General features: G+C 43.9%; 1 protein-coding gene and 1 non-coding gene across 2 annotated transcripts; both read right to left on the bottom strand.

Moving 5' to 3' along the window:
* Positions 1-61,864: 61,864 nt before the first annotated feature.
* LOC126455851 (nuclear receptor subfamily 2 group E member 1) lies at positions 61,865-111,591 on the bottom strand. The gene is made up of 9 exons (XM_050091612.1): positions 111,403-111,591; positions 111,214-111,244; positions 107,062-107,143; positions 104,101-104,255; positions 96,831-96,901; positions 96,687-96,770; positions 94,349-94,477; positions 92,163-92,388; positions 61,865-62,172 (listed from the first exon to the last, which is right to left on the bottom strand). The coding sequence occupies exons 1-9, from the start codon at positions 111,589-111,591 to the stop codon at positions 61,865-61,867; spliced, it is 1,275 nt and encodes a 424-aa protein (XP_049947569.1).
* A 6,683-nt stretch (positions 111,592-118,274) lies between these two features.
* Trnah-gug (transfer RNA histidin (anticodon GUG)) lies at positions 118,275-118,346 on the bottom strand. Its single transcript has one exon. It is a non-coding gene; the product is annotated as a tRNA-His (tRNA).
* Between the last annotated feature and the right edge of the window lie 25,833 nt (positions 118,347-144,179).

The following is a 144,179-nucleotide window of genomic DNA, read 5'->3' as shown; positions in this document are numbered from 1 at the left end:
GCTGTTTTCCAAGAGGATAACGCTCGCCCACGTACCGCTGTTGTAGCCCAACATGCTCTACAGTGTGTCGACATGTTTCCTTGGCCTGTTCGATCACCAGCTCTGTCTCCAATCGAGAGCATATGGGACTTCATTGGACGACAACTCCAGCATCACACAGAAACAGCTTTAACCGTCCCTTTATTGACCGACCAAGTGCAACCACTTTATACTTCGAGGTCAAGTCCGGGACCGAGTGAAGTGGCATATTGGTTAAGATATTGGACTCCCATTAGGAAAGGAGTGCTTTCAAATTTAATGATGCAATCCATGTTTAAAGTCTCATGGCGTCATAAAATCGCTTAAGGCAAACACCGGGATGTTTCTTGTGAAATGGACAAGTTCAGTTTCCTTCCTCTCTCTTATCCTTTCCAAGAGTGTGACCCATCCCAAATAATATTCTGTGACGTTGAGCTCAAATCTCCCTTCTCCCTTCCTTCTTTGTCTGGAAGTCGTCGTCCGAGTTAGACACTAACAGACTAAGAAGAGAGGAGCCATACAGATCTAGCCCAGGACAAGAGCGTAATGTGCGGAGAAACGGAATACCTGGCTGTCAGTGGGAATGTGTCTCATAAAAAATATGCGGATAACTACCAGTGGCCATTCATATCGGGTTTCTTCAACTTCTGTCTTTATAAGGGCTTGAAGACTACTGGGAGACTTTCATTGAGATTTCTGAATGTTTGTGGAGGAATCGCAGCGCAATTAGAAACCAGAGAAGGTAATGAAGTTGCAAGCAGGGGACTGGAGCAGTTGACGTTCTACCTTTCCCGAATAGTGTCCCTTGGGTCGAGGTCTGGACGCAGAACAGGCGAGTCCATTTCAGGACATCCAGAGATGTTTATTTACGACAGGATGTACTGTTATGCTGACACAGTCATCGTCTACGAACTGCTCCTCTAATGTACGCAGTACAGAATCCTGTAAGATGTGTTCATATCCTTCCGTGTTTAGCGTTTTGCTAAGCTCGCTAATGGGACCCCACCCCGACCACGAAAAACACCTCCGTAACGCAACACCACCTACTCCGTGTTTCACTACGGGAACAGAACGTGTTGCTAGGTAACGTTATCCAGGATATCGTCAAACACAAACCCTCCCATCGGACTGCTAAAATGTATAGCGTGGTTTATCATCAATTGTTTCCACTCATCCTCTGTCCGGTGAAGTCATCTCCGCCGGCCTCTGTGGCCGAGCGGTTCTAGGCGCATCAGTCAGGAACCGCGCTGCTGCTCCACATCAGACCAGCCCTACGTGGTCACGTGTTGATCCCACGACATCGCCAGTTACGATTGCAGTGGGCACGGGAGCATCGGGATTCGACTGTCGATCAATGGAAACCTGTCGGCTCTTCGGGTGAATCACATTTTTGTTACACTAGGTGCATGGTCGCGTCCAGAAACTCTGTCATCGAAGTGACCGACGGCTCGAAACACGCAGCGCGCCACGGGCGCTGGCTGGTTGGGATTAGTATTATGCTATGGGAGACATTCTCATTTGCTTGCATGTGACCTGTGGGAGTAATCACATACAAGCTGACAGCTGCGAACCCCCCTTCATGCACGATGTCTTCCCCGACGGAGATGTCGCCTTTCAGCAGTACATCTGTCTGTGTCTCGGACCCAAAACCATACTACAGTGACTTGAGGAGCATTATAGTGAACTTACGTTGATGTCTCGGCGACCACATTCAACTGATGTAAATCCTATGGAACCCATCTGGGCCGCTATCGGGCGGTATCAGCGCGTACGCAAATTAGGGGCCGTTATTTACGTGAATTACATGACCTGTGCGTAGACATCTAATGTCATATACCTCCACAATTCAACCAACAAACTGTCGGATCCCTGATACGCAGAATCAGTGATGTATTTCGTTCCAAATACAGATATATAAGCTTTTAAGCAGGTGGTCATAATGTTTTGGCTCATCAACGTGTAGCATAAAGCCAATTCTGCCACTGGGTTTGCGATTGCTTACATCTGGTTTTAAAATGAAAATAACTGTTGATGCAATGTTAATGTAGAATGTGATTTTAACTGGCTTCATAAACCACATACGAAAGAGAAACATGAGCAGCAAATCCGCGTAGCGTTCAGCCATGCATTCGAGTGTGGTGCGTCGTAGCTCGTCGCGACCAAACGTCAAAATATCACTTATTTACTCGGAACTGGAAAGATGTATCGCTCTCCCTCCATCGTTAAAAATAAGTTTGACATGATAGCTTCATTTTGTACATAGCAATTTATGAGCTAAGGCCCACCAAACGTAAACTGTCCAGTGACTACATTCTTCGCTGCAAACGTTTCCAAATATGCTCGGTAGGATACATAAAATGATACACAATACATAAAAATGACACACCACGAAGGAGTTATCCGAATGGACGCAAATCGGTAGATGTGATGTACATGTACAGACAAACAAATAATTACAGTTTCAGAAAAGTTGTTTAATTTATTCAAGAGAAAGAGCTTCAGAAATTGAGCAAGTCAATAACTCGTTGGTCCACCTCTGGCCCATATGCGAGCAGTTATTCGCCTTAGCATTGATTTATAGAGTTGTTGGATGTCCTCCTGAGGGAGGTTGTGTCAAATTCTGTCGGACTGGAGTGTTACATACACAAAATTCTAACCTGGCTGGAACTGTGTCCATAATACCCCAAGTCCGCAGCTCGTGGTCGTGCGGTAGCGTTCTCGCTTCCCGCGCCCAGGTTCCTGGGTTCGATTCCCGGCGGGGTCAGGGATTTTCTCTGCCTCGTGATGACTGGGTGTTGTGTGATGTCCTTAGGTTAGTTAGGTTTAAGTAGTTCTAAGTTCTAGGGGACTGATGACCATAGATGTTAAGTCCCATAGTGCTCAGAGCCATTTGAACCATTTTGAACCATAATACCCCAAACTTTAACAATTGGTGAGAGATCCGGCGACCATGCTAGCCAAGGTCTGGCAAGCCACAGCCATGCAGTAGAAACTCTCACTGTGTGCGGCTGATTGTTATCTTGCTGAAATGTAAGCCCAGGACGGCTTGGTGTGAAGGGCAACATAACGGAGCGTAGAGTATCGTGGACGTACCGCTGTGGTCTTAGGGTGCCACGGATGAAAAGCGATGGGATCCTGGCACGAAATTAAATGTCGCCCTAGACCTCCACTGCTGGTTGTCGGGCCGTATGGTGCACGATAGTCAGGTTGGTATCCCAACATTGTCTGGGGCGTCCTCGGCCAGTCTCAGTGACTGTAGAAGTCTTCAGTGATGAGTTCAGCTTCGATCTGAGCCCGACGTGTCTGCGAAGACGTGTCTGGAGATGCCCAGGACAGCCGTGGGATACCAGTGTGAGTGTCGCCGGCCATACGGCCCGACAACCAGGAGTGAAGGTCTGGGGTGCCACTTCTTTTCACGAGGAACTACCTAGGCGCGCGAACAACCACTAATGGATCTTCAACAACTCTGAGGTCCACCTCGATACCTGAGTGGTCAGCGCAACAGAATGCCATGCAAAGGGGCCCGTGTTCGATTACCGTCGGAGATTTTCGCCGCTCAGGGACTGGGTGTTGTCTTCATCATCATCTCATCCTCAACGGCATAAAAGTCGACCAGATGGTGTCAACTCAAAAGACTTGCACCAGGCGACCGGTCTACCCGACGGGAGGCCCTAGCAACACGACATTAATTATTTTTCAAACAACCCTGAGACCTTTGAGAGACCAGCGCAGACGAGTGACTGCACAGAATCCAGTGGTGGCTGCTGTGTACGAGCACAAGATCACGTGAACGCCTTAACTTTAGACCCCTTGCGGATTTATTGCTTATTTTTCTTTGTCTGTTGTTAAACGTAACATAGATGAGGTAATGTGAAATACACGCCATTTACATCTGCCGCGCTATTGCTCCTCTAGACTCCGTGAAACTTGATTGTGACTCACGACACCGTCACAGCACAGATCACATCGTCCACATTCTACTCCCTTTTGTGTTGCCATTGATTGGAAACCATTCTGGGCTTATATTTGAGCAAAATAATGCCTGCCCGCGCACGGCGAGAGTTTCTACTGCTTATATTCGTGCTTCCCTCTCTTGGAGAGAAGCGGCGCTGGATCTCTGCCCAAACTGAGACCGTTTGGAGCATTATGGGCAGGGTCCTCCAACCAATTCGCGATTTTGACGATCTAATCCCCCAGTTGGACAGAGTTCAACGCGATACACCTCAGGATCACATCAGATAACTCCTTTAATCAGTTTGAAGCAGAATCACTGCTTGTGTAAGAGCCAAAGGCGGACGAACGCGTTATTGACTTGCTCAATTTGTTCTTTCTCTGGAATAAATCATGGAATTGTTTCTGAAATTTATTAGTTTGTTTGTCTGTACGTGTACATCAGATCTAGCGGTTTCCATCCTATTTGGGTAATTCATTCGTGATGCGGCCTTTGTTTTGCCTTAGAGTGTATTTGCAGAGTGTCACAATAACTATGGGCAATAACGAAAAAAAAGTTCGCTATCAAACTGTGATATCACAGTACAAGGGGAGAAAAAAAAGTTGGAAATTTGTCGTTAAGCTTCTTTGGGACCAAACTGCTGAGGTCATCGGTCCCTAGACTTACGTACCACTTAATATTACTTAAATTAACTTACGCTATGGACAACACAAACACCCATGGCCAAGGGAGGACTCGAACCTCCGAGGGGTGAGCCGCGCGAACCGTGACAAGGCGCTGTAACGTTCTCTGGCAGCATGCATCCAAAGTGAAAGTTAAAAGAACATTTCGATGTATAATATACACTGTAACAAATAATTTATATGTATTTCTGTTAATTGAATTTCAAAAGGATTCTTAATTTTGTGAGGAAAAAGATAATTTTGCTATTATAAATGATTATTCAAAGAGTGTGAAATACTATCTGTGGCGGAGTATGTGAAAACCGCCACAGAAGAAACGATATGTAATTAAAAATGACAAAGACTGTACAAGAATTAGTTAAGATATAAATAGGCAGTATATTGTAATGGAATCGCTTGTCTTCTGCACGGACTGAATGGGACAGGAACCTGTGAAGTTGCATTAGGCTCTTCGGTAGTCTTCATTTGCCATAAGTCGATGATCGACGCCATTTGTAGCTGGGATTGGAGAAGGTGTGTAAAGATTTTAATTGTTTCTGTTAAAATATATTTATCTAGCAAAATCTGTTTGTCACAATTACTGTAAAGTTCGCACCGGACATTACCCATTTAATTTTAGAAATTTTCGCATTTGATTGGATATCGCTGGCGGTGCGGAGCTGCGCCGCGAGCGAGCAGTCTGCAGCAGCGGCAGATTTAAATATACGATCGCAATAACGACCACACTTGTTTCTTTTCACAGCATTCCAGACGCAGAAGAAAAGGAGATAGTAGATTTTATCTTGTGCATTCACAGGTGGATACAAGCTGCAGCTTTTGCAAATTTTCATTCAAAAAAGTGATAAATTCTGAACATATCGTAAAGTGTATTTAAAAGTGGAAAATTTTCATGAGAGCTTAGCAATATAAAAAAGAAAACATTTTCATATAGTAAAGATAGTCTTATGCTCCAAAGCTAGTCTGGGTGTATCCAGTTAAACAAAAATCCACTGCAACGTGCAAATGTTTGCTAAGTTCGATGGACAATAATATTTTCATTCTTGCACAAACAACTTTAGTACTTGAATAAAAGTAATACTTGAATCATTATTTTGGAATATTCAAAGAAATTCATTTTTATTAATCCGCAACAAAATATTTCATACGTAAAGTAATAATCACAGCTGAAAAATTTATTGCAACCTTTCATTTCTCATGTCCATGCATGTATATATTAAATTCAACCTCAACGGTTTCCCAATCAACTTAAACGCAAAACAAAGAAAGTTTAAAAGAAGTCGGTCAACTCCCGAATAATTAAAACAGACAGAATCGCATTAAAGCGCCCCAGACAGCGCGGCTACCCCGTGCTGCTAGGGGCGAAAAAAAATAAAATAAAAAAGAATTTCTTACCGAATTGTTTCGGCAAAATCGAATGAGGAATGCATATCGGAGAACGGGTACGAATCCCAAAAGAGCGGTTTTTAATTGTTTATTTGGAAAATACAAGTTTTACTGAGAAACTAACTCCAAAGACAGCCGTAGTTTTTCTTCATCTACATAAGATATTTCCTTCTTTTTTTCTTTCAAGCACCGTGGATGACTTCAAATTAACGACAACAGCAGCGCACCACTTAGACTCCTCCGCCACGCGCTGCTTTGGTACATCACTCTTGGTCATGGATGGACACGGCGCGGTCGGCGAAATGACGCGTCTCCACCACCCCACGTCCGTGTGGACTGCTTCATTTAATAACATGCAGGCGGCGTCCCCATCCACATCCGCACTGCGTCATCTTTGTGAAATGGGTCGAGACAGCAACAGGTGGCAGGTAACAGCTAACAGGTGGTGTCGGGCGGTAACTGCCTTGGCGCGCGAACAACCACTAGTGGATCTCCAGTGCAGACGAGTGGCTGCACAGAATCCAGTGGTGGCTGCTGTGCACGAACACAAGAGCACGAGAACACCCTAACTTTAGAACCCTTGCGGATTCATTCGTTACTTTTCTTTGAATGTTGTAAAAAGTGACGTAGATGAGGTAGTGTGAAATACACGGCATTTACATCTGCCGCGCTATTGCTCCTCTAGACCCCATGAAACTTGGCAACAGGGTAGCGAGCACGTCTTCAGTTATGCACGTTTTAAAGGACTTCTGCGCATTCGCAGCTGGCATGATATAATTGCCTTATGGGTCAAATACAGAGGGATTTGATTAACGATGTGCACGGTTTGTGGCGTGCACAACTACGCCTTACCATTCAAAGTTTACATCCGTGCCACTAGGTAGTAGCACACTGCGGCAGATTTCGATCTTCGTTCGTTTGACAGTTGGTATAAAATCCGTTAGATGGTAGCACACTCCTCAAATATGTCAACTCACTACCTATATGGTAAAATTAGATTGGACGTCATTGTTACGTTATTCTTAATATTGCTGGCAGTGGCTGCTGTTGTATAACTTTGTTCATAATCATAACTGTTATACAGCAGTTGAAGTTTTATTCTTTCAAGTTTACGTAACTCAAAAAGTATGTGAACATCGAAAATGTATACTCACGAGCCGCCACTGACAGAATCACGTACTTTTCCGATTTCGACCGGTCCACGATTTATAACTGGTGACAGCATAAGGTTTTCTTTTCATCCTTCTGAGATGGTGTACAACATAACATGCCCTCTAATGACATCGACGGTAGTCTAAACCCCATATGACCTCATCGCGACCTTTCGATCTTTTGGTGTGATTCAGATGCTCAAGTGTTTCGTTGGGGGAGTATATACACTATAAAGGGACATAACTATGAAAACGTACAAGATGTAACATCTGCAGGAGTACCTCATGAAATATTTCGCATAAGATACGTAGACGAAACAGACGTGTAAGAAAACTGACTAGCTGCTGCCTGTACAGATTTCGGTCGTTGTTGCCATGGATACAGGAAGTCTGCTATCCAAACCGCATACAAGCAACATAACGGAGTGCATCGAAGTCACAGCAGTGAAACTCAGAACCTGCGGAGGCCATTAATCTACGAGATGGATATCCAATACGCCTTTGCACAATGACTAACAGACGCTTTTCACTTGAAAACCTCATATCACAATTTAAAAAATGGTTCAAATACCTCTGAGCACTATGGGACTTAACGTCGAATCCTGCCTCGGGCATGGATGTGTGTGATGTCCTTAGGTTAGTTAGGTTTAAGTAGTTCTAAGTTCTAGGGGACTGTTGACCTCAGATCTTAAGTCCCACAGTGCTCAGAGCCATTTTGAACTTCTGTTGCACTCGATGACTTTCTGTCAGTTACTGCGAACTATGACCTCTCTGATAGGAAATCACAAATCCAGTCAAATAACTGAGACGGTATTCCATAAGCAATTTCACTACGAGACACTTGTGTAGTACAGTGTTTAAAGCCTTCCGGAAACCAAAAATACGGAATCGATCTGAAATCCCTTGTCAATAGCACTCAACACTTCATGTGAATAAAGAGCTAGTTGTGTTTCACAGGACTGATGTTTTCTAAACCGATGTTGACTGTGTGGCAATAGACCGTTTTCTTCGAGGTAATTCATAATGTTCAAACACAATATATGTTCTAAAAAACTGCTGCATACCAACGTTAACGATATGGGCCCGTAATTTAGTGGATTACTCCCACTACCTTTCTTGAATATTGGTGTGACCAGTGCAACTTTCCAGTCTTTGGGTACGGATCTGTTGTCGAGCGAACGGTTGTATATGATTGTTAAATATGGAGCTAATGCATCAGCATACTCCGAAAGGAACCTAATTGGTACACAGTCTGGACCAGAAGACTTGCTTTTATTAAGTGATTTAAGTTGCTTCACTACTCCGAGGAATGTTCACCCTTCACCTTCATGATTGCTTGACTCTGCTGCAGAAACTTTCAATGAGTTTTCTCAATGTGCGCGGTCGAATCACATTAATGTGACCACCTGTCAAAGGTGTGAATAGCTGCCTTTTTGCAGCGTGGATGTGCAGGAAGAGAGCCAGTGAGGTTATGAAGGTACAAACAGGGATGTCGAGCCATGTCGAATCCATTGCTATGGCCAGTGGCAGCAGGTTTGAGAGTCCATGGCGCGAACAGTCCACAGATTCTCGATTAGGTTTAAATCCGGGGGATTTGTGGTCCGAGGAGTATCGTAAACTGCTGCTGGTGCTGTTAAAACCATGCATATACACTAGGTGGTTGCGTTAATGCGAATAATCCGTGCAAATTCTTGAGAAACCATTCCTTCTCTCCATTTGCAGTTTATGTTGTCTAGCTAGGAGGGCAGCAAACTGACATGTGGTTGAACATATCATGAAGTCTTTCTTGGCCTTACTGGATACTGCAGCTGCAGTATCATCACAGATGCTCCTCTGTACTACTTTGTGATCCAACATCCTTAATGCTTGACAGCCATTACTCGCCTCATCTTCCTAGAATTCATAGTCCTGCAATGTGGGTTCTGGAGTGTCCATACTGCCCTAGGACTATCATCCATCTATCTTTTGATTCTGAACATACACGTGTCATAAGGGCGTGAGCAATCAGTTAATCTATCATTCAATTCGACAGGTTAAGAAATCTCATTTCTAGTCCCTCCCTGATATTAGGGAGAAATTCGTATGTACTGTTGCCTGCGCCCAAAGTGTCCTACTCAATGTGCTCTACTTGTAAAACTCGATTTGTTATTGTTTGTGGCACAACTTGACTAGGAGGAGGGATCGGGTGGTAGGGCATATTCTGAAACATCAAGAGATCACCAATTTAGCATTGGAGGGAAGCATGGAGGGTGAAAATCGTAGAGGGAGACCAAGGGATGAATACACTAAGCAGATTCAGAAGGATGTAGGTTGCAGTAGGTACTGGGAGATGAAGAAGCTTGCACAGGATAGAGTAGCATGGTGAGCTGCATCAACCAGTCTCTTGACTGAAGACCACAACAATAACATTTTCGGGTTGGCCTCAGTTCTAAGCACCCTTTGTGCTTCCATATTATTGACGTATTGACTTTTTTTAACCAACAAAGAGCTTCCCCTTATCTAATTTCCAAACCCAACAGGCATATTCCTAGAATTACTGGCAGTGCTTCATTCGGAGTAATGCAGTAGGCACCCCTTCATCTAAGTACAGCACTCCCCGTTGAACACTTATCATTAATGAGTGTGCCTTCACCACCAGCAGTGTATGATCCCAACACTCGCACCACATCCTACTATTGATGGTAATATAGATCGGTGGTGTGTTCTGATGTACAAAGTTACAACGCTCGTCCAGGAGTACCTCTAGACATGTTTCTTGCAAGGTTCCCTTTCAGTGGCAGATACGTAGTGTAGTGACAATTCGTCTTTGACGCCATCCTTCAAGATCGTGGAGCGCTGTAGTAATTTGTCTTCTACAGTTCTCCTCTGTCACCGAACGAACAGCGCGTCATTTGTAAATGCCACCATTTCGGTTACTTTATTGCTGTCATGTAACTTCCGTAGTATGGGTAGAAATGCTATATCCCAAAGCTCGGCACCACACACTGATTCCTATGGACAATCTTTTGTTATTGGCTTCGTTATGTTCTTTGCTGTGCAAATTAAAAGAGCACGTCTCCCGCGGCAACAGTCTGTCACTCAGTTGTGTGGCACTCCAACTCCTAGGCGAACAAAGAAAGAGACGGCAACTATAGGTTATCGAAAACACCAGCAATATCCATCATCATCACTAGAGCATACGTAGAACCCGTACCTGTCGCTAGCGAGACCGTCTTATTAACTGCATCAGTTCAGTTGCCCCTTCTAAGTCCAAACTGGTGAGGGCTCATTCTGTGTAACAGTACATGGTCACGTAATCTCTAGCATTATAGCTTTTTCTTCAAATATCTTGCCGAGAACGTTCAAAAGTCAAACTGATCTGTAGGATTTGGGTATCATCGGATCCTTGTCTTGTCCTTTACTAATTATCACCACTTTAGGAATCCCATCCTGTTCTGGATATTTTTGTTTTTCAGGCGTAAAAGATATTCCCTCCTTTCTTAGGTTGGTGGACTGCGACGAGCATTCATTACCTGTGGGTTGAGTTCCATTAGGGCTTCTTCTAGTTGCCTTCATCAGTCAGACGGCTATGCCACAATACCTACTTTGTATTTGGGTCAGTGCAATACACCAAGAGGATTAATTCGTCCTCAGTGACTAGTATCGTTTAGCCATAGCAGGTACTCTTCGATATGATCCTTGTGCGAAGGGGTACACACGTTTATTGTTTCTATACTCTTCCCACAACATTTCTCGTGACCAATGATGATCTACAGTCTCGCCAACTCCTCCGTCGTCAGGAAGCAATGTTTCCAATAATAGGGTAGCTGACTGCTCCCAGCTTTCTGATACCGTCCCATAATTCCTTTTGAGAATGGATAAGACTGCTGGCGATCGTATTGTCTCGCAGACTATTTTCTATGGAATATCTCAGGGATTGTTTTCTAAATTAGTCTCCACAAACTGTTTCCATCGTTCCACTTTTGTTTGCCATAATTCTTCCTTAAAATGTTGTCTAAAGTACCTGTATCCACGCAGGCTTCGGCTTCTTTCTTTTTGGGTCACGCTGCTCTGGTATACTTTACTGGCTGTTCTTGCTTCACATCTTCATTTCTGCAGCGCCTCGGTCCAGATTCAACTACTCCTCCAGAACGATCTCACCTGATAGCTACCGACACCTGTATTGCTCTGTGTCTAGCCACTGTCAGTTCCTGCACTTTAAGATCTGCATCATTATCCAGCGATGGACTTCCCGGGCACTGAAACACCCTTTTCCTAGTTAGCCTTCTTGATGTTGTATTTGAGTCTTATGCGCACGTTTTCTCTCTTCCACCATACTCACCTACGATGATTATCCGTGGTCGTGCAGAACCAGGAGTCATTGCTGAAAACTCCTCTCACACAGAGAACATTTTCAAAATTCAGGAACGAGTCATTAGAATTATATCTGGTGTCTGTCCTAGATCATCATGCAGAGAGATCTTTAAGAAACTTGGTATTCCAACTACTACTTCTCAGTACATATACTCATTGATGTCCTTTGTCATTTCGAACATGTCTCTTTTTGCACAAAACAGTGCAAAATATGATTATAATACCAGAACCAAAAACAATCTGTGTAAGGACTATAAAAGCTTAACATTAACGCAAAAAGGAGTCAAATACATCGGTACTCATATATTCAGTAACTTATCAGAGTATGTCAGAGGTCTTGTAAGTGATAAAGATTGTTTTCAGAGTGAATTAAGGAACCTCCTGTTGGACAACTCCTCCTACTCCATCGATGAATATCTTCACAAGGACTATAGCTCATAACTCTGTCTGCATTATAATTGTACAATATCCAGGTATCTGAGTCAAAAAAAAAAAAAGGCTTTGACTCTTTCCACATCCCAGACTTCTCTCCAAGGGATCCATGTTGTGTTGTGGTGCTAACGGCAGCCACATATCGGACAGGAATTCCCCAGGCTGGCTGCTGCTAGTCTCCAACCAATGGTGCCTGCTGACAGAATGTTGCAGGGAGCCCACTACTTGTTTTCGGGTGAAGACGCAGATGTGAAGGGATTGCGATGTGGTTGTGCACAATTCGGTGTTTCTCCCTTGGGGAAGTCAGATTTAGCCGATCGGAACCTTAACGACAAGTACGCTTGTCCTCGCATTCCCATGCATGACCAACATCTAGCCCTTGTCACTTCCGAATGTCCAACACATCTGCATATTGCACGATTCGACCAGCCTACCAAATGCAGACCCACAATGATGTCACTTTCAAACTGTGTCTCACACTAGTATGCAGCGTGTGTGTGTCCTTCACAGTGATCACTCAACATCTGGGACTGTTAATGTTTTTACGTGTACCCTTCCAGGCGTGATAAAAACACTAAACACAAACAAAACTAATGTATTCTGGTTGCCGTCCTGCCTACCAGAAGAACTGCAACTGTAATTATTTACATAGTCTCCGATAGCGTGTTCATGTACGGAATTACATTGAAATCCAACTGTCTTTGAGCTTCACTTTTTTTTTTGTCAGTTAATCCATCAGAGATAACATTGAAAGATCTCATTTTCGTATCGGCAGTGCGGCGAAATATTGCGTTGATAGGCTATGGTTTCAGGTGTTCGATGCGAGTGCCTTTGCTAAGAACGAGACATAGCCTGCAGCGCCTCTCCTGGGCGCGCGACCATATCGGTTGGATGCTGAACGACTAAACGACTGGTAAGCCATGGGCTGGTCAGATGAGCCGTGCAATCGTGGTCCGGTGACATGACATCATTGTTTGGGAACATGAAATCCATGAATGGCTGCAAATCGTGTCCAAGCAGGCTATCATAGCCATTTCCAGTCAATGATTGGTTCAGCTGGATGACAGGACCCGGCCAGTCCATGTAAACACGGCCCACATCATTATGGATCCACCATTAGCTTCCACAATGCCTTGTTGGCAGCTAAGGTCCATGGCTTCGTGAGGTATTCGCCACACTCGAACCCCTCTTATCTGAAATGTCCGAAAGAACAGACACCACACACACACAGACACACACACACACACACACACACACACACACACACACATATATATATATATATATATATATATATATATATATATATATATATATATATATATATATATATATACAGGGTGTTTCAAAAATGACCGGTATATTTGAAACGGCAATAAAAACTAAACGAGCAGCGATAGAAATACACCGTTTGTTGCAATATGCTTGGGACCACAGTACATTTTCAGGCAGACAAACTTTCGAAATTACAGTAGTTACAATTTTCAACAACAGATGGCGCTGCGGTCTGGGAAACTCTATAGTACGATATTTTCCACATATCCTAATATGGCGTAGTCTCTGAATGAAATTACCCGAAACCTTTGACAACGTGTCTGGCGGAATGGCTTCACATGCAGATGAGATGTACAGCTTCAGCTGTTCAATTGTTTCTGGATTCTGGCGGTACACCTGGTCTTTCAAGTGTCCCCACAGAAAGAAGTCACAGGGGTTCATGTCTGGCGAATAGGGAGGCCAATCCACGCCGCCTCCTCTATGTTTCGGATAGCCCAAAGCAATCACACGATCATCGAAATATTCATTCAGGAAATTAAAGACGTCGGCCGTGCGATGTGGCCGGGCACCATCTTGCATAAACCACGAGGTGTTCGCAGTGTCGTCTAAGGCAGTTTGTACCGCCACAAATTCACGAAGAATGTCCAGATAGCGTGATGCAGTAATCGTTTCGGATCTAAAAAATGGGCCAATGATTCCTTTGGAAGAAATGGCGGCCCAGACCAGTACTTTTTGAGGATGCAGCGACGATGGGACTGCAACATGGGGCTTTTCGGTTCCCCATATGCGCCAGTTCTGTTTATTGACGAAGCCGTCCAGGTAAAAATAAGCTTCGTCAGTAAACCAAATGCTGCCCACATGCATATCGCCGTCATCAATCCTGTGCACTATATCGTTAGCGAATGTCTCTCGTGCAGCAATAGTAGCAGCGCTGAGGGGTTGCCGCGTTTGAATTTTGTGTGGATAGAGGTGTAAACTCTGGCGCATGAGACGATACGTGGACGTTGGCGTCATTTCGACCGCAGCTGCAACACGGCGAACGGAAACCCGAGGCCGCTGTTGGATCACCTGCTGCACTAGCTGCGCGTTGCCCTCTGTGGTTGCCGTACGCGGTCACCCTACCTTTCCAGCACGTTCATCCATTACGTTCCCAGTCCGTTGAAATTTACCAACAGATCCTTTATTGTATCGCTTTTCGGTCCTTTGGTTACATTAAACCTCTGTTGAAAACTTCGTCTTGTTGCAACAACACTGTGTTCTAGGCGGTGGAATTCCAACACCAGAAAAATCCTCTGTTCTAAGGAATAAACCATGTTGTCTACAGCACACTTGCACGTTGTGAACAACACACGCTTACAGCAGAAAGACGACGTACAGAATGGCGCACCCACAGACTGCGTTGTCTTCTATATCTTTCACATCACTTGCAGCGCCATCTGTTGTTGGAAATTGTAACTACTGTAATTTCGAAAGTTTGTCCGCCTGAAAATGTACTGTTGTCCCACGCATATTGCAACAAACGGTGTATTTCTATCGCTGCTCGTTTAGTTTTTATTGCCGTTTCAAATATACCGGTCATTTTTGAAACACCCTGTATATATATATATTCGAGGAGTGGAACTTTAATAGTCGCAACTGTTTATTTAAAGCTCATACAAAATAGATACCTGTTTCAAAATTATACTGATGTTAAAAGTAGTCACAAGCATTGTGTATAACCCGTTGCCAGCGATGTGGAAATCGTAGGATACTCTTAGCAGTGCCAGTTGTGTTGACAGTTGGAGCGATGCGGTCTATTACCAGACGAATTTGTAGCAGTTGTGAAGGGAATGCAGTGAAGTGCTTCCTTCGGTTTAGAAATCGAGTTGAACTCACGAGGGCTTAAGTCAGGGGAGTGTAGTAGGTGATATAGCACTTAGCAACTACACCAGTCAAACAAATCAGTAACAGCTTGCACTGTACGTGCTTGAGCATTGTCCTGCAAAATGATGGTCAGGTCCACCAGAAAGTGTCATCACTTCTGTCTCTAAGCTGCCGTAGGTTTTGTTCCAAAAATGAACAGCATAGAGACAGAAGAGATGACACAAACTCGTCAGACAATAGACCTCGCCGCTCGAACTGTCAACACAACTGGCACTGGTGGTGACTCATTTGAAGGTCAGTAAAACTTAGAAACTCATATCTGTTTTGTACGAGCTGTAAATAAATAGTAGCCACTATTAAAGTTCCAACCCTCGTATAGATAAGGTGAATTCTTACGGGAATGTTTGTGTCTTAAATCATACTGGCTGCTGGATCAAAATGATGTTTGTTCCTTCGGACATGTCCCCAAGGACTGGCACCACGTATATACAGGGTGTACCATTTTAATCCACAACTGGGAATAACGCAGAATAGAGATGACATACTGCAAAGTGTTTTACATGAAAGTAATAAATGTGACGAAGAGGGTCACGCATTGACACTAGTGACTGTGACCTTGATGGTGATTTTCAAGGTTATTTGGAGGTTAATCTGGTTTCCTTAATGATACATTATTCAAGGTCATGACAAGGTCCAGTGGAGGTTAAGTAAGCACATACTGTTTTTGTTCCAGTAGGAAGTAACTCAGAACAGAGGAAGGGTACAGCAAAATACAATGTCAGCTACAAATTAGAAAGCGCATAAGGTTTCACATAACATTACTATTAACCGTGATCTTAAAGCTAATTACCTAAGGTCATTCGAAAGCTGAGTTTTGAAACGTCGCTTTTGGAAACTGCGAAGAGAGATTAACATGTTTATTGTCAAAAATAAAAATATCACAACGTATAAATGTTATTTTGACATTTGCAAAACAGAACGAATGTAATTAAAACGTAGATCGTTGATTTACATGGCGTTCAATAAGCCCTCGCCTCTGTTTCCTTGGGATGCTTGTTTTAAAGAGTTCCCTTGCATTTCACTTTGTACCTGGAAATTAACCTGGGTACGTGCACAAAAAGGCCACCATTTGCTTCAATGCACTAATTACTCCTCCTTAAGAAATATCTGACGGTGGAAAGCAGGAAATCTCATGGAATCCCTGGACAAACTCTCCAGATACGCTCCATCGTGTTTACTCCTTTTCTCAAATATTCTTAAAGGTAAAAGTCAGGGGAAGTTAGATTTGGTGAACAAGTGAGCCACAGAATGGGACCACAACATCCACTCCATTCATATGGATATTGTAGGGGAACTCAGGGTGGAACGTGATAGCAGGGCACAATGGGAAATTGCTCTTTTCTAGACTGGACAGTGTTGCAACGTGTGGTATAGGCATGTAACTATTTCTCTGATTGGAAGGGAAGTGAGGGCAGCCATTCTGATGTAGTTTGAAGTGCGGGGAGATCTAAGTGAATTGTTGTGCGTCACTTTACCGCTTGCGTTGTTGTAACGTTTGGTGAATTTCAACACCAGCTAAGCTGTTAATTGTATACCCTAAAATGACCCATTCCCTTAAAGTGCATGGCATTTGTTATACTTTTGTTATTTAATGCGTTTAAATACGTCAGTTATTACACTCCATAAAGGTTGTTAACCTCAAAAGTGCTCTTGGGGCGGAACGGGACGGGGAAGAATGGGATAGTGTCTCTTTCTGCCCCGTCATATTTTGATACAAGTAGAAAGCAAACCCAGCCTGGATGTTCATGGATGCCAGACTCTCCCAACCAGCTATGTTCGCCGAACAACTCAGCTTTCCAGATATCGGCCGAGGCTGTCATTCCAATCCCACTAATCTGTCAAATTACTCGGCAGACTACAAGGCGAAAAGGAAAAGCCGTTGTAGTAACAGATTCTCCTATTAGCAGGAACTGTAGAATGCTGTCGCAAGTAGAGTAGTCCTGCAGAAAGGAGGAGGGTGCACAAAAATAAACAATGTCAGGACAGAGACGTCAGGTGCAATGCAACTTAAGGCAAAAATATCAAAATGTACACCTAAAAAAAGCAAAAGAGAGGACTTCAAAGACCTTAAGAAAAATAAAAGAAAGAAGATGATGGAGAAGAGAGAATCAGAGAGAGAGGATGCTGAGTGTCTCTACTGTGGGGACTTCTACTCCGTTTCTAATGAGGGCTGGGTCGCATGCCAGAGTAGGCACACAATTCATGTGCTGGCATGACAGTGAAGATGAAGAGGAAATACTGATTTGTGACTGTTGTCGAAAAGGCTAGTAGTTAGTGGTTTGGTGGTTATTAAGCATTGCACATTTTTCAGAATGACATTAAAATATTTTCTTATTTTGAAGAATGACTTTTTAATTGTTTAAATTGCACATTCCTTAGTCTGAATTGCCAGTTATACAACATTTTGTCATAGTTTAATACGATATTCGTAATTAAAATTCAACGTTCATGCAATAATTTAACAAAAATACCCTTATCCCTTTCTGCCCCGTGGGTGGGGCGGAACGGGAAATATGCAAGACTTTCTTTGAAAAATTGTAAAAAATGCAAAATGTATTGTTTTAGGTGGTTTTAAAATAAGGTACATTAGGTTACACTACAAGGTGTTTTTTTATCACTTTTAGAAGTGCTTCCTTGTGTTCCCTTAGTTTATAGAAATTGTTAAACATTAAGTGTCCCGTTCCGCCCCGAGTTCCCCTATATTTAAAAATGTTCTTACGATCCGTGAGTAATGTGGAGGTGTACCATCCAACTCCACCCACATTATCTGTCTGATCTCTAAGTCAGCATCTTCAAGTAAGACAGGCAAATAGTCTCTCAAAATTTGCAAAAAGGTATGTCGGTTACATTACATTAAAAAATAGGGACCAATCACATAGCCATTCACAATTCCGCACCAAACAGTAAAGCTCCAAAGATGCTGATTGTCGACTGTTCTGTATCGTGTGGATGGACATCCGACCATTAACGAAGTTGTGCCTGTTTAATTCACTAATATTTGTAAGGATGGCTTTATCTGAAAACATTGCTGATTTGAGCATCTCTTGATGACCTACGGTCCAGCGGCAAATTCAAGGCGTTCTTGGGTCAGTATGATATGGAAAGCATGAAATCTCCGCCCCTTTAGCATTCTAAGAACCACTGACTTCGATAACTCTTGTTCCATTTGAATTTTCCGTGAAGTAATATGAGGATCACTGTAAGAACTGTTCCGATGCGATTGTCATTTTCCCCTTATTCATGACTGCAGTGTCAGCCAGTAACTGATCTGCCGCTTTTCAAGTTCGCGCCCCACCAGTTACGCCGCCACGTTTCCTATAGCTGCCACCGCGCCATGATAGTACTGCCACGAACTACACACATGAAAAAAAGTTTTGCATCACCTCGGTTCCGAGAGTTTCGGAACCTGCACAGAAAATTGGAATAGAGATCAACATAAACAGCATTTCCGTCCTTTTCATTGCTCATGAAAACCACACATTGCATGTTGTACCACCACACAGCAAGACCTTCAGAGGTGGTGGTCCAGATTTCTGTACACACCGGTACCTATAATGCCCAATAGCACGTCCTCTTGCGTTGATGCACGCCTGTGTTCGTCGTAGCATACTCTCCACAAGTTCAGGTTGTCCCACTCCTCAAACGCGAATCGGCGTGGATCCCTCAGAGTGGTTGGTCGGTCACATTGTCCATAAACAGCGCTTTTCAATCTATTCGAGGCATGCTCGATAGGTTTCATGTCTGGAGAACAGGCTGGCCACTCTAGTCGAGAGATGTCGTTATGCCGGCCGGAGTGGTCGAGCGGTTCTAGGCACTACAGTCTGGAAACGCGTGACCGCTACGGTCGCAGGTTCGAATCATGCCTCGGGCAGTCTAGGAGAATGATGACCTCAGAAGTTCGAATCAAGTCTCGGACAGTCTAGGAGACTGATGACCTCAGAAGTCCTATAGTGCTCAGAGCCATTTGAACCATTTGATGTCGTTATCCTGGAGGAAGTCAATCACAAGATGTGCACGATGGGGGCGCGAACTGTCGTACATGAAGACGAATGCCTCGCCAATATGCTGCCGATATGGTTGCACTGTCGGTCGGAGGATGGCATTCACCTATCGTACAGCCGTTACGGCGCCTTCCGTGACCACCAGTGGCGTACTTCGGCCCTACATAATGCCACCCCAAAACAGCAGGGAACCTCCACCTCGCTGCACTCGTTGTACAGTGCGTTTAAGGCGTCCAGCCCGACCGGGTTACCTCCAAACACGTCTCCTACGATTGTCTGGTCGAAGGCATATGCGACACTCATCGGTGAAGAAAATATGATGCCAATCCTGAGCGGTCCATTCGGCATGTTGTTCGGCCCATTTGTACCGCGCTGCATGGTGTTGTGGTTGCAAAGATGGACCTCGCCATGGACGTCGGGAATGAAGCTGCGCATCATGCAGCTTACTGCGCACACATTGAGTCGTTACACGACGTCCTGTGGCTGCACGAAATGCATTATTCAACATGGCGGCGTTGCTGTCAGGGTTCCTCCGAGCCATAATCCGTAGGTAGCAGTCATCCACTGCAGTAGTAGCCCTTGGGGGTCCTGAGAGAAGCATGTCACCGACAGTTCCTGTCTCTCTGTATCTCCTGCATGTCCGAACAACATCGCTTTGGTTCACTCCGAGACGCCTGGACACTTCTCTTGTTGAGAGCCCTTCCTGGCACAAAGTGACAATGGGGACGCGATCGAACCGCGGTATTGACAGTCTAGGCATGGTTGAACTACAGACAACACGAGCCGTGAACGTGCTTCCTGGTGGAATGACTGTAACTGATTGGCTGTTGGAGCCCTTCTGCCTAATAGGCGCTGCTCATGTGTGGTTGTTTACATCTTTGGGCGGGTTTACTGACATCTCTGAACAGTCAAAGAGACTGTGTATGTGATACAATGTTCACAGTCAACGTTTATTCTGGGATACGGAATGATCCAAAACTTTTTTTTTATGTGTGTATTACCCCGCTGCCACATCTGTTATAACGTCCTTGCGAGCTGTGTGGTTCTTTAGTGGACACAGGAGCGAGGAACAGATGCTGTTCATGAACAAAGAATTCAGATATTAATTTATTCTACATCTAATATTAAACAGTAAATATAATACATAACTTTGCTGATGTAGCTGCAACTTCAGTCGCTAACAGTTGATCACGGGCCATGGCCACTTTAAAAGTCTGTAAATTTTATGCAAGTGGCAAACACACGAAATGGGGACTGTGGATGAAAGTTCGAACTCAAGTACACCCGCCACTGGAGACCCAGAGAGGGTATGTTAGCATCTCATTGACAGCGGCGAAATCGTTCGTGGCAGCGCTCTCGTGCCGCGCTGGCGTCTGTAGAAAATGAGGCGGCGTAGCTGGCGGGGCGCGTATTAGTAAGTGCGATCGATCGGATACCGGCAGAATAATTCAGTGACGACGTACAGGATCTAATGGTCCATTCGGGAGTCTATCAGTGAGATCGTCTCTGCCTGTTGGGAAAACGTCTAGCATAGAATGGGGCAGCTTGAACGCGAACACCCTGGCGCTCTCCTGAAATCGTAAACATGTCTCTGATTTCGTATGGAGTGCAGTCAGACATTGTAGCTATGTGACTCAACCAAATAAAGCAAAATCGAGAGGCAGTTTTTACGAATTTATCATTCAAGTTAGCATTGAAACAAGAATAGTGATGCAGTAAGCGGACGGCACCGAGCGAGGTGGCGCAGTGGTTAGCACACTGGACTCGCATTCGGGAGGACGACGGTTCAATCCCGTCTCCAGCCATCCTGATTTAGGTTTTCCGTGATTTCCCTAAATCGCTTCAGGCAAATGCCGGGATGGTTCCTTTGAAAGGGCACGGCCGATTTCCTTTCCCATCCTTCCCTAACCTGAGCTTGCGCTCCGTCTCTAATGACCTCGTTGTCGACGGGACGTTAAACAACACTAACCCAAGTAAGCGGACGGGGGCTACACCTTTCCTTCATCGCGTCCTCCGCGAGGGTCGAGCGCCGCAGCCCCACACTGCCGCCCTCTCGCCCGCTTTGCCAACGGCGCTGCAGTGTGCGAAGACCTGCCGCTATACGACCGTAGTTAGCAGTTACTTCATCTGCTTCAAATCTACACTACTGGCCATTAAATTTGCTACACCAAGAAAATGCAGATGATAAACGGGTATTCACTGGACAAATATATTATACTAGAACTGACATGTGATTACATTTTCACCCAATTAGGGTGCATAGATCCTGAGAAATCAGTACCCAGAACAACCATCTCTGGCCGTAAAAACGGCCTTGATACGCCTGGGCATTGAGTCAAACAGAGCTTGGTTGGTGTGTACAGGTACAGCTGACCATGCAGCTTCAACTCGATACCACAGTTCATCAAGAGTAGTGACTGGTGTATTGTGACGAGCCAGTTGCTCGGCCACCAGCTGATAGTCCATGCTGCTGCAAGCGTCGTCGAACTGTTCGTTCAGATGGTTGCTGTCTTGCAAACGGCCCCGTCTGTTGACTCAGGAATCGAGACGTGGCTGCACGATCCGTTACAGCCATGCGGATAAGATGCCTGTCATCTCGACTGCTGGTGATACGAGGCCGTTGAAATCCAGCACGGCGTTCCGTATTACCCTCCTGAACCCAACGATTCAATATTCTGCTAACAGTCATTGCATCTCGACCAACGCGAGCACCAATGTCGCGATACGATAAACCGCAATCGCGATAGGCTACAATCCGCCCTTTATCATAGTCGGAAACCTGATGGTACGCATTTCTCCTCCTTACACGAGGCATCACAACAACGTTTCACCAGGCAACGCCTGTCAGCTGCTGTCTGTGTGTGAGAAATCGGCTGGAAACTTCCCTGATGTCAACACGTTGTAGGTGTCGCCACCGGCGCCCACCTTGTGTGAATGTTCTGAAAAGCTAATCAGTTGCATGTCACAGCATCTTCTTCCTGTCGGTTAAATTTGGCGTCTGTAGCACGTGATCTTCGTGGTGTAGCAATTTTAATGGCCAGTAGTTTAGTAAGTAATCCAGACTGTTATGAGCGTAAATCGTGTTACAAAATATTGCTGGCGCCTCATCCATTTACTGCCTTCTCGAACTGAGCGTGGTCTACAAGAACTTGTTTCCTTTGTTCTGAAAGTATCATTTTATACGTAAAATGTCCCGCTCTTTTCAAACCTTAAATATTACGGTCCTCATTTAAAAAAAAAAATCACTTTAACTTCGAAAATCCTTTGAAAGTCACGTTCATGGACACTGCCATTCGTAGCCTTAATGCCACCTACAACTTTTGTGTAAAACATTTTGCTGATTCTCTTCTCTACTCGGTCTTATTCCGCATTATGCATTAAAATGATCCATTCTGCACATAACGAAATTTTTCACGCTCTCGTGCCACTTCTTAACTTAATGCTTGCTGGTTTTTGTCTCAGCATCTTCGGTAGACTTCTGTTTGCGATTTTTCTAACGATTTGCCAGCACATGGGAGTGGCATTGTCAAATATTGTACTTAGGAAGAACTGGAGATGTAAGGTATAAATTTCACCTGACGGTGCGAAAACTAAAAAAACGGAGTGGAAGGAAACAAAATATTACTGCCATTGAATATAATTATTATTTGCACACCAAGTATAAGAACAGCAAGTAAGCGTGTACTTCCACACAACAACGGAGAGCACATTTACATCTACGTTCATATTCCACAAGCTGCGTTACAAAATGGTTCAAATGGCTCTGAGCACTATGGGACTTAACACCTGAGGTCATCAGTCCCCTTGAACGTAGAACTACGTTAACCTAACTAACCTAAGGACATCACACACATCCGTGCCCGAGGGAGGGCCGGCCGGTGTGGCCGAGCGGTTCTAGGCGCTTCAGTCTGGAACCGCGCGTCCGCTACGGTCGCAGGTTCGAATCCTGCCTCGGGCATGGATGTGTGTTATGTCCTTAGGTTAGTTAGGTTTAACTAGTTCTAAGTTCTAGGGGACTGATGACCTAAGCTGTTAAGTCCCATAGTGCTCAGAGCCATTTGAACCATAGCCCGAGGCAGGATTCGAACCTGCGATCGTAGCGGTCAAGCGGTTCCAGACTGAAGAAGCTGCATTACGTTACGTTATTTGGCGTAGGGTGTATCTGCTATCACTGTAATTTACCCCTTCGCTGTTCCAGTTGCCAATGTGTGGGATGAACGAACTTCTGTACGCTTCCGTGTCAACTTTTAATTCTCTGATTTTTTCTTCATGGTTATTTTGCGAGGTGTATTTTACTGTTGTGTTTCAAATTACTTTAGATCGTCTCCATATTCGAATGATGCGAAGTATATATAATGTACAACTATTCTTGGAACGGTAGCGTTTTGACTTTTTACACTACTAATAGATGGCTTATGCTGTCGAGGAATCGCTGCAGTAAACATCTCAGAGATGCATAAGGTCTCGGTTGTACCGCCTGCGATTGGAGTTTGATAAATATAACTGAATGATCATGTGACGAAACACATAGATCTTCTTTGGATCTTCTGCATCTCTTCTGTCAGTTCAGTGTTTTAACGGTCCCAAACTGATGCAGTATTCAAGAATTCGTCGAACGAATGTTTTACAAGGCATTTTTTTCTTGAACGCATTATATTTACTAGTTTTATGTGATCCTTCCGCTTTATGACGCTCCGCACGGATATGTCTAGGTGCTTTAACTTTTAATTATTACGCCCTAAAATATAAAATTACATAATTAATTTCATATTGGTTTGCTGATACATGTCTGCAGTCCTGACACGCATTGAAATCCTCTCGTCACACTACCGTAGCAGGCCGTAAGCGGCGCCAGAAACGAGTCTCGCAGCTTATTGATTAAGTGGAGATGGATTACTCAGTTTCATATTGGCGTGCTACGATACTCAGAAATTTAAGTGTGTGCCATGACTGTAGGCGTGTGTGAATAAACAAACAAAAAATTTCATAAATTTTCGCGATTGCCGCCACATGACGTCGACGTCTTGTTACGATATTTCGGTTGGTAACCAGTCAGCTATCTTCAGGTGAATGATTTACACTGGATACTGCTACTGCACGTCGTTAAGTTTATATCGGATGTACGCGTCGTACCGCTGCATAACCGTCCTCTATCGAATTTAGCGCACACTTCGAAAATTACTCCATCTGAGGCCCGCAAGCATATGCGCAGTAGTGATACTGCATGCACACCCCCTGTGGTAATGCGGACGGGCGTAGTTAGAATTCAGGTGTCAGTATAACAAAATTAATTTGTCGCTAGACGTGCCATTAGGGGTAAAATGTTTTCTTTCTGAAGATTTTAAGGAAATCACCCGGTTCGACGACTTATCTTGTTGAAATCCTCCATTACAATTAACACGAGCCGCCGCTGTGGCCGAGCGGTTTTCGGCGCTTCGTCTCGGAACCGCGCTGCTGCTACGGTCGCAGGTTCGAATCCTGCCTCGGGCATGGATGTGTGTGATGTCCTTAGTAGTTCTAAGTCTAGGGAACTGATGACATCAGATGTTAAATCCCGTAGTGCTTGGAACCATTTTTGAATTAACACGATCCACCGCCAAACGTATTCTCAGAGATTCCATAATAAAGTAAACCCAGAAGGATCTCGAAGACTGCGTTAAATTCGACAGAGGGCGCTAATGCAGTAGTAACTTTTGCGTCTGCGCCTCACCGCCAGTGTTTGGTATAAACTTAGCAGCATGGACCAATAATCTCCAGTGTCAAACACTCACCTGGAGATGACTGAAGTTGTCAGCCGAAATATCGTGAAAAGATGCTGACGTTATCCAGCTGCGATCCTGGAACTTCTTGAAATACTCATTACACCACGCAGTTCAGAGAATCGCTTCTTCCATTAATCCTAAACTGCCCAGAAATAACCTTTCCCTCTTCTGCAAAGAACTTCAGGTCAGTTCTGGATATCACTTAGATGGACTGAAAACACAACTGCGGCCTGTAGTAAAGTGTCACTGTGACTTCATTCGCTACATAAATGTAAAGAAGTATTTCCTTTCGAGCTTAAAATGTAGCTCGTAGAGTTGCTAATGCTCCCGATTCTTGATTGTGGTGATGCTATTCTCCAAATACTGTCGTACGAAAGCTCACTAGCGATGAGTGCGTTTGTGCGATATACGGGGGGCTAATAAAAGCTACTTACGTGTTTGGGGTAAACCATTTTTTATTTCTCGGCATAGTCTCCTTTTAGTCTTATACACTTCGTCTAACGCTCTTCTAATTTGTTGATCCCTTCCGAATAACAGGAATTGTCCAAGTCTGCAAAATAGTTATTAGTTGCTGCCATCACCTCCTCGTTTGAATAAAATCTTTGTCCCGCCAGCCATTTCTTCAAATTGTGGAACAAATAGTAGTCTGAGGGAGCCAAGTCTGGAGAACAGGGGGATGTGAAACGAGTTGGAATCCTATTTCCCATAATTTTGCTACCACAAATGCTGAGGTGTGTGTTGGTGGATTGTCGTGATGGAAAAGGACTTTTCTGCTGTCCAATCACCGGCATTTTTCTAGCAGCTCGGTTTACAAACGGTCCAATAACGATGAATAATATGCACCTGTAATAGTTTTACCCTTTTCCAGATAGGATTATCCTTTGCGAATCGCAAAAGACAGTCGCCGTAACCTTTCCGGCCGAAGGAATGGTCTTCGCCTTTTTTAGTGCAGATTCTCCCTTGGCAACCCATTGTTTAGATTGTTGTTTGGTTTCAGGAGTATAGTAATGTATCCATGTTTCATTCACAGGGACGAAACGACGCTTAAAGTACAGCGGATTCTTCCTGAACAGCTGCAAACCATCCTTGCAACACTTCACACGATTCCGTTTATGGTCAAGTGTGAGCAATAGCGGAACTCATCTTGCGGATAGCTTTCTCATGTCCAAATGTTTATGCAAAATATTATGTACCCGTTCATTCGAGATGTACACAGCACTAGCAATCTCAGGCACCTTAACTCTTCTGTCATCCATCACGATATCATGGATTTTATCAATGATTTCTGGAATCGTAACCTCAACAGGGCGTCCAGAATGTTCAGCTTCACTTATGCCCATATGGCCACTCCGAAAATTTGGAAACCACTTATAAACTGTTCTAGTCCAAGGTGAAGAGTCACCGTAATGTTTTTCTAGCTTCTCTTTAGACTCCTGAGGCGTTTTGCCTTTCATAAAGTAATGTTTAATCACCACACGAAATTCTTTTTCGTCCATTTTTTGACAATCACTCCACTTTCTTTATTCACATGAATACTAAACACAAAGAAATAGACCAATATGGCTGAAACTTGGTATGCGTTCTTTCCAAAGATGCTACTAACTAAACATGACCTCGATACGCGCCTGTGGTGCCATCTCTTGGACTTTGCACGGAATTTTCAAACCCCTCGTATATGTAATTTACGCTATTCCGACAATATCACTCGCGACTACAAACAATTATCATGGCTGCGTGCCGATTAACGTAGGGATTATAATCCTCCAAGTCTGCTCTGTCGTCTTCTCAATCATTGCACTCCCTCTTATTTATCTTTAACTCTTACCCTACCATCTGAACATCATAGTAGAGATACACGTTTTTGGAAACCACTTATAAACTGTTCTAGTCCAAGGTGAAGAGTCACCGTAATGTTTTTCTAGCTTCTCTTTAGACTCCTGAGGCGTTTTGCCTTTCATAAAGTAATGTTTAATCACCACACGAAATTCTTTTTCGTCCATTTTTTGACAATCACTCCACTTTCTTTATTCACATGAACACTAAACACAAAGAAATAGACCAATATGGCTGAAACTTGGTATGCGTTCTTTCCAAAGATGCTACTAACTAAACACGACCTCGATACGCGCCTGTGGTGCCATCTCTTGGACTTTGCACGGACTTTTCAAACCCCTCGTATATGTAATTTACGCTATTCCGACAATATCACTCGCGACTACAAACAATTATCATGGCTGCGTGCCGATTAACGCAGAGATTATAATCCTCCAAGTCTGCTCTGTCGTCTTCTCAATCATTGCACTCCCTCTTATTTATCTTTAACTCTTACCCTACCATCTGAACATCATAGTAGAGATACACGTTTTCAACAAAATAAAATCCTCTCCTATCACCACATATCTCTGCCGTGTTCTCTAAATCATTTTGTGTATTAGGAACCCGGCTTTTGAACAATCTTCCTCAAAAAAATCAGAAAATTGAAACCTTCCGAAGTTCAAAAGACAGTTAATGGCCCACCTTGTATCACAATACCAGTCTATCCCATATAAACTACTCGACTGTAGCTCGCTCTCATCAATCCCCCCCTTCCCCACAACTTTTCCTTCCCTGTTCCTTCACACCACCCAATGTCACTGCCGTTTCAGTCTTCTTCTCTTTTTTTACTCCTCTCACTTCTACGATACTAATCATGTATTCATATGTGCCAAACTAATCTACATAATTATTAATGCCATTTACTATTATTATCATTATTACCATAAGTGAAAGCAATAATTTTCATTGTTGTTACTATTATCAGTTATTACTATCATTATTAGTGCCAACTGTTATTATTTTATTAGTGTTATTATTCCTGTGAAAGGTGGCCGATGTGACCGAGCGGTTCTAGGCGCTTCAGTCTGGAACCGCGCGACCGCTACGGTCGCAGGTTCGAATCCTGCCTCGGGCATGGATGTGCGTGATGTCCTTAGGTTAGTTAGGTTTAAGTAGTTCTAAGTTCTACGGGACTGATGAACTCAGATGTTAAGTTCCATAATGCTCAGAGGCATTTGAACCATTCCTGTCAATGTTTTTGTATTATCTTTGGTATGTGTTGTTCCTGGTCAGATCTAGGAGAGGGCCTTAAGGCTCTAATCTGGTCAGGCTGCGAAGCAATAAATAAACTTCAAGAATCCTGAACAAAAAATTAATTACCTAATTTCATTTTGCGAAATGATAAGGTTTTATGGTTCCCTCGTATTAATTTACGCCGATGGTCGGCTGCCAGTCCGTGCACCGATCGCTCCACTGTCGGGTTTTCCTGATTTCCACTTCAGTGATGTGGTCTTTCCATATAAGGCTTTCTGTGGTGGCTCTGTTCGTTAAGGACGACCGCCCTTGTTGTGGACAGGTTTCCGTTGGCTTTGTTTGTGGGCTGAGTGGCTTATGGCGTCAGGACACAGGTGCCGGCCGCGTCTGGTACAGCTTTTGGATCTCTGGGCCGCTGTCCACAAAAGGGCCATTAGCGGGCCCTTAGTCAGTGGCGAGGCGCCGGTCCTTCGGAATACCCGGCCCCAGCTAATCCCTCCGCAGACGCACGGCTTCGACTTTGAAACTGGGGTCGCTTTGTCCGCCCAAACAAGAAAGCATACTGTTCTACTGTGTCTGAACGGGACCAGCCGAACCCTTTTGAAAATCTGCCTCCCTGCTGACCAGTGGACCTGGCAAAAAAGGTGGCCTCCCACAGCAGTAGGCAGCCGGCCTGCTCTTTCTGTGCGCCCTTGTCCTCGTACTTGTGGAGACCCTTACAGATATCTGCTCCAACAGCTTCGGCAATGTGCACGTTTCTCATTTCGATGTTTTATAAATATACTTTGAATTAACTGTTTTCGTAACAGAAAGCTGTCTATAATCTTCATCACGAATTTTCACAACTGCGCCCAGGACCACTGAAAACAGCACACCCAGAGGGAAGAAAGGTACAAAAGCGAAACTCTGTGGAAAAATACAACGAGATCCGATATGCAAATGATCTAAGTTTGGTGCGAATGCGCATGCCTAAAAACCCTGCAGTAGCGCTGCAGTCGCGCGGAAGGCTCTATTTAAACGGCACATAGTGGACGTGTCATTCACGTGACGAAAGCCAGGTAGACGTGATAGAAGACATTTCTCGCAGTATGAGAGGGGCCTAATCATCGGCATGAAACTCGTAGGCTTGTCGACACGCTGTGTGGCTCTCCAAGTCGATCGCTCAGAGTGTTTCGTGAGACGATGTTGGCAGCAGTGGACACGAGATAGCACCCACGTGCGACGTACGGAGCCTGGAGCCACCAGGAAGACGATGAAGCGAGAGGGCCGAAGGATCCTGCGGCAAGCGATCATGGGTCCTACAGTGATTCGCTTCACGATAGAAGCAGGTTTACGGGTTCCAGTAGCCCCACAAAACATTTCCCGACGCCTTGGAGTCCAGGCACTTGTACCGCAGTTATTACGAGACATCGGTGACTTGTAAAGTGGTGCCACAGTTTGATGAAACCCGATTCGTTTTGGGGACGGATGATAACCGCACATGGGTTTGGAGGTAGCCAGGTGATCGGTTCAGCTCCATCCTCGCTGTCGCGCGCCACGCCTCCCGCACAGCCAACGTAATGGTCGTTGGAATCACAGCCTACGATACACGTTCGCCTCTAATTATGGTATGCGGAAAGCTAACGTACCAGCCCTATGTTAATGACCTTCTTCAGTCCCATGTCGAACCATTCCTCCATGGTCTGCCAGGAGCACTTTTCCTTCAAGTTAATGCTCGTCCGCGTACAGTTCGAGCCGCTAAATATTTTCTGTGTCACGTTCCGAATCTTCCATGGCCGGCCTGTTCCCCGGACTTCTCCCCTATAGATCATGCTTGAGAATAACTGAAACGTTAGCAGAGTTATTAAACACGGTTTCCCGAAACTCGTTCACCAAACAAGACGAAGTAAATATTCCTGAATTACAATCAAAGACAACTGGCAAGATGAAGAACATAGAAGTAGATATCATCGGTGTAACAAAGCAGCATAAATCACTTAATAAAGCCAAGGCATCCGGTCCAGATTGTATACCAGTCAGGTTCCTCTCAGAGTATGCTGATAAAATAGCTCCATATTTAGCAATTATACACAACCACTCGGTCACAGAAAGATCTGAACCTAAAGACTGGAAAATTGCTCAAGTCACACCAGTAGCCAAAAGCGAGGTAGGAGTAATCCGGCGAATTACAGGCCTATATCACTAACGTCGATTTGCAGTAGGGGTTTGGAACATATACTGTATTCGAACATTATGAAGTATCTCGAAGAAAACAATTTATTGGTACGTAGTCAGCACGCTTTCAGAAAATATCGTTCTTGTGAAACACAACTAGCTCTTTATACTCATGAAGTAATAAGTGCTATCGACAGGGAATGTCAAATTGATTCCATATTTTTAGATTTCCAGAAGGCTTTCGACACAGTTCCTCACAAGCGCCTTCTAACCAAACTGCGTGCATACGGAGTATCGCCTCAGTTGTGCGACTGGATTCGTGATTTCCTGTCAGAAAGGTCACGGTTCGTAGTAATAGACGGAAAGTCATCGAGTAAAGCAGAAGTAATATCCGCCGTTCCCCAAGGAAGTGTTATAGGCCCTCTATTGTTCCTGATCTATATTAACGACATAGGAGACAATCTGAGTAGCCGTCTTAGATTGTAAAGTCATCAGATGATCAAAACGACTTGCAAAATGATTTAGATAAGATATCGGTATGGTGCGAAAAGTGGCAATTGACCTTGAATAAGGAAAATTGTGAAGTTATTCACAAGAGTAGTAAAAGAAATCAGCTAAATTTCGATTACGCGGTAAGTCACACTCATATGAAGGCTGTAAATTCAGCTAAATATTTAGGGGTTGCAATTACAAATAACCTAAATTGGAACGATCACATTGATAATATTGTGGGCAGGGCAAACCAGAGACTGCGATTCATTGGCAGAACACTTAGAATGTGCAACAGGACTGTTAAAGAGACTGCTTACACCCCATTTGTCTGCCATATTCTGGAGTACTGCTGTGCGGCGTGGGATCTGCATCAGGTGGGACTGACGGATGACATCGAAAAAGTACAAAGAAGGGCAGCTCGTTTTGTATTATAGCGAAATAGGGGAGATAGTGTCACAGACATGATATGTGAATTGGAGTGGAAATCATTAAAACAAAGGCGTTTTTCGTTGCGACGGGGTCTTCTCATGATGTTTCAATCACCAGTGTTCTCCTCCGATTGCGAAAACATTCGGTTGCCACCCACCTACATAGGGAGAAATGATCATCACGATAAAATAAGTCAGGGCTCGCACAGAAAAATTAAAGTGCTCGTTTTTCCCGCGTGCCGTTCGAGAGTGGAACGGTAGAGAGACAGCTTGAAGGTGGTTCATTGAACCCTCTGCCAGGCACTTTATTGTGAATAGCAGAGTAATCACGTAGATGTAGATGCAGATACCGCCGTGTCACTCTGTACATGATTTGGAGGTGGCTGTTCAAAATTTTTGGGCCAATCTGGCACAGGATGACATCAGATGTCTAATCAACTCATTGCCGGACCGTGTTGGGGAATGCAGTGCCGTAAAACATGGTCGACGTCGCTATTGATATTGCACTGTATGTGTCTACTTGAACTCACTGTGTTTGTTTACTTGTCTTGATTCTGGGGCCAAGAGAATCTCTATCACTATGCCTAATACATTTCATTTTGATCCAATATTCCAATTTTGGTGCGCTATTTTCAGTGCTCCTGAGTGTATGACAGGATATGAAAAAATACAATGAAAATGAAATTATGACCAGAGAAACAATTAAAATAAATAAGTAAATAACAGTATGAAGCAAAAGGAATCCAAACTTAACGTTATTTAGACATCACATTTGTTCAATTAAGACGGCAGATGGCACAGTAACTATACAGAGAAAATTAAACAAGGATAAGAAGTTTCCTTTACGTTGTTTAACGAGAAACACAGATACTTGACAACGGAAACAGTGATAGTCCAGATGAGATGTATAAAGTCTACACAAGACGTATTAAGTCTAGTGCTACTATGCCAGGCTTGGCCTAGCCGCACGTTTGAAAAAAACTAGGCAGAGGACACAGTAATAAATATGGCCTCCCCCAGTACTAGGCTGCAGATTTTCGTTGTTATGTATCCTTGCCAATGCTCTTTTAAAGTCTCTTCGAGATACAGTCTGTCTGTAAACTGTCTTCTGGAGGGGGAAGCGTCCTTTGCTGGTTGAACGAATATAACTGGCATACGGGATGGCTAACAATCAGTTTCCCTTCAAGCATTGCAGGGCAGCGCAGATATCGATGTACATTACGTGTAAACATTTATTTGTTATGGACAAAACCTGGACTTGTTTCCTAAGTGGACGCTATCTGATAAAATGACTCGCCGGAGTATTTGAAACTGCTAACTGTAACCAAATTATTTGGAAAACATAGAGCTGTAAACTAAAAAAAAAAAAAAAAAACTGTCCTGTTAAATTATATTCCGCAGTCCAGTGATGGTGGTACAGTGCGTGACGTCAGAATGGGTGACTTTCTTTCGCAACACACGAGCTAATAGAATGAAAATGCAACATAAAATTACCAATCAAATTTTGAAATAATGAATAAGCAAAATATGTTTTTAAAATGTTCTGTGAATTTACGTAAGCAAACTGAGCAAATAAAATTCGAACACCAAATGATGTACAGGCGAATGTTATACTCCACTTTAAAAATAAATCAGTCTGAGAAAGGCCCGCATCTCGTGGTCGTGCGGTAGCGTTCTCGCTTCCCACGCCCGGGTTCCCGGGTTCGATTCCCGGCGGGGTCAGGGATTTTCTCTGCCTCGTGATGGCTGGGTGTTGTGTGCTGTCCTTAGGTTAGTTAGGTTTAAGTAGTTCTAAGTTCTAGGGGACTTATGACCACAGCAGTTGAGTCCCATAGTGCTCAGAGCCTAAAAAAATGTCAGTCTGAGAAGGAAATGTAATCTAAACCGAATTTTAGCTACTGAACTTGTTGGTAATTTGGAAGTCCAACACCTGTGAACGATCTTATTATCTTGATTGTAATGTAACTGTCCCTAACAAATTTTCGTGGCTTGCTTGTGGTAACGGAAACTCGATGATAACACTTATAGCAGATCTCTCGCCCAGTGCAGAGTCCCAAGCGACTGGAAACAAGAGCAGCAGACTCCTATTTGTAAGAAGGGTAAAAGAACGTACCCGCAAAATTACTGACCAATATCCTTAACATCGGTTTGCTGCAGAATTCTAGAACATATTCTGAGTCCGAATATAATCAATTTCCTAGAGAGCGAAAAGCTTACGTCCACGAATCAGCACGGTTTTAGAAAGCATCGCTTGTGTTAAACTCAGCTTGTCCTTCTTCACGTGATATACTGAGAGCTACGGAGGAAGGGCAACAGGCAGATTTCATATTCCTAGATTTTCGAAAAGCAGTTGATACAGTACCCCACTGCAGACTGTTAACGAAGTAGCATACCGAATAGGTTCCCAGAAATATGAGTGGCTCCAAGTGCTCTGAAGAACGCAGTAATACACATTACGATGTCCTCGAGTGGGAGTGTTTATCAGAGACAAGGGAATCATCAGGAGCGCCCTACGGAAGTGTGATAGGACCGCTATTTTTTTCTATGTACATAAATGATGTGACGGACAGGTTGAGCTTGAATATGCGGTTTTTTACACATGATGCTATGGTGTACGGTAAGATGTTCTCGTTGAGTAACTCTGGGATGGTACAATATGACTTAGACAAAATTTCTAGATTCTATGGTAAATGGCAGGTGGCTCTAAATGTAGAAAAATGTAAGTTAATGCAGATGAGCAGGAAAACAAACCCGTATGTTCGAATACAGCATTAGCAGTGTCCTGTTTGGCACAGTCACGTCGTTTAAATATCTCGGCGATATAAAATGGAACGAGCATGAGAGATAGTGGTAGGGAAGGAGAATGGTCGACAAGGGTTTATTAGGAGAGTCTTGGGAAAGTGTGGTTCATCTGTAAAGGAGATGGGTTGTAGGACGCTTGAGTACCGCCCGAGTGTTTGGGATCCCCACAAGGTCGGATTAAAGGAAGACATCGAAGCAGTTCACGGCGGGCTGCTAGACTTTTATCGGTAGGTTGGAACAACACGCACGTGTTATGAAGATGCTTCGGGAACTCAAATGGGAATCTCTGGAGGGAAAGCGATGTTCTTTTCTTGGAACACTGTGAGGAAATTTAGACAACCGCAATTTGAAGATGACTCCAGAACGACCCTACTGTCACCAACATACGTTTCGCTTAAGGACCACGAAGATAAGATACGATAAATTAGGGCTCATTCGGAGGCATATAAATAGTCGTTTTCTCTTCCCTCTATCTGTTAGTGGAACGGGAAAGGAGACGACTAATAGTGGTACAAGGTACCCTCCGCCACACACCGTGCGGTGGCTTGCGGAGTATGTTGTAGATGTAGACTGCCATCGCATTCGATGTGTCGTTTTCTTTTTTGTTAAAACGTATGTGTCGCGGAATGAACTCAGAGGTCCACCCGCTGACTATTCGCGACTCATCTGGCGAGGAGTAGGGGATAGGTATACAAAGTGCCCTCCACAACGCACCAACAGGAGACTCGCGGAGTGTAGTTGTAGATGTATTTTGACACCACTATGCTTTTTCCCTTCCATGTTCCATTCACGAATGGCACGTGGAAAGAATGACTGTCGGTGGAGTACTCTGTGAGCAATTTCTCTTATTTTCTCGTTGTGCTCATTTTGGGAGAGGTATCTGAGAGGAACTAACATACTACTCGGTTATTTTTGGAATGTGCGTTCACGAAATTTCAGAATAATAAAAACCACCCTGGTATGTACAGTGCCACTACTTTAGTGTCTGGGAGTGGATTTCCTTAACCTGCTGTGTAATGTTCTCGAGCCGAGTAAATGATTCCGTGACGAGACAAGCCGTTCTTCGTTGGACTGTGATATCCCACTCGGTGAGGGTTCCAGACTGATAACCCATATTCAAGAAACAGTCGAACCAGTGTTTTGTAAGCCATTTATTTCGTATTTGAGTTGAATTTTTTATTTTCTTCCGTTCAATTTGCCGGCCGAAGTGGCCGTGCGGTTACAGGCGCTGCAGTCTGGAACCGCAAGACCGCTACGGTCGCAGGTTCGAATCCTGCCTCGGGCATGGATGTTTGTGATGTCCTTAGGTTAGTTAGGTTTAACTAGTTCTAGTTCTAGGGGACTAATGACCTCAGCAGTTGAGTCCCATAGTGCTCAGAGCCATTTGAACCATTTGAACCGTTCAATTTCAGCCTGATACATGTTTTTCTAAAATTTCTTTTATATGTTCATTCAACATTGGGTCGCTCCAGATGGTTACTGGTAAGTATTTTCAGTTATTAGTGTTTCCAGTTTCATTAGAATTACAGTCAAAATTGCGCCTTCTACTCTAGTGTATTCCCAAACCTATTTCGATGTTTTCCTGTCTCTTCTAGTTAATCCAAACGTGGTTTTCTCGATACCTCACCGAGCAACCATTAGATCTTTAGTTGTCTTGAGGCAGAACCGGCGATGCACAGTGATTCTCAAGCTACCTTTTCAGGCTAATGGAAGGTTCATTTTGGAAATTCTATCTAGTTCACGAAAAGCAGTGAAGGCCGTTTTGATACTTTATTATTGTGGTTCTTCTGTAATAGATTTCATAGTTTACTATAGAATACTTTCAATTTTGTTCAATTAAATATTTTCATCCGTTGTTGTAGTTTACCTGTAGTGGAGTCAAGCAGTACATCACACGCAGAACAGCTGCGCTTCTCATTCGTTCTATTAACAGAGAGGTATTCCCTCTTTGTTTCCCCAAGTATGAAGAAATGAAACCCGCTTCTGGGACAATTGAGAATAGTTCTGAAGAGAGAGAAGTCCTCTCCTGAATTCTCTTTTAAATTTGAGTTTCACACTATCGTAACTAAGTCGGATGGATGCTGTAAAATGACTTATACAGGGTGGTCCATTGATAGTGACCGGGCCAAATATCTCGCGAAATGAGCATCAAACGAAAAAACTACAAAGAATGAAAATTGTCTAGCTTGAAGGGGGAAACCAGATGGCGCTATAGTTGGCCCGCTAGGTGGCGCTGCCATAGGTCAAACGCATATCAACTGCGTTTTTTTAAAATAGGAACCCCAATTTTAATTACATATTCGTGTAGTACGTAAAGAAATATGAATGTTTTAGTTGGACCACTTTTTTCGCTTTGTGATAGATTGCGCTGTAGCAGTCACAAACATATGAGTACGTGGTATAATGTAACATTCCGCCAGTGCGGACGGTATTTGCTTCGTGATAGATTACCCGTTTTAAAATGGACCGTTTACCAATTGCGGATAAGGTCGATATCGTGTTGATGTATGGCTATTGTGATCAAAACGCCCAACTGAAACAGGAAGTGTTCAGCCACATGTGAAACGTCAACCACGTCCTGCAGCGAATGATGATGCCCAAGTAGGTGTTTTAGCTGCTGTCGCGGCTAATCCACACATCAGTAGCAGACAAATTGCGCGAGAATCGGGAATCTCAAAAACGTCGGTGTTGATAATGCTACATCAACATCGATTGCACCCGTACCATATTTCTATGCACCAGGAATTGCATGGCGACGACTTTGAACGTCGTGTACAGTTCCGCCACTGGGCACAAGAGAAATTACGGGACGATGACGGATTTTTTGCTCAGGTTGTGTTTAGCGACGAAGCGTCATTCACCAACAGCGGTAACGTAAACCGGCATAATATGCACTATTGGACAACGGAAAATCTACGATGGCTGCGACAAGTGGAACATCAGCGACCTTGGCGGGTTAATGTATGATGTGGCATTAAGGGAGGAAAGATAATTGGCCCCCATTTTATCGATGGCAATCTAAATGGTGCAATGTATGCTGATTTCCTACGTAATGTTCTACCGATGTTACTACAAGATGTTTCACTGCATGACACAATGGAGATGTACTTCCAACGTGATAGATGTCCGACACATAGCTCGCGTGCGGTTGAAGCGGTACTGTATAGCATATTTCATGACAGGTGGATTGGTCGTAGAAGCACCGGATCTGACGTCCCCGGATTTCTTTGTGTGGGGAAATTGAAGGATATTTGCTATCGTGATCCACCGACAACCCTGACAACATGCGTCAGCGCACTGTCAGTGCATGTGCGAATATTACGGATGGCGAACTACACGCTGTTGAGAGGAATGTAGTTACACGTATTGCCAAATGCATTGAGGCTGACTGACATCATTTTGAGCATTTATTGCATTAATGTGGTATTTACAGGTAATCACGCTGTAACAGCATGCGATCTCAGAAATGATAAGTTCACAAAGGAACATGTATCACATTGGAACAACCGAAATAAAATGTTCAAACTTACCTACGTTCTGTATTTTAATTTAAAAAATCTAGGCGTTACCAACTGTTCGTCTAAAATTGTGAGCCATATGTTTGTGACTATTACAGCGCCATCTATCACAAAGCGAAAAAAGTGGTCCAACTAAAACATTCATATTGCTTTACGTACTACACGAATATGCAATAAAAATGGGGGTTCCTATTTAAAAAAAAACAAAAAAAAAAACGCAGTTGATATCCGTTTGACCTATGGCAGCGCCATCTAGCGGGCAAACCATTGCGCCATCTGGTTTCCCTCTTCAAGCTAGACAACTTTCGTTCTTTGTAGTTTTTAGGTTTGACGCTTATTTAGTGAGATATTTGGCCCGGTAACGATCAATGGACCACCCTGTGTAAGTTACATATCACTAACACAGTGAAACATTTCTAAAATCCTCTGAGGTCAGATTAATTCTTAATTTGAATCTCACAAATATGTTGCCGACGAACACATCAAAACTCCGTCGGCCGACGCTGAGAGAAACTAGATCGTCAAATAGTAACTGACAACGTACGTTGGATATATCGCTATGTTACAGTAAGTGGTCGTTTGCAGGGGTGTAGTTACACGTATTGCCAAATGCATTGAGATTGACCTGTCCTTGAAGGCGAGCCACACATCCTCAACCTGTCAAATTCACCAGACCTTACCTCCAGAGCACTTACCAGTACACTGTGTTCAAAGATGTGAATTCCACCCAATTAACTTTTCAGCACAACCCGATTTGTGAAATTTCAGATACCTACAAATAAACAGAAACTAATTGTGCTAAAAGTTATCTATATTCTGGAGGCCCACTGTATCTCCCAATAAATACTTCTACATTTGTACTTTCAAAACCGCTAAATCGCTTATTAGAGTTCAAGGAGATTGCTCAAATGCGAGTGTGCTGATACCAGTGACATAAAAGTCATAAAAAAATTTCACTCACATAAGCGTTTATCTTGTATAAATGTCACAACACAGCTAACCTATGTAGCGAAGGATCAGTTAATGCTGTTTTCCACACGGCCATCATCACACATCGTCAGGATAGTTTGGAAAAGCTGGAAATAATTAGACACTCTCTAAGCCGACACCAACAAAGAAGCTACTTGACTGAGAAGTAGCCGGCCGCTGTGACCGAGCGGTTCTAGCCGCTTCAGTCCGGAACCGTGCTGCTGCTACGGTCGCAGGTTCGAATCCTGCCTCGGGCAAGGATGTGTGTGATGTCATTAGTTTAGTTAGCTTTAAGTAGTACTAAGTTCTAGGGGACTGATGACCCATGTTAAGTCCCACAGTGCTTAGAGCCATTTTTACCAATTTTTTTTTTTTTTTTTTTTGTTTTTTGCCTGAGAAGTGACGACTCCTGTCACGAAAACTGACATGCCCTTCCATAACCGCATTCAGTGACCCCTATCGCCTGAGAATGACATGGTGGTCGGTCGGTATTGTTGGAGTTTACGAGACCTGTTCGGACGGAGTCTAAGCCTACAAAATTCCACTAAGTCACAAGTCGTGGTCAACTGGTCGTTATCGACGACAGTATCACAACACGTGAGTACTTAAGAGCTTGCTACTACGTCGCAGCCAGCCTACCTCCATACTCGGAGATGATGCACCTCGCACGACATAAGCTTTGCTCATTAACTTCCTGCGTCTAGCTGTAAGCCTCAGCAGTTTGCTATCAGCCGAAATATACTATATAAACACATTCACAAAGTTCATTGTTTTTGCTATCAGCCGAAATATACTATATAAACACATTCACAAAGTTCACTGCCTTTGCGACTACACTTCGATAATTCTTTTAGTACAGCATGAGCATTAGCAAAGCTTGTTGTTCAGTCAAGTCTCAGCAACAGTTGGAATAGCGCTATTCAGCAAGCAGCTGAAATTAAACAGCAAGTGACTTTGTAAACAGAGATGGAAGTTTTCGCTTAAATTCTGCGTGGAATCCTATTCTCCCACTTGTCAAAAAAAGAGGACGAGAGTTAATGCTACCTCATTCGTTGTTTAGTTATTTTCACTGTCGTTAATTTCTGATGCCAGTCGCCTCTGGTTATGTGGTGGCACTAGTGTTTACAGTGTATGTGTGTGTGTGTGTGTGTGTGTGTGTGTGTGTGTGTGTGTTACCTTTCCGGAACTGCTCCGTAAACCGAGATTTTAAATTCACTTGCACAGTGTTTACTTGCTGCACTTTTGCCTTGAAAATAACAGGGTGTGCACCTGTCGACGTATCGGCGGTTGTCGACGTCACCCGGCTGCGTTCCTGTAAGTTATTTGAGGACAGAGCAAAGCGAGACGCGTTCAACTACTCTCTTAACAAAGGGTGTTGACCCACTATCCACGATTCTGTGTGGCATAGAGATCAGACACCACTACTTACCAAATGTTAACTCTCCTTGTAATTACTCGTATATCATTCTTTACGACTGACTGAATTGGTTCAAAAATGGTTCAAATGGCTCTGAGCACTATGGGACTTAACATCTGAGGTCATCAGTCCCCTAGAACTTAGAACTACTTAAACCTAACTAACCTAAGGACATCACACACATCCATGCCCGTGGCAAGATCCGAACCTGCGACCGTAGCAGTCGGGTCGTTCCGCACTGAAGCGCCTAGAACCGCACGGCCACCGCGGCCGGCGACTGGCTTGGAGACAAACTCTGAACGTTACTATGATAACAATAAATTTTAACCCTTAACTCTCGAGGTGTGGTCTCCCAGACCGTGCGAAAATTTTTGAACTCACTCTCTAAGGCCAGTTGTGGTGGAATGCTTCTATACTTCCGCCACCCTCCTCAAATTGCCAAGCCTACGGTGTTGCGTCGGTTGCGTTATCGCCTTCTGTGTTAATTGTTGACACGTGTTACCGATAGGTCTTGGAGTCTCGTAGACCGCGCCTCGTGAACTACGTAACTGTTTTCTTCCGCACGGTTCCGCGTAGCTCAAAATGCGTTGGCAGGAAAGTGTCATTTTTAACTTTCGCGAGTTTGATGAAATTGTTAGTGGTCTATGGAGGAATGCGTCAGTGATATAGATCAAGAAATAAACGAAAAAGACGACGATTTTACATTAGCCAGTCGTCACAGTCCTGCTATCGAACAAGAGTATCATTCAGAGGAAGAACTTCAGGAAATCTGTGATGGGGATCTGTGTGTTTCTTCAATGAAATACTTAAAGTGCCTGTTAAAATCGAATGTGTTCTGAGCGGTGACAAAAATGTAGTTCCCAGCAATGAATGTCAATTTGACAGATGGTTCAAATGGCTCTGAGCACTATGGGACTTAACATCTATGGTCATCAGTCCCCTAGAGCTTAGAACTACTTAAACCTAACTAACCTAAGGACATCACACACATCCATGCCCGAGGCAGGATTCGAACCTGCGACCGTAGCAGTCGCGCGGTTCCGGACTGAGCGCCTAGAACCGCTAGACCACCGCGGCCGGCAATTTGACAGACTTTCTTGTTGTACTTATCGGGTGGAATTTTTATGCGCAAATTTAAACCCTGGAATTTAGTTTTATTTGGAAATTTATTTGGTACAGAGATTGTATAATTTTTCAGAATGTAAAATTCAGTACTCTAACAGTCTATTTATGTGTACTATTTAAAAGAACCACACAAACGTATGCGCTTTTTTGTGATAAATTGTAAAATGCTGCAAGCTTTGAATAGTTGTAAAAATAATTGTTATATAGCATAAATTAAAAATTTCAAATGATTTTTACCTTAAATCTAGGTGGTATACGTTAGAGAAAAGTCACCTCACAAGTTAATGGTTAAAGTTGACTATTTTTCCCCTGGGGTGGGTCCGCTTCTAGATTCGTCCACGCGGTGCAGAGTGAAGGAGTGACTGCCTCTGGAAACTACGTCTAAACTTTTACTTCGGGTGTTTTTTCCGTATCCCTGCGCCTGTTTCTCCACTTTCCAGACTACGCTAGCTAATTAGTTTTCTCACTTAACGTGATTTACTTATTTAATTCACTTAATTTTAGCTTGACTATGTGCAGTGTTATGGCTCCGGCTTGATTCCCGAATACTACCCGCACACATTTATTTTAATTTAGGCGACAGTATTCTCAAAATCTTTGAACTCAAGACCGAGTGGTAATCTTTGGCCATAGTCCAGTTCTATAATATCGCTTACGGCTGCAGGCAACTGTAAAAAGGCGAAAGTGTGTTCTCGGCTGTGTGCTTGATAACAAACACCTGCTACCGACTAAACTATATTAAATGCATTCGCATTTGCGAATAAGGACAACCATCAACTGCAAAGTGGAAAGACGACACTGAAAATGTGTGCCGGACCGGGACTGGAACCCGGATTTCCCGCTTGTGAGAAGCCGTAGCCTTTCCATTTATTTCTTTTTTCATTTTGTTCGTTATATTTGGTCTTCGCCGCCGTCACATGACATCCACTGAAGGTTGGTGATCGCTTCATTGAGTTCTTCTATCACAGAGGCCAGTTAACGCTCTGACCGAACACACTGAGCTACCACTCCGGGTTCCCATCTGGGGATTCGCACGCAACTCACGGCTACACCCAAACGTCCATATGTCGCTAACTATGCGTCTACAACCTGTATTCATAGATCCACTATGTATGAGGGCAGTTCAATAAGTAATGCAACACATTTATTTTCTCGGCCAATTTTGGTTCAAAAAACCGGAAATTTCTTGTGGAATATTTTCAAACATTCCCGCTTCGTCTCGTATAGTTTCATTGACTACCGACAGGTGGCAGCGCTGTACGGAGCTGTTAAAATGGCGTCTGTAACGGATGTGCGTTGCAAACAACGGACAGTGATCGAGTTTCTTTTGGCGGGAAACCAGGGCATCTCAGATATTCATAGGCGCTTGCAGAATGTCTACGGTGATCTGGCAGTGGACAAAAGCACGGTGAGTCGTTGGGCAAAGCGTGTGTCATCATCGCTGCAAGGTCAAGCAAGACTCTCTGACCTCCCGCGTGCGGGCCGGCCGTACACAGCTGTGACTCCTGCAATGGCGGAGCGTGCGAACACACTCGTTCGAGATGATCGACGGATCACCATCAAACAACTCAGTGCTCAACTTGACATCTCTGTTGGTAGTGCTGTCACAATTGTTCACCAGTTGGGATATTCAAAGGTTTGTTCCCGCTGGGTCCCTCGTTGTCTAACCGAACACCATAAAGAGCAAAGGAGAACCATCTGTGCGGAATTGCTTGCTCGTCATGTGGCTGAGGGTGACAATTTCTTGTCAAAGATTGTTACAGGCGATGAAACATGGGTTCATCACTTCGAACCTGAAACAAAACGGCAATCAATGGAGTGGCGCCACACCCACTCCCCTACCAAGAAAAAGTTTAAAGCCATACCCTCAGCCGGTAAAGTCATGGTTACAGTCTTCTGTTCGATGTCCTTCCCCATGGTCAAACGATCAACTCTGAAGTGTATTGTGCTACTCTTCAGAAATTGAAGAAACGACTTCAGCGTTTTCGTAGGCACAAAAATCTGAACGAACTTCTCCTTCTTCATGACAACGCAAGACCTCACACAAGTCTTCGCACCCGAGAGGAGCTCACAAAACGTCAATGGACTGTTCTTCCTCATGCACCCTACAGCCCCGATCTCGCACCGTCGGATTTCCATATGTTTGGCCCAATGAAGGACGCAATCCGTGGGAGGCACTACGCGGATGATGAAGAAGTTATTGATGCAGTACGACGTTGGCTCCGACATCGACCAGTGGAATGGTACCATACAGGCATACAGGCCCTCATTTCAAGGTGGCGTAAGGCCGTAGCATTGAATGGAGATTACGTTGAAAAATAGTGTTGTGTAGCTAAAAGATTGGGGAATAACCTGGTGTATTTCAATGCTGAATAAAACAACCCCTGTTTCAGGAAAAAAAGTGTTGCATTACTTATTGAACTGCCCTCGTACATTCCCGTATAGGCCCGGTATCGGCCGATGAATACGACTTGCAGTGCCTGTGTTATTCTGATTACGTTGCAAAGCTCCTTAGCAATATCGAACCCACTAATAACTAAACCGTCTGATTCAAAAGAATTATTATGATTTTCTATTATTTGAACTGTAGATTTTGAAATATAAAATTTCTTTATTTCTGTATATTGCAAATTGATCTACCTGAAAATGCAAGGTACTTTACTCTTTACTCTAAAATGTGAAATCTTAATTTGGATTATGCTCTCATTGCTTAAAGAAATAAATGTCTCATGAATGATTCTGATAATGTTTTAACCACTCGTTGAGAAATCAGAAAAGCATGTATGTTAAGTTTATTTTATGAAGCAGTGTGCTTGTGAAGTGGCAATCTTGTCCGGTGCTGAAAGTTGGTATCAAAGATCATGCAGCTCGGCGAAAATGTTCTTCTGCTACCCGATCTCTCGCTGCTTAGTTCGTCGTATGCTATATGTCATATCTTAGAATGCTCGTGATACACTGTTCGGAATTTGTCCTTGTAGTGACAAGAATCGAGGCTGCATTCTGTTAAGCACTTTCCATCCTAGAAAAAATTAAAGAAGAGGCTTACACATTCACGGTGAATGAATGCCTCCCAGGAAAGTTCGTGCGCAGGCTCTTGAATTGCTACCAAATGCCATCTGTCCGAAGGTCTGTTGCGACGAACATGTAGGGATTCAAATATGCAGTATCACTTGGAATGGAAACCAAATTCATAACTAAAGAATGTTGTAGTTTCAAATGTTCTTCTTTTAATGTAACAAATCTTGCTTGTCTCTCACATAGCTCGTTAATAGTTCCTTAGTAAAATCCAGAAAGAACCGCTGCGCTGCACAGAGCTCAGAACTTCTCTCTTGCAGTCAAAAAGTATCGACTGTCCCATATGAAAAAAAAAATTGGTTGAAATAATGGTGTATTTGCGTTACCGTGTTGTGGTGGTCCTTGGATATTTGCTCATTGTTTACAAACACTCTGCAATCAGTAGACGCCATTGATAATTATAAACATTAATAATTTAAAGTTAGTAAATATCAGAAATTAAGTATAATTCGTGTATGTGCACTATCGCACATTGTTGACAATGGAACTTCATTCACGAATATAAACATTCAGAATTTAAACTTAGCAGATATCAGAATTGCGATGATATTAAGAACGGAAGGGGACAGCACAACTCTATATCAATAAGAGTCGACTGCATGCTGAAATATGTACAGTTTCATAAACATCCATAAAATACTTAATAATAACGCTCACACGATTGAATAAGGCAAAAAGGCACTGAAGCAGTTGACAAAAATGCCTGAATACATCTTCTTTCCTGGACTGGGAGACAACGTTCGGTGAAACAAGGAAAACCACACACCTAAGTAATCAGGCGACACCAAATAAAAAATGACAGACGTAAGGCGAGCGATAAAGATAGTCTAATGACGGCAGATGGTAGTAGAGCGTGGCATTGTTATTAGAGGCCCCATGTATGCGTCGGTGGTCCGCCATTTAATTCAGAATAGTCTGATTGTCGCAGCTAGCTACGAACCGGCAATATTTTATCAACCTTCTGGTGCCTGTAGAACTGAAACTGTTTCAACAGGACAAACGGGAGGTCCCCACGGACTGGAGGCTGGCTGTACCAGACTCCGAAAGCATGCCTCGACGGCAGGAGAACGATCCCAGTGTGCCGAGCTTTTGCTGCAAGGGTTATTTAAAATCTCGGTCGGTGTCGAAGAAAATGGTCGAGTGCGTAGAGGGCTCTAATTCTCAAAGGCGACCTACGTTCGCTCATTTCCACACTTTTTGGGTAGACTGGTTTGTTAGTTAGGTTACCTGACACTGACTTCATCTATCGACCAGAACCGCTTCTCTTGCGCACCTACGTGTGAAGAATTGTTCAAACTTGCCACAAAGGGCTTCCTTAGTAGGGAAAGTCACCTTGTCGAAAATTACTAACTTCTAAATTAATTTTAATTACAACCAGCAAAAATTATGGACAATACCTGTATACCAAGGTATCATTACTGCCAATTTGTTACCTCTCGTCCGCCCTTGCAACATACATCGTTGTCTTTTTCCTGTCCTTATCCGTATTGTCACGGAGTCGGCATGTTAATCTAGATTTGGCGAAGTTAGTGGTACGCCGCATTTACACTGAGCTTAAAAGATATTTCGGTTCGCAACATTGTTTGCAATATGCTGGCGACATTTTTCGTTGTTTGGACGATCGAAGACGTTGTACATCGTTGTCCTGAGCGCTTTATCTTTGTGCCTATGTTTATATAATATCACTGACTCCTTTGTTGCTATAGTTACTTAAATAAACACCCCATTAAATGATCGGTGTGTACTTCGTTACTTTCCGAAATTGTCGGCGAAATTTTCTGGTGCCGAAACTCGGGAACTGGAAGCTCGTGGACTTGGACGATACACTGCCGCCTAATTCTCACTGACGAAGGACGAAGATGCCACAATACCAAAAGGTATGGTGCAATTGCGCGCTGTCGAGTGGGCACACTACACGGATGACTGACACTGACCACTGCTTTTGCGGTTGATAAGAATATAATTACGGTCCGTGGAGCCAATTGTTGCCGTTATAAAAACACTAGGAAGTGTCTTGTCTAGCCCAAAGAATTAAAAAAGATCATATGGTATTGGGTATTTAATTTAAAACTGCTCGTCAATTGTCGCAACGGTAACGAACTGCTGCAAGTAGTCACTCTTTGCTTACTTGGAACAGTGGAACACTTCGACAACGAGCGAGGTGGATCAGTGGTTAGCACACTGGACTCGCATTCGGGAGGACGATGGTTCGAACCCGCATCCGGCCATCCTGAATTAGGTTTCCCGTGATTTCCCTAAATCGCTTCAGGCAAATGCCGGGATGTTTCCTTTGACAGGGCACGGCCGATTTCCTTCCCCATCCTTCCCTAATCCGGTGGGACACATGACCTCGCTATTTGGTAACCTCTCCCAAATCGAGCAACCAATAGTTTGAAAGCGTGCGTAGCGTATTATTTAAAAGCTAAGAACAACAGTGCCTCGTGAAGAGTTATAAGGTTTGATGAGAAAACGATTTCTTCAGACAAGTCTTATCATACGTCTAGTATCGTGACTGAGAGTTGTCAGAAGACAACAGAGGATGACAATAGTGGATAGTAAATACAGAAAGGAGCGCACGGAAGAAGAGTTGTCACTTCTCTCACAATCTGATGATGCTTTAAACAATCATCTTTCGGACGACGAGCATAAGACGACTTAGGTTTTTGCGAACAGTATCTTGACAGGGTGGAACACGCTATTTTCAAGACCCAAGAGGGTCTCGAGAAAAACCTGTCTACTTCTACCGTAGCATCGTGTGTGATCATACAGACTTGTCTGTGGTTCAGTTCCCTATGTCAGTTAAGCTCCCGTCTCTAAATCTTGAGCCATTGTCAGGGCACAAAGAGACCTGACCCAGATTTAGGGAAAAGTATGAAAGCTGCATCGATAAGAATGTTTGCGTGTCCACAATTAACAAATGCGTGTTCTCAGGGCGGAGGGGTGGGGTGGGGGGGGGGGGGGGGCGATTGGAGCCGGAGAGGCACCACAGGACATTTTAATATCGACTGTCTATACTTTTACGAATAATTATATCGACTGTCTAAACTTTTACAAATAATTTCATAAAACTTTCTCAGAATGAGCAAGAAGGATTCAGGATTCACACTAATAGCAGTGGAAGGTCTAAAACATATCAAAGTTAATTGTTGTTACATGTGAAATTAAATCATTTTTTTCATTTACTATTGTCTGCATTTGTTGCTGTAGGTACACTTTTCTTCATAAGAAAGAGAGATTGTTCGGTGAATTTTGCACAGCATACAAATCATAGTTACAGGTGTATGAAAAAGAATTTATTTAATTTATGATAAAATGAGTGAGCTGTTACATTTTAAACTTCATGTTTAGAAAGAACTCAAATTTTCATTATCTCAATTTTACCACAGTTTTTAATAGATTTGGAATTTTGAATTAAGGGGTTTGTGTTTGATAAGCATACAAATTTTGATAGTAATAGGATGTTTATTTTGGACGTTACATGTACTTAAGTCCAGAAATTTGTGTTTTGCGGAAAATGACTGTTTAAGTTTCTGCTTGTATTTGACATTGTTTTAGAACTGTCCAGCACCATAAACAGGTTCTTTTTCATTTTCCAAATAAGTTTTCTTCCTTTTCGCATTCCTAAGACACACTCTTCTTGATTTTATCACCTCCAAAAATGATTTATCTGCTTTCACTACACGCTCTCTGTCTATCACATACAAAGCTTTGATGCATTTCTCTCCGGGCTTAATTCCCATTTTATATTAAATTTCAGCCTCCAGTTGCATAATCAAGGAAACTTTATCTAGGTTTCGGCTATAATAATGTAGCCTTCTTCAGGAATGTCAGAATATAAAATTAAAACATGCCACATATTGGCCTTGTCAAACTTAAAATGTTAGTACCACAGTACATAGTCATAAGACTGCGTCACTTCTACTCATGTTTTGCCGATAGGCCACGCCTACGGGCCACACAGGCGGGCCGCGGGCGCTGAGTCATAACTGGATGACGCGGGCAGCGACGCAGTGCGCTCAGCTGGTGGACGCGCGCATGTGCGTCAGGAGAAATACTGACTTAGAACCAGTAAATGTTAGCTGGGATTATGATGGAAAATAGTTTATTACAATAGTTCGGATTCTTAATGGCATTAAAACTATAAGTCACTGAAATTACTATTCCATAAAAGACAGAAGTCATATAGCAAGTGTACTGTACATAAGTAAGAATAAACATTAATTGATAACATTATTTGTTACAACAGCTAAAAATTTTACTGGGAATTAAACCATAATAACTGAAGGTACAGTTCTATGAGAGGCAAATGACATTACGTAGCGTAAAGGAAACTTTCAATAAGAAAAGGCCATAAGGTTAACACTGCCTGAAATATATGGAACTTAGCTAAGAATTATCGCCTGTAAATGAAAATAAGGACAATTGTCTCAGACAGCTTAGCGGTTAGATATACAATATCTGATCAGCCATTAATACATAAGTAGGCTGTATGTCATAGCCAGCTACTGATGTAGGTAGAAGATCATATAAAGTAACGGATTTATCGGATAATAGGTGCATGCAACGCCACAAAACATTATGAAGACAGTATAGCAAGAGGAGTTATATGCAAACTTTATGAAGCTCTTAAATATAAATACACCATTTGCTGTGTGACAAATTGTGAAACAGCATTGAACATAGGTTATTGTATTAAATATGCAGTGTATAATCGGGGAATACTCGAAGCTCGACCAGACCCGAAGTTCCATATATCGTCAACCATGTGTCTACAACCTGTACTTGCACATCCATTATGTATGTCCCGTACAGGAGAAACATTTTAGTTGAAAGTCGCTTGCACGTTTTATTCCGAATTACGATGTAATGTTCCTCTGGACGTGTGTGCACATGCAAAGGAACATTGTATCGTAATTCGGAATAACACGGGCACTGTAATTTCGTACTAGGGCAGTTCAATAAGTAATGCAACACATTTTTTTCTGAAACAGGGGTTGTTTTATTCAGCATTGAAATACACCAGGTTATTCCCCAATCTTTTAGCTACACAACACTATTATTCAACGTAATCTCCATTCAATGCTACGGCCTTACGCCACCTTGAAATGAGGGCCGGTATGCCTGCACGGTACCGTTCCACTGGTCGATGTCGGAGCCAACGTCGTACTGCATCAATAACTTCTTCATCATCCACGTAGTGCCAACTGGTGAACAATTGTGACAGCACTACCAATAGAGATGTCAAGTTGAGCACTGAGTTGTTTGATGGTGATCCGTCGATCATCTCGAACGAGTGTGTTCGCACGCTCCGCCATTGCAGGAGTCACAGCTGTGCACGGCCGGCCCACACGCGGGAGATCAGACAGTCTTGCTTGACCTTGCGGCGATGATGACACACGCTTTGCCCAACGACTCACCGTGCTTTTGTCCACTGCCAGATCACCGTATACATTCTGCAAGCGCCTATGAATATCTGAGATGCCCTGGTTTCCCGCCAAAAGAAACTCGATCACTGCCCGTTGTTTGCAACGCACATCCGTTACAGACGCCATTTTAACAGCTCCGTACAGCGCTGCCACCTGTCGGAAGTCAATGAAACTATACGAGACGAAGCGGGAATGTTTGAAAATATTCCACAAGAAATTTCCGGTTTTTTGAACCAAAATTGGCCGAGAAAAAAAATGTGTTGCATTACTTATTGAACTGCCCTCGTATATATCTCAAACAGTTCCTGCAATTTAAGCTTCGGTTGCAGGATTATGTAAAGGTAGTTCATTTATGTTAATAGCGTTGAAACATGTTTAATTAATCATATATTTATTTTTATTCGCATATTAAAATTAATCCAAATTATGATTTTAAATAAACAGCTTGTTCAGCTTCAGGGTCATTCACACTTCACATGAATGTGACGCAGAAGCTTCGGTTCCTTTTGCTTAGAGACAGGTTATGTGACGTCAGTGGCATGGAGACGAGACGCTGCTGCGTTATCTATTACTCCAAATGTACCACGGAGAACTTCAAATACATACAGACGAATTCGTGACTAATTTGCAAATTAATTTGTAAGCGGACAAGAAACAGTACCTTCGAAAAATAATTACAGATGGATATTGTTGTGTAGTACTGAATACGAATGAAGTAGGAATAACTTCGTTTACCTCTTTGCCTACTGTATCAATCGTTTCTTTTAGTTCTTGCATAGATAGCTGAAACCAAACCACAAGGCTCGATTTACAAAATCCGAACCACTTCTAGATCTATAGCTGTCTTCAACTTTACGTTTCTCACGTTGGTATTGAGAAATGAGTGACTTAAATTTTTTTTTGTCTGCATCACTGTTGCTGGTACCACCCAACGCAGCAATTTATTGTGGTGAGTTATGGTTCTGTTTAATATTTTTGTAACTAGGATTTCGAAAATTCAAGATGCACTTTTCTACCTCATAGAGTATGAGAAGTTCGAAAATTTTTCTACTTATCCACCCCATTTCATAAAGGATAACACAACGCAACGGAAGGGAACACAAAACTCTACAGACAGAGAATAAGCAAACAATCTCTCTGCGTAGATAGAAGGTCACGGACAATGTCCCTTTGATCTGCCCGACACACCCGAGGAGCATTAGTTCCGTATTGTCAACATGTTGCGTACGTCATTAGTCCAGTGCCAGCTGCGAACAATGTTACGACCGATGTTGCAGATCATGTTTCTCATTGTAAACGCGCCTAGGGTGCCCAGATGACGCCCCCTTGCCCCAACAGAGGTGGAAGTCGTGCGCCCAATTTATTTGCGTTATCCACGCGGAAATGTCACAACGTTTTCGAAGTGTTTGCGAGTCGTGTAACTGAGGCGAAATGTGCTGTAGGTACCAGTTCGGTACTTATCGTTAAAGCGGGTTCTCGAAACTTCGTTAGTGGGCCCCCTCGGAACAGTTTAGGTCTATATTCAAGCGTCTGCTAGCTCAATTTCTTCAGCAGCTCTGAGACTCTCCCGCGTCACACACACTTCAGCAGTATTCTAGGGCGAGTCACACGAGTGTTTTGCAAGCAATTCCATTTATATGCTAACTGCATATCTTGGTATTCTACCAATAAACACAAAATGTGAGTCGTTGATACTGTACTCATTTGATTCCAGATTCTTTTTCATTTTACTAAGTGGACAATTTTCCATCTGCTAACATTTAAAGCAAGTCGCCAATCGTTGCACCACTTTGAAATGTTATCAAGATCTGACTAAATGTTGGTGCAGCTTTTTTCAGACAGTACTTCACTGCGTGTAACTGCATGATCTGCAGGAAGTCTGAGGTTACTATCAATATTGTCTCCGAGGATATTAACATACAATATGAACAGCAAGGGTACCGACACGCTTCTCTAGGGCATACCGGCAGTCATCTGTTGATGACTCTCTTTCCATGGTAACATGCTGTACTGTCCCTACCAAAATATCTTCAATCCAGTCATGAATGTCGCCGACACCCCATAAGTCGTACTTTTAATAATAAGCTTAGTGTGGTGGTAATACTTTGCCACCAATGGAGAATGTGGCATCACCCAATGAAACAAATCATCTGATGAGGTAGCTGTACAGAAGACCTATTACGTTACAGTCAAAGAAAATCGAGAAAAATGATTGTCGTCTGTTCAAGTATTAGATTTTTAAAGAAACGCTTAGATCGTTAAATAAAATGAAACTGTATGTTTCCGGAGACTTTTTCAAGTCTCAAACATCAATGGTGTAGATATACTGACTGAAGTGACAAATGGAAATTTGTACCAAGACCAGGATTCGAACCCAAGCCTCCTACTCACTAGATGCGCTGACAGCTACGCCACCATGGCACAGTGGCTTTGCACAACTGCACAGACTACCCCAACACGTGTCCCTCCTTCTCTCGTTCGACGCTGACATGATGTTCCAGTACAGTTGGAGAGCCTCTGCAATGCAATTGGAGTTTAGCGGGAATACCAAGTGCCATAAGTTGTGAATGGTAATTTGGACTGAGGAAGGAGGAATGGTAGCATAGTCAGGGCAACTGTGCAAAGCCACTGTGCCAAGCAAGGTGCGTCAGTGATTACAGCATCTGCCTAGTTTGTAGCAGACCTGTGTTCGAATCCTGGCCTTGATACAAATTTTCATTTGGCACTTCAGTCAGCATATATGCACCGTAGATTCTTGGTTCAGATCTCTAACCATCGCTCCACGTTTAAGATGAAGACAAGCTTTATCTCAGACTACCTTTTGTGGGTGTCGATGTAAACTGAAAATTTTTGTGTACATATAGTTCGGTATTCCGTGGTAGACAGTGCTAGGCCGACAGCTCATTACCTTCTGCCTGGCCGCACTACCTTGGTAACTGATCTCCCTAAAACAAACTCACTTCATTTCCATTATTATCGCACAGGGTGACTGGCAATCTACTGACGATTTTTCATGCTGATAAATGTATTCCTTACTTAGAACAACCGCGGCGCGGAGTGGCCGCGCGGTTTAAGGTGTCATGAGACGGTTTGCGCGGCTCCTCGCGCCGGAGTTTCGAGTCCTCCCTCGGCCACGGGTGTGTGTGTTGTTCTAAGCATAAGTTAGTTTAAGTAGTGTGTAAGTCTAGGGACCGATGACCACAGCGATTTGGTTCCTTAGGAATTCACACACATTTGAACATTTAGAACAACGAAAGCATATTACACAAATATAAGGCAAATTGAATCGATGTTATTTTTATGTTCTTGGGTGGTGTTGAAATCTCTGCGTTAAGATTATGTGCTAACCGATGGCAAAGAACTGATCAGTAGACTCGAAACCATCCTCTTACCTGGGTGATCGGTGGGTTTGACTGCCATGCAATGGTCCCGGGTATACGATTAACGGCCGCTCTGGGTAGCCGTGCGGTCTTGGACGCCTTGTCACGGTTCGCGCGGCTCCCCCCCGTCGGAGGTTCGAGTCCTCACTCGGACATGGGTGTGCGTGTCCCCTTAGCTTAAGTTAGTTTAATTAGGGACCGATGACCTCAGCAGTTTGGTGTCATAGTCCTTACCCCAGTTTACAATTACCGGGCGCGTCTGAAATTTACTCCACTCGTAGACTGGGTGTTGTGCTGTCCTGGTCATCATTACATCGTCATCGACAAGCAAGTTGCCCAATGTGCCTTCAACTGAAAAGACTTGCAACTCGGCGGCCGTACTTCCCCATCTCAGGGCTCCGGCCTACAGTGCCATACGATGATTTCATTTCATGTCAGTCCCCGGTAGCTAAGTGGTCAGCGCGACAGAATGTCACTCCTAAGCGTGCTCGCTCAGAGGGTTAGCTGCGCTCTGTAATAAAAAAAAGTTGAGTTAATGGATCAACGACGAAGTGAAACGCATGTCTTGCGACGTCCGCCACGAGCAGATCCATCGAACGAAAACGTACAAAATTAGATTTTTTAAAAAAAAGGAAGGGGGGGGGGGGGGCGGCGGGTCCTATTCCCGGCTGGGTCGGAGATTTTCTCCGCTCAGGGACTGGGTGTTGTGTTGTCCTAATCATCATCATTTCATCCCCATCGACGCGCAAGTCGCCGAAGTGGCGTCAACTCGAAAGACTTGCACCAGGCGAGCGGTCTACCCGATGGGAGGCCCTCGTCACACGCCATTTACATTTCATTTCATTACGCCTCGACCTCATTTTTTAATCGAAAGATGTTGGAGAGGTGCGTCACTCTTGTTCAGCTGAAGCATGCTATAATCCTTTTAGCCTTCTATTTTAATGTCACGCACGAAAATTCTGACTTGTGGTTGTTACTTGGCCAACGGAACCGAGCTCTATTATGTCTAGTGTTAGGCAGTTGCGCGACAAGGAGCAATAGTTAAAAAAATAACTTCCATTCCTTTCCCTTGAAGAACAGAATGAACGTGCCAGGACATTTTCGTAGCTGAGAATTTTCAGGTTTTGGAGGAATATTGTTAAAAACGCACTACATTTGTAAATTCTCTCTCTGTTATGTATTTAATTTTCGACTGCCGTGGTTTCGGAATAGAACTGTGGATTCTGCATAGAATACATCTACAGTGATGTCAGATTTGGTACTAACAGCTTATAAAACCAAGTGTGCTAACGGGTGCAGGGGAGTTTTTAGTACAGAAATCCCATGGCACCTTTACTTCCACAACAAGACCGCGATATCTTTAGTTTCACTAGCCGCTACTGTAGCAGAGCAGCATATCCGATTATGTTTTCCTCTACATTTGTTCATGAGACCCAGAAAATATTAGATACAGGCTCCCAGGTAGATGCTATTTTTCTTGACTTCCGGAAGGCGTTCGATACAGTTCAGCACTGTCGCCTGATAATCAAAGTAAGAGCCTACGGAATATCAGACCAGCTGTGTGGCTGGATTGAAGAGTTTTTAGCAAACAGAACACAGCATGTTGTTATCAATGGAGAGACATCTACAGACGTTAAAGTAACCTCTGGCGTGCCACAGGGGAGTGTTATGGGACCATTGCTTTTCACAATATATATAAATGACCTAGTAGATAGTGTCGGAAGTTCCATGCGGCTTTTCGCGGATGATGCTGTAGTATACAGAGAAGTTGCAGCATTAGAAAATTGTAGCGAAATGCAGGAAGATCTGCAGCGGATAGGCACTTGGTGCAGGGAGTGGCAACTGTCCCTTAACATAGACAAATGTAATGTATTGCGAATACATAGAAAGAAGGATCCTTTATTGTATGATTATATGATAGCGGAACAAACACTGGTAGCAGTTACTTCTGTAAAATATCTGGGAGTATGCATGCTGAACGATTTGAAGTGGAATGATCATATAAAATTAATTGTTGGTAAGGCGGGTACCAGGTTGAGATTCATTGGGAGAGTGCTTAGAAAATGTAGTCCATCATCAAAGGAGGTGGCTTACAAAACACTCGTTCGACCTATACTTGAGTATTGCTCTTCAGTGTGGGATCCGTACCAGATCGGTTTGACGGAGGAGATAGAGAAGATCCAAAGAAGAGCGGCGCGTTTCGTCACAGGGCTATTTGGTAACCGTGATAGCGTTACGGAGATGTTTAATAAACTCAAGTGGCAGACTCTGCAAGAGAGGCGCTCTGCATCGCGGTGTAGATTGCTCGCCAGGTTTCGGGAGGGTGCGTTTCTGGATGAGGTATCGAATATATTGCTTCCCCCTACTTATACCTCCCGAGGAGATCACGAATGTAAAATTAGAGAGATTAGAGCGCGCACGGAGGCTTTCAGACAGTCGTTCTTCCCGCGAACCATACGCGACTGGAACAGGAAAGGGAGGTAATGACAGTGGCACGTAAAGTGCCCTCCGCCACACACCGTTGGGTGTCTTGCGGAGTATAAATGTAGATGTAGATGTAGATGGAGCATGTGTCATATGGAAAACATGCATTGGAAATGAATTTCTGAATTCGCAATTCTGATACTATCTGAACAAAATCACATGTTATGATTAAATAATATAAGATAGTGTTGAAATAGTTTTCAGTAGTTTTCAAACAAGATACTGGTATTGTGACAACATGGTGTTCGATGCCCTTGTACACTGCTTCAGTTGCTCAATGCCACTTTGAGGCCTAACATTAAACTACAGGGTGTTTATAAAGTCTCTTAGCATTTCTGTCTCAAAGTCAAAGTTTTTCTAATTTTTTGAAGGTAATATAAAAGCATATGCACAGTAGAAAAAAACAGCTGTTACTGACCGATTGCGTCCAGGACTACATTTGCTGGGAGATAGATTGGCCGTGCATATCCAACTCTGGGCTTTTCTCTCTCCCCATTTGACCCCAAGGAACTTTTTCATCTCGGAATTTATCGAGTCCGAGGTGTATCGAGTGAAAATAAATAAATTTTCAACAACTGAAAAAGCGCAGTTTTCCATATGTGGAACAAATAACACTACTTACGTTAGCGAGAGTGTTTCGGGCTACACTGCAAAGTGCTTAGGCCCTTCATCTGCAGGGACATAACACTGGAATTTAGTAAATTTGCATCAAGACGTGTCTCAAAGTATGCTCATGTTTTTAATCATCCATAACAAGTTCAAGGGGAAAATTTAAGTGACTTTGGAAATACCTTATATTTCCGTGACTAACATACACCTTTGTCTGTCCTATATCTCACCAATTCGTTAATTAAGACATACCTTACTTGGATGGTTCATCTAGATGATTTTTGTTGATTTAGAGTGGCCAGTACAATACTATTTTCACTTCGACATTCTAGTCCCACTAAGTTAATAAAACTAATTCACGATATCGTTCCATTTTAATCTCCCTTCGTACTTGTCCCGTAATTACTATCCGACTTAATTTCTCATGATTCTGGTTCACATTTCGCGTTGAATTTGAGCTCCACCTGTAACTGGCAGGCTGGACAAGTTCTCAGGTGAGAGGTAGATAAGGGCATTCCTTACCTGCAAAACGAGCATGTTTAATAAGGATCTGTGTTGTTGGTGACAGCTTACCTAATTACTAATTTATTCAGTACATTGTACGCATAGTTCATTCCAGACATTCATGTGACATTACTCACAGAGCAAAACAAATGAATCCTAAGAAAAATGATAAAAATCAGCATCAATTCTGGACATACTGATGTATTACTCGCGATAATATCAATGAAACAATCCGAGGCAAAGTAGGTTATAAATGGAATTATTGATACATTTCGTTTCAGGGCTGTAAAATGCTGTCAGTTTTACCTCTTGACATCTCTCATAAATTACGTAATCACTTACTAGTATTTTAGTCATGATGTGATCCCTGAACGCAGGAGATTACCTTTCCTTCTGTGTTTAAAGAACATCAGTTGGTATTGCCTACAGTATGACTGTTCTGTTTAGGCTAGTTGATTTTTCAAATTTTATAAAGGCAAGTCCCTTCTTAAAGTACTCAAGAATTTGCTACCTCACCAAAACTACTTTAGGTTTATTTGGGGAAAGAAAGTTGTTTCCACAGATTAACGTAGAAAAAAGTATCAATACTTTATTTAAAAAGTTACGTAATATTATTTACAAAATAGAGATCCATATAAAATATATATTTATGTGTGTATATGTGCCAAATATAGTATTTTCTTACATCAGTGATACTAAACATTAAAATCTGTAGATAGTGCATATTGTATATAAGAAGGCACATTGCATTTATCACACAAAACTGCGGTGCACAATAACTTACAAAAAATATAGTGGCTTCTTATTTGTGCTGACACATTACGTTCAAATACAGTAATATACATAATTACACAAAATATAATATTTCTATTCCTATCGGTTCTGAGGTTGAAGGAGTTCTTAGCGAGCTACGTGTATGAATAGCAGATCTTTGTAGAAATTCATTATTACAAATACTGCATTAAGAAACTTTTGAAGGCGACATGATCATTTTGGCAACATTCATTTCATGTGTGAAGGAGGAACGAAAGCGAATATGTTATTCAATTCTACTAACTCGCAAACTTTTCTCAGAACATGGGATACTACGCAGGAGATCAAAGCGAACTATCGGTGTACACTCCACTGATGCTGACAAAACGAAAGTGTAATTCTGGATGGAGGAACACTTGGGCGTTTTAAGATCACCTGCTACTCTTAACTGCGCGAAAATGTGAATCTTTTTCACTTTAACTTAAGTCAAATCCGCCCTTTACTACTTATTGTTAGCGGTAGAAATAACTGATACTACTAATATCAAACATAAGGCAACAGAATTCTCTATGGCCTATTTTTCAATGGTAAACGTGACGTAGCAACGAAAAAAGTGACGGCTCAATCGTGGAACTGAACTTCAAAATTAAATTTAGCACCATTTCATCTCTCCATTAGCTTGCACATACAAGTTTGAGTGGCCTAAATTTTTCGCCTCAAATGATTCTTGACTCGTTTGAAATATTTTCTAATTTATTTCTGTCGGTACGAATACTAACGAGGAAGTCTAGAAACGCTTTCGCAGCTTCATTTATCATTGAGGTACAGACAGCAGTATTAAAATTATTATTTTTATTATTGTTATTGTTATTCACTGCAAGGTTAGTACGTGGTCGAAGAGGGAAGGAAGCGATTCAGAGAAAATATCTGTATGTTGGGAAAAGTGACAGTTGACCTTAAATAATGAAAAGACATCCACGCGAGTACTACAAAGAGACCATTAAATTTCGGTTACACGATAAATCACACAATTCTAACGGCTGTCAATTCAACCAAATACCTAAGGATAACAGTTACAACATAACATAACATAACATCTACAACGATGATGTAGATGATGATGTAGGGAAGGCGAACCAAAGCCTGCCTTTTATTGGCAGAACACCTAGACGATGCAACAGACCTAGAATATTGACGTGCGTTATGTGATCCTCTACCATATAGGACTGACGGAGGACATCAAAGAAGTGCAAAGAAGTGCAGTACGTTTTGTGTTATCGCGATATAGGGAAGAAAAGATTTGAAAACAAATAAATCACCAGGTCCCAGTTCGATTTTACAAAGAGTATTCTACGGCACTGACCCTTACCTAGCTTGCATTTATTGTGAATCTCTCGCCCAACATAAAGTCCCAAGCCATGGGAAAAGAAGCGCAGGTGACTCCAGTACACAACAAAGGTAAAAAAACGGACCCGCAAAATTACAGACCAATATTCCTAACTTCTGTTTGCTGCAGAATCTTTGAACATATTTTCATTTTGAATATAATAAACTCTTTCGAGACTAAGAAGTTTATGTCCACGAATCAGCATGGTTTTAAAAAACATCGCTCGTGCACAACTCAGCTTGTCCTTTTCTCACGTGATACACTAAAACTATGGATGAATGGCAACAGGTAGATTTCATATTTCTAGATTTCGGAAAACATTTGACACGATGCCCCATTACAGGCTGTTAACGAAGGTACGAGCATATGGAATAATTAGCAGACAGGGTTGGCAGCAATCTGCGGTCATTTGCTGATGATGCTGTGGTGTAGGGTAAGGTGTCAAAGTTGAGTGACTGTACGAAGATACAAGGCGACCCGGCTGGTCCCGGTGGAGGTTCAACTCCTCCCTCGGGCATGGGTTTGTGTGTTTGTCGGTAGGATATTTTAGGTTAAGTAGTGTGTAAGCTTAGGGACTGATGACCTTAGCACTTAAGTCCCATAAGATTTCACACATATTTGAACAAGACGACTTAGAAAAAATATCCGGTTGGTGTGGTGAATGGCAGCTAGCTCTAAATGCGGAAAAATATAAGTTAATGCGGATGAGTAGGAAGAAAAAACCTGTAACGTTCGGATAAGGTATTACCAGTATCCTGCTTGACACAGTCAAGTCGGTTAAATATCTGGCCGTAACGTTGCAAAGCGATAAGAAGTGGAACGAGCATGTGAAAACTTTTACAGGGAAAAAAACGGTCAACTTCGGTTTATTGGCAGAATTTAAAGAAAGTGTAGTCCATCTGTAAAGGAGACTGCAAATAGGACGCTGGTGCGACCTATTCGTGAGTTCTAGTTGAGTGTTCGGGATCCGTACCAGGTCGGATTGAAGGGAGACCTCGAAGCAATTCAGAGGCGGGCTGCTAGAGTTGTTATCAGTGAGTTCGAACTACACACAAATGTTACGGAGATGCTTCTGGAACTAAAATGGGAATCCCAGGAGGGAAGGCGATGTTCTTTTCGGGAAACGCTATTGAGAAAATTTGGAGAACCGGCTTATGAAACTGACTGCCGCCAACACACGAAGATAAGATATGAGAAATTAGGATTCATACGGAGGCGTACAGACAGTTGTTTTTCCCCCGCTCTATTTTCGAGTGAAACAGGAAGAGAATGACAAGTAGTGGTAAAATGTATCCTCCGCCACGCATCGGACGGTGCCTTCCGGAATATCTGTATACATGTGGATGTAGATGTAGATGTAGAAAATGTCACTGATATGGACGGCCAATAGTTAAAACAAAGGCGTTTTTCGTTGCAATGAAATTTTTTCACGAAATTTCAATCTCGAATTTTCTCCTTCGGATGCCAAAATATTTTGTTGATGCCCACATAAACGGGGAGAAATCATCGTCGTAGTAAGAGTAATCAGAGCTCGCACACAAATACTGAAGTGTTCGATTTCTCCGCATGATGTTTGAGAGTGGAGCGGTAGAGAAATAGAATGATACACGTTTCGGTGAAATTAGAATTATGTTAATACCTGCAGCTGTTGACGGGCGTTGATATATATCAACGGAGACAGGTGACAATGTGTGCCCCGACCAGGACTCGAACCCTGGATCTCCTACTTGCATGGCAGACGCTCTATCCATCTGAGCCACCGATGGCACAGAGGATAGTGCTACTGCAGGGACTATCTTGCGCACGCCTCCAGTGAGACCCACATTCTCACCTTGTATGTCCACACAGTACATTCGTAGTGTCCCACCCCAACACACTCATTACTCGTGGAAGACATTCTTCCAAGTCCTGTAAGAGTTCGGGGAATATGTGTGCATCCGCACAGAAGAAGAAGATCATGGCCGGTATTGCCAGAACTATATACTTATATGGATATGGTGTCTGTTCTTTCAGAAGTGTATGTTTCGGTGAATCCTGTGCCAGGCACTGAAGTGGGAAATGCAAAGTAGTCATATAGATACAAACGTAGAAACCGACCGTGATCTTTCAAAGGGACCACTCTAGAGTTCGTCTGAAGCGATTTAGGAAAATCACAAGGAAATTAAGTCTGGGAGGTTGAACGGGTATTTTTCTTTTTCTTTGGCGTTTGGTTTTGAGTCTGAAGGCCATTTTAGGAACTGACTACAATTTTACAGCGTAAAGTTGCAAGAACCAAGAGAGAGTTATAATAAAGGAAGACCAAGAACGAAGTGGTCACATTAAAAAGGATGTAAGACAGGAGTAGTGTCTTTCACTCCTATTGTTCGATACATCGAAGAAGCAATGACACAAACAAAATTAGCTTCCAGTGTGGGACTTAAATTCAAGCTGAAAGGATATCAATGATAACATTCGTTAATGACATAGCTATCATCAGTGAAAGTGAAGAATAATTACAGGGACTGGAACGAACAGTCTTACGAGTACAGAATAAAGATTGAGAGTAAATCGAAGAAAGACGAAAGCTGCGGCGAGTAGCGAAAATGAGATTAGCGACCAACCTAAGATCAAAACTTGGGACCACAAACCAGACAAAGTTAAGGATTTCCACTACCTTGGAAGCCAGATGATGCACAACGGACGAAACATGCAGGACATAACAAACGGACTGGTTTTACGCCGCTCTGGGCGGAGAGAAATCGCAATCTTTAAAGAGCATTTTCTGAAAGAAATTTGTCGCCATTTGATTGTAAATTACAATTCATGTATTTCACACAACCATGACATCGGCTTTACGGCAAGTTGAAATGTTTCACAATATCCGACCTGTCCAAATGACATGTCGTCGTCAAATTTAACGAGTCAAAATTTACTTGATGCGATCAATTTACGCGCCTCACTCTATCTAAAGGAGAGCGTTAATCGGACGGTATGAGTTTTTCTTTGTAGTAGTGTAAGATGTAGAGACAAAATTTTTTCATTAAGTCGTTCTTGGAAGGAACTATCTTGAGAAATATATTGTTCGGCTATACTTTCTTGGAGCTTCGATTGCAGTGCATATCCGCGTAACATCAGTAGTTTGATGGCCGCATGAGGAAAGTTTCCACACACGTGATACCGAGTAGCGGTCGTAACGTGCACCTGGGTCAACTGTTTAGCAACGAAGCAGGTCTTGTAGTATCGTTGTGGTCAGCACGACCGATACATTTACAGTCTTGGGACGGAGGCGAGATGCTAGCCTCTAGCGCCGTGGTGGCGTCGCTGCGGGTGGTACGGGCTTCCCCACTGCGGCGGCTGACGTCAGAGCTCCGGAGAGGCTGCGGGCAGAGTGTGTGGGACGGCGGGGTCGGCGCCGGCGCCGGTGCGGTACATGTCGCAGATGATGCGGTGGATGGGGATGTTGCCGATGGTGGAGCGGAAGAAAAGCTCCTCGATGGTGTCTGGCGCCACCTGGCGGACGGCGGGTAGCAGCAGCAGTAGCTTCCCCAGCCGGAAGGGCTGCTGAGGCCTGGCGAGGGCGGTGTAGCGGCCCAGCGCGCGCTGCTGCGCCTCCTGCTGCGCGCACACCGCCTCTGGAGCCTCCAGCCGCCGGCCCGGGGTCTCCAGCACTGCAACACACACGCGGGCGGACGACTGGTTACACTCTCTCACAATCGACTACTGGTGGCTTATGTCTAAACTGACAAGGGCATAGCGGTGTCGTAGATGGGCATCGCAGAACGAATTGAAAGATTGCATCTTCTGACCCTAAAGTCTCTGAACCTAAAACTGGTCACCGCGGTGGACTTTTATTGAGGGGGTATTGTGACGCTACAACTCAGTCCTTGCTATGAGTTTTTTCGCTTACTTAACACATGAAACTGTTTGAATACGATGTATTGTCTAGTGTAAAAATGTACAGGGCTATTACAAATGATTGAAGCGATTTCATAAATTCACTGTTGCTCCATTCATTGACATATGGTCACGACACACTACAGATACGTAGAAAAACTCATAAAGTTTTGTTCGGCTGAAGCCGCACTTCAGGTTTCTGCCGCCAGAGCGCTCGAGAGCGCAGTGAGACAAAATGGCGACAGGAGCCGAGAAAGCGTATGTCGTGCTTGAAATGCACTCACATCAGTCAGTCATAACAGTGCAACGACACTTCAGGACGAAGTTCAACAAAGATCCACCAACTGCTAACTCCATTCGGCGATGGTATGCGCAGTTTAAAGCTTCTGGATGCCTCTGTAAGGGGAAATCAACGGGTCGGCCTGCAGTGAACGAAGAAACGGTTGAACGCGTGCGGGCAAGTTTCACGCGTAGCCCGCGGAAGTCGACGAATAAAGCAAGCAGGGAGCTATTTTCATCTTTCAACAGGATGGTGCTCCACCGCACTTCCATCATGATGTTCGGCATTTCTTAAACAGGAGATTGGAAAACCGATGGATCGGTCGTGGTGGAGATCATGATCAGCAATTCATGTCGTGGCCTCCATGCTCTCCCGACTTAACCCCATGCGATTTCTTTCTGTGGGGTTATGTGAAAGATTCAGTGTTTAAACCTCCTCTACCAAGAAACGTGCCAGAACTGCGAGCTCGCATCAACGATGCTTTCGAACTCATTGATGGGGACATGCTGCGCCGAGTGTGGGAGGAACTTGATTATCGGCTTGATGTCTGCCGAATCACTAAAGAGGCACATATCGAACATTTGTGAATGCCTAAAAAAACTTTTTGAGTTTTTGTATGTGTGTGCAAAGCATTGTGAAAATATCTCAAATAATAAAGTTATTGTAGAGCTGTGAAATCGCTTCAATCATTTGTAATAACCCTGTATTGTAAATACTATGTTTAAATTATGTAATATTTAACACTGGCAAGTCAGGGCATATTTAGTTAACGTTGAAACCAGAGAGATTGTTTTATCATGCTTCTGGGCGCGGGAGCGCGCCAGCGGGTAGTAGTAGCAGTGACGCCGTGACTGGAGTAAGACGTACAGTCGAGTGCTGCTAGTCCTAGCTGTGTTACATCTAACGGCTAGTGTGTGGATCTAAGTACGACGGGAAAGCAATGGTCGGCATATCTGGAAGCACGGCCGGGCAAGTTATTATGAATTAATGGGCATAGTGCTGAAGAAACGAGGACTTAAATGTGAAGCTCACTGTGGGCCCAAGTCGCAACAGTAAAAGCTCGATGCCACATTGTGTCACTGCCGTGGACTTCCGTCGATCCACCGACAACGAGGGAAGTAAGATCTACGTAATTTTCGTAGGATAAAACTGTAGAAGACTTGCCAGTGACAGTGCTTTTCTCTGAACTTGAACAATGAATAACAAGCACTACAATCGAAGTGTCGCAGTTACATTCCACCCGACAATAACACCAAGTAGGTTCCTTCCAATCCTTACCCTATTGAACCGAGTGTGTCACGCCATTATCAAGAGAAAATATGTTAATTATCAAATTATTTGCATAGACGGTGAAGAGTAAATTTCAGACTGGTTATCGTAGGTAATTGTTGCACTTAATAAGCTTACGCCAACCGTAGTAACTTGATAATAGACTGAAGTAATAAATCTGATTATTAAGATTTATTTCAATGCATATTCAGCTGAAGTTAATTGAAGGATATTTCATGAAACTATAAAGCTTATTCCACCTGACAATCCCCCAATTAATGACTTATTATCATTCAAAACATAGTTAATCAATTATTGGCAATATATTTCATTATCAGCAGATTAAACTGTGCAAAGTACCTAATTTTAAAGACAGAATGACAGTCCATTATTCAAAATCTCGATAGATAATTATCTGTGTTGTCAGCATTGCACTTAGCTGACAAATTATGAACAAAATAAGTGTAGTTAGATTGTTATGACATTGATTTATATGACTACTGAGCCTGACACAGTACTTACGTAAAAGTTCCCAGTCCACCTGCTACGCTACAAACAGGTAAACTTTATTTTTGACACAATTATTCACGTATTTAACAGTACTGTCGCTCATCTGTTGAGCTGGCGACCGATTTTTTAATTGCTTTTACAACTTAATCATTTCTTTCGGCAAAATTTCCACTGGCAAAATTTATTTCCAAATTATTTCCATTATTTCATTTACCGATCGTTATTGAATGAAATTACTCATTCAATAACGATCAAGTTATAACGTCTCCTGTTTCCCGCGGAATAATCATTATTTACTTCGGATTCGAGTGCCTTATCCCGACGCGGGTCAAAATTCATAATTCACGGTCATTGTCAACTTGTAATTTCGCAAATCCCGGGAAGCATGGGGTGTTATAGTACCATCCTTGGAAAGCACTGGAATCGGAGAAAGGACTGGGTGGTGAGGTAGCTTTAAGTGGCATGTATCTCTCTCGGATGGGACTTCTTTCGGGAATTGACTGAATGATGATTTAGTGTAATGTGCCAGGGATCACACCCTAAAGCGGTACACACTTCGTTCATGAGATATCGTCCTTTGTGTTGTGTAGTGAATAGACGTAGCACTGGCGAGTACTGTCGACACCGTGAAGATGGTCCTTGCTCTCGGAGAATCGCTGCCCACACCAATGCGACGGAAATACACTCCTGGAAATGGAAAAAAGAACACATTGACACCGGTGTGTCAGACCCACCATACTTGCTCCGGACACTGCGAGAGGGCTGTACAAGCAATGATCACACGCACGGCACAGCGGACACACCAGGAACCGCGGTGTTGGCCGTCGAATGGCGCTAGCTGCGCAGCATTTGTGCACCGCCGCCGTCAGTGTCAGCCAGTTTGCCGTGGCATACGGAGCTCCATCGCAGTCTTTAACACTGGTAGCATGCCGCGACAGCGTGGACGTGAACCGTATGTGCAGTTGACGGACTTTGAGCGAGGGCGTATAGTGGGCATGCGGGAGGCCGGGTGGACGTACCGCCGAATTGCTCAACACGTGGGGCGTGAGGTCTCCACAGTACATCGATGTTGTCGCCAGTGGTCGGCGGTAGGTGCACGTGCCCGTCGACCTGGGACCGGACCGCAGCGACGCACGGATGCACGCCAAGACCGTAGGATCCTACGCAGTGCCGTAGGGGACCGCACCGCCACTTCCCAGCAAATTAGGGACACTGTTGCTCCTGGGGTATCGGCGAGGACCATTCGCAACCATCTCCATGAAGCTGGGCTACGGTCCCGCACACCGTTAGGCCGTCTTCCGCTCACGCCCCAACATCGTGCAGCCCGCCTACAGTGGTGTCGCGACAGGCGTGAATGGAGGGACGAATGGAGACGTGTCGTCTTCAGCGATGAGAGTCGCTTCTGCCTTGGTGCCAATGATGGTCGTATGCGTGTTTGGCGCCGTGCAGGTGAGCGCCACAATCAGGATTGCATACGACCGAAGCACACAGGGCCAACACCCGGCATCATGGTGTGGGGAGCGATCTCCTACACTGGCCGTACACCACTGGTGATCGTCGAGGGGACACTGAATAGTGCACGGTACATCCAAACCGTCATCGAACCCATCGTTCTACCATTCCTAGACCGGCAAGGGAACTTGCTGTTCCAACAGGACAATGCACGTCCGCATGTATCCCGTGCCACCCAACGTGCTCTAGAAGGTGTAAGTCAACTACCCTGGCCAGCAAGATCTCCGGATCTGTCCCCCATTGAGCATGTTTGGGACTGGATGAAGCGTCGTCTCACGCGGTCTGCACGTCCAGCACGAACGCTGGTCCAACTGAGGCGCCAGGTGGAAATGGCATGGCAAGCCGTTCCACAGGACTACATCCAGCATCTCTACGATCGTCTCCATGGGAGAATAGCAGCCTGCATTGCTGCGAAAGGTGGATATACACTGTACTAGTGCCGACATTGTGCATGCTCTGTTGCCTGTGTCTATGTGCCTGTGGTTCTGTCAGTGTGATCATGTGATGTATCTGACCCCAGGTATGTGTCAATAAATTTTCCCCTTCCTGGGACAATGAATTCACGGTGTTCTTATTTCAATTTCCAGGAGTGTAGTAACACACGCCCACAGAAGTTGTCTGCGTCTCCGTTGGCGGCCTGTCGAGAATTTGTCCGAGACACACAGACACGAGATGTCGGTTCTGCCCCAGGCTACGTAACATCTAGTCACGGCCTAGTCCACATCCAACAGCGAGAAGAGTACCGTGTGCGGCGACAACAGAGTTACAGACAATCAGTTAGACTCTTCAGGTTGATCTGCAAGTCCTTGCATATGTCAGTGAACTTTGAACAGTGCTACAAGATAGAGTGTCTATTGAACAGTGTTTCGACGTGTATTCCCTAGGACAGTCTTTTTCGCCAGAAGTGCTTTGACCCACTGTCACAACAAAGAAGTTGTATAACAAAAGATAATGTTGACTGTAAATACATTGCAATTCTTACATTTTGCGTGTGCAGTAATCATATCATTTATCACCTGCTGAGAAGTCAGTTCATTTGTGACAACCTGTCACAACACTTGGGCACTGAAAGCGAAGAATGACTGAGTTGATATGCAGTTCCAGCCGTGTCACTCTCTCTGTTCACCCTAGTGGTTCATTCAGGAGATGTCGTCCTCGGGAAGCACGGGGTTCAACCAACTGATTGACTGCTAACACAATTTAAGGTGGCAGATGTCTCTGCTCGCAGCTGTTTACACTGGTGGGCGTTCATCAAGAGCATACTGTTGTAAATACTGGAAGAAGAGAACGGAGTGAATGGTGATGAAGTTTACCGTGCATGGTTTCTAATCCTTGATCAGTTCACGCTGATGTGTCTTTCTTTGGCAGATATTGTCCTTGGGCAGTACTTAACGGACCTAAATACGACATAGTTCAAGGTGCCAGCTATCTCAGTGGGCTTTCTGCAGCAGATATCCTCCACGGTAAGTGGACGGAATGAATTAATCGTCCATCAAAAGTTTATCGATTTTCATAGTAGTGACACGTCCTTCCTATATGGTGCTAGACTGGAAAACTTATAGTCTTCGGTTCCATATATTTCGTGTGCTACTTCTGTTTATTTTTGTTGGAGTGAAAATGCGTTTGCGTACACGACCAAAAATAATGGAGAATTTCAGCTAGAGGCTACAAAATTAACAGATGAAAAACCAATGTTAGTCAAATATTTTTTATTGTATAGGAAACTAGATGCCAATGTGTTGAAACAACCATCGTAAAACATGGTGGAACAACAATTTATGGTGGGGGTGACAATGGTAGTTCGTATAAAGCACTGATGATAGCTGCTCTGTTAGCTGAAATCTAGATCTGTAATGAAACACAGCTGATACTACCAATGCTGACCACCTTCCTGTCCTCGATTACATCACGGTCGTGGAGCATAATTATTCGGATGGAATTATTTGCACGGAATCAATCCTCATGAATTCTGGAGTCGTTAAGGTGATTGCTGATAACTGGAATGACATTCCGCGCTCGGGGCTGTAGCGGGATGGAGGTGGGAAGGTTCTGACGTAAAAATTCCAAAACGACGAATATTAATGCCGTATCTATAATATCCGGTATTCCAGGGCCAACTGATGAAAGTTGTGATGCCAGCTGATCCAAACGTTTGAGTACAGGACCCCAACGGTTACAGACTTACGCCCTTTACACTGTCATTCCATCCCCTACGAGTTAAACGTCTTCGTGATTGTCACCGAAAAATGATGAAAATTGTGAATTTTACGGTAATGTAGTGAGTGTTCGACTATTTTTATATTCAGCTTCCTTCACATTCCCGCCCCACTCCCACAGAATGCTAGGGAGTGTCCATTACCAATTGTATAATTTTCCAGACATTACATTTACATGCACATAGGAACTCCGCAAACAATCTTAGTGTGTGGGGTGGGATGTACTTTGTGTAGCACTCCCAGTTTCCGGTATCTTGTTTCAGTCGCGAACTGTCCACTGAAAGAAAGATTGTTAGTGCCCTCCGTGCCAGCTCAAATATCTCTGATTTTACCTTTACGTGAGACGTATGTAGGAAGAGGCAATATATTGCTTGACTCTTCTAGGAGCGCTTACTACCGGGATTTGAGTAGTAAACCACACTGTTATTGTTGATGTCTCTTGTAGCGTCAACAACTGGAACTGTATGACCATCTCCATGACACTTTCGTGCTTACTAAACGATTCTGTAAGAAAACACGCTGCTGTTTATTTCCGCTGCCATTCCCTTCTGGTATGGAATCCATACTGACGAGCGATATTCAGGTATCGCTGGAAAGATGGTTTCACAAGCTATTTCATGGGCGGATTAAAACGCCTGAGGGTTCATACAAACATTATCAGTCTGGCATCTCCCTTACCTGGATCGATTTTGTGATCGTGTCATTTCAAATTGCTCCACAAGCATGCTCCCATAAACTGAATGGTTGTGTCTGCTTGCAGCTGTTGTTGCGCAGTACATTATATTTGCTTATGCTGAAGGATAACTGCCAGTCCCTGCACCAAGTGTCGATCTTTGGGTGCATCTCCTTCACTTCGCTGGGGTTTTCTACCGTTGCGATTTCTGTTTGCGTAGAACCATCATCTTCAGATGGCATCACGGAACATCCTACGTTGTCCTTTAGATCTTTTACATGTGTGTGTATCTTGTGAAAAGTAACGGTTCTGCACTACTTCCTTCGGATACACACGAAGTCTGAATATTTCTCTCTGCTAACGAGGGAACCTCCCCATCACACCCCCCTCAGATTTAGTTATAAGTTGGCACAGTGGACAGGTCTTGAAAAACTAAATACAGATCAATCGAGAAAACAGGAAGAAGTTGTGTGGAACTATGAAAAAAAAGCAAAATATAGAAACTGAGTAGTCCATGCACTGGACAGGCAATACCAAGGCCAACCTGCGTTCATGAGCGCGGTGGTCCCGTGTTTAGCGTGAGCAGCTGCCGAATGAGAAGTCCTTGGTTCAAGTCTTCCCTCGAGTGAAAAATTTAATTTTTTATTTTCAGACAATCATTATCCGTCCGTACGATGCGATCACTTTTTTTGGGATTGATTATCACGTCCACAAGAAAACCTAAATCGGGAAAGGTAGAAGAATCTTTTTACCCATTTGCTAAGTGTACAAGTAAGGTGGGTCGACAACATATTCCTGTCACGTGACGCACATGCCGTCACCAGTGTCGAATAGAATACATCAGACGTGTTTTCCTGTGGAGGAATCGGTTGACCTATGACCTTGCGATGAAATGTTTTCGGTTCCCATTGGAGAGGCACGTCCTTTCGTCTACTAATCGCACGGTTTTGCGGTGCGGTCGCAAAAACCAGACGCTAAACTAATTACAGTGAACAGAGACGTCAATGAACGAACGGACAGATCATAGCTTTGCGAAAATAAAAAAAAGTAAACTTTAACTCGAGGGAAGATTTGAACCCAGTACCTCTCGTGCCGCAGCTGCTCACGCTAACCACGAGACCACGGCTCTCCTGAGCTCACATTAGCCTTGATGTTGCCTATCTTGTCGATGGACTACTCAGTTTGTATATTTTACTAATTTTTTTCATAGTTCCACACAACTTCTTCCTGTTTTCTCGATTGATCTGTGTTCAGTTTTTTAAGGTCTATCCACTGTGCCAACTTACAACTAAATCTGAGGGGGGTGCAATGGGGAGGTTCCCTTGTAAGAATGACAGTAAATCAAGATGTGCCGTACCAAGTTGAATCTGTAATTTATGTTACTTTATAATTTGCTTACTATATTTATTCTTTACAAAAATATGCAAATAAAGTAACTATGTTTTTGCACAGTAGATAGATTTAATTCCCTTTCCTACCTGATTTAAAATCGTAGTGAATGAATAACCGGGCAATGCCAGCTATCCAGCTAGTTAGTAGCCAACAAAACTGACTGAGGTTGGAAACTTCCAGTACAAGGCGGAGGAATCAGCAACGTTCAACGGCATGCGGATGCAAAAGACAGTAGAAATCACTGTAGCACAGACACCCGATGTGCGTCTACAGGACATGTGTCCTGCAACTGGAAAACTTTCGTGATCATGTCTCAATTGGCAAAAGATTCCGATTAGTCCAACATTCCGATCTCCATCAGCAGACATGGAAGAAAGATTGAAAAACCGATGAAAGGGTGACATTCAATGAATCGAAGGGCGGAGTGTGGTAGCGAATCTAGGAAAGCAAGAAAGGGAAATGCAAAGGGTCAATCTGGACATAGTGTGGGTCACTGAAATGTAATGGAAGGAAGTTAAGGGCTTTTGATTAGATCTATGCAGGGTAATATCAGCAGCAGGACAAAGTGATAAAACGGAAGTAGGGTTCGTTATGAATAGGACGGCAGGGTTGAGAACGACTTAATGTGAACAGTTTAGCGACTGGGTTGTTCTCGTCCGATTCGACAGCAAATGAACGCCAACAACGGTAGTTCAGGTATATATACCGACGTCGGAAGCAGAACAAACAGGATGGAAAATATGACGACATTAAACGAGTAATTAAAGAGGTATAAAAGGAGATGGTAATCTAGTAATTGTTGGGGATTGGAACGCGGGCGGTAGTAGGGAAAGGAAAAGAAGAAAAAGATATGGGAGAATATGGGCTTGGTACTAGGGATGAGAAAGGAGGAAGAGTAACTGAGTTCTGCAATAAATTTGAGCTGTTCAATACTTGCAGGCGAATGAGGAGTGGGAGGAAGAGGAGATATACTTGTAAGAGTCCTGGAGACGTAGGAAGGTTGCAGCTGATTACATCTTGGTCAGATACAGATTTCGAAATAAAATAGTCCGTACTCGATTGTAAGGCGTAACTAGCATCTGATAAACGCTCAGATTAAAATTTAGTAATAATGAGTAAGCCATGGCCACGATGATGTAAGTTACTCGTGTATTTTAAAGAGAACCGGAATTGACGCGACTGTGATCTGGCACTGTTCAAAAAACTTATTGCCAAGGAATGCTGAAGACCAAAGAATGAAAGGTGCTTAGTTAAAAAGAGGGTTATTGTGGAGTTCCGGATGACGCTCGCTTAAAAGAATGTCGGACTGACTCAGCCATAGAAGAGGACGATAAAGTAAGAGACGTCGAATTTCTAAGAGCTCAATGGCAGATCGAAAAGTTCCCGTTTGAGGGTGTTGCTGCACCGTACACGCAATGTAGCGCAACTCCCATGCGAGTATAGAAGCACCTACATGTAGGTAAGGGATCAGTGCGGCATTCGTTGGCTCTGAGCGCTATGCGACTTAACTTCTGAGGTCATCAGTCGCCTAGAACTTAGAACTAATTAAACCTAACTAACCTAAGGACATCACACACATCCATGCCCGAGGCAGGTTTCGAACCTGCGACCGGAGCGGTCGCTCGGCTCCAGACTGTAGCGCCTAGAACCGCAAGGCCACTCCGGCCGGCGCGGTATTCGTGCGGAAACGTGAACTAAGGGGAAGTTATTACCAAATGCGTCGAAGGAGGACGAACGTGCTCTGCTGCAGGACAGACTCCAGTAAACCTTCAGCGGAGAATGAAGACTAGCATCTGCTGGTCAAGATTCGACAGAAGACGCCGGCAATGTGGGAGCGTAGCCTCATCCATTCAAGAAACCTGCTGTCTCCATCACTGGCGAACATTAATGCGCAGCTCTGCCCACAATTAAGGCGAAACGTTCGAGAAAACTGCATAAGGGATGCTGCTGCTGTAGGATAACGCACTTCCCATATCGCGAACGTCGTAACACAGAAGTTACGCAAACTTGAGTAGGAGACATTCGAGTACCCGGCCGGTAGTCCTGACCTCTCTCAATGCGATTATCAAGCCTTCGGTCCTTAAAAAGGGTCTTGAAGGGTGGGCGATTCCTGTTAGACGAGGGTGTCTAGCAGGCAGTTACGGTCTTCTTCGTGCAGAAGGGCATGCCAAGCATACCAAGCAGGTATCTCCAGCGTGAGGTGTTGGCGGGATGATTGCCTCAACGCTCACGGCTATTTTGCCTGATTGGTTTACTGATTGTGGACTGCATGGCCTTTGAATTAAAACATTTTGATCGTCCGTTACACAGTGTTGGCAGGAAATAGTCTGCAAAGCTTGTATGGGGGCCTTAAGCCGTCGGCACACGGATCGTGCTGTCGAACGTTAACGTTGAGCGTGGCAAGTTCAACGTGCTGCTGAACGCTCGGGAACGATGCGACTTGTGCATACGGTACGTGGGCCCCAACGTGGTATACGCGATCACAACGCACTCCAGCGGCAGTTGAGGGATGTTTCTAGTTCGTAAATGACACTGTTTACTCAACGGGCACGCGTAAAATTCCCACGTTAGCTCTATTAAAACGCACATTTCCTCCATCGTCCACGAAAAGGAAAGTACCATGTCCAATCAATAAGGACACAGGCTTATGAAAGTTCCATTACAATCAGTGCGGTACAAACTTGGAATACTACTCCGCATAAGAATAATAAATAATGTTTGTTATTTCATCATTCCCACATTTTAGTAAAGCCCCAAGGTGAGTCTTACTTGATCACTGTTCCTACCCAGTAGCAGAATCTTTGCAATATGTGAATTACGAAGCGTAAAAGAAAAAGGATCAAAATATCTTTATACAAGTAGCATAAGCTGCCTAGTAGATTAAGCCAATCGAACAAAGTCACCCCTCAAAAAAAGGTGAACTTATATTTACATAACATCAAATATTATAGTATATAGTAATATTAAACTAATAATAAAGTATCAGAACCTAATAAAAACACGAATGTTAGGGGAAAAAAATTTGGAAGTGTCAAGACGCGAACCACCGCCCCGACAAACAACTCACTACAAGACGGTGATTCTACTCAGTTGTTGATCGTTGTGTTTGGTCGTTGCGGACGTCACATGACATCCGGTCAAGTTCGTTTGTTGATCCTTCCACTCAGTTTTTTTATTACAGAGCTCAACCGGCTCTCTGATCGAGCACGCTGAGCTACAGTGCCGGCTAAAATCTGTGTGAAATCTTGTGGGATTTAACTGCTAAGGTCATCAGTCCCTAAGCTTACACACTACTTAACCTAAATTATCCTAAGGACAAACACACACACCCATGAACGAGGGAGGACTCGAACCTCCTCCGGGACCAGCCGCACAGTCCATGACTGCAGCGCTTAGACCGCTCGGGCAATCCCGCGCGGCGTAAGCCAACAACGCATCCCTTGCTTCTAATCAAAGTATGTTACCCCTTGCTGAAAACCTTAATCGTAGGTATGTTACTAATTTAAATTTAATTATAACAAATTGTACCAAGAACAATGCGTTTCAGGTGGATCTTCAGCGTAACTCTGCCTTCAAATAGCCTACTCCCATAATACGCAAGTTACAATAATTCTTTTGCCACGAATATTATGTTTCTCATTATTTTAGTGGAACGAATCACACAGTTAACAACGGGTTTTCCAGTGATTCTCAATTTTCTGGTCTTCATAAACGGCATATATACATATGCCAATATGGCGCCTCACAATTCTGTACTGAAGAGAGACGGCGTGCGTGTGACGTAGGTGGCGTTGTGTAATCTCATTGGTCAACGCTCAGAAGCACGCTCAGAATATCTGACATGCCAGATATTGCTCTACACGTTCGGAAAGACTCCGAACGTGCTATTCCACGCTATGACGTCAGAAACTCGCCACGCTCAACGCTCGGATGCACGGTCCGTGTGCCGACGGCTTTAGGGTACGTTGTGCGTACAAATAACTGTTAAAAAAATAATCGATGCTTTGAGCCGTTTCCGAGTTAATTAGCATCGAAGTTAGACAATCAGGTCGTTGCACGCGCAAATTCAATCGGCTCTCCAGATACAATAATCAGTGTCAGTTATTCTCTTAGCGTTGATGATAGCACACGAGACTGCTCAGCGTTTGGCTCGAGTTCGATCCTTAGTGCCATCCCATGACCAATTTTTGCACCGCTCTCTTGTTCGGTTTTAGGAAACCAAACGAAGAACAAGTTTGGCGACACCGTCTCTGGAGGCCAGACGATTTTTCGCGCGCAACGGCTCGGCGGGCTAACTTCAATCCTGATTAACTCAGAAATGGCGCAACGCATCAGATTTCTTTCTTAAGAATTACTATTAGCAAAATCAAGGCTGTTGTCATACTGTTTCTGACCACCCTGTGTATCCCTAGTCTGTTCTATCTGGGGGGGGGGGGGGGGGGGGCAAGTTGTGGAGCTAGAACAGGAAGAATTAATGCAGCTTTCCTCGACATTTTCTAGGCGCAAATTTCACAGGGCGTAGTTTGCAGGACGCCGTTTGGGCACATGGCTGTGTTAGTGTGTTGAGCAGGTAAAAATCGCGGAGGTGGTGTGAGGCGGGAGCTCGTAAGATGGTCGCCCGCATCGCGTCACGTCCCACTTGCGCCCTCCTGGAGTAGCTCCGGGCGCGGTGCTTGTCGGGCGGCGGTAAGGACCCTCGCTGGCGCAGAGGAGGCAGCTGGTGAGCTGGTGTGCTCTCAGAGCGAGGAAACAAGCCGCCTCGGGCTGTAGCGAGTAACGGTCCCCTGAGACAAGTGCCCGCCGCCAGCAAACACAATGGGCCCCACTCACGCTCTGCTACAGTGTGCACTGCCCGCCTAACGATATCTGCTTCGAACGACGCGCCAGAGGTCTGCCTGCCGTGCAAGTGATTTAATCGATCGATACCCGTGAGTATGAGTGAGTCGAAACTGCATATCACATTAGAGTTGCTATAGCCCGACGACTTACCTTAGACAACAGACTGAAGAAGGTCAGACCTACATTTACTGCACTTGTAAATTTAGACAAAGCATTTGACAGTGCCGACTGGAATACAGTCTTTCAAAGTGGTTCAAATGGCTCTGAACACTATGGGACTTAACTTTTGAGGTCATCAGTCCCCTAGAACGTAGTACTTAAACCTAACTAACCTAAGGACATCACGCACATCTATGCCCGAGGCAGTATTCGAACCTGCGAACGTAGCGGTCCCGCGGTTCCAGACTGTAGGGCCTAGAACCGCTTGGCCACTCCGGCTGACTTCCAGTCTTTGAAATTCTGAAGGTAGAAGAGATAAAAAAAATAGCAAAAAGCTTCTAGTAGAAATAGTAAACAACCAATCACTTGCAAATTCGAAGGTTTTAATAAACCTTCTCCCCGTCTATTAATAATACAAATCACCGAAACATACACTACTGGCCATTAAAATTGCTACACCACGAAGATGACGTGCTACAGACGCGAAATTTAACCGACAGGGAGAAGATGCTGTGATATGCAAATGATTAGCTTTTCAGAGCATTCACACAAGGTTTGCGCCATTGGCGACACCTACAACGTGCTGACATGAGGAAAGTCTCCAACCGATTTCTCATACATAAACCTCAGTTGACAGGCGTTGCCTGGTGAAACGTTGTTGCGATGCCTCATGTAAGGAGGTGAAATGCGTACCATCACGTTTCCGACTTTGATAAAGGTCGGATTGTAGCCTATCGCGATTGCGGTTTCGCGACATTGCTGCTCGCATTGGTCGATATCCAATGACTGTCAGCAGAACATGGAATCGGTGGGTTCAGGAGGGTAATACGGAACGCCGTGTTGGATCTCAACGGCCTCGTATTACTAGCAGTCGAGATGACAGGCATCTTATCGACATGGCTGTAACGGATTGTGCAGCCACGTCTCGATCCCTGAGTCAACAGATGGGGACGTTTGCAAGACAAAACAACAATCTGCACGAACAGTTCGACGACGTTTGCAGCAGCATGCACTATCAGCTCGGAGACCATGGCTGCGGTTACCCTTGACGCTGCATCACAGACAGGAGCGCCAGCGATGGTGTACTCAACGACGAACCTGGGTGCACGAATGGAAAAACGTCATTTTTTCGGATCAATCCAGGTTCTGTTTAGAGCATCATGATGGTCGCATCCGTGTTTGGCGACATCGCGGTGAACGCACATTGGAAGCGTGTATTCGTCATCGCCATACTGGCGTATCACCCGGCGTGATGGTATGGGGTGCCATTGGTTACGCGTCTCGGTGACCTCTTGTTCGCATTGACGGCACTTTGAACAGTGGACGTTACATTTCAGATGTGTTACGACCCGTGGCTCTACCCTTCGTTCGATCCCTGAAAAACCCTACATTTCAGCAGGATAATGCACGACCGCGTGCTGCAGGTCCTGTGCGGGCCTTTCTGGATACAGAAAATGTTCGACTGCTGCCCTGACCAGCACATTCTCCAGATGTCTCACCAATTGAAAACGTCTGGTCAGTGGTGGCCGAGCAACTGGCTCGTCACAATACGCCAGTCACTACTCTTGCTGAACTGTGGTATCGTGTTGAAGGTACATGGGCAGTTGTACCTGTACACACCATCCAGGCTCTGTTTGACTCAATGCCCAGGCGTATCAAGGCCGTTATTACGGCCAGAGGTGGTTGTTCTGGGTACTGATTTCTCAGGATCTATGCACGGAAATTGCGTGAAAATGTAATCACATGTCAGTATAATATATCTGTCCAATGAATACCCGTTTATCATCTGCATTTCTTCTTGGTGTAGCAATTTTAATGACCAGTAGTGTAGCATTCTCACCCATGTGAACTTCATGAAACTATAGGGGCTGAAGCGGGAATATTCCGCGACATCTTACAACCAATTCTGCCTTTTTTTAAACCGAAACTCGCCAAAAAAAGGTGTTTCATTATTTATCGAACGCTGCGGATTATACCCATATATCGCCAACAGCGGCGGACTGATCAAAGTACCCTGAAGTGACGAGTCGTCGGTTGGAGGAATATTTTTGTATTCGTCTGTGTGTGTGTGTGTGTGTGTGTGTGTGTGTGTGTGTGTGTGTGTGTGCAGACCCCCTGTGACGTGGAGGCACGGAGCTGCTCCAGAGCAGACGACCGGAGTTGGCGGCGAGGCGGCAGGTAGGGCCCTGGCTGGCCATTAGCGAGAGCGGCGATCGGGCAGATCTGTCGGCGGCGGCCTTGGGCGGGGCTTTGACCAGCGACGCGTCTGCTAATCCGACCCGCGGCACAAGGCGCGCCGACGCTGCTTTTCGCAAACAAGCAGCGCCGGCAGCGGGCCCTGGAATTCCCTCGACGGACCCACGTCTGGCTGGTTGGCTCTCAGCTCCTACTTGCGCCGACACTCGGCTAGCTTTGTGAACGCGTGTGTCAGGGTCCGCAGGGGGCAGGCCGGCCTCCTCGCGGTCACGACAATGCCGAGTGTCAAAATAAGCTGGCGCGCGATGACGGCTCCGCGCGGTCGCACAGCGGGTGTCCACTGAACCAACGCTAGAACCCAATCTGGCACAGTATGATAATCTAATATACACTCATCATCATCATCATCATTTAAGACTGATTGTGCCTTTCAGCGTTCAGTCTCGAGCATAGTCCCTCTTATAAAATTCCTTCATGATCACCTATTCAGTGTTAACATTGGTGTCTCTTCTGATGTTAAGCCTATTACTTCAAAATCATTATTAACCGAATCCAGGTACCTCCTACCCTCTACTGCTGAACCCATGAGTCTCTTGGGTAACCTTGCTTCTCCCATGCGTGTAACATGACCCTACCATCTAGGCCTGTTCGCCCTGATTGCTACATCTATAGAGTTCATTCCCAGTTTTTCTTTGATTCCCTCATTGTGGATACCCTCCTGCTATTGTTCCCATCTACTAGTACCTGCAATCATCCTAGCTACTTTCATATCCGTAACCTCAACCTTATTGATAAGGTAACCTGAATCCACCTAGCTTTCGCTCCCGTACAACAAAGTTGGTCGAAAGATTGAACGGTGCACAGATAACTTAGTCTTGGTACTGACTTCCTTCTTGCAGAAGAGAGTAGATCGTAGCTGAGCGCTCACTGCATTAGCCTTGCTACACCTCGCTTCCACTATGTTGCCATCCTGTGAGAATATGCGTCCTAAGTACTTGAAACCGTCCACCTGCTCTTGCTTTGTTCCTCCTATTTGGCACTCAGTCCGTTTATATCTCTTTCCCACTGGCATTACATCTTAATACCATATACGCTGATACAAAAAAATAGCAACATTAAAAAAAATAATGTAGAGCAACGAAATTTTCTGAATACATTTGTATAGCTAAAACATATTTGATTAACATTGCAAGATCGCAGGTTAATGTAAGTGCAAGATAAGTCATTGTAAATGTGAAATTATGGTAAATTAATAACCAGTGTAGAAGTCAGAATGTTGAATGCTAGCAGGCAAACGTGCATGCACTGCGCTATAAGGTTTCGGATGTCAGTTTGAGGGATAACGTTCCATGCCTGCAGCGCTTGGTGGTCAGTACAGGGACGGTTAACGTTGTTTGTCGATGACCCTGAGTTGTCATTTGATGATGTCGCATATGTGCTCGATTGTAGACAGATCTGGTGATCTAGCAGGCCAATGCAACATGCCGACACTCTCCAGAGCACGATGGGTTATAACAGTGGTTTGTGAGCCGGCGCCGGCCGGAGTGGCCGAGCAGTTCTAGGCGCTATACTATGGAACCGGGCGACCGCTACGGTCGCAAGTTGGAATCCTGCCTCGGGCATGGATGTGTGTGATGTCCTTAGGTTAGTTAGGTTTAAGTAGTGCTAAGTTCTAGGCGACTGATGTCCTCAGAAGTTAAGTCCCATAGTGCTCAGAGCCATTTTGTGAGCCGGCGCTATCCGTTTGGAAAACACCCCCCAGAAGGCTGTTCATGAATGGCAGCACAACAGGTCCAATACACAGTCACACAGTTTCGCAGTCAGGGTGCGTATGGTAACTATGAAAGTATTGCTATTGTCGGACGAAATCATACCCCAGACCGTAGCTCAAGGGGGAGGTCTAGCTTGTCTAGCACACAGACAGGTTGGTTGGAGGCCTTCAACTGGCTGCCTCCTAGCCAACACACGGACGTCACTGGCAGAACCAGCTTTCATCAGAAAACACAATAGACCTTGCCCTCTAGTGAGCTCACGACTGACACCATTGAAGTCGAAATGGCGGTCGTTTGGGGTCAGTGGAATGCATGTTACAGGGCGTCTGTATCGGAGATATTTTTGAAGTAATTGACTTGTAACAGTTCGTTTTGTTACTGTGGTGCCAACTGCTGCTCAAATTGCTGCTGCAGATCCTCTACGATGTGTCAGAGCCATACGCCGAACAATACGGTCTACCCTCTCGGTAGCGCCACGTGCTCGTCCGGGGACACGCGATCTTGTGACCACACATTCTATTGACCACCGCTGCCAGCAGTCATCTACAGTGACTCATTCCTGCCAAGTCCTTCTCCAGTATCGGAGAAGGAACATCTAACATTTCGTAACCCTATTACACGACCTCGTTCAAACTCAGTGGGGTGTTGGTACGGCGTCTTTGTGGCCTTAAAGACATTCTTAAAAACGTTCAAAACCGTTACAGCCTGTATTTAAAGAACACCTGATATGCATCCGCATAGTGGCACTACTAGCGCCACTCTTATTCGACTGGCACGAAATTGGAATAGACGTCATTTTTCAGATGTTGAAACGTGTCAACCAACTTTCGTTTTTGTCGCACAACGCCTCCTTATTTTCCGAATTTTTTCCGTCTGCCCGTTCCTGTATCATTCATCCGATTATGACGAAACTTTGTTCAGTTGCTGTGCGAAGGTTTCTGTGCGGTAAGAACCACCTACCACCTATATGGTGGCGTTAAAAAGAGGGTGACGTAGAACCGTAACTCGGGAATGTCAGGAGAAATTTTAATGAAATTTTGTATATTCATGACTCATTATTTTCCTGAAACCACTTTTCGAAGTAAGATACGCTTGCTACTGCGTTGGGTGCAGCTAAAGATGACAAACGGTGACTTCTAGAAACTTCAGAAAACTGCCTGTTTCTATTTCTTTCTCGTAATTAGTTGAACTGAAGTACTTTGAAAGCATGAAGCGCAATCTGTCTCATTTGAGTTGTTCAATACATCAACCACATTGTGTTTCAGGGCCAAAGATCAATGCTACAGATACATATAACATCCTCTACCGAGTAGCGTGGTCTAAAACACTGGTGAGTCAGTTGCCAGAGACAGTCCTTCTTCTCGAGACAACAGTCAGTTACTGGCATAATTACAATTTGCCTCACAATTCGGACGGAAATAAAGGGCGAAATGCGCTAGATACGGATGAAATACGAGTACAAATTTATGTGAAATATGTGGCATGTGTGTACAATGTATGTGACATAACGTACGCAGGTGAAGCCTGGGGCAAAAAGGTAGTATGACATAATGGCCGCCGAAATCTTGGAAGCAAAAGCTAATAATACTCTTTTTTCCATTCGTTTAATTTGCAGCTATACGAATGTTTGAGTACTTAGGTAACGAAGTTTACATCTACATGACTACTCTGCAATTCACGCATTAGTGCCTGGGAAGGGGTTCATAGAATCAGTTTCATATTATTTCTCGACCATTCCACTCTCCAATAGCAAATGGGATAAATGAACGTCTAAATCTTTCCAAGATAGCGCCAATTTCTGTCATTTTGTTACGACGGTGGTTTCTCCAGGACTCAAGAAAATATTGTGCATTCGGAGAAGGAAACTGATGAGTGCACTGTCATGAAAAGATATCATCCGCAACGAAAAACGCCTTTGTTTTAAAGATTTCCATCCTAACTCGCTTATCGCATACATGACACCCTCTCCGTTATTTGGTGATAATACAAAAGGAGCCCACCTTCTTTGAAATTTTTCGATGTCCTCTGTCGATCCTATCCGTTAAGGATCACTCACGGCGAAGCCATAGTCCAGAAGAGGACGCACAAGCGTAGTGTACGCCGTCTCTTCCGTAGACAGTCTTTGGTTCATCTTCCCCACAGCATTTTCTATGTGACTATTCCAGTTTAAGTTGCCGCACGGAGTAGCCGCGCGGTCTGCGGAGTCTTGTCACGGTCCGCGCGGCTTCCCCCGTCGGAGATTCGAGTCCTCCCTCGGGCATGGTGTGTGTGTTGTCCTTAGCGTAAGTTAAAGTTAGATTAAGTAGTGTGTAAGCTTAGGGACCGATGACCTCAGCAGTTTGGTCCCATTAGACATTACCACAAATTTCCAAAAATTCCACTTTAAGTTGTTCGTAATAGTAATACTGATTTTTTCGTAATCGTGTGCTGCACTGCATACTTTTTAGTCTTTCAAGGACAATCGTCACTTTTCATACCATACAGATATTTCGCCTAAACCAGTTTGAATTCGTTTTCATCTTCAGATAACTTTATTGGACCCCAAACGACGGTATCATCTGCAGACAGTCTAAGAGAGCTGCTCAGATTGTCTCGTAAATAATTTTCATTAATTAAGAACAAAAGAGAACCTGTAACACTTCCCTGGAAAAACCTACATATTGCTTCGGTTTCACTAGAAGGATTCCCGTCAGTTACTGTCAAATGCCTCCTGGAAACTTAGAAATATGGAATCAATTAGAGATGGCCTGTGAATAAAGAGCGAGTTATGCTCGACAAGAACGATATTTTCTGAATCCGCGCTACATATGTTTCAGTACACCATTTTCTTCGACGGGTTTGGTAATTTTGGACGTGTCTCTTTACTTTTCGCATTTAGATGGAGCAGTGGTAAATACTCCGAAACCGTATTCGAAAGCAATGAGGCTCAGTACCCACCTTGGTAATCTGATTTAAAAACTGAAATTAAAGCAGTCCATGTCGCTTTATATTTACATTTCTTCAATGGTTTCAAGTGTACAGTGTATAAAATAATTAACTGCTCCTGCTGTAAGACGACATCTCACCCACCAATACGGTTCAATGCGGATGGATCTATTAGTGCTTGTACTTCGGCTTGCAGGATCATCTGAACTTAATTCTTGATTAATCTATCTCTAATCATTCCTCAGGTAAGGTGTACAGCATTCCCGTCGAAACGGTTGAATAACTGGAGTAGCGAATTATCCGGTTCTTTCAAGATTAGGACGTGATTTGGTTGTGTTTCAAAAAATTCGTAACTTGCTACAGACACGACGGTAGTATTGCATCAAAATACGAGGACCACACGTGGAACATTTTAATAGGTACCTGTGTGCAGTAAATCGTACCTTGTAACTTGTTGACGCAGCAGTGTACTCCTTTTTAACCGCGGTCATGGGTAATATTTGATCCTAATTAGAAGGGGATGTGATTAAAAAGTTTACATTTCAAATACATTTGAACCAACTACGATAATATTTCATACTGACGCCTTTGGTTGAATACACTTCTCGTATTTCTTCTTAACGGCTCGTTTGTTAGTGCATATTTAATGGAAGGCCTTTGCTTATGTTATCGTATACTTTTACCTGCATCAGTTTTCGCTGTTAATTACTGTAAATTCTGTATAACCATGTTAAAAGGTACCAGTGTAGGCACCATTAATGATAGTGACTTCCTACACAATTTACTGATACATAGTACACAGTGTCAAAAATGGTTCAAAAATGGCTCTGAGCACTATGGGACTCAACTTCTGAGGTCATTAGTCCGCTAGAACTTAGAACTAGTTAAACCTAACTAACCTAAGAACATCGCACACATCCATGCCCGAGGCAGGATTCGAACCTTCGACCGTAGCGGTCGCGCGGTTCCAGACTGTAGCACCTAGAATCGCTCGGCCACAACGGCAGGCAGTAGTTTAAGAGAAGATGTGCAACGTGCATAGATACAATGAATTAACGCTGTTTCTAGAATGTCTTTCTGCTCATCAAATGTTTTTATTACATACATATGAAAACAAAAGTTGCTGAAATACTCTAAAATTAACCATTTGGTAACTGTTTTAGTATTCAAGCAATAATAATCGCTTGGTGAGCAGCAACACATTCTGGAAAGGTATAATATCATGTTAAATGAATATTGTGACTGGCAGCGTTAAAAAATAAACAACTTTCTGCTGCAGTCACGGCACCAACACGTAATCACAATGGCCACAGTCAATTTTAGGTACAGCTCCCGTAATCTGTCACTGCAGCTTATTAGACGGCAAGTCTCCAATTGAAACTTCCTGGCAGATTAAAACTGTGTGCCCGACCGAGACTCGAACTCGGGACCTTTGCCCTTCGCGGGCAAGTGCTCTACCAACTGAGCTACCGAAGCACGACTCACGCCCGGTACTCACAGCTTTACTTCTGCCAGTACCTCGTCTCCTACCTTCCAAACTTTACAGAAGCTCTCCTGCGAGTCTCGGTCGGGCACACCGTTTTAATCTTCCAGGAAGCTTCATATCAGCGCACACTCCGCTGCAGAGTGAAAATCTCATTCTGGAAAGTCTCAAATTACTAATTCCGATTTAAATTCTCTGTTCTTTTCCTAAGCCATTTGACCTGAAAGTTGGTTTGGTTCCTTCCGTAACACCACGGTTTCCTCCTAGGTTTTTGCGCTTTTGTTTTATGCCTAATGAACACAATGTTGACTGTATTCTGAAAGCAAATTATCCCTTTCTCTACGTCCTCTTTAGTTGCTGCTCCAAATCAGAACTTTTCACGTCAAGACAATTGATTGTGCGATGTATCCGGCTCGGATCCCGCCGTCTGCCGGCCTTGTCGCTTCTGGAAACAAACATTCCACTGGGCTTCTTCCGCGATAAATCATAACTACCGCTAGCCGAAACACGAACCCCCGAAACATCTGGCGCAGCTGCTGCAACCGCACAAGGATGAGATGAATGCGTTCAGAATGAACTGAAAAGTTGTGCCGAACAACAACCCGGTCAGTTCAGATGTTTCGCTATTTACAAGGCTACACTACCAAGGGTGCATTCGTCCCCCTTTTCGCAGATGAAGTAATCAACTTGTTCCCATGCATGGAGCATGTCAGGTTACTTTTATGTGAAATGGTAATTTCTAGGAACAGCTGGAAGGAACTGCATAGCAAGTCTGTCAAATCCAGTGACTGCCAATTTTTTTAAGGAGTAATTCGAAAAGCGGACACTATATTCAGTACTCCGTAAAACGAAAGTCGCTCAGGCACATGGATGACACCCTCGTCGTATGGAACCATGGTAAAGGTAAGCGCCTTCCTAAGACATCCGAACGGTCTCCATGCCAACATCAAATTTTCTAGAAAAAAAATCTGATAATGAGGGATGAGGAGAACCTGGGCCACAGCTTGTATTGAAAATTGACACAAGGGGAAATAATTGTACAATTCCTCAAATCATTACCAAGAAACACAAGAAAATGACTAAAGGTCTCAGATCGGTAAGGGACGAAATGAACCCACTCGCAATGTCGGGAATATACCGCATACCGCGTACGCGTGGAAAAGTCTGTGGGCGAATGACCGAATGCTCCATCAGTACCAGGATCATAGATATAAAGATTTTTGCAGTCTGGGACAGAATTAAGACGTGACGGAGCATGCCCATTGTGAGGCAGACCACGTAGTAATATTCGCTCTTATGCAGGTTTTCGCTGTGGATGAGAGCTATCGCTCCCGTTTGTTCAGGGAAGGCACACAAATTCACTAACATGACAATAGTTTCAACGAGAAAGAAGACAAGCTCATGGTAAACGGATCCTGAATTTCCGTATCGCAAGAAACGATCGTTGCAGGTAACAAGGGGAGAATCACAGCGGTAATGACAATGGAAAATCCCTGAGACTTTGGTGCTACAGGCAGATACACTCTCAGCCCGGGGACTCGACTGCAGTCCGTCACCAACAATGGAGAGGGAATCTTCAACAATGCCAGCCAGCTGTGGTGGTGGAATGCCACAAAAATCAATAAACGTCCGCCGAACATCTTGGGACAATAGCCGGCAGGTATTCTGTCAACAAATGGCTACGATGTCCTCAGCGCCTTTGTATAAAGTTGGCCGAAATCCCCGTTCTATCTGCGGAAAGGGCTCACCACAATCGTTGGTTCTGAGAAGCCGTGTAGATCTACAAGTGCGTTAACCTCTAGAACAAGACAGAGGAATGCCTGAGGCTGAACGGTAGCTGGATTCATTTCTTACGGAGAACAACGGCCGCAGGTAGCGAGCTATTAGGCTAGCGGCTAACGGCAGTGGAAAACCCCTGTGTCAGAGTCGCTGCGAGTACATAATGACGACCGCCGGTTTGCACAACTTTTGTCCACAGGGAGCTACAGGGGAGAACGTTTAGACCACTGGCCATCAGTTAAACGGTCTTCTGCTCAGGTGTGGATCCAGGGTTCGCTTCAGTGCGGGGGTTACCCTTTGCTGCTTCCCTCCCCCCCCCCTCCCCCCCCCACCACTAAACCCTCCGTCCACCAAAAACGCTAATATAACTTCCTGTTAGGCACTCTTATAGCTGCTCCAGATTCTCCGATTTTAATAATAATAAGAACAACAACAAAATATATTAAATATTTAATATGACAATAATAATAATAATGTTTTCATGACTGGTTACTACATCGCTTTACCATAATGCCGAAGAAACTGTTTCAGGAAAACACATCATTTGACAGGCATTCTGCCGAAAATTTGAGAGAAGCGTGTCATGCTATTGATTTAAGAACTATAATAGTAAAAACACTCTCACAACATTGACATTAGTATGATTTACAACATATAAAATCGAAGTATCGTATAATCGTCATCGCCCACTAAGCACTAGGAGTGAACACAGCCGTGCAGACAGTAACTATGCGAGCCTGTAAATGATGGGAACGCTGTTTCCTTCAGTCGTTTCCTCCTGGGTTAGATAAAGTCAGCTTTCATTTTTCTTGTTGGAGGGTCATTCCCTTCTGTCTTCTCTGACACAACTTCCTCTGGTTTGCCGGTTACACCTGTGGACTCACGAACTGTGTCGTACTTGTTACTGATAACAGATACGCTAGAGAGACGTGGGGTTCACAGCGATGATATGACCTGTACGTGCCCAGTTCCGAGCGTTATGATGTCAGTTGTCTTTAGTGGTCATATAGAGTCAGAGGGCAACGACCCTCTCACGTAACGAATCTTGCATCACGTATAATTGCTGCCGCGAATTAATGATTCTTAGAAATATTGTGACAGGTTGTTGTATAAAACATTCTCGGACTTCTTCCCTCGTCATTTTAGAGTAAAACCTAGGAACTTTCGACGATTACCTCCATCGTCTTCGTAAGGAGCAACTGACAGTCAAAACTTTTGCTGTGGTGGCCTTACGTAGCCCATAGACGGTTTCTGATTCGTCGGTAATTACGTAAAGCTGCGTTTAGGAACAAGGATGGTGATGAAAATTGAAGGAAGCTTAAAATACCCCATCGATATCGCGGACATTAGGAACTGAGCATCATCTCAGTTCGGAAATAGTGATTAAGGACATCGGAATGGCTGTTTCTGAAAGTAGAGAACGAATGATGTAGTTTGCAGCATCCCAAACGGCGTCTCTAATCTACTTTTTTCTGGTTAGCGGCGTCTGAGTAGCAGTGCGAGCATGAGAAACGAGGTGAATGTCTCGTGTTGGAACTTCCTGGCACTGCTCTGACTAACCCCGAAACGTTGGCTACATCCCTAATGTTATTTAGGGTGCAAAACGAGTGCAAGTCAGGAATTGACAACGTTGCAGAAGCTCGTGTGGTCTGTGAGCTAGGAGACAGATACACTATGCAGACAATAAGCTCCTGAGGCCTCAAAGAACGGGTTTTGTTCCCATTGGCCTATGTAGCCGCCAGCGGTACGCATCTCCTGTTCGCCAGTATTTTGTAGCTGTCTCCTGTATGGATCAAAGGTGAGAACTGAGTTGAAACGGTCCCAGGTTCGAGCATTCCGCAACAGACACTGCGCAGGGGCTACATTTAGAACACACCCGATATTTGTGAATAAGGAACGATACGGAAGCTCTGCACGCATACATCGCCCTGGAGGATGTACATACATATTTGATAGGTTCCACAAAACTTTAAAGCGTACTCCACGTACATCCTCGACAACTGTTTCATGGGATTTCCAACGTAATTCAGATGAAGAGGTCTGTGATAAAACGGTTCATCGAGGGGCAATCACGCTTATTTCTTTATGGCCGAAATGCTGCCCAGAATTCGATGATCACAAAAAAGTAATGTCGGTTAGAGTGGCACAAAGAAAGTCGCCGTTGATTCTTTCCCTGCAAAAACATCCCAACCGATTTCCTTTTCCATTACATTTATAATAGCCTCAGTGTCGATGGAGCATTAAATTTTAACCTTCCATCCTTCTGCCTAATTCTCCTTGTTTGTGAACTTCAAGTTTATATCATGTATATGCTATCAGAAGGTTATCATCGTGCCCAGACTCACAACCAATTAAGCTCCGGACACAAAAAACCACTGACACGAACAACTACGGGTTTGTTATCGCATAACGCAGCACCAACACTGAAGAGTGAAAGTAAACAAGTGGAAGGTAGTTACAGATTATGCATCTTTCCTCAAGGAATAATTAGTAAACGACTTTTGATTACTTGTTTCGTGAAATCATCGTAGGGAACATTTATTTCTAGTTTAGAACTTCGGGTCTTTGTTATGAGACGTGCTGCTCACGAGACGTGCTGATATGCGCAAAGTAATTCCAACTGATAATAGGAAATGAACATGTACAACAAATGTTAAGGGAAGGTAACAGTTTGGCAATATCGAAATAACATTCAAAAATTATACAAGTTTCTGAACTTGTCTTTATCCACTTTTCGGGCGCAACAAATAGGATAAGCAAAACCTGCCAATCGTGAATATCAACTGGTGTTGGCATTTAGAGTCTTTTTAATAAGCTTAGAAAAATCACTATTACAAAACTAACAGTAAGCACATTGATTTTATTAGTGCACATTGACCAACACGGCTGCGAAAAAGATTCAGATTTATTTCAGGTACGTTATCAAGAGACATTTCGCCATATACTGTTCCTGAGTGCAGTACCAGGCTAACTCTTGCCTTCAGTCTTGTATTTTATTTTTCTGTCTGAGTTGAACGCGTTTTCCACTTTCAAAGACCACATTGACGTTTTTGACTGTTGCATCTACTTTAATATGCCACTTTCATTTGGTCACAGATGTTATACACGGATGAAAAGCTTTCACATGTGATCATACACTTCGTATGTATAGTACCCATTTCCAGTACCCCTTCTTCCTACTTGAACCGAAGTATTGCTTGAATTGCAAGATGACAGTCTTTGCTTTCCATTCTCACACAGATTGTAATAGGAAGCTTGAAAAGAACAGACACAGGATGTGTTATCAAATTTTGCGGCAGCTGATGTAAGGTAGGAAATTTTCGTAAGGACTCTGTACGATGTTTTTTAACTTCCAAGGACATCTATTTTTATAGCGTCCGGTGCTGATGTCACATATTTAGTAATAAACACTTCCGTAGTGAAGCGAACACTTTTCGACAATAGTAAATAATGTGTCGTTATCTGATTTTAACGTATCGCTCCCTTTTATTAAACGCGTTCATTCAACTGTACGGTAAGTCACAACCGTTGAATGCAAACTGTCGAAGCAGAAATCAGTAAGGAAATAATTCAGTATTTTTAGTGTGAACAATGTGCGACTCCCGTCACTGAGACAGTCCACCTGAAGAAAGAACTGCAATGCAAAATAGTTTGAATCAAAAATTGAAGAGCTCAGTTTCGTGATATATTCTGCATGTATATGGCGGGTGGATGTATTCTTTGTTTCAGAAGCTACAAACGTAATTCCCATGTGTTTTGTTTTTGGTGGTGGAAAATGTTGAGGAACAAAGCTCTCTCGTACTCTGAGAGGTCGTACAATGCCCTAACCGTGGCAGACACGCGATTCCTCGCCCCTCTCGGTGTAGCGCGGCTCTGCTACGAAGGCTCGGTCGTCTCATGAATTTCAAACCAGACCATTAGTTCGGCGAAGACCTTCGGCCTGGCCGGTAGTGGTTCTTTGAAATTGCCGGACCGCATCGTTGTGTGGCCGCGCATTAATTCCTCCCGGACCCTCGTTCTGGTTGTCGGAACACGCACGGAAAATTTACTTTTAATCAATTTGCGTCCTTACTCTTAGCAGTTACCGGGAAAATGGCGTTATAATCGGTACGTTTCCGAGGAAAACGGTAACCGCTATGTATTTTTATAGTCACTGAGTCAGCACGTGTTAGGTGTGGCACTTACGTGATTCTTTCCCTGCGTAGGTTAAGTGATCGGTATTCCACTTAAAAAACCGCAGTACCTATTGGAAAAATGTTCTCAAATTCGCTGTATTTCGTGAAATGGCGGAGAAGTCTAAGAGCTCGAAATTATGTCTTACCTGATCTGTGTATTGAAAGGGGTCGGGGATTTCATTTCCTTTTACTGACATCCATAGTAAATAGTCTGTGTAAGTGTGTTCAGTTAATGGACTTACGGGCACTAAAAGCCGACTGCATTCCGACAGCCTTAGGGCTAACGGCAAAGCTAACAGTGGAAACATCCCACATTTGCCCCGCCAAAGAAATACGAAGTTACTTGCACAAGTTCCGGTAAGGGCACAATGACATCCTTCGACTACAGGGGCGCGCGCGCCTAGAGCATGGAACCGCAATCAGTGCACAGCGCTATGAAGACACTTTGCAGAATCTGCGACGCACCACAAAGTGAAAACGCCTGGTAATGCTGTCTGGCGGAATCATTATACAGCACGATCACGCCCTCACCACCCTGCCAATCGAACAAAGGCTGCGCTTCAGCCATTGGGTTAGGAACACTGCAGCATCCCCCGTACACCCGGGATCTTTCACCGTGAGATTTTCAAATCTTTCGTGATCTGCAGAAAGATATGCATGGAGGTCGGTCTCACTCGGGCGGAAGTACAATTGTGGGTGCAATTGTGGATCCGTCAGTGGCCGACCACATTCTACGAAACAGGAATTGATCGTCTCTTGTCCCAGTGGGACAAATGTCTTAACACCCCTTGAAAACCAAACACCCACCAAAACTTACACTAAAGTCAAGTTAAAACACTAGGCACACATTCGCAAAGACAGTGATTCCATCCCCGCCTGGCAATCCAGATGTAGGTTTTCATTTTCTTCCAAAATATACACTACTGGTCATTAAAATTGCTACACCAAGTAGAAATGCAGATGATAAATGGATATTCATGGGACAAATATATTATACTAGAACTATCATGTGATTACATTTTCACGCAATTTGGGTGCATAGATCCTGAGAAAACAGTACCCTGAACAACCACCTATGGCCGTAATAACGGCCTTGATACGGTTGGGCATTCCGTCAAACAGAGCTTGGATGGCGTGTATAGGTACAGCTGCCCATGTAGCTTCAACACGATACCACAGTTCATCAAGAGTAGTGACTGGCGTATTGTGACGAGCCAGTTGCTCGGTCACCACTGACCAGACGTTTTCAATTGGTGAGAGATCTGGAGAATGTACTGACCAGGGCAGCGGTCGAGCATTTTCTGTATCCAGAATGGCCCGTAGAGGAACTGCAACATTCGGTCGTGCATTATCCTGCTGAAATGTGGGGTTTCGCAGGGATCAATGAAGGGTAGAGCCACGGGTCGTAACATATCTGACATGTAACGTCCACTGTTCAAAGTGCCGTCAATGCGAACAAGAGATCACCGAGACGGGTAACCAATGGCCGGGTGATACGCCAGTATGGCGATGAGAATACACGCTTCCAATGTGCGTTCACCGCGATGTCGCCAAACACGGATGAGACCATCATGATGCTGTGAACAGAACCTGGATTCATCCAAAAAAATGACGTTTTGCCATTCGTGCACCCAGGTTCGTCGTCGAGTACACCATCGCAAACGTTCCTGTCTGTTATGCAGTGTCAGGGGTAACTGCAGCCATGGTCTCTGAGCTGATAGCCCATGCTGCTGCAAACGTCGTCGAAATGTTCGTGCAGATGGTTGTTGTCTTGCAAACGTCGCCATCTGCTGACTCAGGAATCGAGACGTGGCTACACGATCCGTTACAGCCATGCGGATAAGATGCCTGTCATCTCGACTGCTAGTGATACGAGGCCGCTGGGATCCAGCACGGCGTTCCGTATTACCCTCCTGAGCCCACCGATTCCATATTCTGCTAACAGTCATCGGATCTCGACCAACGCGAGCAGCAATGTCGCGATACGATAAACCGCAATCACGATAGGCTGCAATACGACGTTTACCAAAGTCGGAGACGTGATGGTACGCATTTCTCCTCCTTACACGAGGCATCACAACTAGGTTTCATCAGGCAACGCCGGTCGACTGTTGTTTGTGTATGAGAAATCGGTTGGAAAGTTTCCTCATGTTAGCACGTTGTAGGTGTCGCCACCGGCGCCGACCTTGTGTGAATGCTCTGAAAAGCTTATCATTTGCATATCACAGCATCTTCTTCCTGTCGGTTAAATTTCGCGTCTGCAGCACGTAATCTTCGTGGTGTAGCAATTTTAATGGCCAGTAGTGTATCAAGGCAATCGTCGGGATTGTCCATTTCAGGAAGACGTGGCTTATTTCCTTCTCGATCCTTCCCCAATCCGAGCTTTGGCTCCATGAGCATGGTTGTGGCGTTAAACCCAATCTTCATTCTTTCCTTCTTTCTCAGTCTATATATGATTGACCCTGTACCTGAGGTTCGAATCCGTCCTCGAAAAGGTAATGTTGTATTCAGGGCGGAAGCCGGACTGTACACAACAACAGTATCGACTAATTTATTACGAACGCGGTAGTGTCAAGTGGCTGACCTGTCTTGAAGAGGACGATGGTCCTGAGGCAGGCGTACTCGTGCGCGTCGACGGCCATGTGGGCGAACCTCAGGAGAGCCTCCTGGAAGAGCCTGAGCTGGTGCAGCAGCGCCAGGGACCTGCTGGAGCCCAGTAGCGCCGCGAGCTGCGACACGTCCAGAGGCAGCATGAGCTGCGCCGCGCCCACCACGAACAGGTCTCGCCAGCTCTCCTCCAGCAGCAGCAGCTGTCGACACACCACAGAACGCGTCTCAGAACTACTGCCCGCCTCGCCACCTTTTTGGTCGCCATCTAGTGAACCCTTCAGTCCAATGGGTCAAGAGCCCAGGTTACATCCAAATATCTAGGTTCTCCAGAAGAGAGTGACGTCTATGGAAATAATGATGTGCGAGCAAAAGTCAAAGCGACCAGGATGAGATTCAGAGGCACCACTGGCGTTCTTCGTGGTGAGAAGATGCCTATCCACCTGAAATCGAAGACATACCACATAATGGTAAGGGCAGTTGCATTATATGGTACCGAGTGCTGGCCCATACCTGGAAGTGTTGAACACTCACTACATGCCATGGAATTGCATATGCTGAGAAGATCATTGGGCTTTTCCCTGCTCGACCATATCAACAATATAAGGATCTGACAATGAGAATGAAGACTTTGACAGTATGGACACTCCATATGGTTACCACCTACTTCATTCATCAGCTCAGCCTACCAATCTGTTGACGGCCAGAGACAACACAGAAGATCACGATGGCTTGACTCACTGAAAGAGTTAGAGTGTAAGAAATGGTGTGCACTGACCGAAAAGCGCACCCTACGCCAGTGAGAATGTGCTATTAATAATAATAATAAGAAGAAGAAGAAGAAGAAGAAAAAACTGCTACCATTCTTAGGAGTTACTGTTCTTCAGTCATAACCAATGGACCTGCCACAGTATTCACTCATCTAAAGAACAGTGACACTTGAGGAAAATACCAGCTCTGGACCTGAAACTATTCAGTCCTGTAATCGGCATTTTTCTGAGGAATCGCTATTATTGATATGGATAACCCAAAACCTATAACATTATTTAGCCATCTGGAGAATGATGGCTCCTGAGGAAATCCCCAGCACTTGATCTGAAACGTTTCAGATCTGGTATCATCGGTCCACAGATAGATAAATGCTAGGCCCATCAAACACTGAGCCATTTGAGTAGCATCACGAAAATGATCCCAACACTGAACCAGAAATACAAGTTTTCTTTAATTTACGTCTATGGTCACAAACTTTTTGTCAACTGATTACCGGTTTCGGTCTATAATGACCATCATCAGATCTGTTTTGTAATAACAAAACCCTAAAATTTGCAAAACAGATCTGATGATGGTCATTATAGACCCAAACCGGTAATCGGTTAACAAAAAGTTTGTGACCATAGACGTAAATTAAAGGAAACTTATTGTATATCCGGGTCCCTGTTTTATTCGTGACAATGTCGCAGCTTGTAGAAACAGAAATTATTCACTCATGAGGTCGGTATTTTGTTGACTGGACTATCACAGTATCCATCCATGTGAAGAAATGTGATTGCTGAGGAATATCACAAAACTGGACCTTAATGTGCCACTTCTGATAAGCGTAGCACCAGTTTCAGCCATCTGAAGATTGGTGATTCCTGAGGAAGCTCTCTACTACGAACCTCCTATAGTTTGTATTATCCTCAGGCGTCGCTGTTCTTCAGAGCGTTAAGCACTGTGTTCAGCCACCTGAAGAACAGTGACTTCCGAGGAAGGTCACAGAACATTTCACTTTCAAGTCAGTAACTTGTTCAGGAGCCACTGCTCTTCAGACGCAGTATCGCTGGACTAATCAGTTTTCAGCCGTCCAAAGAATAGTGACTCTTGTGGAAGCACTGGACCTGAAACGTTGAGTGTCTCAAGATGCCGGGCAGCTAAGTGTATTATTAAGGTTTACCGGCAATATAAGCCTCCAGAACTTCTTAAATACCTTAAAAACCTTTCATTTTCATGATTTTATTATACTCACAAGACTATTGATACGTACAGGTATAATGGAGAACCCCTAAAAACCGTGTGAATAATACAGGACTTTCAAATCTGAAGTGTTGTTGACGCAGTCTTCAGTCCAAATATGGGTGGGCCGAGCAGTATACTGACTGGGAAACCACCAGCTGCATCTCTTACCTGGTCATTCATGGGCAGCGCAGTGAAGGCGGTGACGCTCTTGGCCCACTGAACGTTCATGAAGAGCAGACGCGCCGCGGACTCGCAGACAGCCTCCACAGAGCGCAGGGGGAACGTCGGCGGCAGCAGCTGAGCAACACACAAGGAAAAGGGGGCGTCTCATTGGTCTGGCGCTCACGAGACTAACGAGATCAATTCTAGCGGTAGAGGAAGATGGTGAACGGATATGTAGTTTCAGCATCTATCTCAGAATATAGGCTAACCTCTCAAAAATATGGGCTGGGACCGGAATATTGGCATTGTTTATATTAATAGACGGCTAAAATATTGGAAATTTGTGGCAAGTTCCTATGGGACCAAACTGCTGAGGCCATTGGTCCCTAGGTTTACACACTACTTAGTCTAAGTTGAACTAACTTACGCTAAGGACAACACAAACACTTATGCCCGAGGGAGGACTCGAAACTCCAATGCGGGGGGGGGGGGGGGGGGGGGGGGAGTGACTCGCGTGAACCGTGGCAAGGCGCTCGAGACCACGCGGCTACAGGCTACAAAGCGCAGCCAAACGGCTATAACGAGAGACTTTCCAGTGGCAGATAATCTACCCAACGGCTTCCAGATGCAGCAGAAATCTGATTTTAAGTAATTCATATAATTACCGACAGAATTTGAAAATTTAAAATACTGTAATAATATACTCACTAAGAGCTATAACCTTACACTGATAATTCATCAGAATAATCTGGTCTATAAAGACAGGTTTTTAACGTTGTTACCAAAATTCTGCAAAAGTACCTGACCCACTTATTTCAAATTTTGACACCATACTCTTATCAGCTCAGCAGCACGTTGTCTTGCGGTAGTGTTCTCGCTTCCCGTGCACGGGGTCCCGGGTTCGATTCCCGACGGGGTCAGGGATTTTTCCCTGCCTCGTGATGACTGGGTGTTGTCTCGTCTTCATCATCAATCATCCCCATTACGGTCGGAGAAAGGCAACGGTAAACCACCTCCGCTAGGACCTCGCCTAATCAGCGGTGCGGGTCTCCCGGAGTATGGGGTTTCATCATCATCACCCGTATCATCATTACAAAGGACATAGGCTACATATTTTTTTAATACGTATAATACGAGGGACCTTCAATAAGTAATGCAACACCTCTTCTCCTCAGCCAATTTCAGCTTTAAAAAAAAAAACGCAGAAAGTGTTGTAATACTTTCATGAAGTTCTAATACGTGGCGTAGGTCTCTTAGTGATTTTCTTTTGGAACAAAACCAGAGTAGCACAGATATTCATAGGCGCTTGCAGAATGTCTACGGAGGTCTGGCAGTGAACAAAAGCACGGTGAGTCCGTTATCTTCGCACGAGGTCGCGCGAACCTGTCCCATCTCCCGCGTACCGGTCGGCCGCACACAACTGTTACTCTTGGAGTGCTGGAACGCGCGGACGCACTCATTCGCGGTGATCGGCGGATCTCAATCAAACACCTCGCTGCTCAACTGGACGTCACTGTTGGTAGTGCCGACAAACGCGTCCACCTGTTCGGATACTCAAATGCTTGTGCCCGCTGGGTTCCTGGAAGCCTAACAGAAGAGCAGCGAAGAACCGTCTAATAAAGCAACAGGGCAAATCTCCTAAAAAAAATTGCAATATACGGCGTCTGAGATGTATAAGCGCAGATATTTGATCATCGGTTTCTTAATATGTACGCATTTCAGTGTATTAGTTTAATGGCTAAATGTAATCCAGTCAGATTTAACCTGAAGATGTGATTCGTTATCGCGAAACTGTTTGTAACTGAGTTCGGCAATAAACGAGGATTATCGACTACAAGAGGACTCTACAATCTTTTGGGAGATTTTAACACAACATTTTTAAGTTTTTTGACGTAATCCATGAATGTAGATGATGCTGACGATAATGCCGATAATGATGGCAATAATAAAGGCGGTTAAGTATTTCTCTTAGACAGATTGACCCGGTGAGCGGCCAAATCGGCAGGTTTAGGAAGCCGTAGGCCGGCGAGGCGCGAGAACGCGGCCGGATTAGCGTGGTCTCGCGAGCCGACGGGGGTGTGCTGTGTACCATATGGTGCGGACTGCGAGACACGGAGTGGTTGGCTACAACCAGCACCGGGCACGACTCCAGCCACGTGCAGTTGGTGTGGACAGGGAATCGCTCGTGTAAAAAGAGCTTCACGAAGGCGGTGTCTACGGTATGCTGGACTGTGTAAATGGGTGGAAGGGGGAAGTGGGTGAGAAAGAGTAAGATACGTTAGCAATCAAAGAAGCTGGCAGTTACTTTACAAGGGCACCGTGCGGCAGCCAGTCAGCACCTCACCTTCATGGGCGCGACGTGGGAGGAATGGAGGGCAGCGGCGGTGGCGGCGGCTGCGGCCGCAGCGGCGGCGGCGGCCATGTCTGCGTGGGCGGCTGCCGGCATGGCGGGTGGCGGGGGCGGCGGGGGCGAGCACTGCCCCTGGGCCGGCTCCTTGAGGTAGAGCGCCAGCTGGCGCCGCAGCGTCGAGTTGCGCGGCCCGCGCTCGTGCTGCACCGCTGCGGGCAGACAGACACACATTCACACTCAGCTTTCTGTCAGCTCAGCATCGTCTCAGGCTGGTACGTGCGCAAAAATGGAACCTTCTCCGGCTGACCAGTTAATGTCTCCGGCCGAGACCTGCTCGTGTAGCTTAAGGGGGGTAGGACGTCAAACGGGCCGACTAGGAGCAGGAGAGGCACCACAGAACATTTTATTTTCTACTGTCTATACGTTTACAAATAAATTCATAAAACTTTGTCAGCATGACCAGGAAGGATTCAGGATTCACACTCATAGCAGTGGAAGTGCGAAAACATAACCAAATAATTTTTATGTCCAAAAGTAGGTAAATTCCGGGCTATTTCATTACTTTAAGGTCATGTAACTATTTCGAACATTTGGCTGGAATTAAAATTTTCGAAAATTATCTAATGTGTAGCAAATAAACAGTTTTCTTTTGGAGCCACTGCAAATAGTGAAATGCTAGTAAGAAAATTTGAATATGATTAGTAACAAGTAATATACTGTCAGTGTCAACGATTCTTTAGCAAATTGCTTTCCTTAATGCAACACTCAAACGGTGCTCCGAATTCTCACGATTACTTGTCCCTTAAACGAGACACTTAAGCGACTGATTACAGTCATCTGAAACAGTCCCGGCTTAAGTGGAGTGATATTGCATCTTGTAGCAGATTGGGGAGGGTACTGCCAAGGGGTAGGTTACCATGAGAAAAAGATTGAATAATCTACGAAAGGATAGCGTTCTACGAGTCGGGGCGTGGAATGTCAGAAGCTTGAACGTGGTAGGGAAACTAAAAAATCTGAAAAGGGAAATGCAAAGGCTCAATCTAGATATAGTAGGGGTCAGTGAAGCGGTGGAAGGAAGACAAGGATTTCTTGTCAGATGAGTATCGGGTAATATCAACAGCAGCAGAAAATGGTACAACAGGTGTAGGATTCGTTACGAATAGGAAGGTAGGGCAGAGGGTGTGTTACTGTGAACAGTCCAGTGACCGGGTTGTTCTAATCAAAATCGACAGCAGACCAACACCGACAACGATAGTTCAGGTATACATGCCAACGTCGCAAGCTGAAGATGAACAGATAGAGAAAGTGTATGAGGATATTGAAAGGGTAATGCAGTATGTAAAGGGGGACGAAAATCTAATAGTCATGGGCGACTGGGATGCAGTTGTAGGGGAAGGAGTAGAAGAAAAGGTTACAGGAGAATATGGGCTGGGGACAAGGAATGAAAGAGAAGAAAGGCTAATTGAGTTCTGTAACAAGTTTCAGCTAGTAATAGCGAATACCCTGTTCAAGAATCACAAGAGGAGCAGGTATACTTGGAAAAGGCCGGGAGATACGGGAAGATTTCAATTAGATTACATCATGGTCAGACAGAGATTCCGAAATCAGATACTGGATTGTAAGGCGTACCCAGGAGCAGATATAGACTCAGATCACAATATAGTAGTCATGAAGAGTAGGCTGAAGTTCAAGACATTAGTCAGGAAGAATCAATACGCAAAGAAGTGGGATACGGAAGTACTAAGGAATGACGAGATACGTTTGAAGTTCTCTAACGCTATAGATACAGCAATAAGGAACAGCGCAGTAGGCAGTACAGTTGAAGAGGAATGGACATCTCTAAAAAGGGCCATCACAGAAGTTGGGAAGGAAAACATAGGTACAAAGAAGGTATCTGCGAAGAAACCATGGGTAACAGAAGAAATACTTCAGTTGATTGATGAAAGGAGGAAGTACAAACATGTTCCGGGAAAATCAGGAATACAGAAATACAAGTCGCTGAGGAATGAAATAAACAGGAAGTGCAGGGAAGCTAAGACGAAATGGCAGAAGGAGAAATGTGAAGACACCGAAAAAGATATGATTGTCGGAAGGACAGAATCAGCATACAGGAAAGTCAAAACAACCTTTGGTGACATTAAAAGCAACGGCGGTAACATTAAGAGTGCAACGGGAATTCCACTGTCAAATGCAGAGGAGAGAGCAGATAGGTGGAAAGAATACATTGAAAGCCTCTATGAGGGTGAAGATTTGTCTGATTTGATAGAAGGGAAACAGGAGTCGATTTAGAAGAGATAGGGGATCCAGTATTAGAATCGGAATTTGAAAGAGCTTTGGAGGACTTACGGTTAAATAAGGCAGAAGGGATAGATAACATTCCATCAGAATTTCTAAAATCATTGGGGGAAGTGGCAACAAAACGATTATTCACGTTGGTGTGTAGAATATATGAGTCTGGCGATATACCATCTGACTTTCGGAAAAGCATCATCCACACAATTCCGAAGACGGCAACAGCTGACAAGTGCGAGAATTATCGCACAATCAGCTTAACAGCTCATGCATCGAAGCTGCTTACAAGAATAATATACAGAAGAATGGAAAAGAAAATTGAGAATGCGCTAGGTGACGATGAGTTTGGCTTCATGAAAAGTAAAGGGACGAAAGAGGCAATTCTGACTTTACGGCTAATAATGGAAGCAAGGCTAAAGAAAAATCAAGACACTTTCATAGGATTTGTCGACCTGGAAAAAGCGTTCGACAATATAAAATGGTGCAAGCTGTTCGAGATTCTGAAAAAAGTAGGGGTAAGCTATAGGGAGAGACGGGTCATATACAATATGTACAACAACCAAGAGGGAATAATAAGAGTGGACGATCAAGAACGAAGTGCTCGTATTAAGAAGGGTGTAAGACAAGGTTGTAGCCTTTCGCCCCTACTCTTCAATCTGTACATCGAGGAAGCAATGATGGAAATAAAAGAAAGGTTCAGGAGAGGAATTAAAATACAAGGTGAAAGGATATCAATGATACGATTCGCTGATGACATTGCTATCCTGAGTGAAAGCGAAGAAGAATTAAATGATCTGCTGAACGGAATGAACAGTCTAATGAGTACACAGTATGGTTTGAGAGTAAATCGGAGAAAGACGAAGGTAATGAGAAGTAGCAGAAATGAGAACAGCGAGAAACTTAACATCAGGATTGAGGGTCACGAAGTCAATGAAGTTGAGGAATTCTGCTACTTAGGCAGTAAAATAACCAATGACGGACGGAGCAAGGAAGACATCAAAAGCAGACTCGCTATGGCAAAAAAGGCATTTCTGGCCAAGAGAAGTCTACTAATATCAAATACCGGCCTTAATTTGAGGAAGAAATTTCTGAGGATGTACGTCTGGAGTGCAGCATTGTATGGTAGTGAAACATGGACTGTGGGAAAACCGGAAGAGAAGAGAATCGAAGCATTTGAGATGTGGTGCTATAGACGAATGTTGAAAATTAGGTGGACTGATAAGGTAAGGAATGAGGAGGTTCTACGCAGAATCGGAGAGGAAAGGAATATGCGGAAAACACTGTTAAGGAGAAGGGACAGGATGAAAGGACATCTGCTAAGACATGAGGGAATGACTTCCATGGTACTAGAGGGAGCTGTAGAGGGCAAAAACTGTAGAGGAAGACAGAGACTGGAATACGTCAAGCAAATAATTGAGGTTGCAAGTGCTACTCTGAGATGAAGAGGTTAGCACAGGAAAGGAATTCGTGGCGGGCCGCATCAAACCAGTCAGTAGACTGATGACCAAAAAGAAAAAAAAAGAAAAAAAAAATTAGATTGCATCTGGTTTTTCCCGAAACTGTCACAGAAAAACCATCAGTAACATCGCAATGATAGCGACATACTAACTTGGAAGAGATGCTGCTTAAGGCAACGTGTATAAGCGTGCGTGAGCGGCCTTCGCAGCGAATGGAGAACAGGGTTGTCTACCAGGGGGGAGTGGATCGTCCTTTTGTCCGAATTGCCTCCGCCAGCCAGCAGCCGCCGAGGTATTGTCTGGTTACCCCGTGAGCCACAGGGGGCACGCAAAGTACTACCCAGCTGCCACCGGAATCTCGTTAAGTATCTCTCACCACTGTCTACGTGATGTCCCACACTTTGGTGCCACGTACTGTCGGCTGTCATCCTTTTCGAGGAATACGTGCACATTCAGTGGCCTATGCAGCAGTATGAAAGTGTCGTGTGTGACTGAGGACACGTCAGCAGACATCAGCACCGCATGGCGTCTGCAGCAGTCAGTTAACGCTGTACGAGTGATAACTTTTAGCCCAAGCGCGCAGGGACTACAGAGTCAGTCGAAAACTTTTTCCACACTTTTTTTGTTTTTTGGAATATCAGTTTGTTAACGCGATGGTGCGGCCGTCTTTTGCCAGTCTGGTCTGCTGTTTTAGGCCACTCATCTATACAGGTTCTGTCTAGACGCCCACAGGATATTCGCTATGGAGATGGTATCCTGAACAGCAAATCTTCGATTAAGAGAAATATTGGATTTTAAACAAACTGCCACGATGAACTTCAGTGTCAAAGAATTATAAATTAATATTTATGGTTTGTTGTTTTAACTACTTTCTTCTTCTTCTTCTTCTTCAAGTACCTCTTCCTCCAAAACATTGACGGTCAGTAGCATGGTCTCCTGTTTGTTCATGATTTTCTGAAGAATGATTCCGTGCTCAGTTCAAACCACTGGCTAAATATTTTTAGGCAGGGCAACATTCTACGTGCTAGATCACGTCCGCCGTCAGTCTTTCCTTGAAGTATCCGGAAGTATTTTTCGTTGCGCATTCTGTGGCCAAATTATTCTAGTTTTATAATGTTGGTGGTATTGACAATTTCTAAATCTTTGTTCGTACTCCACAATACATTTGTGACTATCTGTTCATGGTATCCTTTGTTTTAAGGTCTACCTAAAGTGGTTCAATCAGCAGTGTAAATGGTGGACATAAGTTTCAGTTCCATATTGAGCTGTGTTTCACTATCTAGAATGTAAATGAGTAGCACATCTGCCACATTTACTGTCTCATCTGAATGAAGTTGTAATCCGCATTACTTACAATTAATAGTTACACAATGATTTGAAAGAAATTTAGCTTTTCTTTCCAAATTTTTAAATAGTGTCAGCTATGGTTATTGTTCCCGAAAGATATTACAACTTAATTATATTGTTGTAGTACCGTTCCTTCTAAGAGCAGCTATGCAGATGCTCCATACAGTCTGAATAAAGTGAAGCAATACAGTTTTACACGGAAGTAACATTTCAGGAAAGCAATTGTCTACGGGTTACCGATATAGTCTTATCAGCGTACTGTACTAGAGATAAAAGTATACCTATCGAATGTTCTTCCGTGGGAGTGTGATCTGTCATGTGATATCCCATTCCAAAGAAAAATTTCTTCTCAGTTCGCGGAGTCACGAAGACGGAAATACAGGGTGATTCAAAAAGAATACCACAACTTTAAAAATGTGTATTTAATGAAAGAAACATAATATAACCTTCGGTTGTACATCATTACAAAGAGTATTTAAAATGTTTTTTTTTCACTCAAAAACAAGTTCAGAGATGTTCAATATGGCCCCCTCCAGACACACGAGCAATATCAACCCGATACTCCAACTCGTTCCACTCTCTCTGCAGCATATCAGGCGTAACAGTTTGGATAGCTGCTGTTATTTCTCGTTTCAAATCATCAATGGTGGCTGGGAGAGGTGGCCGAAGCACCATATCCTTAACATACCCCCAGAAGAAAAAATCGCGGGGGGTAAGATCAGGGCTTCTTGGAGGCCAGTGATGAAGTGCTCTGTCACGGGCTGCCTGGCGGCCGATCCATCGCCTCGGGTAGTTGACGTTCAGGTTTCATAACTAACCTTTTTCGTAGGACTCTCCATACAGTTGATTGTGGAATTTGCAGCTCTCTGCTAGCTCTGCGAGTCAATTTTCCTGGGCTGCGAACAAATGCTTGCTGGATGCGTGCTACATTTTCATCACTCGTTCTCGGCCGTCCAGAACTTTTCCCTTTGCACAAACATCCATTCTCTGTAAACTGTTTATACCAACGTTTAATACACCACCTATCAGGAGGTTTAACACCATACTTCGTTCGAAATGCACGCTGAACAACTGTCGTCGATTCACTTCTGCCGTACTCAATAACACAAAAAGCTTTCTGCTGAGCGGTCGTCATCTTAGCATCAACTGACGCTGACGCCTAGTCAACAGCGCCTCAAGCGAACAAATGTACAACTAAATGAAACTTTATAGCTCCCTTAATTCGCCGACAGATAGTGCTTAGCTCTGCCTTTTGTCGTTGCAGAGTTTTAAATTCCTAAAGTTGTGGTATTCTTTTTGAATCACCCTGTATATAGGTTTCAAATTTCATATGACAAAAATTAGAAGTAATCTGGAATGTACAAAAAAAGAAAGTTTTGGTAAGACGACGTCACTCAACAGACAAAGGGAGTTGGTTATCAGTGTCATCGGACCGCTATGATAAACTGTTCGTGCTTGTTTATAACGTTTTGTAACGAAGAGGAACTAAGGTATCCTCACGACAGTTCTCCTCCGGATCGGAAAAGATGTTGTCTAGGCGAATACTTTCGGCTGTTTCGTACTACGCCACCCTTGTTAGAAAAATCCTGAAATATATCCTGTATTTTTCTTAAAGAGTAAATTCTATTAAGTAATTACAATGCAACTAATATAAGGAAACATAATTGCATCTAATATGCTGTGGTGAACAGGTGAAAGTCGGACTCATACGTTTAGCCGTAACAACGTAAGGAAGTGAGTCACCCCCAGACGCTTAAATCCATGACTCAGAGCTCCGGACTGATAATTCCTCTCTTTTCGTTTCCAGATGCCGTAAAAGTCAGATCAGGAAATGAGTGGCTGAAAGTAACATTCGAGTTTCGTTGTTTGGGCAGCAAAGTAACTGACAATGAAAGAAGTAAGTAGGATATAAAATGAGTACCGTTAACAGCAAGAAAGGCTTTTATGTGTCCATAAGAAATCGTAGAAGCAGTTGAAATGTAGTGTCACGACACAATGCAGGAGATTAGATGCGTAGATCGTATGACTTAGTAACCAACACGGCGAAAAAATTTGGCACGGCGGAGGGGTGGAGTAATTTTTCGTATCTTGAGAGATCCAATAACAGTTGTTTCAGTAAACTGACCGCGAAGAGGGGTTGGGGGGTGGGGAGGAGGGTGGTTAAATACAGGCTCCAATATAACATCAGGAACAAGTGGGCGTGGGTGACACTGACAGTAGTTATGAAGATATGGGGAACCTTACGCAAGACAGATGACTAAGACAACAGTAAGTACCGCTTCCATGTTGAGGTGCGTGTTGCGGAAACTCACCGTCCTTGTTCATGCCGGCCTGGAGACACTTGTGGAGTCGGCAGGCGCGGCACTGGTTGCGGCGCGTCTTATCCACGACGCAGGAACCTTCCGCCTTCGCCTTGCAGACGTACTGCCGCGCGCGCCGGATAGACCGCTTGAAGAAACCGGCGCACCTACACACGCACACACAAATACATAAATATACACTTAAAATACTGCGGTGGCCCAGCTTGCGTCCTAAGCTCATGTCTTGCCGCCTCTGGTGATAGCGACCGCTTTTAATAACAAGCTCGGTTTGTTACACTAACTCCCCTCCTTTTGAACCCGAATACCAGTGGCAACCAAACATAAAGTTACACTATCCACTTTCTGTACGCCAACAGTCTGGCCATCACAGCTCAAGGGAAGAGTTTTTAGGAAGTAGAACAAAATCTGTAACGTGCTCTAAGCACCATGTCAGAATACTACCGGGGAAACTCCCGTCAATCAGATCCCTCAAACACACAAGTCAGTACCTTCGACATTGCTCAAAACAGATCGAATGCTGAATGTAACCTGGAATGGCGTCACCATGGAACTCACAGTAAAACTTACATACCTGGGAGCCACGCTGGATAAGTCACTCACGAAGAAATATCGCCGTGAGAAGATCCACCATAAACTCACAGCAGGGAATAATTACTGAGAAAATTAGCTATAGCAAATGAGGAGCTAGTTCAAAAAAATCTGAGAGCCATAGCCCAGACACTGTGCTTCTCGGTGGCAGACCGCTTAATCATACTTTCCAGGAACGTCATAATTTATTTGCAGATTTCTGTGGAAGGCTCAAAGAACTCACAGAGCGTCCACACGACTACCCTCTAGTACAGAAGATACTCACCTGTGACAACTCTGGGAGGCCTGAACCGCATCGGAACGGGCGCAACACCAGTTAAGGCAAACCTGATATTATGAGTATGTAAACATAGTCCGAGTAGACTGTGATTTGTTTATTATGTGTGCAAATAGCCAGTTTCAGCCGTGGGTAATTTTCGAGCACATATTTTAAGCGCCACACTTCATTTCAAGCTTAAAATACGTTCTTGACAACAACCCATAGTTGAAACTGTCTAATCGCACAGATAAACTGATTACAGCCTACTTGTAGCATGTTACCACTCTTAAAACACACTTTTAAAAACATGATAAAATCGTGCCTTGCAGATGACCGCGACGACAGACGTGATTGTGATGAATTTCAGATATGGAGCATCTCTCTACATGTCACGACTGTCCCAGTAATGTGTGGCTGCGAAGCAAGGAAATGTTTGACGTAGCCCAGGTTTGCAATGAAAAACTATGATCTCCTCACAAGAAAATGTAATGCAGAGTATCTCTTGAGAATGTGATTAGGTTATTATAAGGCTGAAGTATAAAAAGAAGAATAAGTGTACCACGGATGAGTCATCCACCGTTTCGCATTTCTTCATGACTACATACATTATGTAAAGTAAAACTGCCCTCACACCGAATGCTAGTTGGAATACCAAAGCACTCTACTAGGTATGGCTCTATTGGGGTGATACAGCCTTTCCTTTCTCCGACATTTAAGTGGAGTTAAAAACCAGCTGATAGAGGAGTAGTCGAAGTTTTAGCTATCACTTGAAAAAGACAATTACGTAATTATATATTCAAATTTCCCATTGTTGATGAAACTTGCGAACGCAGTCGTATTAAGATTAGGAATCAATTTACATCTGACTGGAAAAATGATCGTAGCTGTCATCACCGGCCAACAGTAGCGTGGACGGTAAAACTTGTGGCCACAGAACCACTCAAGAAGCGGCCATCTTAGTGGTCGGCAGCAGATTACGTTTGCAGAAAGGCGATTTATGTTACTGTACCATCCTAAAGACTCTAGGGTCTTTAACTCAGAGCGTACGAACGGACTGAAAAAGGCTGTTGGTCTTCTTGTGCTTTGTTGAAGAATTTCAGGCTGAAAGTGTACCAGTCAGCCGGCTACGGTTCGCTTAAGTGCTAGATCAGTAGACGAATATTAAGGAATCTGTGTGAATACTGTACAAATTATTCTTCAAGAAGCAGCCATTTGTGAAAAGGAGAATGCAATGAAGGACTTGCCCAGAAAGAAGCTGAGAATCTGTTTCAGCGGTAACCCAAGACCCTTTTTTATAATAGACAAGTAAGGGAAATTTATTAGGAACACGGGCAGCGAAAGTTGTGAGAATTTATGTGAGACGATAGCTAAAGGTTTTGGGGAGGAAGGTGTGATGACTCAAATACTAAGTTTCAGACTGCAAAAGCAAAGTCATGGGCTCTATGACCTGTGTGTTTTATGTGTTTATAATGTGTGAAGCTTATCTGTGATTGGAATTCTGTGTTAAACTATCTGTGACCCCGTAACTGGCGTAGTGAACCGATTAGAGTCTTTATCTTTACTAGAAGCGTACTCAGTTAAACACTGTAGTGTTCAAAATAACGTTTCGTTTTCGCAGCTGCTGTTCTTAGCTTCCTTTGCTTTCAAAAATATCGTTAAGATCGAGAAATAAAGACTGATGGAATACACGTTTTTCCTGTATCTGAAGGTGGCTCTTGATGACGATATGAACAGCAAAACAGATAGTTCAAAAATGGCTCTGAGCACTATGGGACTTAACTTCTGAGGTCATCAGTCCCCTAGAACTTAGAACTACTTAAACCTAACCAACCTAAGGACATCACACACATCCATGCCCGAGGCAGGATTCGAACCTGCGACCGTAGCGGACGCGCGGTTCCAGACTGTAGCGCCTAGAACCGCTCGGCCACATCGGCCAGCTAGCAAAACAGATAGTAATCAATTAGTTGGGATCACTGTTTTCTATCACTTAAACCTTAGTTTTTAGCATTAGATTTTTTGGATATTTTATACGAATATAATTTTGCACTATCTTCTTCCTGGCAACAGTGAGGCAGTGGAAACGTAATGCACGAGGAACTCACCCATCACACGCGAAGATCCCGTAGTGTTTTCCCGACGAGTGGTCCTGGCACACCTTGCAAGGAATGTCGTACAGAATGCGGCCTGCAACATAAACAGAGTTAACTGTTACTGATGACTGAATGTCACGGGCGAAAGATGAGAAGAAACGAAGAAGGGGTGAATATACTAACGTATATATGATGTTTTCAGCGAAGCTTGTTGACAGATTTCTGTAAAACATATCTCCATACAACTTACACTGTCTGGAAAGCAGTTTGGAACCAAATATTTTTCCAATACTACAGTATCATTTGCGTTCTAGAATTTTTTTACTCCTCTGAACACACATCAAACAGAAGTTGTCTCCATAGCTGTTACTAGTGCTAAGTCGCCTTTCGCAGGGGATGCTACGGGCATAAGCAGATGATCGCATCCCAGCTCATGAGCCGCTGCCGGGGAGGAGACGTGTAGAGGAAACAAGTCACGCCTCTTTCTCTCAGTGCGAGCAGTACACTAGACATCCACACTGCATATTAAATGTAAGGCATTTATGTTTACTCCAACATTAAAAAATCAGCCAAAACTTAAAGACGTCTGTTTAGTCAGTCTACTTCCACTTCTAGTGAAAAAAAGTAATCGGTAAAATCATTTGGCACTTCCTTCACTGATTGTCCAATTGTGTATGTTTGCGGTTCCAATGGTACATCTGTTTCAACTCATCTGTTTTTGCACCATTCTCATTTTCGACACATTTATTTTCGTACCGGTACAGAGGGCAGAAATGCTGCACAAGTTTCAGAAAAACTTAGAGCAACGAGCAATTTCGGCAACTAATTGCAGCAAGATGCAAGAAACTGTATCCACAAACTTCTGGAAGTCACATCTAGGAGTTTATGGAATTTGTGGATGTCGACTTGGTGGGGATGTTTCCACATCAAAGAAATTGCAGAAGTAGCTTCCATAGGCGACTTGCGGAAATTTATTAGCTAGTATTATTTAACAACAAAGAATGGATAACATTTTTAAAGACAAATTTTGTAAAACTAATGAAATGTGTATAAATGTAAATGTAACATATAATATTATAGAGCTAAGAAATTTTGGACCAAAAGCTGGCCACATGTAGCGCATTTGGGGCAGTCTTCAAGAGCTCCTCAACACTGCAGTTGCTTGGACATGGCTCACACTGCATAAGGCGGGCAATAGTCTCGTCCTCAACCGCACAGAATTGGTACATCTCATAATCTACATGTGTTCCTGTTACTTTTGGTTCTTGCTACTCCGGAACGTAATCTGTTCAAAGATCTCCCTAAGTCCGACTTCTCTGTGTCTCTCGAGGGTAACTGTTCCCTTGGTATAGACCAATCTCGGAGATGGACGTTCTTTTCTACTCAGGTTTGCTGCGGTGTATTAATGAGATTTTCTGATTTGTGATATAATACTGACGTGGACAATTCTGCAATGTGTGGCCACTGAAGAAGCCATCACAAGCCGAGATCGCCAAAGATAGCTAAAAAAAGCATTTTATTGGATGACTGGTTTCGACAAAGCTATGCTGTCATCGTAAGATCCGGTGATGACACCATAATTGGTCGAAAACGGTCATCCAATAAAATGCTTTTTTAGCGATTTTTAGCCATCTCGGCTTGTGAAGGCTTCTTCAGTTACCATTTCTGATGTGTGCCAGAAACTACTCGTCGAGTTAAGTGGGCGGCGAGCTGGTTGATATATAAGACGGACTTGGCCCGTAGATGTAAAAGATGTAGTTTTTTTCCTTCTTCGCTGCCATTTCGTATTTGATGCTAGGGGGAACGATACCTGATAGGCGGTATAACTCATCAGTCAGTGTCGGTCTCAAACAGCCTGCGATGATGTAGCATGATCCCATGAGTGGTATGTGCAGTATATAAACATGGCTGGAATTACACGTCACAAGACATGCGTACTTCGCAGCTGAGTACTGTGGTAGTTCGCCCCACGCAGTACCCGCTAATTCGCAGAAAAAATGGTTCAAACGGCTCTAAGCACTATGCGGTTCTAGGCACTTCAGTCCGGAACCGCATGACTGCTACGGTCGCAGGTTCGAATCCTGCCTCGGGCATGGATGTGTGTGATGTCCTTAGGTTAGTTAGGTTTAAGTAGTTCTCAGTTCTAGGGGACTGATGACCTCTGATGTTAAGTCCCATAGTGCTCAGAGCCATTTGAACCATTTTTTTCGAACCTGCGACCACAGCACCAGCACGGTTCCAGACTGAAACGCCTAGAACCGCTCGGTCACATCGGCTAATTCGCACACAATGTTGTTCCTAGCAGCTACTTTACACTTTGTGATCGTATGATATTTTCTGTAACTCAGAACTCTGTCAAATATGACACTCAATGCTTTAGCGGTATTCCCTTGCGCGCTAGTTGTTTCTTTGATACCTGTCAATCAGATAAAAAACACCTGTTTGTGGCTTCGAGGGGTTACGTTTGAGCTGGTTTTCCTTGTAGTAGGCAGCCAGCGCTTCTGGTTGTTTATTTTAAACGATGTCAAAGTTATTTGCTTGGGATATAATAGTACAGTCATCTACGGATATATAACTTAGGACCTTTTGGGACTCGCTGGTCACTCGTATATACTGAAACGCACTGGAGCCAGCACACTATCTTCCGCGTTTTCCAATAGTTCCTTCGACCTTAAAAACAGACAAAGCATCTTTCGTTTCGGGGGAGATCGGCAATCGTTTGCGTCATACAATGATCTTTACTACACTACTGGCCATTAAAATTGCTACACCACAAAGATGACGTGCTACAGAAGCGAAATTTAACCGACAGGAAGAAGATGCGGTGATATGCAAATGATTAGCTTATCAGAGCATTCACACAAGGTTGGCGCCGGTTGCGACACCTACGACGTGCTGACATGAGGAAAGTTTCCAACCGATTTCTCATACACAAACAGCAGTTGACCGGCGTTGCCTGGTGAAACGTTGTTGTGATGCCTCGTGTAAGGAGGAGAAATGTGTACCATCACGTTTCCGACTTTGATAAAGGTCGGATTGTAGCCTGTCGCAATTGCGGTTTATCGTATCGCGACATTGCTGCTCGCGTTGGCCGAGATCCAATGACTGTTAGCAGAACATGGAATCGGTGGGTTCAGGAGGGTAATACGGAACGCCGTGCTGGATCCCAACGGCCTCGTATCACTAGCAGTCGAGATGACAGGCAACCTTATCCGCATGCCTGTAACGGATCGTGCAGCCACGTCTCGGTCCCTGAGTCAACAGATGGGGACGTTTGCAAGACAACAACCATCTGCACGAACAGTTCGACGACGTTTGCAGCAGCATGCACTATCAGCTTGGAGCCCATAACTGCGGGTACCCTTGACGCTGCATCACAGACAGGAGCGCCTCCGATGGTGTACTCAACGACGAACCTGGGTACACGAATGGCAAAACGTCATTTTTTCGGATCAATCCAGGTTCTGTTTACAGCATCATGATGTTCGCATCCGTGTTTGGCGACATCGCGGTGAACGCACATTGGAAGCGTGTATTCGTCATCGCTATACTGTCTTATCACCCGGCCTGATGGTATGGGGTGCCATTGGTTACACGTCTCGGTCACCTCGTGTTCGCATTGGCGGCACTTTGAACAGTGGACGTTACATTTCAGGTGTGTTACGACCCGTGGCTCTACCCTTCATTCGATCCCTGAAAAACCCTACATTTCAGCAGGATAATGCACGACCGCATGTTGCAGTTCCTCTACGGGGCTTTCTGGATACAGAAAATGTTCGACTGCTGCCCTGGCCAGCACATTCTCTAGATCTCTCACCAATTGAAAACGTCTGGTCGATGGTGGCCGATGAACTGGCTCGTCACAATACGCCAGTCACTATTCTTGATGAACTGTGGTATCGTGTTGGAGCTGCATTGGCAGCTGTACCTGAACACGCCATCCAAGCTCTGTTTGACTCAATGTCCAGGCGTATCAAGGCCGTTATTACGGCCAGAGGTGGTTGTTCAGGGTACTGGTTTCTCAGGATCTATGCACCCAAATTGCGTGAAAATGTAATCACATGTCAGTTCTAGTATAATATATTTGTCCAACGAATACCCGTTTATCATCTGCATTTCTTCTTGGTGTAGCAATTTTGATGGCCAGTAGTGTAAGTCACATACTCTCCGTTATTGCAGCCTGTGGTTGGCTGTGCTGTAAACAGATGATAATTCTATGAACACAACCCCAATGATTCTTCTTGCCTGGAATCCATCCTCAATTTTTCAGTTTGAGAATCTGCGATGTGCACCATTTGTCTGCTCTGAAGTACGCTTTTGTGTAAATCAGGAGAGGTTTGCTATTGGACTCACGGCTTTGGGCCTTTGGGTAGCAGAGCGTCTGGCGAGGCCGTTGCAGGTGGCTGGGAGGGTCTTGAGGCTCCCCTGCCAGCCGAAGGGCGAGCAGCAACAAGTGGGCGCGGCCGGCCCGCGCTCCGTGTCTGGGTGGGCGTAACCGCCGCGACGAAATGGCGAGCGGCGCGCTGCCGCGAGGCGGTCCATTATGGCACTTCCTGCTGCCTGCCTGCTTGCGCTCAATGGGCTGCGAGAGGCGCGCGGCTACCGACAGCAAAGTCCTCGCTTCCGGGACGCAAGAGGGAAGCGGAAGGTGCCATTGTGGGCCGGAAGCTGCAGGTCCACCCAGGGAGCGCAGCGCCGTTTAAAGACTACTCGCTCGTCGCTCGGGGTCCGCGGCTCCACTTTCGTAGCCGCCGGTGGGACACGCAGCGGTCTGTGACAGCGCTCTCTTTCCGGTGCCAGCGGAAGCCGATCGGGATGCGGTAGCGGAAGACGTGCTACGAAAACATATCACGTTACACTGTACTGCGATAACATTTTGCGCGACGTAAACAACGCCCTGCGTGGCAGAGATGTTTCATGGCGGAAGGAAATCTTGTACCGAATCGTAGGCATGGTCTCTGCTCTGGATCAACCGACTTCCACTTATCTCTTCCGCAAAACAAAGATTTATAACTATGCTGATACCATTACAGATGTACGGAAGCCAGAGTTAGACAATTAAAAATAAATATGACAGTAAAGTATAAGCAGTGGAGACGATACTCTGGAGGAAAGAGAAGAGATGGAACTAAAATTAGAAATTTTGGGAATGAGCAAAATGTACACGCTGTTCGTTAATGAGGATGTAACTGAACACAGAGAAACAACATCGCAATTGAAAGAGAGACTATTTAGTGAAATTCTTGACAGTAAAATGTACAATTTCACGTCCGGAAATGTCATGTCAATTATGATTATCCGGGCTGTTATGCCGTGCTCGGTTGATGAATTTTGTCTCAATTCCCAACGTTTTGTCCCCGTCTGCGGGAGACATCTTCAAGGTGGTCTGTAGCTCGATGGACGGTCCAACACACCCGCTGGCTCGCTACTGACTAGACAGAAATTCTTGACGACATCTGGAAGGTAGGAGAGACATGTCCACGACGGATGTTATGTGCCTTTCTTTTTGGAGTCATCAGTTTCCTAATTGGTTCGATGCGGCCCCCCACGAATTCCTCTCCTGTGCCCGCCTGTTCATCTCAAGTACCACTTACACCACACGACCTGAATTATGTGTTGGACATACTCCACTCAGTCTTCCCCTACAGTTTCTGATCTCAGCAGCTGCCGCTAACACCAAGGTAGTTATTTACTCGTGTATGAACACGTGGCTTATCATCCTGCTGCCGGCCGGTATGGGCGGGCGGTTCTAGGCGCTTCAGTCTGGAACCCCGCGACCGCTACGGTCGCAGGTTCGAATCCTGCCTTAGGCATGGATGTGTGTGATGTCCTTAGGTTAGTTAGGTTTAAGCAGTTCTAAGTTCTAGGGGACTGATGACCTCAGAAGTTAAGTCCCATAGTGCTCAGAGCCATTTGAACCGTTTTTTTTATCATTCTGCTCCACCTTCTCGTCCGTGTTTTCCATACGTTCCTTTCTTCGCTGATACTGCGGAGATCCTCCTCTTTACTTGCCAGCCCACTTAGCTCCACATTTCAAACGTTCTCTTCTACTCCAGTTTTCCCACAGTCTGTGATTTACTAAAATACAATGCTGTGCTCCGAACTTACATTCTCAGAAATTTCTTCCTGAGATTAAGGCCGATATTTGGTACTAGCAAACTTCTCTTTGCTAGTAATGCCCTCTTTGGCTGTGCTAGTCTGCTTTTGATGTCCTTACTACGTCCATCGTGGTTTATTTTACTTCGAAGGTAGGAGCACATAACTTCGTCTCTTTCGAGCTAGCCAATTTTTATGTTCAGTTTCTCGCTATTCTCAATTCCGCTACTTCTCATTACTTTGATCTTTCTTCGATTCACTTTCATGACAATTTATTTCATACACCACGTCCAGTAATTTTTTTTTCATTTTCACTGAGTATAGCAATGTCACCAGCGAATTTTATTGTTGACATCTTTTCACCCTGAATTTTAATCCTACTCTTGAACCTTTCTTTTATTTCCGTCATTGATTCTTCGCTGTAGCACTGGGAGCGGCATACTACACCCCTGTCTTATACACTTTTTAATCCGAGCATTTCGTTCCCTCTTGGTTCTTTCCTTGCCTTTCCTTTACTCTCCCTGTAACTTATTCCTATTTTTCTCTGAATTTCGAACATGTTGCACCATGTTGACAAATCCTATGAACATGTCTTGCTTTTCTTAAGTCTCGCTTTCACTATCGCAACGACACTACAGTATCTCTTGGTACCCTTACCTTCCCTAACGCCAAACTGATCGTCATTTAATAGAGCCTTGTATGACCGACATAAAGTTTGTAAAAACGGATCAGATACTTAATCCCTCTTTGTACGACGACAAGCCGTCCAGAATTAGTGGCGACCCAGTTTAGAGTTAAAAGTCTGCCACTTTCTTAAATTCCGGCTTGCCTTGCTGCAATAACTTACACTGAATGAACGAATTAGTTTTTAAGATGTCAGTGTTTTTAATATTTATACGTCTTACACCACGAGTATTCACGACACTGGGCTGAAGTATTTGTTTCTGTCATCGCTCTATCACTAGTTCACAGTTGTACTATTAATATTTAATTTTTGCCGGCCGTTGTGGCCGAGCGGTTCTAGGCGCTTCAGTCTGGAACCGCGCTGCTGCTGCTGTCGCAGGTTCGAATCCTGCCTCGGGCATGGATGTGTGTGATGTCCTTAGGTTAGTTAGGTTTAAGTAGTTCTAAGTCTAGGGGTCTGATGACCTCAGATGTTAAGTCCCATACTGCTCAGTGCGATTTGAACCATTTGAATATTTGATTTAGTGACGAAATTCAACTTTGGCTGACTGACTACATCCTCTCGTGATGTGGAGCCCTGAACAGGTCAACGAACAAGCTGTCTCATATCTACAACAGTAGAGCGACGGGCCTCTAGGGAGCGGGTAAACACACGAACCTTACCTGACTGGACAGACATTCTGTGTAGCACTCAAATAAGACATATTCATCTAATTCAGGAATTTAGCAGACTCTCATAAAATGTTGCCCCAAGAGCAATAACCTCGACTACAAGGACAATCTGCTAGAATTATTTCAGTGTTTGGTGCAACTTATGTTTGTATAATATTAAATTAAAGAAATCTGAAATTAAAGAAATTGTGAAATTAAAGAAATTCCGCAACTTTCGAGTGTAGCAGATCTTAATCAGCGTAACTCCATGTCTTTGTATCGTGAACCACAGTTCTAAATATATTACACTTTCCTAAATCTACATGTGTAAAAATTAATAAACATCAGAACGAAAGCTTTTAGTACTGATCACTGTATTATTATACACAAACGTAGGCCTACTAACTGACCAAAGAACCGGTAGTGAAGTTATTGCTTTGGCAGAAAATTATAGAGGAGAAAATGAACAAGTGATAAAATTCTGTTTATAAATGTATACTGCAATATTCAACTTTTGGAAGTAGACACACTGTGTTTCAAACACATCTTTCCTGCTTGTACAGCCTTCAGATTATAGCCGTCTCTCTCACACATACCTGCTCGGAACAGCGCAGTGATGGGGGAAGCGCGATTGCGCTATGGAGCACGAATCTTGGCTAAGTCTGGTTTAAAGTGAGTCATTCCACTGTACCGTCGATTTTGTAGCGGACCTTTCAGTTAAATGTATCATACTAAATCTGGTTAGAGTCCAGGCAGGAAAACTTCGAAAAATAAAGCAAATACGTCGGTACCTTTTCATCAGTACGTACTAAATAGTGGCTAAGTTGAGTCACATGTGAAACTGAGTGAAAGGCAGTGACGCAATGGGCTGGAGAGCTGTGGCCGTGTGGCTCCACCACGCCCCTTCCCGCCCCCGCCACGCTTCGCCGCCCACGCGCTCATGGTCCAGCTACAGGGGCACCCCCTGAGCTGGGAGCTCACGGACGCCGGGGTGGCCGGCCACACATGTCGGCGCCGCACATCCTGTGGGAACCCACCGGCGCCCGTGGGAATGCCGCGCATCTGTCGCGTGGCACGGCGTCGGTACGCCCGCACACCACATCCGCCCGCCGCCGAGATAACACCGCCACTGCTGCCGCTGTTTGTTACTGCTGGCCCACCTCCGCCTCGTTAATCAGTCCGCCGCGCTACCCCTGCTATTGTTCTCTAATGAACGCCCTGAGCTGCCGCCTACGCAGCGTCACGCTGATGCGTGTCGATTGCGTGATATTGGTTAAAGTGGGGTAAGCGACAGAAAACTTTTTTCCGGAGCACTGGGTATCTCGACACGTCATAGCTGATTGTCTGTGGATGAGAATGCTTGTTTTGGTCCTTCCTCTCTCTGAGAGTACAGTGTTCCGTCGAGCGCATTAAATACAGGGGTTATTTTCATGATGGGGCGTTCAAATGGCTCTGAGCACTATGGGACTTAACAGCTGAGGTCGTCAGTCCCCTAAACTTAGAACTACTTAAACCTAACTAACCTAAGGACATCACACACATCCATGCCCGAGGCAGGATTTGAACCTGCGATCGTAGCAGCCACGTGGTTCCGTACTGAAGCGCCTACAACAGCTCGGCCACCGTGGGCGGCTCATGACGGGACGCTCTGCTATTATTATATCACTTTCATTTCTACCTCTTTGATACCTCGATGAATATTTGACTAATAGAACGCTGCACTGCACGGCGAACGTTCTGCAGAAGTGAAAGTAACATCGGGTTAGTCCCAAGGAATATTAATAGGACCTGTAATGTTCTCAACTGTGTAATGCGGAATTGACCACTAACTGTAACGACAGACGGACCCACCAGTATATTGTCAGTAGAGAAGCGGATCCGTTAGGACAGCTCAGTCACTTCCAACATGGACTAGTCATTGGATGTCATCTGAGTAACAAATCCAGCTGAGACATTTAGAAACCTCTGAAGCTGGCCAATTCGACTGTTCGTGATGTGACTGTGAAGTCGAGGCGTGAAGGAACAGCTACAGCTGAACCAAGACCAGACAGAACTTATCCTCTGACGGACAGGGACCGTCCAGCATTGCAGCGGGTCGTTGCTACGCTGCCAGCAGTCTAGCTAGCGCAATGCCTCAGGGGAGGGAGATATAAAAATGATCGAACAGTTGCTTATAAGCCACGTATTTCTGTAGTCAGTGCTAAGCGACGACCCTGGACATTGGACAACTGGAAACAGGTGATGTGGAGTGGCGAATCATGATATACCACGTCGCAATCCGATGGATGCGTTTAGGGTTGGCGAATGTCTCGAGACAGTTGCGTGCCATCATGTATAGTGTCTGCATGTAGATCGATACTCCGGAAGCCACCGTAAAGTGCGTGGTGGAGTGTCAACAGTGAAGTACGGAGGAGATCGTCTTTTTCTTTCGGGAGGGGGAGCGTGTTCTTCGTGGTTAGGGTGTGGTCCTGTTTTTGTGGCTAAGAAAACACTACATACGAAAACCTATGAATACATTTTACGGGCCGGCCGTTGTGGCCGAGCGGTTCTAGGCGCTGCAGTCTGGAACCGCGCTACTGCTACGGTCGCAGGTTCGAATCCTGCCTCGGGCATGGGTGTGTGTGATGTCCTTAGGTTAGTCAGGTTTAAGTAGTTCTAAGTCTAGGGGACTGATGACCTCAGATGTTAAGTCCTATAGTGCTCAGAGCCATTTGAACCGCGCGATCCGTGACAAGACGCCCCAGACTGAACGGCTGCCCCGCGCGGCTCAAGAATGAAGATTTATGATGCTAACAACGTTTGTTTTATTTAAAAAGCTGTAAGAGTTTTTACATAAAAAATCCGAGGCATTACTTTTCAGTACGCCTTCGTAGATTGGTTTGGAGTCGAAAGATATCACAGATAGCTAAGTCGTTATTCGATTAAAATGCAATTGGATGAAGTATACTTCGCCCGCATCTTTACAGTTCCAAAGACGGACAACCACCATTCCGTTTTTACTCTTTTGTCACCGCTATCCAACACGCATCTTCCTCATACCCGAAGACAAACGACTCTGCTAAGAGACTGGTAGAAATGTCGCAGTAAGCCACAGCTGGCGTTGCATCAGGACTGCCTTCGCCAGATAAAACCAGATTTAAATCCAGGTACCCTTCATGGAAACGTGGTGACAAACTCATCAAATGATGTTATCGAGACTGATTAGACCTGGGATGAAGACGGACGTCTGCAAATCCCGATTACCTAAATTTAATTCAAGCAGACATCGGCCAGGCTTTAATTTACCAAGAAACGAATGGGTACCATTAAACAGAACTAGGACAAATCGTGGAAGACGTAGATCATGGCCTCATCAGTGGCGAAAAACTGAAAACTTGTTCTGGTACTGTGACAAATGTGCCACAGACCATCCAGAACGTGGCCACGGAGTGTCCAGGGAGGATATTGGGGAAGTTAGCGAGATGTAGAAAGAGCCACCAGTGCCGTAGCGAATTAGCTGAAAACACTGGGGCTTGCATTTTAACTTACCGATACGTTAGCTACAATGTAATCTGTAAATACTGTGTGTACATTTTTGTAAAATATTCATATTTACAATACACTCTTTTGTACAGTTGGCGCCAGTATGATAGAAAAATTTTGCATATACCTCTAAATACCACAAGAGCTATACAGCATTGGTGGCCTCTTCTGTACAAATTTTGTTCTATATCCTACTACGCTCCGCACAAGAAAACAATACAGAATCGGCGGTAAGCATTGCTTTCTGGCGGATGACATAAAAAATTTCCGCTTGCCGTGACCAGGATTCGAACCTGGGTTCTTGCGGCCACAACGCAATGTCCTAACCACTAGACTATCACGGCTGGTGTCAGGAATCGCGGCAGAACGCCAACAAGTGTTCCGCCCGGTCAGAGCTGCTGAGTCACGACGCGCTATCGCTGCCGTAATCGCCGCGGCACGGCCTTTCGCCGTGGCAACGCCCGGAGTCCGGTGTCGCGTGGAGTAGCGGGCGGCGGCATAACACGAGCACGCGGCGCGCTCTCAGGAAAACCCCGTCCCCGCCGCAGCACAAAGGATAATGGGTTCGAAGGGTAAACATCTATACCCAGACTGTGGCAGTATAAAGGGAAGGGTGGGAGGCGGACAGCATTTCAGACAAGGCAGGCCGTGGAACATGGTTTGTGTCTTTGATGCCAATGTTCGTCCCGTTTTCAGTTCACGGAAACGCTCTGTTGTAGCGGTGTCAATGTCTCGTCGCCAATAAATTGACCAATGTGAACAAGATGACGGAAGGACTCCGTATCTGCCGCACAAGAAAGACTCCCCAGCGTTCGTACTGTGGCATCATAAAACAAAAATGGATAAGCGCAATCGGTTTTGGATTATAGCTACAATGTGTCATACCAGCCCAACTATATTGCTTCCTAACGGCATCGTCACTTGTAACACGAAACTGGCACACAGATTTTTCCGAAAAAATAGAAAAATTAAATGGAGCAATTTCTGTTTTATACACACTAGAAAAGGAAACATTGCCCGTTGCAGACTGTGAAAGCTATCGTTTATTTGTTGCACTATTGGCCAGTTTCGACTGTGAAGTCATTTTCAAGCACAGCTGCCCAATAATGCAACAAATAAATCAATTTTACAGCCTACAACGAATAACTTTTTTACGAAATACATCGAAGCTGTGGGACCGCACGTTATATAAACTGGTTACAACATAGCACTGTTAAGAACTCCTATTGAGCAAATAATATCTCAAATTTATTGCGTCTAAGGAATTTCTCTACACATCTGCGGGCTTTCGTTACTTCGCGAGTCTCTTTGCTCATGAAATAACACTGCCTTTTTGTGATGCCTAGCCGGCCGCTGTGACCGAGCGGTTCAGCCCGGAACCACGCTGCTGCTACGGTTGCAGGTTCGAATCCTGCCTCGGGCATGGATGTGTGTGATGTCCTTAGGTTAGTTAGGTTTAAGTTGTTCAAAGTTCTAGGGGACTGATGACCTCAGAAGTTAAGTCCCATAGTGCTCAGAGCCATTTGAATCATTTTTTGTCATTAAGCTATTACAGGGATCACACCAAGTACAGACACCAGGAAATCGGGTATTTTTCTCTGGCTTCAAAATAAAAATATTTCGTTCAGTATAAACTAGACTCGTGCCGAAGTCCTGTAGCTCGATAGTTTTTTACAACAGTTTTTTCTACCAGTAAGTCTTTTTTCCGCAGAATAATCACACTTAACGACAGTCAAACACGGCCCAGTCTAGGGGACTGATGACCTCAAATGTTAACTCTCATAGTGCTTAGAGCCATTTGAACCATTTGTGATGCATATGTGAACATTCACCTGGCCTAAGTAGAACCAGTCTGCTAAGGGAATCACTGACCTAACGAGCGCACCTGTGTGGTGCACAAGCTGCTCTATCACGATGTGTTTCTCAAGTGTTTTCGAGCTTGATGAGTACCATACTAGGGTGCCATTCTTTGAATGCAGAACGTCCGCACTGGAGCTACTTTCACCCGTTGTAAAAACAGCTCAAAAAGTATCCGGAGCAAAAATGGCTCAAATGGCTCTGAGCACTATGGGACTTAACATCTATGGTCATCAGTCCCCTAGAACTTAGAACTACTTAAACCTAACTAACCTAAGGACATCACACAACACCCAGTCATCACGAGGCAGAGAAAATCCCTGACCCCGCCGGGAATCGAACCCGGGCGTAGGAAGCAAGAACGGTACCGCACGACCACGAGCTGCGGACTATCCGGAGCACTTTTTCAGACATTTCTATAAGTCGCAGCATTACCGAGCGAGAAATAGTTCAACTTATAAAGATTCGGGCCAGTACTAGTAATGAAATTTCTGCGGTAGAGCAGTAGGCAGAGATAACACTTCGTCAGGTTTTCCGCACGTCTCCCCTGTGTACTAGAGCTCGCATGCAGATTTTCGCCTTGATATTTTGCCGATTATAAATGGTAATTCGTGAAAGAAAATTTCTGAAACTTATCCAGTAGTGATCTGTATGACATTGGTACTAGCTGTTTGCGTAATAACGTTGAAACAGGTGCCTGCTGAAAATTGCCGCTTGTAGCTACCTGTCTTGAAATTATTTCCTAAGCCCACAACTTAACATTAGTGGCTGCGTATGGCGATTTTCTTGATACGATACTGAAAAAATGGAGTGACTGTAAGAAGTAGACTATTTACAAAACACGCGTGTTACGCACCCTGTTGTTCAAAAAGGTGGATACCGCACGAAAATATCAGCGGACATTGAACGTTTACAAAGAAGGGTCGCACGAAGAGTCACAGCTTCGTTTGATCCACGGTCAAAATGGTTCAAATGGCTCTGAGCACTATGGGACTTAACTTCTGAGGTCATCAGTCCCCTAGAACTTAGAACTACTTAAACCTAACTAACCTAAGGACATCACACACATCCATGCCCGAGGCAGGATTCGAACCTGCGACCGTAGCGGTCGCGCGGTTCCAGACTGTAGCGCCTAGAACCGCTCGGTCACTTCGGCCGGCGATCCATGGTCAACGGCAGAGCATCACGAAAACGCAGAAAAACGTCAACTGGCAGACGTGTGAAGACAGACGCTAACCATCTCGCGCTCCATACTCAAATGTAACGGGAGAAACCCTAGCACGTTGTGCAATGGGAAGAACCTTCTGCCATAAAAGTTACCGTAGTTTGCAGTGTATGGATGTAGATGTAGGTGTACGGCGTTCAAGAAATCGCGCAAACGAGGAGCAGCCCTTTAAAAAATAGCGCCGATTTAGCGACCTTAAAGCAGGCAACTGCAGCTAAAGTTTCAGGACGCACGGCGCTGCTCCAAACACAAAGCAACTTCATATCCTCGCCTGACGAGGGTCGTAGCGAGCAGTAACTCTGCAGGCTAAATGCTCCGGGTAAAGACCCAGTAGGTCATGCCGGTTACGTACTAGCAGCGAGGCTGCAGCATAAACGAGCCCTAAGTTATCGAAACCCGGTACCACTTTATTCTACGGCTGTTAAACAAGTTGTAGAGTGCTAGTCGGGGGGTTGGGTGGGGTGGGAGTGGCTATCGCCGCGGAAGCGCCAGACGGGCACGGGTCACGGACCAGCGGATGGATACACGGGGAGTCTGCGAACATCGCACCAGCCACGGCCATATGGCGCGCTCCGGTCCACCCGCATATGCCACCGCGGGCCCAGAATTCCCACGCACAGCATATGGTACAGCTATAGGGCCTTACAGGTGCGGCGGAAGCTCACACCGGCGGATTATTCGCGGTGCCTTACCGTCTGGCGTTCTCCGAGCATCCGGCCCTCTGGCGAAGGGCTCGCTACAGCGCATTCTTTATAAGCTATCACGCGCGACGGGCTACAATTAGCGCGACTCTACCCGGTTGGACGATTATTCGTAAACGCGGCACTAAAGGTACACGTATTTTATTCTAATATTTTTTTAAAAGTTTTTATCTCAGTCTACTGCCGTATTCGTCTTCACAATGATTACCAGAACGTCCTCAGACCTGTCAAAAAAAAAAAAAAATGAGAATTTGATCTAACATTGTTAATATGAAACAAAAATATTATAAATACAGGGTGATTCACCTACCCCTGGCTATGGGTTTTACGAAACACACGACGCCTTCGCATACCTCACACGTAATTTTCATATTCTCTCACTCGCTACGCTTAAATTATTAGTCCTACAGAAGAAAATGAATGGGAACTTTTTGTGAGAATTAAACCTTCCACTGGGATACGTTTTCGCTATAGGACGTAATTTTCGAATTAGTTAAGGATAACGAATGGACAGTGTCTTGAAAGGAGGATGTAAGATGAAAGTCAACAAAAGCAAAACGACGAGAATGTAGTGTAGTCGAGTTAACTCGGGTGATGCTGAGGGAATTAGATTAGGAAATGAGACACTTAAAGTAGTAAATGAGTTTTGCTATTTGGGGAGCAAAATAACTGATGATGGTCGAAGTAGAGAGGATATAAAATGTAGACTGGCAATGGCAAGGAAAGCGTTTCTGAAGAAGAGAAATTTGTTAACATCGAGTATAGATTTAAGTGTCAGGAAGTCGTTTCTGAAAGTATTTGTATGGAGTGTAGCCATGTATGGAAGTGAAACATGGACGATAAATAGTTTGGACAAGAAGAGAATAGAAGCTTTTGAAATGTGGTGCTACAGAAGAATGATGAAGATTAGATGGGTAGGTCACATAACTAATGAGGAGGTATTGAATAGAATTGGGGAGAAGAAAAGTTTGTGGCACAACTTGACAGGAAGAAGGGACCGGTTGGTAGGACATGTTCTGAGGCATCAAGGGATCACAAATTCAGTATTGGAGGGCAGTGTGGAGGGTAAAAATCGTAGAGGGAGACCAAGAGATGAATACACCAAGCAAATTCAGAAGGATGTAGGCTGCAGTACGTACTGGGAGATGAAGCAGCTTGCACAGGATAGAGTAACATGGAGAGCTGCATCAAACCCGTCTCTGGACTGAAGAACACAACAGCAACAACAACGTACAAAAGTGAGCTTCAAATGCTTTCATCTTGAATAACTCGAAAACCGTGGCCTCCAGCAAAACGTATCGCAATACAAAATTTAAGTCCATTAAATTTCTTACGAGAAGGTCCTGTCCGTTTTTTCCTGCAGGAGTAATAGCTTTCGCGTAGCGAGCGAGAGAATATGAAAATCTCGCACGTGGTTTTTGAAGGTGTTGCGGGTTCCATAAAGCCCAAGCGTAGTGGCAACCGGATCGTCCTGTATAGTATACGATACCCACTGTAGGTGCACAGCAGCCCACCCGTTTTATACACTGTGCGCAGCTTGAACAAATCCTTAATGTACATAAATTACAATGTCAGTAATTACAAAGGTCCCTAAACACGTACTAATTTTTCGGCTGACCGACCAACCTAGACACGTCCCTCCCGACTGCATTCAGTAATTACAGCGTCACCTTGTCGAGTCACAAAGTTAATGTTCTACGAGATCCCGCTTGGTTTTACACAGAAACAAAGATGGGGATTTGGCTTGGCTGTTTTAGAGGTAACTGAAAGATAATGCCGAAAGAAAGCTCTGAGCAAAGAAAAGGTAATGCAAGGAAATGGTTCAAATGGCTCTGAGCACTATGGGACTTAACTACTTAAACCTAACTAACCTAAGGACATCACACACATCGATGCCCGAGGCAGGTTCGAACCTGCGACCGTAGCGGTCATGCGGTTCCAGGCTGTAGCGCTTAGAACCGCTCATCCATCACGCCTGGCTCCAAGGAAATAAATTTGGTAAATTTATGTTACTCAAGCGATTGGCAGCTGATGATTTTCCAATTTTTACTATTTACCTAAGAACTGATGAATTATTTATTTCGGAGCTGCTGAACATCATCAAACCATTCTTAACGAAAATGAATATAGTCTTGAGAGAGGTTGTAAGCCGCGAGGAAAGGCTGTTACTTACATTATGATTTCTAAAAACTGAGGTAATTTAGGTGGACCTCACATTCAGTGCTATTGTACCCCACAGCTATTAACTAAAATGAATACTGAAACCTGCAACGTGATTTATAGCTGACTAAAGAAATACATCATGGTAAACCAAATTAAATAAAACAAACGACGTCAATGCAAACGCTATTAATTTATTTATGTACGTAACATAGAAGAGGTCCTGTAAGTTTAAGAAACTCATTTAAAATTCGAAGAAGAAAGGCTAGACATGGTGGTGATGCACATCATCCAATAGATACCATAGACACCTAAAAAATGAAGCATTTAGTGACCGTTGGAACCATAAATAAGTCACCCACTTTGCTCTCCATAAGCAAACCTATAACCATAGGCTGGACTTTCTTAAGGCTTGTAAGAATGAAGCAAGTGTATTTTATCAGTTAACGTCCATTTAATTTCAGTTTTTCTGTTTTTAGATTTCATTTTCGGTAAGTATTGGAAATAAACTCTGAAAACAGATCTACAGAAGAGCAGAGGATTTTTATTCGGTCTATGTGCCACATGGATCTATTACGGATTCGTAAAACAATAAAAAAAGTGCTTCATTTCTTGCATCTACTCGTATATTGCTCTACCCCTCGCACCACGTGCCACAAACATCCGTAGTCTTTATATTTCTCCGGAGTCCGTCCCTGGTAGTTGAGTGGTCAGCGGCCGGCCGGAGTGACTGAGCGGATCTAGGTGCTACAGTCTGGAACCGCGCGACCGCTGCGGTCGCAGGTTCGAATCCTGCCTCGAGCATGGATGTGTGTGCTGTCCTTAGGTTAGTTAGATTTAAGTAGTTCTAAGTTCTAGGGGACTGATGACCTCCGCAGTTAAGTCCCATGCTCAGAGCCATTTGAACCATTTTTTTAGTGGCCAGCGTGACGGGTTCGATTCTCGGATGGGTCGGAGATTTTCTCCGCTCAGGGACTGGGTGTTGTGTTGTCCTAATCATCATCATTTCATCTCCGTCCAAACGCGAGTCATCGACGCGGCGTCAAGTCGAAAGACTTGCACCAGGCGAACGGTCTACGCGACTGGAGGTCCTAGCCACACGGCATTTCCATTTCTCCAGAAACTATGTCCTTAAAGATTCGCCCGTCTCGCACTCTGTCATGTGTATTTAGAACTGCATTTAATCCTGTGAGCAGTGAGAAAAGACGAACATTTGTCAGGCGGTTGGCGTTTGTTTATACTTAGTTCACCGAGTCACCGAATTAATGTTCTACGAGATCGTGCATGGTTTTCCACAGAACCAAACATTAGGATTTGCCTTGGCTGTTTTAGAGGTAATAAGTTCTTGGCCTCGTGGGTGGGGTGGGGTCGGTTGTTGAATTGTCCTACCCGCCCGACGTACCGACAAGGAACGATCGCCGTTCGGTCGGTCAAAAGGGCTGAACTCGTCCAGTTTGTCGGTCGGTCGGTACGTTTGTAGAGCCCTTAAAGTGGAGAAGATAAGTTTGATAGGACGTGTCGCACTCTACACGTAGAACAGCAAAATGATAAAGTCATTGTGTTGAAACAAAACAGTTACGAAGTTAAACTAAAATTCTGGCCAGTGTCTGCACCTGCTATCCAACGGAAGGGATTCCCGCAGTTCGCATCTCTTCAGACGTGCACACCGGGTGGTTCTTTTTGAGAGTATTCCAAGAGAGGGTGTTATTTTCCGTTGCTCGGGAACACACCAGGTACAGCGTGCAGTTCGCTTCCGCTTCTGGGGTGGTCTCGTCGGCCGGCGCAAACGTTGTAGTGACCAACACCTTCAGCGCGTATGCTGCGGTATGTGCCTCTGGAAGTGTCTTTGGAATGTTCGAACAAGCTATGCATCTATTAATTGTTTTGTTTTTTGAGCAGTTTGTCTGTTTCAAGTGATGTGCGAAAATTGCAAGTGCCTCCAGTACATTAAGGAAACGACTCAGTGGGCCTGTATGCGTTACTTCCAAGTGCTGTGTCTTGCGTTTCGTATGATGTGTACATGTGCGTGTGCATCGAACGCTGTTTTGATATTTATACCTGTGAGTTCCTTGAGTGAAATATGGAAACTGCGTCTAGTCTGCCCTATGTATAACTTATCATACCTTGCGCATTTTTCTTTATACAAACTTACTCCTGATCTAAATTTCCTTGCATAGTCGTCGACCTTACCTCGTATTTATTCCCTCTTTGCTCGACGACTGGCAAATTGTATGTAGGCACCGCTGTGTTTTAGTTAAACTAAAATTCTGGCCAGTGTCTGCACATGATATCCAACGGAAGGGATTCCCGCAGTTCGCATCTCTTCAGTCGTGCACACCGGGTGGTTCTTTTTGAGAGTATTTCAAGAGAGGGTATTATTTTCCGTTGCAGTTGTTGTAAGAAGGCTGGCTTTTAAATTCTTACAAAGAAAAGACAAAATTTATACAAAGGCTCTAAAATAATTTAGGTGATAGGGCCTACTCTTTCGCATATTCATCAACAAGACCTAAATGTAATTTGAATCGACAGCGACTTAGTAAATAAATGTCAGATTTGATTTAAACTGCAGGGATGTTAGAAGGTTCGATTTTCTGTTTCTTTTCCAATGAACTGGTATACGGTTAGATAACCGACTTTTCTGAAAAGCCAACCAAATTTATTAACGCAGTTGTAAGAAGGCTGGCTTTTAAATTCTTACAAAGAAAAGAAAATTTTTTCGGCAAAGTAGACTTACGGTGTCCGCGACTCTTCCATTCAGTTCCACTGTTGCCAATTCGTTAACTTTTCTCGTAGCCTGTCGGATGATAGTATACGTTAGCCAATGAGAATAGCTGAATATGATTTCTTTTGGTGGAAGGTACGAAGTTATTACTTTTCTTTACAATATGCAAGCTGTTTCCAAAGTTTCTTTTTTGTTCCTCTTTCTTCCTTCTGTTTATATCAGTTTATTGATTTCCACAGTCATGTTTTTTCCGAATATGTAACGATCGATACCCGAGGTTGTGCCTAGGGTGGGACCTAATACCACAGCTGAAATTATTGCGTGTGAGACAAAATAGCAGCCAACTCCTTTTACGATAGGCAGTAATTTACGGAGCAATGTGATGGTATACTAAAGTTCATCTTATGACTTGACATTTCATCACCGATCACGCGAACCATTACTAACTGCAGCACCCAACGGAGAAGACGCGGGTACTGCAAGTGCTTTTGTACCGTAAAAGTTGGTTTTGACAGTTTTCTACCGCGTGATAACCTAGGAGCGACGACATCTAAATACAGGCGTATGATATGTGCACAGCTTCAAGTAGTGCTAGAACACGCAGTCTGAAAATGTAATTTCCCTCGTTATCAGACAACATACGTAGTTACTTGTACGTGATATAATCGTCGTATTAAATTTTTCTTCGACACTGTACTATTTATTTGGGTTCAACCCCCAAAAGCATTTATGCGTGCGGCATAATAAAAATCTGTTAACGGCCAATCAACATTCCCGCATTTGTTTAAATGATAAGTTTGTTTTACCTCCCGGCAACAGTAGGCTTCACCGTGAAACTATCTTTCAAACAAATCACTTCAAGAAATATTTTTTTCTGACGCATCGAGTTTGGTGTAGTGGTTATGACACTGAGTTAAAAATGGGGAGGAGTGGACTTTACGTCTGCTCCGAGTCTGATATAGGTTTTCAGTGGTTTCCTTGAATGTGAAGAAATATTTTCATCAAGTGTCAAGATATACTGGTCGACTCCTTGACGTAATCTTGTCCAGTCTGAACTAATGCTGAGTCTCAAATGAGCACAATTTTGATGGGGCCTAGATAGGGTAACCCCGTATTCGAGGTTTTCTTTCCTCTAGGGTTGTCCCTAATTATTACCTACTTATCCTGGTGTAAAAATCATTGCGACATTATTTCTTCTGATAATATGCCGAGAATGTATCTCCCAGATTTTTATCTCTGTTGCCCATAAATACGACTATTATTTTCAAAATTGTTTTCTACAGTCAGAACGCCTTTTTAGATTTAACGACAGTAACCATTAACAGTGTCTGCTCAGAGCAGCTCAGTGGATGGTCTGTCACTAGACACGAGTGATTCTAGATAGTTTGATCTCACCGCAGTTTTGGCGTTGCAAGATTCCGTTACCTGTGAAGCTGAGCGTAATATTCTATCTGTTTCATTTGACTGACTACAGTAAGCTAAGGCCGTCCATCCGTCTAAGATGGCTGAACATCTGGCTTTAAAACGAAAGCAATGGTAACGTCTCGACAACTCCAACATCGGTGTGGTTCTGTATTAGTAGTCTCCTCCGTATCTTCCGAAAGAATGTAGCAAAAATACAAGTGCACGAAGTAACGTAAACTGTGCTGAGTTTGGTAACATTTCAAATATGCCAGCTTAACCTACATGAAAAATTCTTTGAGACTGTGATAATCTAAGGATTTTGCTGCACAGCTAAAGGAAAGGAAATTTGCTGCCCATTTCCGAGAGCCTTAATACCTATTTCTTCGTAATTGTAGCCCAAGAAAGCTGCTGACTTTTTTTCCTGTACCTTTGGTTCGTGTCACGTAGAGAGAACGAGACGCTTTAACCTTAAATGCGTTCAGACCATCGTCTTGCGAGATCTGTACATACTAAGGAAATTCAGAAGCTCAGTCACTGGACCAGTAGAGAAACTAGAGGAGGAAAACTGTTTTTTATCAGCATAGAGAAATTACTAAAGTTGCACCAGCTCTGTCGGCTAAGACAGCGGAAAATGAGTCAGTAGCGGTTTTGTTCGCGGTGACGTCAGACAGGAGCTGAAGTAATTTAGGAAAACTATGGGACGCCTGTGGGGAATTGAACCCCGGCCACTCCCAAGATGAGACTAGCCCTTAAATTCCGTACCATATTGCCCAGCAGAGAGAAACTGAACTCTAATTAAATATTATGATGTATCGTTCGCCAGAGAAACTTTTCGTTTCCGGCCACACCACCTCAATGCAGCTCACTTACTCTACGTATTTCGTTGTCAGAGATTCGTCTTTTTATTGGTTTTATGTAGGTGTATATGTTCGGCCAGTTGAAGAAAGTGTGGTGTACAGATAGAGAGGAGTGCCATGTTACAGCTTTTGCGGACGGAATTTTTTCCTTGAAGGACGTCGATTAAAATTTTTTCAATGTCTTGCTGTCAGCTTAAATGGTAAAATTTGTTTTTAAAACACACAACTGAAATTTCCGCTATCATCTTCAAATGGAACACTGAGAAGATTACTTGCTTTAGCACACAGAAGAACTTTAAAATACTAGCCGTGTGATAATGACAAATAGGCCTACATGTCTAATATTATTAAATTTTGACATGTGCTACAGCACAAAAATGGATGGAGATCGAAATAGCAACTGCGGATATTAAAAATAAATAATTTTCATGCTAAGGTTGACAATATCTTTTAAAAAGTTTTACAAAATAAACCACGACAAAGAGGTGTCACAAGTCACTTTTATTGATGTGGACATCACAATTTTTTCAAGAGTTCGAACATCAACTCTCCATGTTACGCACGAAACCAATATAAAAATAAATTTCTGAGATAGACATAGATAAAATTCATGGATTTATGTGCCAGCGAACACATAATTTTGATAGGCGAAGAACCACGACTTCCTTGATTAAAGATTAGTAATTTCCGTTAGTCGTAATGGCCCCGGTTAGGCCTAAGGCAAAATGTTGGGATTGAAAGTTAATATTTGGAAGCTGACATGCCTGTCAAGCAAAGATACTAATATACCTTAATGAGTAATTTATCTAACAATGTTATACTGAGCATTGGGAAATGTGGAATGCTCAGTGAACCTGATAATACCAGCGGAGTAAGAGTGAAGAATAACTCCTTGTTCTTCTGACCGATGCCACAATTCGAATGAAACGTTCCCATGCGAACTTCACAAACATGGAACACACCCACCTCATCTTCAAGAGCTCTAAAAAGTATTCATCAAGACAACCTTCTCTCTTTTGTATATTAAGTAGCTATGTAGAGTAATAATAAGAAGTTAATTTTTATCTACGTATGGATTCAATTTCACTGTTCTGGATAGCTGGTCTGAAAACATAGAAGCTGTTAGCACAATTTCTTATCCAAGGTTACTGAATTCATTAACGATCAGTGTTGTCTACTTGTACAGATATTAGATAAAATTTAGCTCTGAGTGCATCATGCAGAAAAGTAGCAGCTGATGTCAGAGAACCAGTACCTCAAGTTTACAACGCAAAGGTTTATGGGGAACATAAATCAGTATTAATGGAATACAGGTGAATGCATAACGCAGAACATTTTAAAAGAACTGTTTCTTGTGTAAGGTGATGCAGAAACTGAAAAATGCAAGTGCGTATTGCTATTTCGTTTGTTTATAAATAACTTATCAGGTACCAGCCACAATTTTATTCCCATTTTACAGGACGCGTTTCGTGAAATGATTCCCATTTTCAAGTGTGCATTTCTCGAAACGAGTTGTGTAAAATATAAATAAAAGAAAATCGTGACTGGTTGCAAAAAATTGTATGTAAACAAACCCACCTATCTTCACAGTTGCAGGTTTTCAAACAGACCATTTATGATGGAGAAAATCATCGAATTATTATTATTATTATTATTATTATCATCTGCTACTAGTTTCTTAAAGGGATATTACGCAATTGTGCAGCAAACCTTGCCAATTAGGTGCATAAACTCATGAGAGAATAAAATACTCGTTCGAGACACACGTTTACAGACCGAGTGTGTGTTTTATTTTAATTAACAATTACGGGATTAGTCCCAGAGACAGACTCATCTCTGAATTCCTGTGTCGATTCTGATAACGTGTTTTGACTGTAGGACTAGTCTCATACACAACTTAATCCCGACTGAATTCTCCTTTGGTCTCTCTGAGAACGTGTGTGGTAACTGATGATCGTCAATAAGGTAAAAATGTGAAGATAAACAACGAATAAAATAGTAATTGTATCAGTCTGAATTCGATGTCGGCTCCGCAGCTAGTCGCTGGAAGTTGTGCCTGTTTTTCGAACCAAAAGGCGTCAAATTGAATCTTGCAAAAATGTTGTGAAATCTTTGTATCAGGCCCATTACAAAAGCTCTCTCAAACGCTATGAATAGCAACGGGTGACAACATAAGGTTTTTCTGAAAATTGTAGAAACTTTTATGAGTGTTTAACTGCCCAACAGTGTCACAATCAGAAATTATCATACCCCCAATGTGAGAATAATTGGAAAATAAATCTGAATCGTGGTTTCAGAGTGTTTAGAAGATACACGCGAAGTGTACATCTGCATGAGTCTCCAAAAACCGTGTTTTTAGACGTCGGCTATTGATCCAAAGCACAGCTACAATGAGTCTTGTTTGAGGCACAACAGTCGTTTCTGGATCCCGTATAGCTTTGATTGTTTGACGTTGGAGAAATTAAGCAGGTTATTGAGGCCGTGGAATGTGAGGTGAGCGAAAAGGATGTAGCGAAAAGTTTCAGGGTTCTGTCAACAGTGATCAACGTAGTAGAAAATCCTGAAGCGTAAAGGGAAGGTTGCTGAAAATGTCGGGTATTCAGGGAACAAGCGTACCTGGGAGGTGAGGTTCGGTGTCTTGCAGAATGCTTACTGAAATGTCAAATGTCAAAAATAAACACTTCTGACCAAAGTAACCGGACACCAACACGTAATGCGGAATTGACCATGATAAGCGGACCCGCCAGCATAAAAGGAGGCGGTGAGTATATGCGTTGTCAGCACAGAGGCAGTAACTGCGGAATGGGTCGTTAGGGAGTGTTCAGTGATTTCGTACGTGAGCTAACCATTGGATGTTACCCGAGTAAAAAATGTCAGCAACATTTCAACACTTATAAAGCTGGCCAAGTCGGCCGTCAGTGATGTGACTGTGAACTGTAAATGCAAACAGCTGATGACCAGGGACCATCGAGCAGGCCGGCCGGTGTGGCCGAACGGTACTAGGCGCTTCAGTCTGGAGCCGCGCGACTGCTCCGGTCGCAGGTTCGAATCCTGCCTCGGGCATGGATGTGTGTGATGTCCTTAGGTTAGTTAGGTTTAAGTAGTTCTAAGGGACTGATGACCTCAGATGTTAAGTCGCATAGTGCTCAGAACCATTTGAACCATTTTTTGTTAAGTCCCATAGTGCTCAGAGCCATTTGAACCGTCGAGCACCGAGGAGGGTGAATGCACAAAAATAAAATAAAATAAAAAAAACATGAAATCAGTGGAAGGAATAACTCTCTCTTGAGTTTCAAAGTAATACCAGCACGCTAGGTACCACAAATATTGTGCGTAGGGAGTTGCAAAGAATGGGTACAATGACTGAGCAGCTCCTCATAAGCTGCACATTTCCATAGTCAATAATAAGCGACACCCGACGTACTGTAAATAGCGACGCCAGCGCACAGATGATGACTGGAAACTACGGTTATGAATTGATCAGTCACGCTGAACCTTATGGATGTCCGCGTCGTCCCCTTATTGTGCCTGATAAACAGGCAAATGATGAAGGATATGAACACATTTTACAGTTAAAATTTGTAATATGGCTGCGCTTCAGCAACGATGCACTTGGAAACCTGATAGGATTGGAACTAATACCCATCCTGTTGCAGAATTAAAGATCTATGAGCCCTTTACTGTAGTTTCGACAAATAAAAATTCGTCTTCTTCAGAAAGAAAAAAAAATCACATACTAACAAAAACGGATGTTGAAGCCATAAGGCCTAGTAAAACATACATATTTGTGGGTGGCACACACATTGTACTAGACAAAAAGCATTACAGTTTCAACATCCGTTTACGTCAGTTTCTGATTTTACGAGTCCATTTTCCTTCCGAAAAACACGAATTTATGTTTGTCGAAACCATGGCAAAGGGCTAATAAACCTTTAATTTGGCAGTTATTACCAATCCTATCAAGTTTCACCTTTAACGGGATTGTGTACGCGTCGCGGGATTAGCCGAGCGGTCTCAGGCGCTGCAGTCATGGACTGAGCGGCTGGTCCCGGCGGAGGTTCGAGTCCTCCCTCGGGCATGGGTGTGTGTGTTTGTCCTTAGGATAATTTAGGTTAAGTAGTGTATAAGCTTAGGGGCTGATGACCTTAGCAGTTAAGTCCCATAAGACTTCACACACATTTGAACATTTTTTGGATTGTGTACTGCGTATCGTTGACTTACGTTGGGAGACGATGGCTGTTTGTATCGGCACCTTATCATAAAGCAATGTATGTGAGTCAACGGTTTGTGGACAAAAACATTCCTGAAATGGACTGGCCTGCCCAGACTCCCGGTGTGAACCGCATGGAACACCTTTGGGATGGGTCAGAACGCAGACTTCGCTTCAGATCCCAACTCCCCAACACCATTGTCTGTGGTTTCCGATCTTAAAGAATTGACTGCCATTCCTCCACGGACACAGACACCTCTTTGAATGCCCCCAGGAGAGTTCAAGACATCATAAACGCGAAGTGTGGCCACACCCATATTAATGTCCACTAATAAGTGTCCAGATACTACTGATAAAATAGTGTACGTGACCCTGTTGATCTTGGCATAGAAGATAATGCTAATTTAATAAAAAATATAACTCCGTTTTTGGGAAGAGAAAATGCGTATGTTGACAGATTTTTTCGTTGTTTTTGTGGTCTTCAGTCCAGAGACTAGTTTGATGCAGCTCTCCATGCTACTCTATCCCGTGCAAGGTCCTTCATTTCCCAGTACCTATTGCAACATACATCCTTCTGAATCTGTTTGCTGTATTCATCTCTTGGCCTCCCTCTACGATTTTTACCCACCATACTGCCCTCCAATACTAAATTGGTGATCCCTTGATGCCTCAGAATATGTCCTACGAACCGATCCCTTCTTCTAGTCAAGTTGTGCCACAAATTTCTCTTCTCTCCAATTCCATTCAATACCTCCTCATTATTTATGTGATCTACCCATCCAATTTTCAGCATTCTTCTGTAGCACCACATTTCGAAAGCTTCTATTCTCTTCTTGTCTAAACTATTTATCGTCCATGTTTCACTTCCATACATGGCTACACTCCATACAAATACTTTCAGAAACGACTTCCTAACACTTAAATCTATACTCGATGTTAACAAATTTGTCTTCTTCAGGAACGCTTTCCTTGCCATTGTCAGTCTACATTTTATATCCTCTCTACTTCGACCGTCATAAGTTATTTTGCTCCCCAAATAGCAATACTCATTTACTACTTTAAGCATTTTTAAGATTTTGTTCAACATGCAAAAATGAATAAAAGTGAAATTTTCTTATGCATTCTCGGATGCTTTTATATTTAGTTTGTTAAATAAATAAAAACAAGTAGGCAAAGAATTAAATTTTAAATTTGAGATATGATTGTTATTTTCTGTCTACTTTTGTAAAGAAATACTTATGTTGTTTCTTGACCTAGAGCCTACTCGTATTTCGACTTTTTCCTGATTCTGTCTTGATCAGTCGATCTTCCGTAGATTCTAAGTCTCAGTTATTCGAACTTTTTGTTACGTCCCTTGAAGTTCGAATTATTGAGAGTATGCATATATATTACATTTTCTATTTTTTAGCTGGATAAGGGTTGGTCCTCTGTCCGATGTTGTAGGCGAATGTGGAAGCACAAAAATTACAAACGGTTCCCACGGAACCGTTGGTCGGCCATCCGGAAGCGACCACTGCTGTGCGTCGTGAATCTTCCCCGTGGATCGATGCCGGGCTGCCGGGCTGCGGTTTGCTGTTGGGGCGACGCGCTTGTGCGTGAATCACGCCGACAACATGGAGGGCGCTTGCCGGCTGCGTCATGGCGGACTCCAGAGCGGCGTTGTCGACTCCAGCTCCAGCGATACGCGCGCTGCCGAAACCTACCCCACTGCGGTTAAAGCATTCATCACAGGCGACCGTCACTCCCTTCCGATTATGCCGTCCGTAAAACAGCACATCAAAGGCGTATCAACATTTGTCTTGGGCAAACATGTACTATTCTGACGGGGGCCACGACAACTTAATAATAGTGTTGTCAGGAAACTCATGAATTCCATTGCGCACATTAAATTGTAAGCTGTCAAATGGCGGCATTACATCACGTACAGGAGGAGAACGTATCACATTCTTCGCCCATGATACCTGAAGACTTCATAGATGAAACACGATATGCAAACCAGTTACTGATCGCTGTTGGGCATTAAACTTTCGTCACTTCGCCTCAAAGTTACGTTATACTTAGCGTGATGGTAGCAATCAAGATATTCTGACGAACAGTTGTCATACAACGAACATTCAAAGGCAAAGGCATTAAAATTGCGCGATCTCGTTGCTTCACTAGCTACGTATAAAGCAAACAACGTACCTGACGCTAGAGACAGGTCAACAGTTTCTGACTTCCTGTCAGTCTCATATTTTAGAGGCCTATAAACCATTTTTCCCGTTCCTCTCGCTACATTAATGTATTTTCTCCATACTAAATCCATATACATAGACAGAAAGGCAGCATACGGGTCACAATGGAGAGTGCCTTTTACCATTGCTAATCATTCACTTACCTGTTCCAGTCGCGCATGGAGCGACGGGAAAACGACTATCTATATACCTCTTTATGGGTCATAATTTGACTTGTCTTCCCATTCCTTACACAAGATGCACGTCGGTGTCAGTAAAATCATTCTGCAGTGAGTCAAATGGCGGTTTTCTAAACTTCTGAACAGTTGCGGAAAAAGAAAATAGTCTTCCCTCCAGCGACTCCTATTTGAGTTTGCGGAGTGTTACCGTAACACGTGCGTGTTGGTCGAACGCACCGGTAACAAATCTAACAGCACGCCTCTGAATTGCTTCGATGTGTACTTTCCATCTGATCTGGTGAGTATCCTGAACACTGGAGCACTACTCAAGAATAGATGGCACAAGTGTTCTGTTACCCCTATCCTATTTTGTCGAGCCACAGATGAAGTTAAAAGTACTTTATCTGCGGTCAGAACAACAGAAGCAGCAGTTCTTTTACCTCGTTTAATTATTAGTACAATAATAAGCCATATCTATAATGGAAATGTTTAGATATTGTGGCCAAGTCGGCTCGTTGCGATTTCTAGTGAATGTGAAGACAAAATGAAGGGAGATAAAGTATTGTGTGCTTAACGGAATCCAACATGGCGGGCGCTCGTTTATCTTTGTAAAAACTTTTGGAACATTGATGTCTTCGAGTGAGTGCTGGGATATCCCGTTGAATTTGCTTGCTGACGGTTCCTCCTCCACCATAACTGTTAATCAGTGCAAGCGGAGACGCTTAAGTGAGAAACAGGTAAGGTGTTGGATTGTGGGTCACAGACCGATTCCGAAATATCAGTACGGTGCACAGCATTACTACCGATAGATAATGCTAAGACCTCAACGAAGATTTAGCCGACATGTCTGACGGTTGGTTCCGATGAAAGCAAGGAAATAACATTTCAGACATTGGGTGCTAGTAGCTCGTCGTTGAAAAGAGCGATTTCTGTTAACGTAACAAATTCTATATCTGGACTAGTATTTAGGTAATTCAAGTTTTAAGTGAACTTGGTACAGTCAGGATTTAAGTCCTCCGTGTGTTCCCTAAAATCATTCCCGTCGTATGATGCGATTGTTCCTCTGCAAGGCTTGTTGATCCACACCGTCAAACCAGAGCTTGCGCTCCGTCTATAACAACTTCGTCATTTCAAGATTTTAAACATGGCTGCAACAGCAACTGTTGAAATTCTTCACGATAAAGGATGACAGCCAAAAACAGTTGCAGGATAAAAATTTTTATTAAAATTTCTTGACCAAGGTTTCGGTACATATAAATATACCTTCATAAGAAGTAAAAAATCTTGAACAGGAAGACACTTTCATTAGAAAAGCCATACCATCGGAAGTGAGAAACAAAAGCTTAAGTAACAGTGAAATTACCAAAGTAATACAGGCACAAAATCTTTAGTTACTTACTGAAATTACATCATATTTTATTAATCTCCATTACATGATGTAATTTCAGTATGGCTTTTTTAATGAAAGTGTCTTCCTGTTCAGGATTTTTTACTTCTGATGAAGGTATATTTATATGTACCGAAACCTTGGTCAAGAAATTTTAATAAAATTTTTTATCCTGCAACTGTTTTTGGCTGTCATCCTTTATCGTGAAGAACTTCGTCATTGGCTACACGATAAACCTTAATCTTCCTTCCTTTTTCCATCATTCTCTTCTAGTGCACACGTTGATTCCTTCGAAGGGACTGAAGCAGTGAATTTACGTCAGCATTCCGACCAACGCAAGACGTCGCTGTTTGTGGGACTACTAAATGGTATGACAGATGGTAATATATCAGAAGGTTGCCAAAAGCATCTGCTGAGAGCACTAGGTGTGCTATAAAGTTCTTATTGATTTTGCGTTTGTGAATTGAACAGAAACTCATAGCTGACTCAGCTTGCTTCATAAGAACGTGGAACGTAAATGATGAATATGGAAGTCCGCATACTTCGAAGGGGAGAAAATAATGAATGCATGGATTGGCCGAGTTGTTGGAGGCACAGGAGGAACCGAGAGGGTAATTCAATATAGGTGACCTACAGCGTGAAGTTCTCAGCCCCCCCCCCCCCCCCCTCTGGTAATCCCTCGCTCTGCTTTAACCCTCGTCGTACACAAAGATGCAGACACTACAGAACTGCGTAACAATCTATTTCATAGAATGTCTTTTTCTTGTCATAAGCCTAAATGCTACATGATAGAAAAGATCGTCCATAGAAACTTATATTTGTTTATATATTGTATTGCCAGTTCATTAAACAGACAGTATTATCTAATGAACTATTCTTTTTAGATTAATGTTGCTTATTGACGCAATCGGCCCACGCGTGTTTGGGATTTATATACACCATAGTATTGACGCAGTAACTCATTTCAGTGACGCTGTTTTTAAGTATGAGAGGAAATAATCTCTCCTTCTCTTGCAAGTTTCTGGCCGCGTTGCATAAAAAAAGTCTTTTCACTGTGTGAGAATATTATTCTTTAAGAATATGTGAAGCACCTTGTTACGAACAGTAGGCCTATCCTGGCTCATGGCGTACGTTTACTGTGAAATTAAAATCGCTTAGGAGCAGCGTGGCAAAACGATTGGTTGCAATAGTAAGTGTACCTTTCAGCTGAATATTTTGGTGGTCTTTTGGATGCTGTATCATTACCCCACGACAAGCGTATGTGTGCACATTAGCGTAGCGCATGACCCAGCCATAAGCTGCGCGTTGGCGCAAACGATCGGAACTGCTGCACTTTTGACATCTGCTACAGAGAAATCAGTTTTTCGGTTTCCCGATTTTCATTTCAGTTTTTTTTATTTTAGCAAGTAACTACTGCACCACTGCTAGTTATTGGCTGGAGAGTTTAAGGCGAAACAATAACAATGAACACTAGGGTCGGTATGCTGCGAATGTAGGCTTTCTGTGCTAATATCCACGACGAAATATTACCGGATTATCAGCTGAGTAGAAGCAGATTTGTTCTGATGGTACGATTCGACATTTTCCAACGCAGTAACGATATATTTGCGGTAAATGACACGTCAGAATATGTCACTTCAAAGCATATAATTCAAACGGCAGCAAAACATCAGTTATTGCCGTCCCAGAAATAGATACCGCGACTGGGATTCTCTTTGAAAATGGTTGGAAGCTAGGGGGCGGCGGTGTCAAATAGCCTTCTGACCCATTTCCGATGCTATCTGAAGTTATTTTTACATGTATTCTCGCCGTGGTTATTTCTGCTGATAAATGTGTCCTTCTGTTGACTGATAGCGTATGTTTCTCTTGCTGCTCACGATGGTTACACCGGGAGTTAAATTTTTCCTCGAGAGCGTGAAGCAGGGCACGAAAGGATATTTTGTGCCTTTTAGAATACATGGACCACGTGAACATTCAACTATAATACGTAAGCAGAAGTTTTTTGACCATATTTAACAATTAGGAAGTAGATAACACAAAGACCAAGTTCTTCTTCTTGAGATACTTTGTATATAATCATTTTATAGAAAAAATATATGATTTATGTTTATACGAACACTTTTCTTCTTCCGACAGGTACTTGCAGTGTTTATTGTTTACGATTTCAGTTTTAGCAAGGGATCCACGATAACTTTTTGCTTTTGCCTTTTATCTAATTTCGTTGCAAGTTGTTTAGTAACGAGGCTATTCTTGCAAAGCGGACGAACTCTCGTAACACGACTTCGCTGTTCAGCACTCTTACTGTGGCGTGGCAGAGATGTTCGGTCCGGTGCGACGAAACTACGGTTTGTCGGGACATCGTTTCGTGATTCAGTGATACACAAAATCGACAGTTTGGAGGAAGGCTTTGCTTCAATTACATAAAACTATATTCTTTAGGGGAAAATAAGACCATGCAGTTGCCGATAATCAAAATTATTCGAACACGCACCTGGAAAGACATACGTATTCGTTAAGTTCAAGGGTCTTTATCTACTGTGCCTACACTCACAATGAGTGATTTCTTGTTGTGTTTTCCTCCAAACAAGGCAGTTTTACGTAAGTGGAGCAAGACCACATCTGTTTCTACATTTCGTTTTTTGAATAACATTTTCCCGAAAAACAAAAAACCACTGATATGTAAAAAAATACTCTTTCGTACTCTCATTCATTGTTGTATTTCGAAGAATATGCAGTGAAAAATTTAATCGCTAGAGGCAAACGGAAACGGATGCACAACCGAGAATACAAAGCAAACACGGTGACAACCATCAACCTGGTGCTGGCGACATGAGTCTATTCGCTGTGTGAAAGAGGCCGTCTCGTTCGGGGGTATGGTATTCAAATACTGGAGAGCAGTTCTCGGGTACAGCGAGGAAACGCTGGAATCGAGAACTTTGTCCTCGGATGGCCCGACTGTACAATGATGCGATATTTTATTTCCGCCTAGTGTCAATAGTTCTAATAGCTTCGTACTAAGCCACATACAAACGAATTCAATATTTTGTCTCGAAGATGAAGCGTGTGCGAACAGTCGAAATGTCGTTTCAGAACAATGCCGTCACTCGACTGATGAAGCGAAACGATGTCGCTGTCAGACGTGCTGTAGAAGTGCTTTAGTACAGATTTCACGGGAAATAGGCTACATTTTGTTCGTATAGTACGTCTTTTAAGTATTTACGAAAACCTAACAAATCTAAATACAGGCGATCGACGAACTTTTATTTATAAGATGTATATTCTTCACTGTCCCCTTTGCCGTGTAAAACTATAGCGAATTCGATAGAAAAGATGATGCTGGGCATCTTTCTTCCAACGTCTTGCAGTTTAGGATTTGAAGCATTTCTGCGAAGTTCTGCTGCTAATCAACTGAACCGGTCAAATATCCTGTGTGGTATGGGTTCCACGCGCTTGAGCATTCCAGCCTGTTGGGATATCTGACTGAAATGAAGAAAGTTCTAAGACAGTCAGCCCAGTTCTCATGAGTAGGGAACAAGTAAAATTTAAGATAGGACATCGTTTCTACCAGCCTGTTTTAAAATAGTAGTACTGCACTAAGCACAATTACCTAGTTCGATTTTTTTCTTTTCAAGCACTTAATAAATGTGGATATATTATCCTCGTAAGTTGTATCCACACATACTATGGTCTTGAGCTTGAACAACACTCGAAAGTATGTAGCAGCGCTTAAGATGCATTACTATTTTAAAACAACCTGGAACTAAAGACATCGTTAATCAAATTGATCGAGACTGTGGTACGCACACACAAGAATTCAAAATATAATAATAAACAATGTAGGAGAATTTTTGAACATGTCGGCTGGTGCAAATGGTTTCACGACATACGAAGTGACTCGAAGAAGATAAAGGTGGGAGAAGAAGAAATTTTGGAGAGAGACAAATCTCGAAACAAGATTTTTTGATCCCCATCTCCAGAGGCAACCAAAATGAAAACTGGTATAAAGTGTCGGAAACAGCAACACTCCGATCGAATGAAAAATTATTGCGAAACCTGCAAGCGAAATCGTAAAGTCTTTTTTTACAATCTGTAGCAGAGGCCGAAATCGAGTAAAAAAGTTAAGAAGCAGATAAAAGTACATTAAAACTGATATAACAGCCCATGTAGGCTTTCACGGCCGGCGTCTTCATCAGTAAACACTTCCGGGCTAAGTTGCCGTGGTTGATCTGTAGAACTTCTTCTCCCAGGGAGAAGAAGTTATACAGATCGACCACGGCAATTTAGTCCGGAAGTGTTTACTGATGATGTAACAGCATTAATGCTCGACAATAATATTTTATTTTTTGCTGTTAACCGGCTTTCAGTTGTCTAGGTCGTCAGTCAGCATAAAACTGAAAACAGACATTGCGCATCAGCAAGAATTTCCAGCTGCAAAACCATTATTTCCATAGATATGTGACAAATGTCATGCATCTATATGAAAAAAGAAGAAATGGATTGCGACGGTTTACGTGGGTACAAAACAGGTAATGTTCTGTAATGATAAGCTGAATGTCTTAGTCTGTAAACACATGGCTATAAATTCGTAAACTCAGTGTTCTATTGAGCCACAAAAACACCGAACTGCAATGTTTCAGTTTGACACTGGTACAAAAGAAGAAGTATTGTGTGGGGATATACTGAATGTTTGTGTACGGATACACAAACATTTTTGGAAATAATAATCTTCGTAATTTATACGTAGAAACTCTCGCTGATGTTTTGTCGATTGTCTGTACGGTCGAAGTTGTCTATCGATGGCCCAGAGAGTCGGTTAAGAACGAAATGAAAAATAAATGTTGACGAACATTAACTTCAGTTTCTAATGTACCTGTGACCCAGCAAGTACACACGGAACAGTGCACGAAAGATGAAAATAACTTACTGGAGGCGCCGGGTGATATCTTGGGCGACACCCGGGGATCGAAGGGGTGCATCGCGGCCAGTGGCTGGGGCGACTCCTGCTGCGGCTGCTGCATCTCGCGGTGCCCGCGCCCTGCTCGTGCTGGCTGACTGCGTGACTGACTGACTGCGGGGGCTGCGGGCCGGGGGCCGGGGCTCCCCCGGCGGCGGCGCGACCCGGGGTGGCCGGCCGCAGCGCGGCACGCCATTGGCCGGCGGGAGCCCCGCCCTGTGCGCGCACCCCCAGCCGCCCTTTGTGCTTCCCCGCTTTGTGGAGCCCATTGGCCGCGCCGCACTTGACGCCGCCGACGGGACGCCGCTGGCTTACGGACATTTGCATCGCCGCCGACAATGGGAGAAATGGGCCCGCGGGACTCGTTCGCGACCCCTCGCCTGCATGTGGCGTCGGCCGGCAGGAAGAATAGGCAGAGCCAGTTTGTCCGAGAGGGTCGCCGGCGGATTTGCGATTTGTGCGCGTTGACGGGCGTCGGTCAGCGGCCGGGACTTCAATTACGACGTCGAGTCAGCAGCCCCCGTGGCTGCCAGATGCGGGGGGTTTCGTGAAAAGGGGTGGACGCCGGCGCTACCGGAGTGCAGCGTGGCAAAACTGATGGCGGGCAGGTCAATTGATTGTCGGTATTGTCAACCGGAGCGGCGCTGCACGACTCGAGTTTCCCCAGGGGCTTGGATCGGGAACGAATTAAAAGTGGAACTTGATGACGCAGTGTTGGGATCTCAAAGCCAAAGTACAATCCTTGTACGGAGAAATAATTACAACCCAATCACTGAGTTAATTAAAGTAGCTGATCTGGTCTCTATGCCGTCTCAGTTGCAACAGGCCTAACAAAAAGCAATTAGCACTCAGCTATACCCCGTAGCAACCTTATCGTTGTCGTTCGTGAGGTTTCTTTCCGCTATACTAAGGCATTTACAGCAACGTGTCTTACCAAAGGAAGGGAGAGGAATACTTTATCACCACCAAAAATTAAGACCTAGTTAACTGCTGACTAACTCATAATATACTTTTTAAAGAAATGTTGCTCTGTATGAAGGGTCTTAAACCTGAAAGCCGGCCGGGTTGGCCGAGCGGTTTTAGGCGCTACAGTCAGGAACCGCGCGACCGTTCGGTCGTAGGTTCGAATCCTGCCTCGGGCATGGATGTGTGTGATGTCCTTAGGTTAGTTAGGTTTAAGTAGTTCTAAGTTCTAGGGGACTGATGACCTCAGCAGTTAAGTCCCATAGTGCTCAGAGCCATTTGAACCAAACCTGAAAATATTGAGTGAGATATTCATTGTGAAAAGTCACATCTACTTCTAACATTTACATTTTGGTTTAAGTTCAAGCCAAAAATTTAAAGCATTTATTGATTCTGCTAGAAATTTCGTGAATAACAGTAATTATTATTTCAAAATATAAATTACCTGACTAAATAACATTATTTTCAAAAGGTGGGTGTCACGCAACGCCACCTCCTTGGTATTGCGACGGTTAACCATACTTGGCCGTGGAGATTATTTTCACACCATGGTTTGAGAATGGATTACCCTCGATCTATAACACTAGGACATCACAGTTTTTTTTGTCGAAGATGCATAACATTAGAGAAGCCAGTATTAGAAATTATATTTGTTTTGCTATGGTATTTTATTACGACAGTTTGTGAAAGAGATGAATTTAGAATGCGTGTTAAATTTTCGGTGCCTTTATCTGCAGTGTCATGCGTGTAATATAGTGTGGCAGGCATGTCTCAAGCTCAGCAGAAAGGTTATCTTGCAGTTGAGAGTAAAACTGAGAAATTAATTTATTTCGCGTAAGGGTTGCATTGTTCAGGAATTACCTTCAACAATGATACACGGTATAGCCACACATTACAAGATTTGAGGTACAACATTTTTATGGACGTTTGTAGTAAACAAAGTAAACAATATTGAAGGCCAGTGATATATGTATTAACCAATGGCATTTACAGTGGTAACGCAATTGCCGGCATGGTTACTTTGAAAACAAGGACGATGTGCTCCCGCAATTCGAACTTGCGCTCCTCCACTGACGAGCTGGACTTCGACGGGAAGACACACTAAACTTAATCTCTCTCCGGTTGTTTTCAGTTAATAGACATAGGCTTGTTTGAAAATCACGGAAAACATTTTTCTCATTCATTCTTTTAAAAAAAAGACATCCATGGTAATTATAGTAGATCGTACGCATAATTAACGTTCTATATTGTTTTATAATTAGTGCTTTTCCATTACATATGATCGGTATTAATACCAGGATTTACAACAGGGAATTGAAGTGGTTCTTCTCAGAAGCCAGTGTTT

This window comes from Schistocerca serialis, chromosome 2, assembly GCF_023864345.2.
Source record: "Schistocerca serialis cubense isolate TAMUIC-IGC-003099 chromosome 2, iqSchSeri2.2, whole genome shotgun sequence".
Taxonomy (NCBI): domain Eukaryota; kingdom Metazoa; phylum Arthropoda; class Insecta; order Orthoptera; family Acrididae; genus Schistocerca; species Schistocerca serialis.
Note: the sequence above shows the minus strand (reverse complement) of the source record. Positions and strands in the feature narration are given on the sequence as shown.

What these genes read in the sequence shown, in the direction of transcription:
- LOC126455851 (XM_050091612.1), bottom strand. Translation starts at nt 111,591, where the DNA reads ATGGACCGCCTCGCGGCAGCGCGCCGCTCGCCATTTCGTCGCGGCGGT. An exon ending in CGCTCTACCTCAAGGAGCCG is followed by an intron (nt 96,771 to 96,830) that starts GCCCAGGGGCAG and finishes GCAGCCGCCCAC; the next exon opens with GCAGACATGGCCGCCGCCGC. An exon ending in CGCTGCCCATGAATGACCAG is followed by an intron (nt 92,389 to 94,348) that starts GTAAGAGATGCA and finishes GTGTGTCGACAG; the next exon opens with CTGCTGCTGCTGGAGGAGAG.